The sequence below is a fragment of the Hyperolius riggenbachi genome, chromosome 3, assembly GCF_040937935.1.
Source record: "Hyperolius riggenbachi isolate aHypRig1 chromosome 3, aHypRig1.pri, whole genome shotgun sequence".
Taxonomy (NCBI): Eukaryota; Metazoa; Chordata; class Amphibia; order Anura; family Hyperoliidae; genus Hyperolius; species Hyperolius riggenbachi.
In genome coordinates, this window is record NC_090648.1 from 346,433,777 (window position 1) to 346,577,955 (window position 144,179).

Consider the following 144,179-nt stretch of genomic DNA (forward strand, 5'->3'; position numbering starts at 1 on the left):
GTGATTGATGGGTGATTGACAGGTAATCAGTGGGTTATTACAGGGGAGAACAGATGTAAATATTGCACGGGCGAATTGATAAGGGGGGGGGGGGTCTGAGGGCAATCTGAGCGTGTGGGCAGGTGATTGGGTGCCCGCAAGGGGCAGATTAGGGTCTAATCTGATGGGTAACAGTGACAGGTGGTGATAGGGGGTGATTGATGGGTAATTAGTGGGTGTTTAGAGGAGAGAATAGATGTAAACAATGGATTTGGGAGGTGATCTGATGTCGGATCTGCGGGCGATCTATTGGTGTGGGTGGGTGATCAGATTGCCCGCAAGGGGCAGGTTAGGGGCTGATTGATGGGTGGCAGTGACAGGGGGTGATTGATGGGTGGCAGTGACAGGGGGTGATTGATGGGTGATTGACAGGTAATCAGTGGGTTATTACAGGGGAGAACAGATGTAAATATTGCACGGGCGAATTGATAAGGGGGGGGGGGGTCTGAGGGCAATCTGAGCGTGTGGGCAGGTGATTGGGTGCCCGCAAGGGGCAGATTAGGGTCTAATCTGATGGGTAACAGTGACAGGTGGTGATAGGGGGTGATTGATGGGTAATTAGTGGGTGTTTAGAGGAGAGAATAGATGTAAACAATGGATTTGGGAGGTGATCTGATGTCGGATCTGCGGGCGATCTATTGGTGTGGGGGGGTGATCAGATTGCCCGCAAGGGGCAGATCAGGGGCTGATTGATGGGTGGCAGTGACAGGGGGTGATTGACGGGTGATTGACAGGTGATTGACAGGTGATTGACAGGTGATTGACAGGTGATCAGGGGGGATAGATGCATACAGTACACGGGGGGGGGGGTCTGGGGGGGGGTCTGGGGAGAATCTGAGGGGTGGGGGGGTGATCAGGAGGGAGTAGGGGGCAGATTAGGGACTTAAAAAAAAAATAGCGTTGACAGATAGTGACAGGGAGTGATTGATGGGTGATTAGGGGGGTGACTGGGTGCAAACAGTGGTCTGGGGGGTGGGCAGGGGGGGGTCTGAGGGGTGCTGTGGGCGATCAGGGGGCAGGGGGGGGGGAAATCAGTGTGCTTGGGTGCAGACTAGGGTGGCTGCAGCCTGCCCTGGTGGTCCCTCGGACACTGGGACCACCAGGGCAGGAGGCAGCCAGTATAATAGGCTTTGTATACATTACAAAGCCTATTATACACTGTTGCAGCGGCGATCCGGATGCCAGTAACCCGCCGGCGCTTCCGAACGGCCGGCGGGTTACGGCGAACGGGGGGCGGAGCCAGTCCCCGGCGGCTGATCGCGTCACGAATGACGCGATCGCCGCATAGCCACTCCCGCAGCCGCCCCCGCCGATGGGCGTATTGCGGTCGTTTGGGACCGGTCTTTGCCGCCGCCCATCGGCTGGGGGCGGTCGTTAAGTGGTTAATCTATCTGATTTTGCCTTGAATAAATCCCACATTGAAGTCTTGGAGAGGGGCCTCTCTTTCTCACCGGTATCACGGGGGGACTCGTTTAATATATATAAAGACATATACATGTTTGTGAGGAAAATAATGCTTAAACTCACTTTTGGTGGAAGAAATGTAAATGAAAAAGCGAGTCACCAGGTATACACGAGTTTATCTCTACAGGAAAGAGAGGCATTACTGAACCTTGAATCACTGTGGGATGAGGCAAATGAACATCCCGGTGATCTGCTCCCTCACACACCAACAGCGGGACAGGAACAATTCCCTGCTAGTACCAACTTCCGGAAAAAATCTACATATATCCCACCTATCAAACAAAATAAATACCTTTCAGTATTTCTAGAAGCAGTGGAAAGGGATCTCAGAAGCCAGGATTGGTCGGTCCCTAGATCTGATCTCAATTTGAGACCAGAGGACTTTAAAGCGTTAAATGAATTGAAAAAGACATCGGGGATAATCATAAAGCCCAGTGACAAGGGTGGAAATATCGTCTTGTTAAATGAAAAAGATTATGTGGCTGAAGCAAATCGGCAATTAAATGATGTATCAACATACCAAAAACTGACAGAAGATCCCTTTCCACAAGTGAAACACAAAGTAAACGATGTACTGGATGAGGCACGTTACACGGGGGTACTGGATCAAATGGAGTGGGAATATTTAAGAGTGGAAGAATATACTGAACCCACCTTATATTTTATACCCAAAATCCATAAACAAGTACACCCCCCCCAGGACGCCCGATAGTGTCTGGTAATGGTGGACCAACTGAGCGATTGGGCCAATATGTGGATGTTAGGTTGAAGCCTATTGTCATGTCACTTCCCTCCTTTGTCCTTGATACGGGTGATGTCCTGCGAGTTCTGAAGGACTTTAGGGTTCCGGCTGGGTCCCTCCTGGTAAGTATTGATGTGGAATCATTATATACGTCTATTCCCCACCAGGAGGGACTAAAAGCCTTGGAATTCTATACATACGAGCACTACCCATGTGCATATGCCCATAACGCATTTCTTGTAGAAGCAATGCATCTGATCCTGGGTAATAATTGTTTTTCATTCTCGGGTCAGTACTACAAACAGATACGGGGCACTTCAATGGGGGCGGCATGCGCTCCTATGTATGCGTGCCTCCATCTGGGCCTATGGGAACGACAAGTGGTCTACCAGGACCCTGACTTTGCGGATGGAGTCGCACTATGGGTGCGCTATATAGATGATGTGCTCTTAGTATGGAGAAAGGGAATTGCCGACCTGGATCGTTTTGTGAGAGGCATCAACAGCTCCGAGAAGAATATAAGACTGACGTACAATTTTAGTGACGAAAGTCTATCTTTCTTGGACCTAATGCTCTCAATCCAAGGGGAAAAAATCAGTACATCGTCTTTCCGTAAACCGACGGCAGGAAATAGCATTCTCCATGCTACGAGCCACCATCCTGACCATCTAAAAAGAGGCATCCCATATGGACAGTTTGTCAGGTTGCGCAGAAATTGTTCATCTGATGATGACTTTAGGAAGGAATCCCGGGAAATGTACAGTAGATTCCGCGAGCGAGGATATCCACATAAAATCCTGCGAAGAGCTCTGAAAAGAGCTTGGGGAAGGGAGAGAGAAGAGTTACTTGACAGAGGAAAATCTGGGAAAGCAAGGACAAATCCCTGTGACAATGGAGGCACAAGAGGGCATACTGGTTGGGTTAGACTGATTACCACATATGGGGCCCACTGGGAAAAACTGCATAAAATGTTGGACCGCCATTGGCACATACTAACAGGGTCATCTGAAATTGCAGAACTAATAGACCCCCTTCCTAACATAACGGCTAGAAGATCTACAAATTTAAAGGACATGTTGGTGAACAGTGAATACAAAAAGAGTCCAGCCCCAGCTACGTGGCTAAATAAAACCCCTATCAAGGGAATGTATAGATGCGGTGGATGCAAGGCATGTCCCTATGTACATAAGACCAAGACCTTTTGGGACAGTGGGGGAAGTGTCGAATATAAAATAGAGTCATTTATTAACTGCGACACAGAAAATACTATATACATGGTCACCTGCCCCTGTGGTCTTATGTACATAGGGATGACCGAAAGAGCACTCAAGACTAGAATCCTGGAACATCTGGGAAACATTGTCAATAAAAATATGGACACCATCCTTGGTAGACACTATGCAGATTACCATAACTCAAGTTTGCGGGGCACCTCTTTTAAGGGTATCTATAGATTACACATGTCAAAACGGAGGAGGGGGGATCAAACAAATGAATTGCTCTGTAAAGAAAGCATGTGGATTTTTCGTTTACAATATAAACACTACAACCGTATGGGTTAAATAGTGATTTTGATTTAAAACCTTTTCTGAGAAAGCAGACATATACCTAGAGTTGGTTGATATCTAGCTATCATTAGGTGCATGGATGTAATAGAATGCCTGCGGTCTACTGTCTTTATGTTATCCACATCTGTGAAGATTGGTTGCAGCCCGCCCCCCCTCCCCCCTCGTCCACTGTGGATATCCCGATTACAACTTCCTGTGACATGCCCCCTTTAAGAACAGATGTTTGTAACCATGCCCTAGCTTTAAGTTGAAAAGATATGACAGTCAGTCATCCTATATCACAGCCAGTATCCTCTGAGACTGTATTTCTATACGCAAGTGCTACGCCTGGGACTTTTTTAAAAGTGCGATTAATCATCATCCCTACCTCCAGCTGTCACATTTGCTGTGACCCTCTCCGTTGTGTTGTCACTGCCACCGTAGATTGCATCTGGTGTATACGTGGAGTGATCCGCCTCTTCTCCGAGGATTAGGCAGGAGGGAGTTGGTAACCTGTGATTGAGGAGGCTGACTCTGTTGACACATAAAAGGAAATGGTGGATACGCCTAGTTTACATCCTGACGAATCGCCCACTAGAGGGGCGGGAAACGCATCGATGGGCGGAGCCTTTACACCCTGGTGACGCATCCCATGCCAAGCACTGACGGTGGGAGCGCTTCTACACGGCGTCCCACGTGCTAGCCCGACTGACACCATTGCTGGAAGCATTGCTGGCGGAAGGAGCCAGGCCAGCCACGGACTGCGACCTATCCACCGCATACAGCGAACACCCTGGTGCAGGACCTTTCGGACAAGCCATGCCGTGCACAATGATGTGGGTACCCACGAGAAGATAAAAGCAGCGGAGGTGGTGAGATTGCTACAGATTACTGTTGCGCAACTTCTGGAACTGCTTACTAATCAATATCACTTCTTGTGGCTTGCATTAACCCATACTTTATCGCTGCTGTGCAGGTGGATCCTATGCCCTCTATGGGGAGCTTACAGCATTCTATCCATTAGAACTATGATTTTCATGTCTGTCTGGGCCCGTGTGTCAGTATGCAAGGTACTGGTGTGTGTAATGCCGGCATAGCTTAGTTAGATAGAGGTATGTTGAGCATATACAAGAGGTGTTCTGGCTCCAGCGAGAATTTTAGCTAGTTTTAGATTCTGCTGATTTTTGCATTCAATCAAGCAATTGTGTATATTTAAATTATCTGAATTAATAAATTTGTACTATCTGGTTTAACTTATCAAGAACCCTGCCACTCTCTTCAATTTTTCAGGCCTTTGGCTGATTACCATAAATCAAAAGCCCCATCTAAGCGATACAATTCTATTTACGATCCGATTAAATCCGACATGTCCGATCAGGATTCTATTCAATTCGATTTGCCATTGTTTAGCAATGGCAAATCGAAATGAATCCCAATCGGACATGTTGAATTTAATCGAATCGTAAATAGAATCGTAATTGAATCGCACAAAGAATCGTATCGTGTAGATTGGGCTTAATGCATGGGACGCTATTTTCTTGGGTCAGTCATTTTGGTGCAGAAAGTTGAAAAACAATGGTATTATAAAAACTAAACTGAATTGCTAGGGGGCTGTTTATTAACCACCCTGGCGGTATGGACGACCACCGATGCTATTAGCGGTAATGACGAGCTGAGCTAGTCATGCAGTAGCAGGGACTCACCAGCGTGATCGGCGGCGCTCCCGCTGCATCTGTCGGCTCTCCCAGCCCATCTCCTTCTCCCTCCCGGGCTCCATGAGCACTGATCGCTGCATAGGCAAGATGGCGATCCCCAGCTCCTTCCTGTGATGCAATCCATGTACCCCCCGCTGACCAGCACATGAATTACATCACTAAATGACAGTACGCAATGCCAGTGTAATCCAATCCTGTTACAATAATTCAAAGTTGTTTAGCAAACATACCTATACACAGTATAAAAAGGCAGATCTGTTACTGATTCTTCCTCTTTCAGAGTCCCAGTGTCCAATTGCTAGTCTGCTTGTCAGCTAACTTGTGATTTCCTGCCTTTGCTTCATACATATTGCAGTTCTAGTCCTTCTAAAGGCACTGTAATCTCTGTGTGATTGTATTTGCAGCAGATTTTTTTTTTGTGGCTGACCTCTCGCCTGTGCTTGACCCCGTATCCAGCTTGCGGTCATGGCCTTGGGCTCCTGGAGGCGTCTGTGTGACGAGGCGCTACTGGATGCTTAGGAGGGAAGTGACGAAGAGGAATCTGTTCTTGGCGATTTGTCGGACAGCGATGCACCCGGTGACCTGTCCTCAGAGTCGGAGAGCAGTGATGATGACCAGGGATGCTCATCCGGATTCCGGATATCCGGGTAACCGGGCAAATGCACCAAGTTTGCTCCACAATACAGCAAGTATGGGTATGCTACTGCATCTGTACTGACACTCATTGAGCCATTGCTGGATCAGGGGTATTGTCTGACCACAGACAACTTCTACACATCCCCTGAGCTGTACGACCACCTGATCCAGCACAAGACGGATGCCTACGGCACGGTAAGGGCCAACTGTCAACAAATGCCACCGACCTTTTCTGCCAGGAAGCTAAAGAAGGGTGAGGTTGTTGCCTGGCAGAAAGGGGAAAATGATGGCTCTCCGGTGGAAGGACAAGCGGAATGTTTGTGTCCTCAATACGGTGCACAATGCTTCTACTGTGCACAACACTACCAGAGGTAGCAGGGAGGTGGACAAGCCCCAAGCTATACTGGATTACAACCAGACCATGGGAGGTGTGGACAGGGCTGATGCGATCATGACATTCTACCCAGCTGTCTGCAAACAGCAGAAAAAGTACTATATCAATACTTTCAGGCACCTCCTAGAACAGGGCTACCCAATAGGTCAATCGTGATCTACCAGTAGATCGTGACCGCCTGATTGGTAGATTGCGGCCTCATGGCCGCGTCCCATTGAATTTTGCGGCCAGCAGCTCTAGAACGCAGCCGATTAGCCGCGTCATCAGATTCTGCTGCTGGTCGCTGATCTCGCAGGGAGGCGCAGCTGAGAGGCCAGGGGCGGCTCTGCCATGACGCATTGTCATGGCTGGGGGCATGGCGCTAGAAGAAAAACTTCCTCCTCAACGCACGCAGCCCACCGGAGCCTCCCTCAGCCGCCGAAAAGGGGGTAAAGAGCAGGAGGCCACCGCTGGAGCGAGGTAAGTTGCGTGTACCGGGGCTCCTATACCCAGCTAACCTATACTAAGGGCTCCTATACCCGGCTAACCTATACTAAGGGCACATATACCTGGCTAACCTATACTAAGGGCTCCTATACCCAGCTAACCTATACTAAGGGCTCCTATACCCAGCTAACCTATACTAAGGGCACATACACCCAGCTAACCTATACTAAGGGCACATACACCCAGCTAACCTATACTAAGGGCACACACACACAGCTAACCTGTACTAAGGGCACACACACCCAGCTAACCTATACTAAGGGCACACATACCCAGCTGACCTATACTAAGGGCACATACACCTAGCTAACCTTTACTAAGGGCACATACACCCAGCTAACCTATACTAAGGGCACACATACCCAGCTAACCTATACTAAGGGCACATACACCCAGCTAACCTATACTCAGGGCACATACACCCAGCTAACCTATACTAAGGGCACATACACCCAGCTAACCCAGGGGTGGGCAAACTACGGCCCGCGGACATCCTCAATCCGGCCCGCCAAAGCCTGCAGCTCGTTTATTCTTTTTTTTTCCTTTTGAAGTAAATCCGCCCCCGCAGCGTGCTTCACGCAATCAGACAGGGGGACTGAGGCGGTGGCCGTGGCGTGCCCTGGTGCGTGGCTCCGTCATGATGCTTGACTCCGCCCCCGCCCGGAGCCATTGCCGCAAGTTCGCTGCGCACTGCCCGCCTGTCGGATCGAGGCGGAGAGAGAGCGAGCGAGCGTTCTGTGCTGGGGCCTAATGGACTTGCCTGAGGGACCTGTCTGGGGCAGCGGCTGCCTAGGCTGCATCTGGAGGGCTGGCTGACACACGGAGGGGACACGCCATGTGCCTGGCTGCTGCTGCATCTGGCTGGCTGACACGCCACGTGCCTGGCTGCTGCTGCTGGAGGAGGTCGGAGAGAAGAAGGTAATCCTACTTTGCCTTCCATTTTGCAACATGTGCTGGCAATCTCATAGCATTTGTGGGGGCTATGTGCTGGCAATCTCATAGCATTTGTGGGGGAAAATGTGCTGGCAATCTCATAGCATTTGTGGGGGAAAATGTGCTGGCAATCTCATAGCATTTGTGGGGGAAAATGTGCTGGCAATCTCATAGCATTTGTGGGGGAAAATGTGCTGGCAATCTCATAGCATTTGTGGGGGAAAATGTGCTGGCAATCTCATAGCATTTGTGGGGGAAAATGTGCTGGCAATCTCATAGCATTTGTGGGGGAAAATGTGCTGGCAATCTCATAGCATTTGTGGGGGAAAATGTGCTGGCAATCTCATAGCATTTGTGGGGGAAAATGTGCTGGCAATCTCATAGCATTTGTGGGGGAAAATGTGCTGGCAATCTCATAGCATTTGTGGGGGAAAATGTGCTGGCAATCTCATAGCATTTGTGGGCGATATGTGCTGGCAATCTCATAGCATTTGTGGGCGATATGTGCTGGCAATCTCATAGCATTTGTGGGCGATATGTGCTGGCAATCTCATAGCATTTGTGGGCGATATGTGCTGGCAATCTCATAGCATTTGTGGGGGGATATGTGCTTCCAATATCATAGCATTTGTGGGGGAAAATGTGCTGGCAATCTCATAGCATTTGTGGGGGAAAATGTGCTGGCAATCTCATAGCATTTGTGGGGGATATGTGCTGGCAATCTCATAGCATTTGTGGGGGATATGTGCTGGCAATCTCATAGCATTTGTGGGGGAAAATGTGCTGGCAATCTCATAGCATTTGTGGGGATAAATGTGCTGGCAATCTCATAGCATTTGTGGGGGAAAATGTGCTGGCAATCTCATAGCATTTGTGGGGGAAAATGTGCTGGCAATCTCATAGCATTTGTGGGGGAAAATGTGCTGGCAATCTCATAGCATTTGGGTAGGAAAATGTGCTGGCAATCTCATAGCATTTGTGGGGGAAAATGTGCTGGCAATCTCATAGCATTTGTGGGCGATATGTGCTGGCAATCTCATAGCATTTGTGGGCGATATGTGCTGGCAATCTCATAGCATTTGTGGGCGATATGTGCTGGCAATCTCATAGCATTTGTGGGCGATATGTGCTGGCAATCTCATAGCATTTGTGGGCGATATGTGCTGGCAATCTCATAGCATTTGTGGGGGATATGTGCTTCCAATCTCATAGCATTTGTGGGGGAAAATGTGCTGGCAATCTCATAGCATTTGTGGGGGAAAATGTGCTGGCAATCTCATAGCATTTGTGGGGGATATGTGCTGGCAATCTCATAGCATTTGTGGGGGATATGTGCTGGCAATCTCATAGCATTTGTGAGGGATATGTGCTGGCAATCTCATAGCATTTGTGGGGGAAAATGTGCTGGCAATCTCATAGCATTTGTGGGAATATGTGCTGGCAATCAAATAGCATTTGTGGGGGGCATATGTGCTGCCAATCTCATAGCATTTGTGGCTAGATATGCTGCCAATCTCATAGCATTTGTGGCTAGATATGCTGCCAATCTGGGGTGTGATGAATAACTTTGTGATCCAGTAGAATAGGAGACAAAGATCGAGGCACCGCTTCTTTGAAATCCCTTTATTTCCGGTGGGGAGACTAGCAGGTACCTAGCAGTGGGGGTAATGGGTGAAATCCATTACCCCCACTGCTATGTACCTGCTAGTCTCCCCACCGGAATAAAGGGACTCTGGCCCCCCGGCCCATTTTCAAAACTCAATGTGGCCCTTGACTTAAAGTTTGCCCACCCCTGAGCTAACCTATACTAAGGCCACACATACCCAGCTAACCTATAACAAGGGCACACATACCCAGCTAACCTATACTAAGGGCACACATACCCAGCTAACCTGTACTAAGGGCACACACACCCGGGGGGGAGTTGGGGTGCATTTTAAAACGTCGGTAGATCTTCTGGCCTCTGGCGAACTTTAAAGTAGCTCGCGGGGCGAAAAAAAGTGTGGGCAACCCTGTCCAAGAAAACAATGCCTCTGGAACGCTTTTGTGCTGTTCAAAAAACAGTGACAGCCTTGTGGTTCACCATGACTTTGTATGGCAGTTATGTGAAGTCATTTATTTGAAGCACCCCCCAGCGGAGTCCAGTAGAGTGGGGCACAGAGCGTCCTATATTGTCAATTCAGAGAGACTGACTGGACGCCACTTTGTTGAATACCTGCCAGCGACCACACACAAGCAACAACCGACCAGAAGGTGTGCGGTCTGCTGCGCCAAAAAAAGGCCCGACGGCAAAAAAACTCCGGAAGGAGTCCCGGACCAATTGCCCAGACTGCGATGTGGCACTTTGTGCAATACCTGGTTTCAAGGTATACCACACGAAGGAGGTATTTTGAGGTATATATTTGTTTTTCTGCCTCCATTTTCTGCATATCACTGCATTTATTTGTATTACTTGTTACTGCATTGATTAAAAATGAAAGCTATTTCTGTTTGTCATTAATAAATGTTATTTTATTTTTGACAATAATTTGTGTTTGACACTTATTATACTCATAATCTATACTAAACTCGTTTGACTCATTTTGGTAAGTTACAGGAAAAAGGTTATGAAAATTAATTGTACCACTTTTTGCACGAAAATCCTGGGGAAATGTAACGCCAGGGTGGTTAAGCAATTCAGATTAGTTTTTCTTAGTCGGGGCTTCTTCCAGCCCACTATTGTCTTTGAAGCCCCTCCAAGTACATTTCGCTGTCATCCCAACCAAAGACTGTGACCCGTGCACTGTCCCGGACCACACGCCGCCTCAATCTCGCACCTGTGGCAGGGAGCAGTCTGCGCATGCACAGTTCGTAAAGACTTGCAGCCGCACATATGCAGAACACTCCAGACAGCTAATTACAGACTTTAGTTGGGGTGACAGCCAAACAATAGAGGGGACCTGGAGGACACTCAAAGACTATGAGGGGGGCTGGAAGAATAAATTGTGCAATAAATTGTGGAGGAGGTGCTCACAGAACATTTATTCCGTTTTACTGCTGAAACTCAGCTGGTTTCTATGAACAAGTCAAACCACTTCACTTCCTTCTCTTGCTTGGTTGGCAGCAGGCATGAGAGACCAGGGCTGTGGAGTCGGAGTCGTGGAGTCGGAGTCGTGGAGTCGGGCAATTTTGGGTGCCTGGAGTCGGAGTCGGAAAAAAATGCACCGACTCCGACTCCTAATGAATTTGTAACTGTAATTAAAATAGAAAATATGATAAAATGGTCTATTTCTCAGATAATAGTCATTAAATATAATGTATATATACAGTAATAGCTGTGCTTAGTCCACAAAAATGAAATAAACCAATCAAAATTAGTTACTTGTGCTGCTTCAATAAAGCAGTCCCCGTATTTTTAAGGTCAGATATACATATCTGATTGTGACTGTATATATGATGTGTACACAGGAATCTCTTATATATACTAAATAACATCTATGCTGTAAGAATAAAGCCTGATGTGTAGCCGTGTCACTAATAGAGATGGTCAACGAGATGGAAATAATTCTGCATTGATGCTGATTTATGCAAATGTATTTTGCTCATGAAATCAAATAATTTGATATGTTATTAAAATTTGGTTTGGTGACTACAAATTAAAGGGTAACGGAGACGGATGAAAAGTAAAGTTTTTTTTACATACCTGGGGCTTCCTCCAGCCCCCTTCAGGCTAATCAGTCCCTCACTGTCCTGCACCACCCAGATCTTCTGCTATGAGTCCTGGTAATTCAGCCAGTCAGCGCTGTCCGGCCGCATGCCGCTCCCACAGCCAGGAACATTGTGCACCTGCGTAATAGTGCTGCGCAGGTGTAGTACGCTCCTGGTGGCGGAGAGTGTGCATGCGCACTACGCCTGACTGGCTCAAGTACCTGGACCCATAGCAGAAGATCCAGGTGGTGGAGGAGGACATAGAGGGACTGATTATCCTGAAGGCGGCTGGAGGAAGCCCCAGGTATGTATAAAACTTTAATTTCATCTGTCTCAGGTTTACTTTGTTACACAGTAGTACTATACTCTACATATGCACTCCCCACAAAGCTGCAGGGAATCCACTGAGAATGCTGTGCACATTAAACACAGAGGTGTTGTCTGTCACCCATAAACCTTGTTCAGATTGTGCATGAAGAATGTGTAATAGAGGAAGAATCTCCTCATTCCCCTGCAGAGTACCTGCACATCATTCTTACATGTACCCACACTTACATTGCCTAGGGCCTGATAGATGTTCTTTGTTCCGGTTTGTACCTTTTACAAGTACTCTTACCAAGGACTAGTTTTAGTCTAAAGGGAATAAATATAGTAGTCTACATATCCTTCTCACTTCAGTTGTCTTGTAAAATTCCTAAGCGTTGGCAGTTAAGAGACGAATTTCATGTTACATACTTTTAATCAACAAAATTGTAATATGCAAATTAGAGGAGTCGGAGTCGTGGAGTCGGTGGAATCCTAAACTGAGGAGTCGGTGGATTTTTGGACCGACTCCACAGCCCTGTGAGAGACTCAAAAGTTAGTGGTCCCCAGCCCTCAGTGTGGGGTGAAGTGACCCAAGTAAGGGGTTATGTCCTCAAGTAACCTCTAGCCCTAGGCAACAATAGCAGATTGAGCTCGCTGTCTTGATGACCGCATTCCCCCCCTTCTTCGCAGTTTTCATGAAATACAATTGACATTATAAAAAGAAAGACGAGAGATGTCAATATTGTCCTTGTACATTTATTAGTGAACCCTCTCAATTCAGCCACAACATTAAAAAAAATAAATGATTGCACTACCAGGTCAAGCAAAACTAGCAACTTTCATTTTAAAAAAAGTACAAATCTGTTAAAAATTTTCAATCAGTATACACATATATATATAATACAATATTACTAGTTAAATGTTAAATGCTACAAACCAATATTATTCCAATGGAATGGAGGAAAAAGAAAAACACACTCTGATAGCTTCAAGAACCATTTCTATATATTAGCATTTTTTTTTCCAAATACATACATGGGAAATGAGGTAACCAGTAAATGTGCAAGTACCAAAAGCAAAAATAAAAAGTTTATATATAGAGTTATATCTATATGCTTACACACACATATAGATATACAGTTCTAACACAGAAGACACCTCCGGGACCCTGAGTAAGGGAAGCCACAACTCTGGGGGGCAGGAATGTTAGTGGGAGGGAAATGAGAACAATCAGCCCAGTGTGAGTAAGGGTCCAGGAGGTTAGGATGATACAGTAAACAATCCACTATATCCCACCATAGGGGTGTTTAAAGGAATATATATATATATATATATATATATATATATATATATATATATATATATATATATATATATATATAAAATTTAGTGGCATCTATGCAGCACTCACAGACATCCTAAATCAATGGGTTGTACTTATAGCAGACTGATAATGGGGTGCTAAGTGCTTTACTGTACTAGAGCTCAACAGCACTCAAACTATGGTTGTGGGTTTCCTACTTAGATTAGTGGAAGAACGATGCATTTTATACAGTGGAGCAGAGGGCAGATGAAGAAATAACCCCATCTCCAGCTGGGAAAGGCCTTGAGGACTTCTCCAGAGGTCATGGGACTTCTAACGGATAGGCAGCAGATACTGCTGTTGTCTGGTTGTAAGTCTGCTGATAGAATTTTGAAGTGTTGAAGTATATATACAGTAAGACCTTTGGTAACGTGTGTGCTGTAAAACAAGTGCTTGATCTGTGTTACTGCTGCAGTCGCTGTTGCCTTCTTCCACAAGCCTCACTAATGGCAGTTTACAAACTTGACTTGGTTGTGAGGGGAAAGAAAGCAGTAAAAATACAATCATGCTCCAGCATATGGAACGATTTACATCTTCCACTGTTCTCACTGTTAGCATATGGCTTAGAACTCCATAGGCTGCCAATATGCAAAAAGAAGACTGAAAAAACAAAAACAAAAAAAATTGGAAAGCCATCACCTGTATGAACGGACAAGTAATTAGCTAGGCTGGAGGTGAAGCATGGACCATTTTTAGGTGAGTATGATAGATGTGTTCAGTGCTTTGCAGTTTGTGTTCTGTAGATGTCCATTTCCCATCGTGCAGAGTATGTAACTACAGCTAATTATCAGTGCATCAGTGTTTATCAAACAGTATGATTATCTTCAATGCTTTCCTGAAACCTTCCAACAGTGAGAACAGTGAAGGGCTAGTGGAGGGGAAGACGTCTACAGCTGAATGGTGTCAGGACCTACAAAAATCTAGTTTTCAACTGGGAGATCAAAGTTTTGTTTTTAGAGTTGTATGTATGGGTCTAGGAACATTTAAAACAAAAGGGCCTCTGAGAAGCAATAAAACAAATGTTATAAATCCATAATCACTCAGTTTTGCCCATGGCAGCCAAATTCCCAATTTCATGCCAACAACTTTCACTATATAAAAGGGACAAGCTGGAAATCCTACTTAGGTAAATGAAGTCTTCCCCCACATCCAGTCATCTAGTTTCCTTATTTTGCCCTTCTAAGAACCAAAAGCTACAATGAAAGATTTTACCTGCTGTGCCATCTCCTGGTCATACCTAACATTGCTGTAAAAAAGGTTCAGTATAAACATGGGTGTAGACTGTGGGTAAAAGTGCATACACAAATCTGAATAACTTATGAACATGGTTGCACTTCCAACCACAATCTAATCCTTGATACCAGTAGGTTGAGTTTGTCCACACATGAGATCATAACCCAAACCTGGCAGCTCATCCTGAAACTGGCCAATTTGAAACCACTGTATTTCATTAATGCAGCGCCACAATGCCTTTGCCATATTAACCAACAGTGAGAAAGAGGTCCCACTATTATTTCGAATGCTGGATGCAAGAATTGTTCCTTACTCAACCTAGGGATTGAAAACAAACCAAAAAAAAATTCCCTTTAAATAGCTATGAGCAAAACAATTAGTTTCTCTTTCAGGTCCCATTTCTGAGGAGGCCTGTAACTGAAGATTATTCTTGTTGTCCGTGGAAACATTCTTTACTGTAGTCCGTGGGTAAACACCCACTAAGTACACCCCAGTGTGAAAGCATCACTCACAAAGATCGACCCACTACAGTACATCCTTGTATGAAAGCTTTACTCAGAGATCCAACCACTGCAGTACATCTCTGTGTGAAAACTTTACTCACAGAGATCCACCCACTACAGTACATCCCTGTGTGAAAGCTTCACTCAGAGACCCACCCACTACAGTAGTTTGTGAGTGAAGCTTTCACACAGATGAGATGTGAGGTGTAGTCACATCTGCTCATTACTCTGCATGTCATGTCCAGGAAGCAAGACTGGCATGGACAACAGGAGGAAGTAATATATCAGACCAGCAGAATGCAGGGATGGTAGAGATTGTGTACATGGGATTCACAGATTTTGAAACGTAAACAAAACCAGTAATTCATTACAATTCATCAAGGGGCAAATTTGGTCTAATTTCATGTACAAACAAGGTCACACATCAATGTGGAAATTCCTTCCGCATTTTGTTTTAGATACGCTTTACTGCCTATTGTAAAAATATTTGTGCATTCAGATATTCTGAATTTTGAAGTCAAGTGCCCTTACATATTTTACATATTGTCCCTATGCTTTATAATAACGGCCCATAGCACTCCCTACAGGGAATGTGCTTCTCAGAGAATGATTAGAGCAACCTCCCATTCCATCCTCCAGCAGTGTCAACAATAAGTAGTGACCACTCTGTTGTGCAGGCAGCTAGTCTATGACACACCTAAGGTGGCCACACACCATACAATGAAAAGAGAAATTAATTTGGCAACTAGATAAAAACTACTCATTCACAAAAAAAAAAAAAATTAAAGACAGAGTGAGAGATTGGATCAAAATTTTCATTTTGTTTATTAATAAAACTATGGGAAGTTGCAGAAATTTCTGTACAATTTTTCAGAAGATTAAATGGTGTAGAATAGATTGTCAATGTATTGATTTATAGACGCAAGCAAATTTTTCAATCTTTTCTTCACAATTGGGGAAAACTGAACACGTAACATTTGAAAAATTTGACCAATCAGAAAAAATGATTATACTGCTCAAATCAAAAAGAAATCTATAAAAAAAATAAAAAATAAAAATAAAAAAATGTACCGTGTGTGGCTACCTAGTGAAGAATGAGGAGTGCATCCACTGTAGCATAGCCACTCCTCTTTGTTTACACTGTAGATACTATACTGATGAATGGTTGCTGCTGAAATCATTTCTGACTGGCAATTGCTAAACTATGTGCACACATTACATTTTGTCACCAGTGGTTGAGACAACACTGGTGTCCCACAACATTCTTGGTAACATCATTAGTGATGCACGGTGCTGGATTACGCTCGACCAACTGCTGCTGTTGGTCTATCGAAAATTCTGCTGGCTGAAGCCTCCCATTTGCTCTCTCCCTCCCTACTCTTTAGAATAAATCAGGCTGCAGAGACGGTCACAAAAGATTGGTTTGGGTGACAGTTACTAAATGTCTGCTCATAGCTTTAAGGGCTGGGGAGGGGCTGTTACAAATTATTTGAAAAGAGAACATTGAAGAGTCAACTGATTTACAATAAGGATAGTGCATTTTTGCTGCTAAAAAAACATTTTTAGAGGGCCTGTCTAGATAGGGCTTTTCCATTTAAACCAAAATAAAAAACATAAAATACACACACATATTCAGGCTAGCACCAAGAAGTGTAATCCTGCTGTACATGCTTCAGCTCCTGCAGCATGTTGAATCCTGCTGTACATGCTTCAGCTCCTGCAGCACTGGTTGAACTCGATGGACGTATGTCTTTTTTCAACCAAAATAACTATGTAACTATGTTCGGTTTACAAATTAGCAGCACTAGTGGTTTTCTCACATTTTGTTCCCAGCAGTTCTTCTGGTGGTCCTGGATGCAAAGACTAGCATTAGATATCCATTAAGCCAGAACTACAGTAAAACACTGGAAATAAAGATGTGCCGTGGTCCTGGCCTGAGGCTAGGAAGTAACTAGTGTGGTGAGAAGGTCTCACTCAGTCAATAAACAGACCGGGCGTGGTGGGGTGGGTGTGGCTTATATGATACACCTGATGTAATCAGCACTAGCATCTTTTTAAAAAAAAAAAAACGCTGCCATCAGTGGGGCTCCCATTATTCACAGCATCCCTGTAACACACAGATGCATAGGTTTGCGGAGCCCTGGTGATTATTGGTCAGTGGCCAGACAGCTGAATACTGGATGCAAAGACCAGCATTTCCGGGACACAAGAAACAGTACAAGCTTATCCAGACTGGTTCATTCAAAATGTAACAAATCATTTACTATTTGCTGCAAGTCAGTTGACTCTTCTAATGCCGGGGTTTAATAAAAGCGCAGATATTCTTTAAGCCGCTTTATGCACAGCACTCAATTGCTATAGGTTATTGCAATGTCTTTATATGATTTCTTATCAGCTCCCATATGTAAGTCTAATTAAAAACAAACAGAAACAATAGCAATGAAACCAGGTTTCCCAAAGCATGGAACACTTGGCACCAGAGGGACTTCCTCCCCACTGGAGGTGGCAAACTACAGGGCGTAGATTTCCACTACAGAACTGCATTACTGGAGAATCTGCTCACTCTAGCGTCAGTTATAGTGGCATATAACAAATACAACATGCAGAACGTAGGTATAAAGGGCTTTTGTGGGTTCCAGTGCAAATATATTGGAGAAGGCTGTATACTGAATGTATGTTGGCAGTGTAACCGAGCGGTATATGTGGTCATTCCTAAAGATGAAGGTGATACTCAGACACTGCAAAGGTTGAGATGGTGGGACACAACTGAGAAAAGATTAGGAAACACTATTTTAAAACACTCTGGAGAGTATAAGGGTACAGCAAATAAGCTTAAAACACCATCCAGTCCCATCTGTGGGGCTGAAAAGTTGCCCCATCAAAGATGAACAAGACCAACCAGGGTTATAGGTGTGGTAAAGGCCCGCTATGGACTAAATTCTTATTCTCTCTACCCAAAACTGAGACAATAATTGGCTGGAGTAATACTTTAACATACTGATGTAAAATAACTTTAAATTTTGGGTGTGACTTGTCATCTTATCAGTGGATGCAAGTCTTATTCTTCAGTAATATAGAACCAATATATGTAGAACTAGTCGGCAACATTGTCAGTGTGAAAGGTCCAGCAGTTACCCACTGTAATGTGCTATGGGCCGCTCTTTCCACCACGTTAAAATTGGCTTTTGGCCTTAGAACACCCCATCGCACGCATTCCCTGCCCAAGTGTGACTGTTACAGGCAACAAAAACATTCAAATCCCAACAAACAGTTCAGGTGCCTTCTGCTTGCGAACAAGTGCACAGCAGGAATCAGCTCAGCATGATACATACCCCTATATAATGCTTATCCCAGTCCCACCCACCCCCCTCACGTCACTTCACAGACGGCCAAGGGTTAGCAGATACCATATTCCAAAGCTGCTCAGACATGCATATTGTGAAACGTTAAGACAGACTCTGTCTGACCGTTGAAACGCGCACACAGATCAGAAATGATTGGTTGGCTCTTGTGTTTTCATTGCTGTTCTATCATGCAAACTTGAACTAAAACAGATACAAATCATTAAATAAGGCAGCCGCTTGCCCACAGGTGTCCCCTATGTTTATTGAAGGGGAAGCTTGGGTGGGGAAACCGCGGGTGCCACGCTCACTAGAACACAGCTTGGCGTGCAACAGAGTTTACCCTGTGGTGTCACACCAGTCTGCAATTGTGTGACCTGCTGCCAAACAACATACTCTGGAGGCATTACCAGGGCTTCTGCTAGCAGAAGACAGGAGAGAAATATGGGCAAACAGCTCCTACGCCAGCAGACTGGTCAATACAAAAACTGCTAGACCGCTTGTCCAATAAAACATTTAAAATGATCGCACTGCTCAAAATCAGGCTCCTGCAACAAAACCGCAACACTAAAAATCTGTCACATGAAAAATGGCACATATCTGTTAGTAACAGCTCAGTAGATTAAGACTGGGTTAGCTGGTGATTAAAAACCGAGAAGAGACCCCTGTCTCGCTTTCTAAAATACAGAGGACAAACTGATGTCTTCCTAGTTTCAACCTCTCCTCCATACACAATGAATTGATTACCTGAACCAGAGCAAAGGCTAAGAGTCCTCCCACCAATTCAGAAAAATATACAGCATTGCTGTAAATCAATTCACACAATTTAATTGCTCTCAAGTAGATTGGAATGGATTGCTAAACCACACAAGTCTGAACAAAGCTGCAGACCAGATTAACAATAGATTGAAGAAAAAAAAAAAAACAATAATATTCAATTTAAAAAGGCCAAACTAATATTACAACCCGCTCTAAAAAGAATTAGTTCTCACGGCATTAAGTAAAATACAACGTAAAATGCTGGTCCATAGAATTAAAAGAAAATAACAAACTGCCCACTCGGGCTTCAGTGCAAACATACTTAAATAAGCAGCTGTGACATCCCCCTTAACTAAGGGACTGGCAGAAGAATTTTGCAAACAGGGAGCCCCTGGTAATGCCTCAAATTCCTGTTCGGGGGCTAGCGCTGGCCTTGAAGACCCAGTCTTTTTATGTTTCTTTTTAACCTGCTAGCCTCAGCTACCCACAGAGGAGGAAAGGGACAAAGTAACTCTTCAATTGGCCACCCAATTCATCTACAACACACCTCAAATCCCTCCCAAGGCCTACAACTATAATACATAACGTAGGCACTCCGCTGGGAGGTACTGGGGTGTAGAGGTACTAGGATGGAGACAGTGGAATGTGTGACTCTTGACACCACCTCCAGATTCAAAGCTGCTGAATCCTAGCCACTAGGACAAGAGCAGATGGAGGGGGAAGCTGAAGCATCCAAGACAGGCGAGGAGGCTGGTTTACTTTATATTGATCCCTCTGGGTTTGTGCACTGGTAGGAAGTGAGATGGCAGATTCCTTTCCTCACTCCCCATCTCTGTGAGCTTCAGAGGCATCGGCCCGGCAGATGGGACATGTGCGGTTGGACTAAATGGAGAGAGGAAAACAGAAAAAAAAAAAAAACAAGATTTTGTTACGCCATAAAGTTTACCACATGTAAAACACACCTACTATGAACAAGATATTAAACGGTAAGCTAGAATTGTCACAAAGTAAATTTTTTAATTTGATAGATAGAAGTTGAAGGTATTCAACTTCTCAATGAGCATTGGTAATTGTAATTGGTAGTTCAATACTATGGGGGTTTAAGATACCTGCTGTGGTGCTCACGTTATGCCAAGCTTAATGCCTTCCTTCTTTAGTGGCCAAACCAGCCATGCTTGAGTGTTGCCCATCTGCCCTACCAGTAAGGACGTTTCTGTGCAAAGACCGGCTCATCAGCTTGCATTGGGTTAAGCTGCGAATTTGTACGTCTAGATTTTTTGTTACCCTGTGCCTGAGGAAGTTGGCCTCTAACCACTAAATGTGTCAGGACATTTCTGTAGTACTTATCTTTTACAGTTGGTTAATATCAATCATATCAAGCAATTCTGAAATCCCTCTCTTTTTGTAGACTTGACTGTGGGAGTGGATTTAATATAAATTATTTTACAGCATCAAACATACACTGATTATGAGCATCTATATACTGTGAAATACGGGATGGTATCATCATTTACCGTGTGTGTGGACATTTCTTTCTTGTGACTTCATAGTCTATACCTGTGTTCTATATTCATTGTATGTTACGGTAGTTAAACATTATATAATAGTTAAGTTCTTAACTACCATTGGCCTGTTGCCAGCTATACATACGTAACAGCTCTACTCCTCTGGGTGATTAAACAAATGAGGAGGGGAGGGGGAGGGAGAGAGAGAGAGAGAGAGAGAGAGAGAGATCTAATTTTCTCCGCTGGTTTTCGCCCTCTAAACCCAGTATATACACGTGCTGCGGTACCAGATTTCTTCAAATTGAATGCTAATAAGATATTTAGTTACATTTTAAAACTAAGTTTCCTTTAACCGAACCTTCCCAGTAACACAGCTCAAAAAAAGAACCCCCACTTCATCTTTATCATCATTAGAGGTATTCAATAACCAAATCAAAGGCTTCTTCTCTGCAGGGATCTTATACCAATCCTATAGGGACACAAGCAGATACTCGCTGGACTTTTAGCCTGTTTACTTTCTAAGCCTCTTCCTCAGCGCAGCAGTGAGAAGTCTGTCCATCCCCTTACTCTGATGTCCCTGGCACTTCAAGGCACATTAAAGGACAACTGTAACGACAGGGATATGGAGGCTGCCATATTTCCTTATAAGCTATCCTGCTGATCCTCCCTTTCAGCAGAACAGGGGTTTTTGACATCGTCAGATCTGACAAGATTAGCCACATGTTAAGTTTCTGGTGTTATTCAGGCACTACTGCAGCCAAATAGATCAGCAGGGCTGGCAGGCAACTGACATTTTTTAAAAGGAAATAAATATTCTTAAAAAGGAAATATACATGTTTAAAAGGAAATATACATATTCTTCTCCCTACAGTGGTCCTTTAAGGCTGTAAGCATAAATGTATTGCAGAAAACCATGCATTTTTAACTGCGTTATGGATTCACGTTTCTTTAGTATGCGTTTGTGGTTGTGTTTTCCAAGTAGAGAAACAAGACTGGAGGCCACTGTGGTAACAGGGGCAAGATCTACTCAGGAAAGCAAAGTTTAACTGGTGTTCCGCCTGTGGGTTACTATTCCCAACAGGTCAGTTTCTTTTTTTTTTTTTTGAACAGAGGTGCTCTGCTTTGATAACAAACATTACAAATTGTAAATAAAGTAGCATAAAGCAATGTACCTTAAGCCATTTATCAACACACTTTGCGTGGAACTCATGGTTACAGGGTAACACTCTGAGAAGCTGACGACTTTCAAAGTCACTAAAGCAGACCACACACCTGTAAGAAAGCAACAGATTGAAAGCTTATGTGCACAAGAATATCAAGACCGCAGTTACAATGCATTTTTTTTAAATCACTGAGCAAAATGCACAGTCTGAAAAACAACAATGAGTGTAAAATGAACCCAAGGTGAAAAACTGATGAGAAACAATTGTATTTATTCTACTCCTAAAAATGACTTTTTTAAAAAAGATCTTCCATGGTTTTATTTTATATTTAACCATTTAAAAGGTAGATTGAATGTTTTATTGTCTCTGATGAATGACAGTCTATAAAGATTTTAAATACATGAACTATTGGCTACTCTCTCCCCTGCCCTCAGAAGTTGGAATTTGCCAGTAAAACTTTGATGGCTGTAATCTGCTTATCAGTGAGGTTCACTATATTCCCCGACATGGTACAGGCAAGAGAGAAGCTGCCATGTGCATGTCTGAAAATTAACTCTTTCAGGCAGCAAAATAAAAAAAAGAAAGACAGTCTGGTTAATACGTTTTGCACTTTACATCCACGTTCATCTCATGTCACTTGTCTCCTCGGGTACTTTAAGACACAGGTGTCAATCTCTAGGCCCACTGGCCTAATGCAGCCCTCCAAGTTATTTTAACTGGCCTTTGAGAGCTTGAAATGTGCATTCTTATAAGCAGTTAAAGAATGACAGCGCACTGCCTTCTCATTTATAAGAGCATGCTGGTGACAATGTGTCTGGTTGACACATTATCAGTTTGAGCTGGAGGGCAGCAACGACTAACAGGACATTTAGGAAATCAGGAAATGTAGCACAAGGCTTGCAGCCCTGACCCCATTCATCTATATCAAATGGGACAGCCATGTGTTGCACACAGAAATTTATGCTGCAGTGCATTGTCAGAACATACTAAGCAACGCACAAGACTGCTGCATGATGTCCTCGTGTATCATATACTAAGACACGCTGCTGAAATCTGCCCAGCAATGCAACAGTGTCCCCAGGCCCTAAAATGTTATGATGCTAACACACCCATCCAAGCCAAGCACATTGTAAAAATGTCATAAAAGTGTTCGTAGGACTTTTTTTTCCCCGTGCTTGAATGCTTCAGTAGAATGTGCTTATTATTAACAAAATGCCCATCCAGTAGTATGTGGTCATAAAATCACAATAACCATCAGGACAGCCAAAAAGCAGACTGTATCTCTAAAGGGAATGTATTGTGTCTAACATATTTCTTTTCATTATTTGTAATTTTTGTAAGATCTACACTGTCTGTGGCCATTGTTGGTGTAGATGTACTCAAATACTGTATGGTATTAACCACTTCAGGACTCAGCCTTTACCCCCCCTTAAGGACCAGCGCTGATTTAGAAGATCTGTGCTGGGTGGGCTCTACAGCCCCCAGCACAGATCAAACAACAGGCAGAGCGACCAGATCGCCCCCCTTTTTTCCCCACTAGGGGGATGATGTGCACGGGGGGGGGGGGGGGGGGGGGGGGGGGCGGGGGTGTCTGATCGCTCCTGCCTGCGTGTGGGTGGCGGGGGGGCACCTCAAAGCCCCCTCCACCGCAGGATTCCCCCTCTCCCTTCCTGCCCCGGAGATCGGAGGCTGCACAGGAACGGATCTGTCCTGTGCAGCCTCTAACAGGCTCCTGCCTGTCATGTGACAGCGATCCCCGGCCGCTGATTGGCCGGGGATCGCTGATCTAGTACAACACTGCTACTGTTAGCAGCGTTGTAAAAATGTAAACAAAGCGGATTATTTCCGCTTGTGTTTACATTTAGCCTGCGAGCCGCGATCGGCGGCCCGCAGGCTATTCACGGAGCCCCCCGCCGTGAATTGACAGGAAGCAGCAGTTCGCACGAGCGGCTGTTTCCTGATTAATTAGCCTGCAGCCGGCGACGCAGATGTGCGTCGCTGGTCCTGCAGCTACTCCTTTGCCGACCCGCGCTATGAGTGCGCGGTCGGCAAGTGGTTAATTGATGGGATTGAATCAGGAAAAGGTGTATATCTATTAGAACACATTTCTCAGTCCATCCCAAACACTGCCATGGATGTGGACCTTGAGGACAGGAGGTTGATACCTGTACTCCAGGGTGGTGGGTTTGTTCCCAGGCATCTCCTTCCAGGGTTTATATGCTGGGTGTCCTGGTTTCCCTCCAACTCAAAAACACGCTACTGCCTGACTTCCCCACCCTCCTCCCTTTTAAAATCTTACCCCAACGGTAAAGGCAATAGACAGACTTCGCAGTAGTAGTGAAATGTAATTAATGGTAAAATAAATATGGACATCACTACTGGACTTTCTTTAGCCCTGTATGTTTCATCAGCAATCATCAGGCCTCTCCTCAAAAAACCCTCCCTGGACCCAGATGCAATGACCAGCTACAGACCTGTCTCTAACCTCCCCTTTCTGGGCAAGCTAATTGAAAAAGCTGTATACCTCCAGCTAGAAGCCAGAATCCTACAAAATAACAGTTATGACCCACTCCAGTCTGGCTTCAGGAAACACCACAGCACTGAAACTGCCCTCATCCAAATATGCAACCACCTGCTCATGGCAAGAGACAGAGGAGAGTGCTCGATCCTCATACTGCTAGACCTTTCTGCAGCCTTTGACACAGTTGACCATGACATCTTGATAAACAGGCTACAGGAATACTGCGGCATTGATGGCATAGTACTTCAGTGGTTCCAATCCTTCTTGAGTGGCAGAACCCACAAAGTGTCTATGGGGCCCTTCCTGTCCACCCCTGTAACACTTAAGTATGGGGTGCCCCAGGGCTCAATCCTCTCTCCCCTGCTTTTTACGATTTACATGCTACCGTTGGGAAAACTAATCCAAAAACATGGCCTGACATACCACTGCTATGCAGACGACACCCAACTATATCTTTCCTTCAAGCCTGGTGTGACAGACCCAACTCTAACTATAAACACCTGCTTACGTGAACTACAGCAATGGATGAATGACAACTGGCTGAAACTAAATGCAGACAAAACTGAAGTCCTTCTGATTGGAGGGCAGAGCATGATAACAAAACAACTTAACTTGCAGTCTTCACCACTGGGAATAGGAGGCACGGATCTACGCAGCTCTGATCATGTGCGTAGCCTGGGAGTTCTAATTGATGGGGATTTAAACTTCAGAACTCAAATCTCTGCTGTGGTGAAATCATCCTATTTTCACCTGAAGAACATTGCAAAAATCAAGCACCTCATACCCCCAGAAGATCTGCCAACCTTAGTCCACGCCTTCATCACATCCCGACTGGACTACTGCAATGCTCTCTACACTGGCCTTCCAAAAAAGGTCTTGTACCGCCTACAGCTGATACAGAATACTGCTGCCAGACTGCTAACCAACCAACCCCGTCACTGCCACATAACGCCAGTCCTGCATTCCCTTCACTGGCTACCTATAGAATGGAGGGTCCTATTCAAGATCGGCCTACTGACATTTAAATCCCTGAATAATCTAGGCCCTGGATACATGAAAGATATGTTACAGCTGCGTAGCAATCCCCGCATTCTCAGATCCACAGGTTCTAATAATCTAGTCATACCCAGAGTCCACTTGGAAACTTTTGGTCCCAGAGCCTTCTGTCATGCTACCCCTACGTTTTGGAACTCCTTACCTCAACAGATCAGGACAGCCCCATCCCTGGACGTGTTTAAATCCAGACTGAAAACCCACCTGTTCAGTTTGGCATTTGCAGAAATATAACTTTTGTTGTGTGAATACTTCATCCTACTAATTACTGAATCTGAGAGAGCCTAAGCGCTTTGAGTCCTATGGGAGAAAAGCGCTATAGAAATGTTATTGTATTGTATTATTGTATATGTTTAACATAAAATTGGGGCCAGAGCATATCACTCAAAGGTACTCACAATGTCTGCTCCGATTGGTGGCTTTCAAAGTTGAAGCGGTAAGATGGAAGCTGCTCAATGTTGGCTTTGGTGAGTCCACGGGGTTTTGCTTCTCCTAAGCGCTCAGCTAAGTTAAGCAACGCCTAGAAAGGAGAAAGACAGGCACAATAAAACAATGCACATGGTTTTCGGGATGTATGAGATAACCCAACAGAAAAAGTCATTATCTATGTCAAATGGAGAAGGACATTTACACTGAATGCTGTGTCCCCAGATTAACAATACAGGATAAGAAAAACAGAAAACCATGGACTGCAGAGCCATACCAACCTCATAGTTCTCCATTTCCACATCATCCACATCTAAATCCAAGCTGATAGCTGGGCCAACAGAAGTGGGAGAGACAGGAAGCATGGAACTGGAATACAAAAAGGTGGAACTAGGTCAAGGACTCAAATATAGCAAACCGTTTACCAAAGTCAAAAAACAGTAAATAATGTGATAGGGCTGTAAGCCACATAGCAAGAAGTACTCACAGGAAATAGGGCAGAAAGCTTGGATAATACGAAGGAGGCAGTGCAGGAGGTGGCAGTGGTTGCTGCAGGCGATATCGTTGGGCATTTAGTCGCCGTGGCATCAAATGGGCGTATGGCTGCAATTACAGATGTACAGAAAAGGTTAATATGGCAGAGAGTCACCTTGCTATGTAAAATGCATTTGCACAGCACAACCAAATAAGCTTCATACAGGTCTTTCCTTTAAAATTGTATTAGTCAAGTTTTTAAAGGCAACCTGTAAGTTTTACAGAAAATCAATAAAATGGAAGCTGCCACTTGTTGACAAGTTCTGAGACAGTTATGTTATCTTTTTTTCTTGATTCACCACTCTGCTTAGTTGCTAGTCCATGTCAAGTATGCGGTTAGTGAGGTTTTGGCCCAACGAGCCCACATGCTTGTCATAATTCAAAAACTAAGCAGTGAAGGAAAGATTAAAACAGCAGCTTCCGAGCCCAGACCTTTAAAAACAGCTCCCACTTTTCTATCAAGTTCCTTTTACCTTGAAAAGTATTTGCTGGCCACTTACCACAGGAAAGGATAGCTCCTGGTGCAATGCATCATGGGAGAGGTAATGCATGGGCACAGAATGGGGCAATGCAGGCACAGGGTGAGAGTGGTGGAATGGGAAACTGCCCATGTGATGTTGGTCCCCACGAAGATCTAACTCATTGTCTATCCTCTGCAGTGGCTAAATGGGGAAATACAGAATAGAACAGAAAATCAGCCATGCAAAAAAATAAAACATGAAGATGTGGCACTTTAAATACAAAGCAGGCACCTGCTGGGGTCCCTCCCTGTAGCTATACCGCTCCTTGTTTTACTACTGGAGGGAACTAAATGTCTGAGAAGCAGGGACATCACACATTGTGATGACCTTCATTTAGCACTGTAATCATTAGTAAAAATCTTTTTTTATGTTAAACAGACAAGTATGATGCCTTGTGTGCAGTTAAGTTTAAATGCAAGCTTACAGTAAGGAATGTTTTGCCAAGATGTGCATTAACTTCATTTCCAGCACATAAGCATAAAGGTGAACCCGAGGTGAAAATAAACTGATGAGATAAACCATTGTATTTATCCTCCTACTTCTAAAAATGACATTTTTTGGATATCCCATGGTTTTATATTTAAACATTTACAAGGTAGATAGAATGTTTTGTTGTGTCTGCTCAGTGGAAGCCTATTCAGTGTCCCTTAATGAAAATACATGAACGATTGACTTTTTTTCTTTTCTATCTCCTCCTGCTCTCAGAAGTTGTATTCAGCCAGGAAAACTTTTATGGCTTCACTTTGCTCATCAGTGAGGTTTACTATATTCCCGAGAAGGTATCGGTAAGACAGAAGCAGTCACTTACACGCCTAAAAATTAACTCTTTCAGGCAGCAAACCATGTAAAACAGCCTAATTAATAATATGTTTTGCACTGTACATACATGTTTATCTCATGTCGCCTTGTATACACTTTAAGATGTAAATGCTGGCTTAAAGATTAAAAAAAATTGCAAATGAACCATAGCAACACAAATCATGCAAGAGATTCCCTCAAAGGCTTCATAATACTGTGTAACTGCTCCTATAAGTCATACAAGATCTTATGGCCTACACTTTGGCCACACTATACCATAACTCAGCCTGTCGCATGACATCAGTGACAGGACTCAATACTGGACCTCTATGGCAACACAGTAAAGAAGCTGGGCTAGGATTCGTTTAGGTGTGGCCAAATTGCAAAATATGGTAAAAGAGACCAGACTATCCGGAGCAAGTTTACCCAAAGAGGATGTGATGCTCAATCCTACAAGACAGTACTTGCTACAGGGCAGCAAGATGGGACATGAATAATGTTTTCCTTAAATATTTTTTATTGCAGAACTGTAGTACCACTTTAAGAACAATTGATAAAAGGTAATGCTCTTGTTATTTAAACTACAGAATTCCAACAGCAGTTCGTTTTTTTTAGCAATTGTCTACACTTAACAGTCATTCCTAGATACCAGCACATTTAGCTTGCCCAAGCATGCATGTTTATTCATAGGGAAGCAGGAGATTTCCTGAGGTCATCTTATCTGGGAGAAAACCACTAGCTGGGAAACAAGAACCAGGAGGTGAAAGCCAAACTAGCAAATTAAACAGAATGATAGTCAAGTGAGCAGCAGTAAGTGTATTTTATTTTCTAGCATGGCTTCTACTTCCAAGGTGAGTGGAGACTGCCTGTTGGGCAAATTCTTTGCTTATAGCTGGTAATGATAATCTGATGTCTTTATACAACTGAAGTAGATGGTTTAATACCAACTCAAGGGACTGTAACAAGAAGGATATAGTGACTGCCATACTTATTTCCTTTTAAGCAATACCAGTTCCCTGGCTATCCTGCTGATCCTCTGCCTCTAATACTTTTATCCATAGACCCTGAAGAAGCATGCTGCAGATCAGGCATTTCTGACATTCTCAGATTTAACATGAAAAGCTGCATGCTTGTTTTCGGCTTGAAGGAGGAAGTGGGCGTAGTGAGGCTTGCAATGCGTCCAATAAGACGCGTGCAAGCTATTTGGAGCGCAGGCAGGACGGAATTGTGGGTAAATAACCCCTTATCCTCCAGCCACACAGCTGCGGCAATTAAGGCTCATTTTAATTACGAATTAGAGTCCTTGCGGACTCGTGAGTACCCGTGAGCCCATCCCTGCAACTGACCACTGAACAGGGCCTCAGGGTTTGTATCGCTAGGATTTTGGGTTCAATTAAACATACTATATGCATAGGGAATGTATGTACCCATTGTATCTGCATGGATTTCCTGAGAGTGAGTAATGTGAAATGTTCTCTATGAAAATGTGTTGGTTCTATATAAAAAAAAAATGCTAAATTGCATTTACCCATTTGCTACCAGCAGGTGGAGCTACTGAGCCGAGAGACAGGCAAGGTCAACACTTGTTTTTGACCGGAGAGATGAGACAAGCTAAAGCGCTTTTTAAGAATCGCTCTGATTCACTTTCATTAAAATTGCGGTAAAAATTGTGTAAAAACTGCCGCGATTTTTCGCATACGCAATTGCGGTGATTTTTTACCGTGATTTTAATGAACGTGAATGGGAACGATTTTTAAAAAGCGCTAATCACAAGGCATTCAGAAAAGTGCTTTTAGTGTGGCTGAGCCCGAATTGTCAGAGGTCTATGCCCTAATAATAATCCTAATTTTGACTGATTTTCGCTTATAATCAGAAAAAAAAACAAAAAAAAAACAACCAAAACGGCCACCTCAGCCGATATTAAGATGTGTGTACAGCGGGCCCCCGACTGCTGCTTCGCAAGTGATCCCCCCACACCACTGTCTAGGTTTTTGGACACTATTTTTTTAAAGAAATTGTTGCTGCAGAGAAGCCCTGAAGGTTTGAGAAATTCGCCTGCCACTTAAAGCAGAACTGAAATTAAAAAAAAAAAAAAGTTTCACTCACTTAGTGCTTCTGCCAGGCCACTGCAGCTAACCTGTGCCACTCACCAATGCTCCTGTCCCCTGCAGAGACTCACTTTCACTTTACGCAGTTCTAGTGCACCGCGCCTGCGCGGCCCTGTCCGCAGTCGTCCTCGTTCAGACTCCCATAGCCGGACGCGTACTGTGCAGGCGCAGTAGAGATTTTCTCATACTGCACCTGCGCAGTAGAGATTTTCTCATACTGCACCTGCGCAGTACTCCTGGCTACAGGAACACGTACTAGGATACGCGTGGCGAGGGCGCAGTGGAGGTTGACTTAGAAGTCGGCTTCCACTATAAGAAAAAAAGTGAGCCGTGGCGGGGGAATGGAGGATAGGTATGTCATGGCGTGGGAACAGGTCTGCTGCAGGGGCTGGCAGAAGCCCCAGGCAAGTGAAACTTTCAGTTCTGCTGAATGTCAATGGGGTTCGCAGCAAACTTTAGCAGAAAAGTCTGTGAATGCTCATTCGTGATGTTCATCAATCACTAGTAGAGAGTGCAATCTGATATACATCGGTTGTTGTGAGAGGATGTAGAATGACGTCATCCGTCAACTGCTGCCAAAACACTTGCACAACATGACAATGCATGCTTTCTGGCAGTCAGAGTGGTGCTCCCAGCTGATTAGCAGCCCTCAGCTTCAACACCCTTATATGCTGGGTACACACAGTGCGCGTTGACACACACTCTCTGCCCCACTCTATTCCCGGCCGTTCGATTATTTCCGATCACGTCTCGATGATTGTTAGGTCGATTCTCATGTAAAGTATGCCAAATCGACCTAACGATCCATTGGAACGAGAATCTGACATGTCGGAAATAATCGAGCGGCCGGGAATAGAGCGGGGCATCAAGTGTGGGAACGCAGAGTGTGTACCCAGCATAATACCTAGTATGACTGACATAAATGTATGAGTATTTGCACTTACTACAGAGGGTGGGGACAGAACCAGGAAGGGACACATAGCCACCAGGAAGGAGCCAAAACCAGGCCGTGGGCACATTTATTAGAAAAGCCCTGGCTGACAAGAGCTTCTGGCTCACAGGCTGGACAAGTCAGATAATGAACAATTAGCAATTTTACCAAAGAGAATGTGCAGAATCCAGCCATCTAAAACTGTTGGGAGGCTTTTCTAAAGGAACCAAAGCTGTACTTGTAGCCAGAGGCGGTTCTACTAAATATTAAAACAGAAAGGTATATATGAAACCAGCAAGTTGCTTTTTAAACTAGGATTTTGGCCATAAACAACAACATTTTGCTTCTTCAATGTCTTAAAGGATACCCGACCCGAGGCTCGGGTACAAAATCAGAGACTTGCTTAAAGAGAGGGAAGCTTCAGGATCCTATTGAGGCTTCTCTCCCTGCTCTGATATACCCGTCACTGAGTACGCCCCCCCCCGGAGATCAGCAAGGCATTGTTGCTAAGCATACTGGGGCCGCGCAGCTCTTCTTCCTTCAGCGTGGATGCCCAATAGCCGACTCAGTCCACCTGTGCATGCACAGTAAGCCGAAGCCTCGGGTTTCGAGATACTGCACAGGCGTGGGCGGGCTCACGCAGCTGTTCTGCTGCCACTCTTCTGGAGGAAGAGCTGCGCGTCCCTGATGTGGAGGGGGCCACATTCAAGAACAGGGAATTTAATATCAGAGAGGAAAGCCTCAATAGGATCCTTGGGCTTCCCTCTCTTAAGGTAACTATCTGATTTTGATCCCGAGCTCAGGATCACTTTAAATAGTTTGTGAAAATCCAATCATACAAGTTTCCCTTAAACTGTAGTGCCCTTTGCTAGGAGCTGGAAAACCAAAGAGCTGTAGGCTCTCAGATATTAAAACGAACAGCTGAGCCCCACAGACAGGTTTTAATTAACGCTGGAATATTAAAAAATTCAAAGCACTTTGACACTTACCACTCTCTGTGGCTGCACTGTAACAAACGGGGTCAGAGAGGCCAGATGAGGTGGCTGGTGTGGTGGCAGCGGTGGGTGAGGGTGCAGGATGTAATGTTCGCTGGATAACAGAGGAGGAAATGGCTGGTACGAGACAGGAAGCTGTTGCATGGTGCACCCTGGGATGAGCTTTAAGGGGAAAAATAAAAAAAGGACTAGTCAGGGTTATGAAAAGCAAAAAGAAAATTTTATGACATTAAAGGTGTCCATACATCAGGTGATGTATGGGTAGATCGAGCATGAGACAAATCTCTTTCCTCCATTTATTTTACATTTTGACTGGAGGTCCTTTTTAAACAGGACATAAGGCTTCGTTTATACTAAACACATAGTCATGCACATTTCGGCAATGCGTATGGGCGACACGCGAGAACATCAGAATTGCATAAAAACTGCATTAACCGGGACAGATGGGCAAATAAAATGTGTGGCTTTTAGCCACAGTTTTAACCACTTGAGGACCTAGGGCTTTCTACCCCTTAAGGACCGGCCACTTTTTTTCCATTCAGACCACTGCAGCTTTCACGGTTTATTGCTCGCTCATACAACCTACCACCTAAATGAATTTTGGCTCCTTTTCTTGTCACTAATAAAGCTTTCTTTTGGTGCTATTTGATTGCTCCTGCGATTTTTACTTTTTATTATATTCATCAAAAAAGACATGAATTTTGGCAAAAAAATGATTTTTTTAACTTTCTGTGCTGACATTTTTCAAATAAAGTAAAATTTCTGTATACATGCAGCGCAAAAAATGTGGACAAACATGTTTTTGATAAAAAAAAACCCATTCAGTGTATATTTATTGGTTTGGGTAAAAGTTATAGCGTTTACAAACTATGGTGCAAAAAGTGAATTTTCCCATTTTCAAGCATCTCTGACTTTTCTGACCCCCTGTCATGTTTCATGAGGGGCTAGAATTCCAGGATAGTATAAATACCCCCCAAATGACCCCATTTTGGAAAGAAGACATCCCAAAGTATTCACTGAGAGGCATAGTGAGTTCATAGAAGATAATATTTTTTGTCACAAGTAAGCGGAAAATGACACTTTGTGAGAAAAAAAAAAAAAAGAAAAAAAAAAAGTTTCCATTTCTTCTAACTTGCGACAAAAAAAAATGAAATCTGCCACGGACTCACCATGCCCCTCTCTGAATACCTTGAAGGGTCTACTTTCCAAAATGGGGTCATTTGTGGGGTGTGTTTACTGTCCTGACATTTTGGTGGGTGCTAAATTGTAAGCACCCCTGTAAAGCCTAAAGGTGCTCATTGGACTTTGGACCCCTTAGCGCAGTTAGGCTGCAAAAAAGTGCCACACGTGGTTTTGCCGTACTCAGGAGAAGTAGTATAATGTGTTTTGGGGTGTATTTTTACACATACTCATGCTGGGTGGGAGAAATATCTCTGTAAATGACAATTTGTTAATTTTTATAACACACAATTGTCCATTTACAGAGATCTTTCTCCCACTCAGCATGGGTATGTGTAAAAATACACCACAAAACACATTATACTACTTCTCCTGAGTACGGCGATACCACATGTGTGGCACTTTTTTGCACCCTAACTGCGCTAAAGGGCCCAAAGTCCAATGAGTACCTTTAGGATTTCACAGGTCATTTTGAGAAATTTCGTTTCAAGACTACTCCTCACGGTTTAGGGCCCCTAAAATGCCAGGGCAGTATAGGAACCCCACAAATGACCCCATTTTAGAAAGAAGACACCCCAAGGTATTCCGTTAGGAGTATGGTGAGTTTATAGAAGATTTTATTTTTTGTCACAAGTTAGCGGAAAATGACACTTTGTGAAAAAACACAATTAAAATCAATTTCCGCTAACTTGTGACAAAAAATAAAATCTATTATGAACTCGCCATACTACTAACGGAATACCTTGGGGTGTCTTTTTTCTAAAATGGGGTCATTTGTGGGGTTCCTATACTGCCCTGGCATTTTAGGGGCCCTAAACCGTGAGGAGTGGTCTTGAAACGAAATTTCTCAAAATGACCTGTGAAATCCTAAAGGTACTCATTGGACTTTGGGCCCTTTAGCGCAGTTAGGGTGCAAAAAAGTGCCACACATGTGGTATCGCCATACTCGGGAGAAGTAGTACAATGTGTTTTGGGGTGTATTTTTACACATACCCATGCTGGGTGGGAGAAATACCTCTGTAAATGGACAATTGTGTGAAAAAAAATCAAAAGATTGTCATTTACAGAGGTATTTCTCCCACCCAGCATGGGTATGTGTAAAAATACACCCCAAAACACATTATACTACTTCTCCCGAGTACGGCGATACCACATGTGTGGCACTTTTTTGCACCCTAACTGCACTAAGGGGCCCAAAGTCCAATGAGTAACTTTAGAATTTCACAGGTCATTTTTGTTTCAAGACTACTCCTCGCGGTTTAGGGCCCCTAAAATGCCAGGGCAGTATAGGAACCCCACTAATGACCCCATTTTAGAAAGAAGACACCCCAAGGTATTCCGTTAGGAGTATGGTGAGTTCATAGAAGTTTTTATTTTTTTGTCACAAGTTAGCGGACATTGATTTTAATAGTTTTTTTTCACAAAGTGTCATTTTTGCGCTAACTTGTGACAAAAAATAAAATCTTCTATGAACTCACCATACTCCGTACGGAATACCTTTGGGTGTCTTCTTTCTAGAATGGGGTCATTTGTGGGGTTCCTATACTGCCCTGGCATTTTAGGGGCCCTAAACCGTGAGGAGTAGTCTTGAAACCAAATGTCGCAAAATGACCTGTGAAATCCTAAAGGTACTCATTGGACTTTGGGCCCCTTAGCGTACTTAGGGTGTAAAAAAGTGCCACACATGTGGTACCGCCGTACTCAGGAGAAGTAGTATAATGCGTTTTGGGGTGTATTTTTACACATACCCATGCTAAGTGGGAGAAATATCTCTGTAAATGACAATTGTTTGATTTTTTTACACACAATTGTCCATTTACATAGAAATTTCTCCCACCCAGCATGGGTATGTGTAAAAATACACCCCAAAACACATTATACTACTTTTCCTGAGTACGGCGGTACCACATGTGTGACACTTTTTTGCAGCCTAGGTGCGCTAAGGGGCCCAACGTCCTATTCACAGATCATTTTGAAGCATTTGTTTTCTAGACTACTCCTCGTGGTTTAGGGGCCCTAAAATGCCAGGGCAGTATAGGAACCCCACAAGTGACCCCATTTTAGAAAGAAGACACCCCAAGGTATTCTGTTAGGTGTATGGCGAGTTCATAGAAGATTTTATTTTTTGTCACAAGTTAGTGAAAAATGACACTTTGTGAAAAAAAACCAATAAAAATTAATTTCCGCTAACTTTTGACAAAAAATAAAATCTTCTATGAACTCGTCATACACCTAACAAAATACCTTGGGGTGTCTTTTTTTCTAAAATGGGGTCACTTGTGGGGTTCCTATACCGCCCTGGCATTTTACAGGCCCAAAACCGTGAGTAGTCTGGAAACCAAATGTCTCAAAATGACTGTTCAGGGGTATAAGCATCTGCAAATTTTGATGACAGGTGGTCTATGAGGGGGCGAATTTTGTGGAACCGGTCATAAGCAGGGTGGCCTTTTAGATGACAGGTTGTATTGGGCCTGATCTGATGGATAGGAGTGCTAGGGGGGTGACAGGAGGTGATTGATGGGTGTCTCAGGGGGTGGTTAGAGGGGAAAATAGATGCAATCAATGCACTGGGGAGGTGATCGGAAGGGGGTCTGAGGGGGATCTGAGGGTTTGGCCGAGTGATCAGGAGCCCACACGGGGCAAATTGGGGCCTGATCTGATGGGTAGGTGTGCTAGGGGGTGACAGGAGGTGATTGATGGGTGTCTCAAGGTGTGATTAGAGGGGGGAATAGATGCAAGCAATGCACTGGCGAGGTGATCAGGGCTGGGGTCTGAGGGCATTCTGAGGGTGTGGGCGGGTGATTGAGTGCCCTAGGGGCAGATAGGGGTCTAATCTGATAGGTAGCAGTGACAGGGGGTGATTGATGGGTAATTAGTGGGTGTTTAGGGTAGAGAATAGATGGAAACACTGCGCTTGGGTGGTGATCTGATGTCGGGTCTGCAGGCGATCTATTTGTGTGGGTGGGTGATCAGATTGCCCGCAAGGGGCAGGTTAGGGGCTGATTGTTGGGTGGCAGTGACAGGGGGTGATTGATGGGTGATAGGTGATTGGCAGGTGATTGACAGGTGATCAGTGGGTTATTACAGGGAAGAACAGATGTAATTAATGCACTGGCGAATTGATAAGGGGGGGGGGGGGGGGGTCTGAGGGCAATCTGAGCGTGTGGGCGGGTGATTGGGTGCCTGCAAGGGGCAGATTAGGGTCTGATCTGATAGGTAAAAGTGACAGGTGGTGATAGGGGGTGATTGATGGGTGATTGATGGGTAATTAGTGGGTGTTTAGAGGAGAGAATAGATGTAAACAATGGATTTGGGAGGTGATCTGATGTCGGATCTGCGGGCGATCTATTGGTGTGGGGGGGTGATCAGATTGCCCGCAAGGGGCAGGTTAGGGGCTGATTGATGGGTGGCAGTGACAGGGGGTGATTGACAGGCGATTGACAGGTGATCAGGGGGGATAGATGCATACAGTACATGGGGGAGGTCTAGGGGGGGGGGGGGTCTGGGGAGAATCTGAGGGGTGGGGGGGTGATCAGGAGGGAGCAGTGGGCGGGGGGGGGGATAAAAAAAAAATAGCGTTGACAGATAGTGACAGGGAGTGATTGATGGGTGATTAGGGGGGTGATTGGGTGCAAACAGGGGTCTGGGGGGTGGGCGGGGGGGGGGGGTCTGATGGGTGCTGTGGGCGATCTGGGGCAGGGGGGGGGTAAAAAAAATCAGTGTGCTTGGTGCAGACTAGGGTGGCTGCAGCCTGCCCCGGTGGTCCCTCGGACACTGGGACCACCAGGGCAGGAGGCAGCCTGTATAATACACTTTGTAAACATTACAAAGTGTATTATACACTTTGTATGCGGCGATCGTCGGGTTAACATCCCGCCGGCGCTTCCGTATGGCCGGCGGGATGTTGCGGCGGGTGAGCGGCGCCAGGCGGAGGCGGAGGATCGCGTCACGGATGACGCGATCGCTCCGCCCATGCCCCTACAAGGACCGCCGCCATTTGTCAATACGGCGGTCCTTGCGGGGTGCACTTCCCGGCCGCCAATTGTACATACGGCGGTCGGGAAGTGGTTAAGTTTTATTTTAAAACTATAATGGCTGAAAATGAGAAATAATGATTTTTTTCCATTTTTTTCTTATTTCCATTAAAATGCATTTAGAATAAAAAGGGCAGATATGCATTCTACATATTGGGTTTTTCTCAAAAAACAATTACAATCCAAAATATTCCATTCTGTATCCTAACTAGATTGGGTAGTTATCTTCAGGGAGTCTTAAAATGGCCATTATCAGTGCGCATTTTGGCGAACAATTGCATTTTTATAAGATCATAACGGTTTAAAAGAGATCATATTAAACACTTTAGCCCGCGGGTTGTTTTCACCTTATGGATAAGAGACATTTTCACATTTCGGCGCTCCTCCCTTTCATTCCCCAATAACTTTATCACAACAAAATGATCTATACCTTGTTGGTTTTTTTTTTTTGCCACCAATTAGGCTTTCTTTGGGTGTTACATTATACTAAGTATTATTTCATGGACATGTATATCCTGACAGCACAAGCATGAATGTTCATAAACTTAAAGGGACTCCGAGCAGTGCAGAAACTATGGAAAGATGCATATCATTTTAAAGCTCTCTTTCTCCTCTTTCCAATGATATATAAACCGCTGCCCTACGCCTTTTAGTTTGCTATTTTTGCGATTGAAATTGCTGCGGCCGCGATTTCAATCGCGAAAATAGAGAAAACTAAAAAGCGTAGGGCGACGATTTAGGGGTCGTCAGAAAGAGAGCTTTAAAATGATATCCATCTTTCCATAGTTACATTGTATTACACAGGGCGACTTTTTCTCAAAGTCAGCAGCTCCATTCAGCAGAAAAAGTCGCCCTGTGTAATAAACTAACTATGGAAAGATGGATATTTTAAAGCTCTCTTTCTCCTCTTTCTGACGACCCCTAAACTGTCGCCCTACACCTTTTAGTTTTCTCTATTTTCGGCCGTGGCAATTTCAATCGCGAAAATAGCGAAAACTAAAAGGCGTAGGGCGGCGGTTTATATATCATTGGAAAGAGGAGAGAGGGAGAGCTTTAAAATGATATGCATCTTCCCATAGTTTCTGCACTGCTCGGAGTCCCTTTAAAACACCTGGCAGACAGAGTATATTAGTACATGTTCCCATCATCCTATAGCTGAAAAAACTGAAACAGCTTTATCCCTCCCAATTGGACACTGCAAATGTAAAATACAAAGCTATGAACTGACAACATTCCTGTTTGTTTATGTCACTTACCGGAGGAGGCAGGCAGCAAAGTGGGTAGTGCTGGCTGCTGAACATGACAGAACATGCTGGCAGCTGCTGGGTGCTGCACCCTGGGATGTGCTGCCCAGTGTGCAAAGGGAAGCCTTGGGTTACAGTTGTAACAGTGTATGAAAGAGGGACAGGTCCCTGGTGCACCTGGGAAATGATGCAATACAGAAAAGATGTTGTATTAGAACAGACAAACACAGATCACAGTACAAGGCTGGTAAAGATAACATGTACTCTGCACAATTAACACCTTTATATCTCTATGCAAAATGGATTATTCTGTAGTGTCTAATGTGGAGCTGGTTCCAGTCCCCTCAGGGAGATTTCCAGCAGTGTTTTCCAAGCTCAGCTTTTCAGCTGAACTTCCAGTGTCACCTACTGAAGTCACATGGAACCATGTAGCTCTTCAGAGAATGCACCAGAAGGTGCGCAAGTATTTTCCGAACAGCTAACATGTGCACCGGTGGCACTTCAGAAAATGGGCACTGCATAGCGTAGGCTATAGTGGTGCCAAAATTTCCCTGCACGCAATAAATATTGTTTTAATTAAGACAGCGCAGATATGGGTAGAGGGAGCTTTTTAGCAGTAAATGCAATGCTGAGATAGGCGAACATTTGATTGGGGTCAGCTAGGGACTGGCACCAATAGAGTGAGAGTACAAGTGAGAATTGGCCCCCATTGTCTTGGATGAAACTCTAGTGTGTCCAGGCTAACCATAGAGCCACTGGTCTCCCCTTCACCAATCAGCCATCTAGGATAAAACTCAGTTGACTGCCTGTTGTCCCTCTTCCCATCTGCACAGGCGAGGCAGTACAGCACACAGCAAAGAAATGTGTCTACCGTATATACTCGCATATAAGCCGACCCGCATATAAGCCGACCCCCCAACTTTTCCCTGAAAAACTAGGGGAAAATGATTGACCCCCATATAAGCCGGGGGTAGGAAATGCTGGATTGGTGCAGCCCCCCAGTGTGTCCCAGTATAGCTAGTATAGTGCCCAGTATAGGTAGGTAGTGTCCAGTATAGCTAGTATAGTGCCCAGTATAGCTAGTAAAGTGCCCAGTATAGCTAGTAAAGTGCCCAGTATAGCCAGTATAGTGCCCAGTATAGACAGTATAGTGCCCAGTATTGGTAGGTAGTGCCTCAGTTTAGCTAGTATAGTGCCCAGTTTAGCTAGTATAGTGCCCAGTTTAGCTAGTATAGTGCCCCAGTATGGCTAGTATAGTGCCCCAGTATGGCTAGTAAAGTGCCCCGTATAGCGCCCAGTATGGGTAGGTAGTGACTCAGTATAGCTAGTATAGTGCCCAGTTTAGCTAGTATAGTGCCCCAGTATAGCTAGTATAGTGCCCCAGTATAGCTAGTAAAGTACCCAGTTTAGCCAGTATAGTGCCCAGTTTAGCCAGTATAGTGCCCAGTTTAGCCAGTATAGTGCCCCAGTATGGCTAGTAAAGTGCCCAGTTTAGCCAGTATAGTGCCCAGTTTAGCCAGTATAGTGCCCAGTTTAGCCAGTATAGTGCCCCAGTATAGCTAGTAAAGTGCCCAGTTTAGCCAGTATAGTGCCCAGCATAGGTAGGTAGTGCTCCCCCCGCGGCCGCCGCTGCTATTACCTGCTTAGGCAGCGGCCGCTTCCTAATCCGCGTTCCCCTTCTGAATTGTCAGAGTGTATCACAGCAGCGCGCCCGGCGCTGCTGCTGCGACGATGCAGAGTGCAGGAAAGAGCGCGGCTCCCTATAGCGGCGATCTGTATCGCCGTTACCAGGGGAACCGCTCTTTCCTGCCCCCTGCATCGTCACAGCAGCAGCGCCGGGCGCGCATGCTGTGATACACTCTGAAAGTTCAGAAGGGGAACGCGGATTAGGAAGCGGCCGCTGCCTAAGCAGGTAATAGCAGCGGCGGCCGCGGGGGGAGCGGGGAGGGGGGGGAGCGGGCGCGGACCCCTTTTTGGGGGTCAAAAATTCGGCTTGTATGCGGGTATATATGGTATACATATATGGCCTTTAGATGACTCGAGGGGGAACTGTGAGACAGGAACAGATTGCAGCGAAGGGATGCAAACTGCCTGCTGTTTAAGAGACATCCCCAGAACAAAATTACAGCCAATTGTCTTGGTCCATCTTGTTTAGTGACCATACGCTGCAGTGCATTGTGTAATTATTATATACATAAGCAAAGCAACAGATTGAGGAAATATATGCAAAGACTTGTTACCACCCACATAGATGCATTTTAATTTCCTTTCGTCTTATGGCTTTAGCTCAGTTTTAGAACAAAATCTGTCACAGGCCTGAGGTACAGAAAGTGATCATATGATGGAAAAAGTGCATAGCAAAAAGGTTGTCTACTTTACAAACTACACGTCAAAACCATTCCAGAGATTTAGGCATAAAGTAAAGTAGAAAATATCTAGAGTCTTCATATGGACCAGTGCAGACATCCATCACACTAAGGACTGATAAAGAATTTGGAGGGGTACAATTAATGGGACTATAGGCAACTTTCACTAGAAATGTTGAAGGGGGTTTTCTTTTTGTTTTTTTAATTTTTGCAGAAATGTTGAAGTTTTTATAAAATGTTAACAGTGAATGATCTTAAATTACAAATCATTTTGGCTTGTAGTTTGCACTGCAGGTAACTTATTTATTAATGAAACGTTATTAACATATCCTTTGTCAAGCAAGTCTAATTTGTATTTATTAAAAATTGCCTTCAGTATAAAAGACAGAGCCTGTCATGCCAGACTCTCTCAATGATGCAGGATTGGGGGGAAACTCAGCATTAATAACTTAGCTGATCGGCCGTTCATTCATTCAATAAAATGAGCACTTCACTTCCCTCAGAAATGCGGCAGTTGCAGGTTTTTTCAAGCTTCTGCCATGGCTCTGGCCACTCCTATCTGCCTTGCTGCAGCCCGCCTCCAGCTCAATAGCTGCGGCCTAATTGGTGGCTACCAAGCTGCGGTAGCGCAGGCAAAAGTCTCTGCAGAGCTCCAGCAGACTTCAGAAACGTGGCCGTGATTGCATTGCAGAGGAGGGGGTGGAGCACCACCTGTGTGCAGAGAAACTACCAAGAAACATCTCCTATCCAGCAATACAACTTACAACATTTTGGAGACAATGGTGTATTTTGTCTAATCTATAGAATTTGTAATTCAAACATTTCTGAAGTAGAGGTTACATTTATCTAAAAGTAATACCACAAGATGTATCCCATCATACACCTTATCTGCATAGTTTTTTTTTAGAACGATAGGTTGAATTTACAGTACAGTATATGTAGTAGAGGTGAAGGAGAAAATTAAAATAAAAAGGTAATTGGCCTAATCCAGTAAAAATAAAAATATATGGAATAGATTCACAATTCTAAAATACAAAACGTTTTTAGATTCCGTTTGCAGGTACATAACTATCCAAATTCTGGGTGGCAATCCCTATATAAGATCCACCAAATGCAACTAACTCTAGCTCTGATGAAGAAAAGCGTTTGTTTTCTGATACGCATCAGCATCGGCTACTTGGATTTATGTCACCACCAATAGGACATGAGGGGTAGAACTTCCTGTCGGGCTGCAAGCTACTGCATCTCTACCAACATTTACCATCCATTGAAACTGGGTTTCTGCTAACCCAGCGTGCAATCGCCTGACTGCCTGAACCCGACCACCAGCCACACTATAAGTCACTCCTGTCTTTGCTACTGGCCAGAGCATGCGGTTCCTTTAGGTATCAACCTGTCAGGCACCCGGCATCAGTAAGAGCACCTCTTATGATCACTTCTGCCTCTACAGCATTGAACTGTTTCCCGTGCGCAGGCACTTTTGATAAACATTACGCTAAGAGGAACAAAATGTCCTCTTCAACCATTTTTCACTGCAGTGTGTATGCCAGTTAGTGTGAATGGTGAGTGTGCAGTGTATATGCTAGTTAGAATAGACTGTGGCCACTATTGTGGTTTACTGAATACTTATACTGTACATTGTATTGCCGGTATTAGCCAGACCTACTTTGTTTCATATTTTATATAATTTATTGAATAAAAACATGACTTTGTAAGTGCAATGCAGTCCCTCTACCTAGCCCCCCCTCCCCCCTTATTTAGAAGCAGTATGAGCATAGTTTGTATGGGGGTATTAACCAGTTCACCCCCAAGGGTTTTTATCCTAACGGACCAGAGCAATTTTCAGTTGTCAGCGCTCCTCCCTTTTATTCCCTAATAACTTTATTACTACTTATCACAAGAAAATGATCTATACCTCGTTTTTTTCGCCACCAATTAGGCTTTCTGTGGATAGTACATTTTGCTAAGAATTTTTTTATTCTAAATGCATTTTAATGAGAAAAACAGAAAAAAAAAAGAAAAAAAATCATTATTTCTCAGTGTTCAGCCTTTATAGTTTTAAAATTAAACATTCTCCTGTGGATAAAACAAACACGTTTTATTTGCCCAGTGGTCCCGATAATTAAACCGTTTAGATTATGTCCCTACCACAATGTATGGCGACAGTATATTATTTTGAAATATAAGTGGTTATTTTTCTGTTTGTTCTGGCCATAATTACAAGCCCCTATGTAATAAATTAAAATTAATTTTCCCCCATAAAATATAGAATAAAAAAAGCTGAGTCCCTAAGGCAACTATTTATTTATTTTTTTAAGCTGATTTTTTTTTTTTTACAAGTGTTTTTTTTGGGGGGGAGGGTTGGAAGTGTAATTTTATTAATGATGTGTATATACTTGAAAATGTGTGTGTTTTGTAGGTGTAATATACTTTTTGGCCACAAGATGGCGCTGGTGAACACTCATAGGACGTGTTCACTTTTTTTTTTTTTTTTTTACACACTTTATTAAACTGTTACATTTCCTGTTTATGTGAATGGACGTAGCCGCTGTTCGCGGTCACGTCCATTCACTCCAGGCACTGCGATTGGGTAGAGGACTGTTCAGTCCTCTTCCCCAATCGCCCAGCACGGGATCCCGACGGTAATGGCGGCGGTAGCGGCGGACACACGGCGGTAGCAGCGGCGGGAATGCGCGACGTATTAAAACGTCATGTTGCTGTTAATAGCGGTAAGCATGACGTTTTAATACGTTAGGATGGCGGTAAATGGTTAAACAAGGCATATATGGTGAGAAGCGAGTGTTGATTTGAGTCTTGTATAGGGGTGGTCAACCAGATTTTGTACCTGCAAATGGAATCTAATAAAAATTTGTATTCTAGGATGATCCTATTCCTTTTTCTGATTGGATTGTGCTTTTTTTGAGACAACAGAGCTCCTGTGGGTTACTTTACAGCATCCATTTATCCTTATAGGTGGTTTCACCTCATTGTCGTATGTAATGTGGCCAAATAAGCCAGCTGGGACATTTTGCCGGTTTAATAACATTACAGTGGGGTGAATATTGTCCACCCAGCAATCCCACATAAGGCATATATATCAGATTTTTTCATGTCTTTTAGCTGTTCTTGCAAGTTATGTAGCAGCTGATACGTCTGACATCAATTACCTGATCATGAAGGTCAACCATGAATGGCGTTTGCTGAGTGGAGTGTGAAGCAGGGTGGAGCATTCGTGGTGGAGTGCTGGTGAGGGCGAAAACTCTTTGTTCCTCTACAGGAAAAAAGGCAGCCCGAAAGGAAATGTCATCCTGATTGACTGTACTCTGTTGGGGTCTGTCCCTCCTTCCCCACTGACGTCTTGCTGGCGGGCTAGAAAAAAAAAAAAAAAAAAAAGCAATGAGTAGTACCAGACATAGCTTTAAAAAGGAAAGCCATGAGAATAAAATTATTAATGGAATCACCCAATAGAAAATAAATGAAGGAATAAGGACTAGGGCCACCACTTGCCTTCAGAAAGCTTCAAATCCTCTCTGGAATGTTATATCATACAAGTCCTGAACTGTATGTAGTGGAATATTGCACCATCCTATAAGGAGAAAAGCCTCCAATTCTTGGAGAGATGAAGGTGAAAAATGATCAGATCTAATATTGCCATGAAATAGCTGTCCAATCTATCACAGATCCATATTTAACAAGTAGCAACAGATATTGTAGGCTGAAGCTTTCTCCTAACGTAATCCTATTTGGAGTCAGGAAAAAATGCTCCATAGTCCTGATGTCTGAGTTTTCCCGCACTGGGCTTAAAGTTTTCTGTCTGTCCCTGCCAGGGAGCTTCAGCTTGCAACCATGTCTGACTTACTTTGCCATTACCTTTCAGAAAATACTTGTAAAGCAGTCCCACAGGTTGACTGAAGCACGGGAAATCAAGGCACCAATGGATTCAGCCTTCTTAAAACTTGGTTAACTGCATGACAGTATGATTTAATTACATTGTGCCTGTCAACTTAAAATGATTAGATGCCAGTGTCTCACGTAGGTGATTAGCTAATCTACAAATTACTAGCTGCACCAGCTTCAGCAATTAGGTAAACGGGGTAGATTCAAAGATCTAATGCACTGCCAAACAAGAAAAAAAAAAAAGAAACCGTAAACTTGAGAGGGCAGCTGGGCATGCAGACAGGATGCAATCACTCAAATTCTAAAGGCACTTGAACCAAGCATTTATTGTTGGGCTTATGTCTGGAAACAGAATAAGAGCATGCAGAAGATGCAGGCAGCAACACTTCTCTCTGAAGAAGGAGCAAGGGACAGGAGGAGGAAGAAAAGGAAGAGTGCAGAAGAAGCTGGCAACACTTCTGAGGGGAGAAGAGCAAGCAGCGTGCAGAAGATGCTGGCAGCAACAGCTCTCTATCGGGGGAGGAAGCAAGAGTGAGAAGCACAAGAAGATGCTAGCAGCACCACCTCTCTGAAGGAGAGAAGAGAAAGGAGGAGGAGCAAGGGAAGCGTGCATAAAATGCTTGCAGTAACCCATATGACAGAAGAAGAATAAGTGTGCAGAAGACTTTGGCAGAAACTCCTCTCCCGGAAAGGAGCAGAGGGTTAAATGACAGGAAAGAACTGTTTGAGTGGAAGACGACGAAGGAAGGGTGCAAAAGATGTAGAAGCACATTTGAGAAGGGAAGAGCAGGGGGAGGAAATGTAGGAAGGATGAGGAAGATGTCAGTCAGTAGCAACTCTGCCTGAGGTAAGAAATACAAGGAGCATTTAGAAAATCCTGGAAGCAGCAAATCTCCAATTAAAAAACAGCAGGTAGGATGGGAAGACCAAGAAGTGTTTAGCAGAAGTTGGCAGCAACACTCATCTCTGAGGTGGGAAGAGCAGGAAGTGTTTAGAAGAAGTTGGTAGAAGCACTCATTTCTAAGGTGGGAAAAGCAGGACGCAAGCAAAATATGCTGGGAGCAAACCTGCAGCATTGAGAGGATTATCAGTGATCATGGCAGACTTCATAACCTGCCAGGTGAATTTTCTCGTAACAGTGCTTTGTCAGTGGTGTTCTGCTGCATTAAAAATTTAGGTACACAGCATGCAATATTTACTTTATTTCCTTTAAATCAACAATCTTATTGAAATGCCCAGATTGTCTATCGACAGGAAGTGCATTCTTCCAAGGATTAGTAACAACCAATAAACAATTTCCATGATCTTGCGCCTTGTGGATGTAAGCAAATGACTGATCCATTGACTCAAGCAGAGTAAAGTCCCATTCCACACGGGAGGCTAAAATGTGCATTTCTCGTGCAGTTCAGCCTCCCGTCTGCCGGCCACAAGCACCTTTCAGCTGCAATTTTATGACAGAATGAAGGAGCAAGGTCTTTTATTTCCATCATAAGTTTTACTTAATCTGCCCAACTATGCCCAGGTAATAAAGCCATGACTGTAAAAAGCTGGTGTCCAGAGGTCTTTGCGATTCCTTAGGATTATGTCTCATATAGCATCGAATCTTGCATATTTATTTAAAATAAATACTTTCATTACTCACACTGACCACTATAGAGTGTACTTAGTCTTCGGTAAGTGGCAGCATTTGACAAAAGCGCATGCCATACATTAAGCCGTTTAAAAATGCTCCTCATTACATCATCACTTCATTCCTATCTGACTATGATACTTGGCCAAACTTGCATATTTATTAATATTTAAGATCAGTTCATATCAGATGAAAAGGAGAAGCTTTATTATAACCAATAGGTCATTCAATCTGTAGGCCCCCAAATGGATTTGTAAAATGTATTTTTTCCTCACAAGATTAGTCTGCATATTTGTAAGTAAAGTAAGAAAGCTCTTTGATGAAAAAAAACAGCACTCTTGTAAAAAGAAAGTGCATGGATCTTTTCAAAAATAGAACATAAAACACTCTCCCATTAAGTATGCGGAGGTGAGAGCCACGTGTGGAATCTGACCACAATAGTGTAATAGGAAGGTAGCCTAGGATGCACAGTATATGTTGATTGGTGGTACCTTTTCTAGAGCCCCGCAGCTCCTACCTTCGCCTGAGGTGTGCTGGGGCGCTGCAGGGTCCCAAGAACCTCCGCTGGTTAATGGGCGCTGAAGGAGGCCACCTATTCACCGCCAGCTCCCATGGTCGCATTTGTGATGTTGGGAAGGCGAAGTTCAAGATGGGTTTTTGCAATGCACAGACTTCTCCACTCTTACTGTCTGCCCTCAACTAAAAGAGAAAGAGGAAAAGAAACAACATTCACCAAGTGAACAACATAGAGAAAGCAAATGTAAAGATTCAAACATACATTCAGTTTTATTCAGTGTAATCTTAGCCAATACAGCCTAGTAACAAATTACTGGGCAGCATCTAAAAGGTGCCCTTAGGTATCATGCTTTGCTCATCTGACTCAAACAATGCCACAAAGCACTGGGATAGCTTAAACATGTCTGCAGTGTTTAGCTGGCTCCAGAGCAATCAGAATTCAGTTTTTACACACAAACACTGCAGTTTGTATGTAAACACAGTATAAAAGCTTATACTAAACATCAGTTTCCAAAAAGTTGGAACTGTAATACTTAAAAACAGAATACATGGAGCCATTTATGTAACCAAAAAGATAACCTGAAAAACTGAATCTTAGAACTTTTATTGTGTTATGAAAAATATATTCTTATTTTAAATTAGCTACGCTAAATGCTAATACCCACCCCTTCAAAAAAAAATAAACACACCACTGTGCTGTATCACCTCTTCCTTTTAAAACACTCTAAACACATATGGGAACTAGTGATGGTCATGTCTAGGAGAACTCATGGACAAGCATGTGATCATTTTGGTCAGGTGATATGCTGGGTACACACTTTGCGATTTCCCGCTCGATCAGGTTTCCATAATGTATCGATCAAAACATGTCGAAAGTAATCGATCCTGCGGATAGAGCAGGAAATCACAATGTGTGTACCCAGCAATAGATGCGCTAGCAATGATCATGTGCTAAAGCAGTATGTGATCACAGCTAATTAGAGCTTTTCAAATCTGATCAAACAAATCACATGCTTCTCCCTGAGTTTTTATCAGACATGGCCATCACTAATAGGAACTATAAGGAGCCCAATGGCTGTAGTTTGGAAGCATAGATGTTGTATCATTCCTGCTCTATTTATTATTTCATCAGCTTTATAGACGGTGGACTCCTTTCTTTCTAATGCGCTAAAAATTCATCCAGTGGATGATGGGACTGGGCTGCAGGCAAGATATGGCAGAATGTGGTTTTGCATGGTTTAGCAGAAATAAGGAAACCCTTCACTGAAAAAGATATCTGGATGGCAGCAATTTTATTCCAAAGCCTGTATGTGCGTCACTCAGCATTATTATATGGCCTTTCCAAATCTGCAAATTACCCGTGCCAGCTGATTAATAAGCCAGAAGTACACAGTGTCCATGATTTCCATAATAATTTTGGTTCATCAAGCCTCAGGACAGTGCTACAACTTCAGCCCAGTCCATATTAAATGAGATCTAGCCCAAAGACAGGTGTTTCTGCCGCACGTTTATACAAGGTAGATTATTTATCTGCATGGTAGAGATCCATCTTGCATTTGTGGATGCATCAATGCACTATGTTCACAGACAATGGTTTCTGTAATTATTCCTGGGCCAACGCAGTGATTTCCATTAGAGAACCATGTTGTTGGTTTTTTTTTTGATCAACCAAAACATTGGTTATTGAATAATGATTTAAAAAAAAAAAAACAAAAAAAAACACAGGTACAGTGAAACTTTACAGCAGTTCAACAGCATCTCATAACCATGTTGGTTTTTAACGCAGTGCTACCTGAAAATCCAAAGAACACACACATCCAGTACAGTATGGGGTTTTGGCTTTGCCCCTTGCATACAGTTTCGCCAGATTCTTTAAATCTTTTAATACTATATACTGCAGAAATGATGAGATCATGAAAGTCTTTGTCATTATGCACTGAGTAACATTATGATTAAATTGCTTACTTACAGAGTAGTATTACCGCTATACCTATCCCCATCTTCACATAAGAGACTAATGCCTGGTACACACCATGCAATTTCCCGTCAGACGGGTCAAACTGATTATTTCTGACAGTTCCGATCTGATCGATTTTGTATAGAAGTGAATCGGAAAAACAATTGGATATCAGTTCGGACCTAGCGATTTCAGCAGATTGTTCAACGGCTGGCTTTCGCTAGCGTTTTGAAAAGCGCTACTGCAATGTTTATTCTTCATATTAAGAGAATAATGAGTTTGGAGTACTAGGTTTCTTACACGGATCACACAATTCTTCAGCCCCCTGGGTGCTGTTACAGGGAGATAGAACGCAAGAACAAGAAGAAGTAAGTAGTACACGCGTGATGGATTGAGGTGAAATGAGTATTCGTTTACCCCCTCCACCTGGCTATCTATACTGGCTGCACCTATTCCTGGCAACCTATACTGCAGCCACTTATTGCTGGCTACACCCATTCCTGGCTACCTATACTGCGGTCACCTATTACCGGCTACCTAAACTGCAGCCACCTATTACTAGCTACCTGAAACCACCTAAAATGCAGCCACCTTTTGCTGGCTACCTATACTGCGGCCACCTGTTGCTGGCTACCTAAACTGCAGCCACCTATTACTAGCTACCTATACTGCGACCACCTAAAATGCAGCCACCTTTTGCTGCCTACCTATACTGCGGCCACCTGTTGCTGGCTACCTAAACTGCAGTCACCTATTACTAGCTACCTATACTGCAACCACCTAAAATGCAGCCACCTTTTGCTGGCTACCTATACTGTGGCCACCTGTTGCTGGCTATCTACACTGCGGCCACCTATTACTGGCTACCTAATTACTGACTGCATATATTCCTGGCTACTTATACTGGAGGCACCTATACCTAACTAACTATATTGGAGGCACCTATACCTGGCTACCATGCAGGGGAGTGAGGGAGCAAAGCTCCGTAAAAAGAGCACAGGAGATATGGGTGCAGCAATAGGTTGTAATAGGAATTACAGCTATAGCAGTACAGCAATTTTGGCACCGTCAAAAGATAGAGCAAAAATTACAATAAAAACACTAATTCGGACGCCAGCAATAGCTGGAAGCCGAATTACTAAATCTTTCACCACTATCCACAGCGACCTGTAGGGGGAATAGTATTTAATGCCGCCAGGACTTTTGCAGGAGCAGGGTGAGCAGTTTTTTCAGCTTTACCCTGCACCCAAATCTCCTGGCGGCTTAATCATATGTATGCTGAGTGGGACACATCTGGCTACCATAGGTGCGTGTGTCCAAATAATTGTGTAATACCGTGGTACTTTTTTTTTTTTTTTGACGTTATTCCATGGATGTTCATATGGTTGCAACCCTAATCAGTGTGTTGAGTGGACATGGAAGGCCCATATAATACTACTATACTCTTTGCAGATCCATTATAAATCCATTGAGAGTGCTCATTGACGCAGCAGCATCGTAAAGGAGATCGGCGATCCCCGGCCTCTGATTGGCCGGAAATCCCCGGCCTCTGATTGGCTGGGGATCTCCGGCATCCGGTTCAGTTCTTCGGCACGACTCTCACCAATAACCTCAAATGGGGGCATAACACCACTAAAATTCAAAAGAAATCCCAGCAGAGGTTGTTCTTCCTGCGCCAACTGAAGAGATTCGGCATGCCACGGGAGCTGCTGGTCAGCTTCTATACTGCCACCATAGAATCCATCCTCTGCTCCTCAGTCATTGTTTGGTACGCGAGCGCAACGGCCAGTGATAAACAAACTGCAGAGGGTCATAGCTGATGCAGAGAGAATCATCGGGTCCCCTCTTCCACCTCTTGATCGCCTCCACTCCGCTAGATTGAGGAAGAGGGCCACCATGATCTCCCGTGACCCCTCTCAACCTGGTAGCCACTACTTCAAGCTCCTCCGGTTGGGCCGCCGTTTCAGGACTACAGCATCCAAAACCACCAGGCGGAAGAACACCTTCTTCCCCCAAGCCATTCGGTCACTGAACTCTGACCTTCCCCGGTCCGGCCTGCACTCGTAATTGACGGGTTGGTCAGCTGGTCCCCGACGCTGCCTCCCTCAGTTCTTATCCGGAAACGAGGGCCTTCTACTAGCGTTTACCGGCATCCTTGTCTGTATATCTGTTTACTGCATTTCAAACTGTATGTGTTGTATGTCTTTGCTATGTCTTTACTCTGTCTATGCCATGTGTACCACAAATAATTCCGATTATGGCTCTTGCTGTACTTGGCGAAATAAAACTGATTCTGATAGACTGAAGCCTATCAGAGGCTGTACAGGACGGATCGCTGTCCTGTACTGCCCATGGGAAGGAGAGGGAGGGCGGAATAGCGCTGCGGAGGAGCCCCCCTGCAAGGCACAAGGCAGCGGCGGCGATCAGACCCCCCCCCCAGCAGGAAATCCCCCTAGTGGGAAAAAAAGGCGGGGGAAATCTGATCGCCCTGCCTATTACACGATCTGTGCTGTGGGCTGAAGAGCCCACGCAGCACAGATCTGACAAATGTCAGCCGGTCCTCAAGTGGTTAAGGTGCTACACACGCACTACTAAATGCAACGTCGGGTCCACCGGACCCTCCCGCTGAGCGGTCTTTAGCCGACAGTATGTGTGTGTGTGTACGCGCTGTCGGCAGACTGACAAGGCTGTTTCTGAACAATCCGCTGAGCGGATCGTTCAGGAACAGCCTTATCAGTCCGCCGTCAGTACGGACTAGATTGTGAGCCCCTCTGAGGGACAGTTAGCGACAAGCCAATACATACTCTGTACAGCGCTGCATAATATGTCGGCGCTATATAAATACTTAAACTTTATCCCAATCAGTAGCAGATATCCCCTTTCCCATGAGAAATCTTTTCCTTTTCACAAACGGATCATCAGGGGGCTCTGTATGGCTGTTACTGTGGTGAGACCACTCCCACAGAGTGATGTCAGGACCGTGGTTCTGACATCACATTGTGGGAGCCTTGTTGCACTGTGGGAAATAACAGCCGTTTACAGCTGTTTCCAACTGCCAAAACAGCAAGCAGCATCTCCTTCCACTGACATCACTTGCAAGCAGTAAAAATGTCACCATGTGATAAATGTCAGAATGTAAATCAGGGAGAGGGAAGATTTTACAACGGGCAAACACCGACCAAATCATTTACGCATAATTATTGTAAAAATTAAGCACTTTTTATTACATTATTTTCATTGGACTCAGACCAGTTGCTGTTGAAATGTGATTTTTATGGGGACAATCCCGCTTTAAAAACTTAACTTGCCATTTTTATGCAAAATCATTCAAAAATTCAGCTGACATTTTGGGAAATTGATTCCAAACAGATGAATTAAATCTGCAAGGAACTGAATGAGAAAATCGATGAGTGTGTGGCCACTTTTAGAGAAACATGTTGTCCAAATAATGTGGACCTGCACACAATTCAGAAAAGCCAGAAGACTAAAGGCACTACGGTGTGTGTGTGTAGAGACACAAAACAAAGAATTAAAATCTACCATGTGCTCAGTGAGACTTTGCAGTACAGCTAATATTTACACTGAACAGTGCAAAACAAACAATCTGTTATCTGTGTTTTTAAATAATATTGTTCTAGCAGCTTTTAATTCTTTGGTAATGTAAACAGGAATGAAATGTAAACCCAAGCAGTGTACATTCACACTCTCCCTCTAAACAAGCTTTATGTAGCCAGACTTCTGCCTCCAATTACTCTGCAATGCACTAGTCTTGAAGATAAAAGCTTCATTTGCACAGTGAATGCATCCCCACGGTAAAGTCTACAGATCAATAAAACATGTATTTGGCACTTATAGTTGCTACATTAACACTAAAGAACACTACCACAGAGTTACAAGAGAATTCTTCATGAGTCCGTTTGTCAAATGCACAGGCCCTGCTTGCAGCAGCAGTTTCTGTAGCTTTTCAAACACAGTATGCCCTGGCTTCAGGTCTCCCAGCATCCTCTACTCACTAGGTCTGGTTTCAAGCAGACTACAGCAGTCTGTTTCCTTCCTCTTCCTCAACTTAGCAAACAAATCAGTCTGCTATTCATCAGTCTTCCTGCCAGTAGCAATAGCCATTTAGTAAACATGATGCCCTTTATTGGCTAATTTGATGTGTTAAAAAGCAAGCTTTTTTTTTAGTTTCACTGTAAATGTGGCCATAAATTGCCGCCAGATTCGACCATCAGATAGATTCCAGTCAGATCAAATCTGATAGGAATCAGATGTGACACACACTAGCAACAGATTTTCAATAGATTTTAGATTGAAATTATTGAAAATGTATCGAACTGCAGCGATGCACTGTTCAAGTACAACGATATCAGCTGACGATCTGCCACCACTCTCGACCTGCCGCCGATCAACCTAGATTTCCCATCTGGACTGATCAAGCCATTTGATCACCATTCGATCAGGCCACCTGCTGCAATTGAATCAGCCGTATAATGACAGGAGAAATCAATTAGTGTATGGCCACTTTAAAGCTTGATATAAAAATGGCTCTTAAATGCACGAGCCTGGCAAAGAAAAAGGTATTTTGACGACTTATCACGTTAACCACTTAATTAAACCTGGGAGTTGCAGTGGGAGAAAAATTAAAATACTTTGTTGTGGATCATCAAAAGCTTCCTCCGTCTTCCTCCACCAAGCCATTGTGAGCAGCAGCCCCCAAAGGCATGGCCACACTGGGCTTCTGCAGTACTGTAGTCCGAACCTACTCTGGCTTTTGGTGGAAACACGAGCTTTGGTGTTTTAACATACTTGACTCCATATTAAAGAAAAGGGCCAACACAGGTAATGAATATCTAGCAAGAATTGAATCCACACATACATGGTACAAGTAAAAGTATACAACTTTATTAGACAATCCAATTAAAAACAGATAAAAATTGTAAAATCTCCCGATTAAAACCAAAGGTAATTGGTATTCCAGCTCAATAAGAGTAATCATATATAATGAAAATCCAATATACAATAGAAAAGCATGTGTGGAGGGACACTATTCATAAGTGCATATAAGTGCTGAGTGCAAAAAAAGTGCCTAATATAAGAGGATACACGGAAATCAGATATCCAACAATTCATAGTCCATATCTTTAAACTACAAAAAAGATTAATTGATAAATACATATATCTCATAAAGTGCCTAGTGCTAATAAATACATAAACCAAAAACATATACATATAATGTGCAGTGAAGGTCCTCCGTGTGCGGCAGCGTGCATACCCAGCCCCAGATAAGAGAACTGGGGGTGCGCATGCACACCGCCCCACACACAGAACCCGTGAACCACAAAACCGCCTGAAAAAAAGACCCTGAAGGAGAAAAAAGATGATGTGTATCCTGTGTAGGAGAGTGCCCTTACCGGAGCTGTGTAGACTGGAAGCCAGGAGAGGGAACACGCCTGACGCGGTCGCATCTAATCTGCTGCTTCAGAAGAGGCTTATATGCACTTATGAATAGTGTCCCTCCACACATGCTTTTCTATTGTATATTGGATTTTCATTATATATGATTACTCTTATTGAGCTGGAATACCAATTACCTTTGGTTTTAATCGGGAGATTTTACAATTTTTATCTGTTTTTAATTGGATTGTCTAATAAAGTTGTATACTTTTACTTGTACCATGTATGTGTGGATTCAATTCTTGCTAGATATTCATTACCTGTGTTGGCCCTTTTCTTTAATATGGTGTTAGTTGTTTACCAATCAGGTGACCTATATTATATATTTTTTACATGCATAGGGGTATATAGCCCCCGTCGCTCCCTTCTTTTTTGTTTCAAGTTAACATACTTGACTGACACTGTACAATACTGCACTCAGATTCCCATCTACAGTAAACCTACCTTTTCTTTTTGGGTAAATTGCCACCTTCCTAATTTTATATTTCAAAAATCAACAAACCCCACATAACATTTTTTAGATCTGACAAGATTAGCTGCATGCTTGTTCCTGGGATTATTCAGACACTACCACAGCCAAGTAGATCAGCATGGCTGCCAGGCAACTAGTATTTAAAAGAGAAGAAATATGGCAGCCTCCATATTCTTTTCACTTCAGTTACCCTTTAACTTGTTTGGACTTCCTTGTTCCATTGTGCACACAGCGTGGAAGCTACAAGACCTCTTGCAGGTGGCATCCCTCTTTAAAGACACCTAAAGTCATTGAAAAAAAAGCCTGTTTAACTTACCTGGGGCTTTTACTGACCTACTGCAGCCGCGCCGTGTCTGCACAGTGAAAAAAAAAGGATCCTTCAGTCCCCTGCAGAGACCCACTTTTGTTTCCGACGATTCAGCGAGTCTGCACAGCCCTGGCCGCTTGTGTCCTCGATCGCACTCCTGTCACCGGGAGCATCCTGCGCAGTAAGAGATTGCTCTATGGACTAGATGACTTTAGGTTTCCTTTAAGGGCTCCTTCAGATGAGCAGATGACAGGAAGAGAAGTCACCACCTATCAGCTGCTCTCCTGCACCGGCTAGGCACTTATTAGTGCTCGATACTGGCACTCAACAGGCAGCCACCCAGAGTCACATCTGAGCATGGACATAGCAGTGTTCACGCACCACATTCCTTGATTCCCCGCCGCTGTGTCAGCGATTGACATGCATGGCGTTAAACCACTGCCATTGGGCTGCATTTACAATGCACCCAAAATGGCACTCATGGGCGTAACCCAGGAGACTGAACTGCCCTACAAATGCGCAGTTCAGCCTCCATCTGAAAGAGTCCTTACGGTCTATATGTTCTCATCAGCAGTTTTGAATGCTATGTTAAAACTATGTTCTACATTATTATAGTTCTAAACAATTGATATCTCCCCACTACGTTTTTATGCTTACTACTTTGCTGAACTCAATATTAGATACAATTACAGGGAGCCCGAGATCTAAAATATTGATTGCACTACCACCAGCTTTGTACTGCTTGATTTGGAAGGGTAATCATTTTTAGTTCCTAGCATTCAATATTTTTAAATCATATCTAACGAAATAAAAACCTTTAGGTGCCAACTGGTTTTTTTTTTGTTTTAAAAAAAAGCACTGACCACCTAGCTCTTGTATTTTGTCCACCCCTGCCTGTGGCTGACATTGCCTAAGTTTAAGAATACTGGATCTATGGGCAACGTCAAGAGGCTTCTGTACACGTTAGATTCTAGGCCAAAGTGATTTTATACCTCACCCAGGGCTTCCTCCAGCCCCCTTGAGTTGGGCATGTGCAGCCTGACCGGGAGCATGACAGGGGAGCATGCAGAGCCGAGCATGCACAACTTGGTTAGAGTACTGAGCCGTCCAGTGGGGAACAGGAGACGCCGGGGGTCTGAGCAGCTTCATGGGGGCTAGAGGAAGCCACAGGTGAGTATAAACCATACACTGGTCGATTTGCCATCAGATCGACCAACAGATAGATCCCTCTCTGATCGAATCTGATCAGAGAGGGATCGTATGGCTGCCTTTACTGCAAACAGATTGTGAATCGATTTCAGCATGAAACCGATCACAATCTGTGGAGCTAACCCCCCCCCTTCCCCCGCATATGTTACCTGCTCCGGCCGGCGCGACTCCCCCCCTTCTCCGCTTTCTTCTCTGCGCTGGGCTCCAGCTGGCTTCATAGGGCGCTCTACTGTTTAAACTTCCTGCCGGGACAGGAAGTTCAGTGAAGCTGCAGCCCTGGAGCGGAGAAGAAGACAGCGGAGACCGGGGGAGTCGCGCCGGCCGGAGCAGGTAATGTATTGCTGCTGTATTGCGTCGGGCATTCGAACGCCGCTATCGGCGCGCTCCCGACCCGCCGGTGATCGAGAAAAATCTTCCGCACGGACGCATCGATGGGAACGATGGATTTCGGACGGAAATCGATCATTCTGTCAGCATTTGAACGACGATTTCACAGCAGATTCGATCACAGCGATCGAATCTGCTGTATATCGGCGGGAAAATCGTTAGGTGCATGGGCCCCTTTAGACTTTCGTCTCAGGTTCACTTTAAAGCAAACCTGTGACTTTACAAGGAGTGAAAGAGGGAGTATAGGGAAGCCTCCGGATCTCCCAAAGGATACCCACACGCTCTCCTCAATGCCACTGATCAAGTGCTGGAAACCTCTGGAAGTTCACAATTATGCTCCAGTCTGTAAATGAGCACAGCTACACTGCACAGCTTCCTGTGCAGTAGCATGGAGTCACTCCGGCTCTGAAGAAAAAGCCAAGCTGGAGTGGTCCCAAGCTACTGTGCAGGCAGGAAGCATCTGCACCGTGCGGCAATGCTCTTCCACGGCTGCACACGCTCCTCAAAAAGAGTTTTGGGGGATCCCAGCACTGGACTGGTAGAGGTGAGGGATGCCTTTGGATCATGCAGAGGCAGCCCTCTAATGCTGGGATTACATGATACGTTTTTGCGTTCGATTCAGCGCGGGATTAACCATTCAAATTTCTGCTCGATTCTCTTATCTTCCACTCGTTTTTCTTATCTTTTTTTCCATTGACTTCTATAAGAAATCGAGCGGAACATCAGACATGTCGGAATTTTATCATCGAAGGCATCTATCGAAACGATTCTTACAAAAAGGGGAAGGGAAGCATCCATTTAGGACACTTACGACCAGCTCAGCAGACATAAGTCCAGCATGCATATGTAGCGTTACAAAACTATATACTGTGTAAAGCACTGTGAATGATGGCAGTGCTATATATTAAATAAACTAAAGGGACTAAAGAGCTGCAAGTAATCTCAGCACCATATAAAAATACATAAACATTAATGCAAGTACCTGTACTGTCAGAACTGGTGAGGTTGGGACACAAAACCAAGCAACTGAGGAGTACACAGCCCATGTGGTGGCTCTGAGTGCTGATGTAAGAAAATGTGCTGACTACATGCATACAAGACCTTTACATTGATAATCTCACAAAAGATGAATTACCACAACAATATGATGCACGGTAGGAGAGTTATATTAATTAATGCAAATGTAGAGAAAGAACTTATCTATAAAGACTGTAGGCAGGCAAAACCTACCTAAACCACCGCAATTAGACAATGCTCAATTCCAGTTTGCCAAGAAGATGTATTATGTACAAAGAGAAGGTACAGTGAGCTGTCAGTCAGATGAAATGGGGGCATACATGCTCCTGAGGTCTGGTGTAATGGAAGCAGGCTGCTGGAGTGATACCATGATGCCAGCATGTGTGCCCAGCCTAGCCAGTTCCTGCAGCACAAGCAGCTGTGGCTTTAAGAGGCTCTTGTCTCAGACCATGTGCTCAGCAGGAAACACACAAAAGCAACAACAAAGGGAAGGAGCCCGCACTATGCCAGAGGCCAGGCAGCGCCATACCAGGCTCACCGCCGGGCCCACCGAGACACAAAAGGAGAGACAGAGCAGAAGAGAAGGGGCGGAGGGCGGCGCTGTCGGGAGGAAGCGGGCGGCAGACAGACGAATAACAATACAAGAGTGATAGCAGCACGTGCAGGCGGGCAGCCTTACCGCTAGCTGCCAGGGCACTGCCAGTCTGCGGGCCACACGGCTCCCACTGGGGTCACATCTACACAATAACGGGCGCACCGGAGAGCGACAAGGTGAGCTCTATTAACATGACAAGAGGGGAGGAGCTGCCCGTCACAGGATGCAGCAGCCGGGCATACCTGGAGCCTCAGGATCACAGGAGGTCACAGGCGGCCAGTCCCGGGGGAGGGGAAGTGGCTAGCCCTCATCCACTATCAGCAGCGCGCTCCCGTCTGGCTAGCCTGTCGCTTTAAGACTCCGAGCGCGACCCCGAGACATAACGATCAACTTCCAATTCACAACACGAACGAACGAGCACGTAGCGCGAAACATTGGCGACGCGCCCTGACAAACGTCACCTTTTCTTCCAGCCACTAACAAATGACTTGTAGAGCTCCTCCCCTAATACGCCCCCAACAGCGAAAACGTCACGCCTACTAATAACTGACTGCTGCTGCTCAAGGCGGCACATGCTGACCTCAAGGGAAATACCTCCAACTTGAACCTGACAGCCCTACATCTATAGAGCTTTCTTGCCTGGTATGAACTTTACAATACAGGCTGTACAATGCCTGTACGTCATGCTCCAAACCTGGACATTTTCAAACGCACTCTTTAAAACACACCTTTTCTTTCAGACAAGTTTATAACATTTTTTTAGCTCCTGTTTACAATGTAATCAAAGGCTCACTGCCTCAACCATTTACCCCCCCTCCTTACCTAGTGTGTCTCCCACTGCCCGTTAGATTGTAAGCTCGCAGGGTCATAACTAGGAATCGCTGGGCCTCCCTGCAGAAATTCTGAGCAGGCCCCCCCCCAGGACAGTTTTGGGGGGGCTGGAGGGGGTCACAGCATGAGGGGAGAGCTTGGTGGCACGTCGGTTGGGGGGGGGGCGGTGGGGCGGTCCCCCCCCTCACCTCGAGCTCTCCCCTCTAGCATTGAATAAAGTGTATGCAGGCGGCGGGGCAACGGCAGATACATACCTTCTGTGCTTTCCACGGATGTTCCTCTCTCTAGCTTCTGACGCGACTTCCTGTATAAACAGGAAGTCGCGTCAGACACTAGAGGGAGAAACATCCACGCTGGAGCGCACGGAAAGTATGCATCTGCCCCGCCGCCTGCATACACTTTATTCAATGCTGGAGGGGAGAGCCCGAGGTGAAGGGGGGACCGTCTCCCCACCAACGTGCCACCAAGCAAAGGTGCTCAAATACCCCTTTTCAAAATTCGAGTTAGGTCGAATTCGAATAGTAAATTATTCGAGGTCAGTCGAATATTCGAGTCGAATAATTTTTACTATTCGATTCGACCTCGGAATTCGAGCTCACTATTCGAGTCGGTATTTGAGCTCATTATTCGAGCTGACTATTCGAAATGGCCTTAAATAGCTTCCAACACTTGTTTTGAGGGTGAATGATGCAAGAAACCTCTTTTTTTCCAAGTAACAACAGCAAGTGATTATGTGGGGATGTTCCTTTAAAAAAAAAAAAAAAAGTTGTGTCCAGAAATTTGTTCAGTACTGTATCATCTCCTCCTCCTCCTCCTCCCTTTTCCTCCCTCCTCCTCCCTCCTCCTCTTTAAAGAAATGCAGCTATTTTTGAGCGTAACAAATAGCTGGTGGCGCACGCATGTTGGAAAGCGCCATTGTATGTGCTCCCTGGCAGTGGAAACACACAGACAGCAGGAGGTAAATTCAGCAGCAGGAGGAGGAGGATGAGTGTGTGGCAGCAGGCAGTCAATGAGGCAGGCAGCGTGACATAATAGCCCTGGTACCTAGCGGTGATACCAGGGCTGTAAATAAACACAGCAGGCAGGAGGTCCAGACAGCGGTCGTGCAGCCCACATTGTGTCCAATACACAACTGGGACAACACAGTTTTCAACCCGGGCACCTCAGAAAAATTAAACCTTTTTTTTTTTTGTTTTTTTTTTTTTTGTTTTTACAACAAATTACACAGATATAGCTATTTTTTGACGTAATAGCTGGTGGCAGAGTGGCAGCAGAAGGTAAATCTGTGTACCCTGACAGTGGGAAACACAGACAGACAGCAGCAGCAGCAGCAGGAGGAATGGAGGAGTAATTATGTGTGCAGCTATTGTTTGACGTAATAGCTGGTGGCAGAGTGGCAGCAGAAGCTAATTCTGTGTACCCTGGCAGTGGGAAACACAGACAGACAGCAGCATCAGCAGGAGGAATGGAGGAGTAGTGTGAGTGTGGCAGCAGGTAGGCAGCGTGACATAATAGCCCTGGTACCTAGCGGTGATACCAGGCCGTAAATGAACACAACAGGAGGTCCCAGACAGCGGTCGTGCAGCCCACATCGTGTCCAATACACAACTGGGACAACACAGTTTTCAACCCGGGCACCTCAGAAAAATTAAACCTTTTTTTTTTTTGGTTTTTTTTGTTTTGTTTTTACAACCAATTACACAGATATAGCTATTTTTTGACGTAATAGCTGGTGGCAGAGTGGCAGCAGAAGGTAAATCTGTGTACCCTGGCAGTGGGAAACACAGACAGACAGCAGCAGCAGCAGGAGGAATGGAGGAGTAATGTGAGCAGCTATTGTTTGACGTAATAGCTGGTGGCAGACTGGCAGCAGAAGGTAATTCTGTGTACCCTGGCAGTGGGAAACACAGACAGACAGCAGCAGCAGGAGGAATGGAGGAGTAGTGTGAGTGTGGCAGCAGGCAGGCAGCGTGACATAATAGCCCTGGTACCTAGCGGTGATACCAGGCCGTAAATGAACACAACAGGAGGTCCCAGACAGCGGTCGTGCAGCCCACATCGTGTCCAATACACAACTGGGACAACACAGTTTTCAACCCGGGCACCTCAGAAAAATTAAACCTTTTTTTTTTTTAATGGTTTTTTGGTTTTGTTTGTAAAACAAATTACACAGATATATAGCTATTGTTTGACGTAATAGCTGGTGGCAGAGTGGCAGCAGAAGGTAAATCTGTGTACCCTGGCAGTGGGAAACACAGACAGACAGCAGAAGGGCAGTACACAGCAGCCCACTGTAGGTGTAAAATGTGTGGCTGCAGGCGACGTAATAGTCAAAGTGAACCAGGCTGGCTTAGTGAGCAGGAGCCAGGAGGTGGTAAAGGGTGGTAAGGCACATTAACGATGGTTCTTAGCCAGTTCATGTCCCCCTCTCGCCGACAACAGGGGCCAGGAACTCGCCTTCCACCCACGCCTGGTTCATCTTGAGAAACGTCAGTCTGTCCACAGACTTGTGAGACAGACGTGAGCGTTTCTCGGTGACCACACCACCAGCTGCACTGAAGCAGCGCTCGGACAGCACGCTGGAAGGGGGGCAGGACAGCACTTCCAGGGCGTACTGCGCCAGCTCGCTCCAGATCTCCAGGCGCTTGACCCAATACTCCATGGGATCAACAGGGGCATCGCTGTCAAGCCCGCTGTAGGACCCCATGTAGTCAGCCACCATGCGGGTCAGGCGCTGGCTGTGACCGGTGGAGGATGCTGCTGCATGCACCTCCTCTCTAGTCACTGCTGCCGGAGCCTCTACAGTCCTGTAGAGCTCATGGCTGAGAGACAGCAGGTCTGTGGGGCGCTTGCTGCTGGATGCAGGCACCTGCTGCTGCCTCTGTGCTGGCTGCTGGACAGTGGGGGTGGAAGGCTGGGGGAAGGCTTCCTCCAAGCGCTCAACAAGGGCCTGCTGCAAGCTCCTTATTTGTTGCGCTGGGTCTCCTCCTGCAGGCGGCAGGAACTGGCTCAACTTCCCCTTGAGGCGTGGGTCCAACATCATGCTGATCCAGATGTCCTCCCTCTGCTTCATCTGGATCACCCTGGGGTCTCTGCGCAGGCACGTCAGCATGTGCGCTGCCATTGGGAAGAGGCGGGCCACGTCTGCTGGCACATCGACGGCAGTGCTGCTGTCCTCATCCTCCTCCTCTGCCTCGTCAGCCTCATCCTCTCTCCACCCCCGTACCAACTCAGCTGCACTGTGCTGCTCCCCCTCATCACCAGCAAGGTCAGGGACCTCCACCAAGTCCTCCTCCTCCTCCCCCTCAGAGGTGGACTGTGCAGCTGCTTGCCGCTCCTGCTGGTCCAAGGCTGCCGCTCCCTGTTCCAGCAAAGCATCGAGGGCCCTGTTCAGCAGACAAACCAGGGGCACCCACTCGCAGACCATAGCATGGTCCCTGCTCACCATGTTAGTGGCCTGCAGAAAGGGAGCCAGCACTAAGCACACCTGCTGCATGTGCCTCCAGTCATCATCGGGGACGATGGACGGGATGTTGCTGGTCTTGTCCCTTCTCTGAGCGGCGGAAACAGTGGCCAGGGCAAGGTACTGGTTGACAGCGTGCTTCTGTTCAACCAGACGCTCCAACATCGCCAGGGTGGAGTTCCAGCGAGTCGGAACGTCAAGGATCAGCCGATGGCGTGGCAGATCCAGCTCCTTTTGCACGTCTTCCAGGCTCGCACAGGCTGCAGCCGAGCGCCGGAAGTGACGCACAACGTTCCTTGCCGTTTCCAGCAGTTCGCCCATCCCCTGGTAGGTGCGCAAGAACTTCTGCACCACCAGGTTCAGCACGTGGGCAAGACAGGGGATGTGGGTCAGGTTTCCCCTGTCTATTGCGGCAACCAGATTGGCCCCATTGTCGGCCACCACCTCTCCGACTCTGAGGCCTCTGGGGGTCAGCCAAATCCTCTCCTGCTCCTGGAGTTTGGCCAACACATGGGTTGCCGTCAGCTTGGTCTTCCCAAGGCTGACCAAGTGCAGCAGCGCTTGGCAGTGGCGGGCCTTCACGCTGCTGCTGAGGCGGGGGGTTTGGCCAGGTGTGCCGGAGGATGGCAGAGGATCGGAGGAACCTGCTGCAGTTCCCCTGACCCTGCGGGGTGGCACCACCCACTGTGTTGCTGCTGCTGCTGTGCCCGCTGCTGCTCTCCCATCCTCACCCCCTTCCACCAAGCTGACCCAGTGGACAGTGAAGGACAGGTAGCGGCCTGTCCCGAAGCGGCTGCTCCAGGAGTCCATGGTGACGTGGACCCTTTCACCAACCGCGTGCTCCAGCCCTCGCTCCACATTGGCCATCACAAAGCGGTGCAGTGCAGGAATGGCCTTGCGGGAGAAAAAGTGTCTGCTGGGGAGCTGCCAGTCTGGGGCTGCGCAAGCAAGCAGCGCACGAATGTCGCTCCCCTCCTGCACGAGCGTGTACGGCAGGAGTTGGGAGCACATGGCCCGTGCCAGCAAGCCGTTCAGCTGCCGCACGCGACGGCTGCTGGGAGGCAGAGCCCTAACCACCCCCTGGAAGGACTCGCTCAAAAGGCTCTGGCGTGGCCTTTTGCTGGCACGGGAATCAGCAGACACAGCGGAGGAGGCCACTGAGGACTGGCTGCCAGAACAGGCCTCAGTGTCGGCGGCAGGAGTTGCAGAGGGGGGAGGAGCAGTGCGTTTCCGCACTCCTGCTGGTGCTGCTGGAGGAGCAGGAGGGCGGGTGGCTGCTGTTGCTGCTGCTGCTGCTGAAGGCTGTGCAGTGATGGGTGTGGTGCCACTGCCAGCACCAGATGCCTTCAGCCTCTGGAACTCCTCATGCTGGTGGAAATGTTTCGCAGCAAGGTGGTTGATGAGCGAGCTGGTGCTGAACTTTAAGGGGTCTGCACCTCTGCTCAACTTCCGCTGACAGTGGTTGCAAGTGGCGTACTTGCTGTACACAGTGGGCATGGTGAAATATCGCCAGATTGGTGACAGAAACATCCCCCTACGGCATGGAAGCGCTGCTGCCTGTCTCCCTGTGGTGGTTGGGGGGGGGGGGGGGCTTGGGTGCGGCTGGTGGTGGTACTGGCAGATGCTGCTGCTGCTGCTGCTGAGCCTGAGACACCAGCAGGCTGTGGGACCTGCCTACTGCTCCCAATGCTTGCAATGATGCGCCTCCTTGCAAGGCCCACAAGAGCATTCTCCTCCTCAGAGCTGCTGAGGACGACATCCCCTGGAGGTGGTGGCACCCAGTCTCTGTCTGTCACCGGGTCATCATCATCCTCCCCCTCCTGAAACATGTCCTGCTGGGATGATGACCCCCCAAACTCCTCTCCTGATGCATGGATGGGCTGCTTGACTGTCGCCACAGTCTTGCTGTCCAATCCCTCATCCCCCAAAGTGCCCATCAGCATCTCCTCCTCAAAATCGCCAACAACAGCAGACAATACCCTGATGGTGCCTGGGGTAAAAATACTGCTGAGTGACAGGTCGCCAACTTGTGACGGTGAACTGGCCTCCTCCCCAGACCCTGCTGGGCGGCTGCTGCGAACAGGGGTGGTGGTGGTGGTGAGGGTGGAGGCCTCGGATGCAGAGCTGATGGCGGGCTACTCATCCTCCGTCATGAGTTGCACCACAGTGTCTGCATGCTTTTCCTCAATGGGACGTTTCCGACCCGGCTGGAGGAAAATCGGAGCAGGTGCTACACGCTGCTGCTGCTGTGTCTCTGCAGCGTGAGTTGCAGATGCTCCTGCTGGGCGGCGCCCAAGGCGTCCACGGCCAGTGGCTATGGGAGGAATGTTAGCCACTGACGCTGCTGCTGCTGCTGCGGAACTGTGCATGGTGGCGCGGCCGCGGCCTGCCACAAAGCTGCTCCCTCTCCTCCTGATTCCCTTGCTGCCCTTCCCCTTGCCCAAACCGCGCTGGCTGCCACTTCCAGACATCTTCGATGTTTTGGGCGTATAGACAAAAGTTTTTTAAAAGGGCGGGTGAAAAGTGGGGTACTTTAATGGAGTGGGTTGGTGGGTGAGGTGACTGAGTGAGTGTCCCTAGTACAGTAAGTAGTAACAGTCAGGAAGTACAACTAGCAGTTACAATAATCAGTAGTAATCACAAGTAAATTTAGTGTGTGTACACTACAGACAGTGAGTGCACGCACGCGCAAACACGCGCAGGAGCTAGCCTATGAACAGTGACTGAGTGAGTGTCCCTAGTACAGTAAGTAAGTAAGTAAGTAGTAACAGTCAGTAAGTACAACTAACTAATTACAATAATGAATCAGTTATCAGAAGGAAATAGAGTGTGTGTAGTGTGTGTACACAGACAGTGAGTGCACACACGCAGGAGCTAGTAGCCTATGAACAGTGACTGAGTGTCCTAGACTCCTAGTACAGTAAGTAGTAACAGTAAGTACAACTAACTAATTACAATAATCAATTACAATAATCAATCAGTTATCAGAAGGAAATAGAGTGTGTGTAGTGTGTACACAGAAAGTGAGTGCACACACGCAGGAGCTAGTAGCCTATGAACAGTGACTGAGTGTCCTAGACTCCTAGTACAGTAAGAGTAAGTAGAAACAGTAAGTACAACTAACTAATTACAATAAGCAATCAGTTATCAGAAGGAAATAGAGTGTGTGTAGTGTGTGTACACAGACAGTGAGTGCACACACGCAGGAGCTAGTAGCCTATGAACAGTGACTGAGTGTCCTAGACTCCTAGTACAGTAAGTAGTAACAGTAAGTACAACTAACTAATTACAATAATCAATCAGTTATCAGAAGGAAATAGAGTGTGTGTAGTGTGTACACAGACAGTGAGTGCACACACGCAGGAGCTAGTAGCCTATGAACAGTGACTGAGTGTCCTAGACTCCTAGTACAGTAAGTAGTAACAGTAAGTACAACTAACTAATTACAATAATCAATCAGTTATCAGAAGGAAATAGAGTGTGTGTAGTGTGTACACAGAAAGTGAGTGCACACACGCAGGAGCAGCTAGTAGCCTATGAACAGTGACAGTGAGTGTCCTAGTACAGTTACAGTATATAACTACAATACTAATACAATCAGTAGTAAAGGACAGCAGAAATACTGGTATAGAATAGAGAGAAATAAACAGAGGACAGGAGGACAGCTGCCCACACAGGCAAGGCCCTGAGGCCTAAAGCTGTAAGCCTGCAGCAGCTGGCCTGTCTCTATGTAACACAAAGGCTACTAACTAAAATACAATGTCTAACTAACTAACAACAATATAGGTGTGTATAGGAGGTGTATGTGAGCAAAAACGCTAGGTAAATGACCACAATAGAGCTCTTGCTAAGCCAAAGCACAAAGGAGCAACTCTCTCTCTGTACAAGTCTCAGGCAAGCACGGAGAAACGGAACATGGCGGCCACTATTTATAGGGTAGGGGCTGGCCAGGGTCCCCCTCTGTGATTGGCTGCCGTCAGAGGGCCTGGGAGCCCTCTGATTGGCTCTAAGGGCATCAATCTGGGCTATGACGCTATTCGAGCTCGGTACCGAGCTCGAATAGCGCCGTTTGCTCGAATAGTGAATGGGCTATTCGAGTGTACTCGAATAGCCCATTCGAATAGCTACAGCTATTCGGAGCTCGAATACCGAGCTCGAATAGCTGGAAAAGAGCTCTGCTGAGCACCACTGCCACCAAGCTCTCCCCTCCAAGCTCTCCCCTCATGTTTGCGACCCCTCCAGCCCCCCAAAACGGGCCCGAGCGGGCCCCCCTGCGAGAGCATGGGCTGCATCCCCTATTGTTACGCCCGTGCTCGCAAGGGCAGGGTCATCCTCCTAATGTTTACTGTTGCAATGTTTGTGCTGCTTGAGACTCTATTGTACATTTTTCGGTTGAACCTATGTTCTCGGTGTCTTACTGTGCTTTGTAAAGCACTGCGGAATATGTTGGCACAATATAAATAAATATTAATAATGCACACATTTGCAAGGTATTCTTTTTTTGTGAACGATATACAATTTTTAAAAAATAATTTTAGTTTTTCTTATATTGATCCGCACAGGAATACTCCTGAATCAGTGGAATGAAGATCATGGTGGACTAGCTAACTTTTTTTTTTACTAAGGCCTCTTTTCCACAGACTGTTGATAGGCAGTGAAATGCCTCTCTAACTCTCACAACTGCTTTTTGCTGCCTGGTAACTGCTCACTGCTGCCTGGTAACTGCTTGCTGAGCACACAATTCAACAGTCCGTGGAAAAGAGGCCCGAGTGACCAGACGCTGCTTTTTGTCTTCAAAGTCCATCCCATTCGCCATATACCATCTTCTTACCTCCCAAGACTTCTGGAACTTCCCCTCAAACAGCACAGAGTGATTTTGAACTGTGCATGTGCATTTTGAAGTGCACATGCGTGATGAAAATGAATAAAAAAAAAAAAAATATTCGCTCGCGGACAAGTTTACTTTCATTGAACATGTGCCCTTCAGTACTTGCGCAGTACAGCTTGCGGGACATTTCGCCAGGGGCGTTTCTAGTCTTTTCGTCACTCCAGGCAAGAAGTCCTGTGTCACTCCCCTACACTCTCTACTGCGCTATACTCTGCCCTTACACACTGGACTGGGGGAGCAGGGGAACGTTTTTCACAGCAGCTAATGTAATTGATACAGAAAACTTACAAAATGTGCAGAATCATTATCTCAGTTTTTTTTAAAAGAGAACCCGAGGTGGGGTTCTTCCATCGCAATCCATATACAGAGGCTGGGTCTGTCTATAGAGCCCAGCCTCTGTTGCTAGTTAGTTTCTTTCAAAGCCCCCCCTGCACGCTGTCAGATCCCATGCGTTTAGCTCACTACTGTCAGTCTCGCCGCTCCCCCGCCTCCTGAAACGCTCCGGTCCCCGCCCACGTCCCTTCCCTCGCCGCTGATTGGAGGGAGGGGACCGGAGCGATTCAGCAGGCGGGGGAGCAGCCCAGACTGACAGTAGTGAGGTAAACACAGCCGCGTAGCGCGGCTGTGTTTTATGGGGTCTGACAGCGAGCAGGGGGGGCTTTGGAGGGAACTAACTAGCAACAGAGGCTGGGCTCTATAGACAGATCCAGCCTCTATATATGGATTGCGATGGAAGAACCCCACCTCGAGTTCTCTTTAAACACATTAAGTGTGAACTAGCCCATTGATTAACATGAGTTCTCAGTTTTTCTGTGCAGAAAACGCGTACGAAAATATTCAAGTGTGTTCCCTGCCTAATTGTTAGCACAATAGCAAATGTATGCCGGTGGGCATTCCACAGGTTGTACGATAAGTGTGAAATTGAGCAGTAGGTTAAGTTCACTGTATGAGAGCAATGCTAGGAACACACAATTTAATAGGACAGTTATTTCCTGTGGTTTGTAAAGAAATGCACATTCAAAAGTGACATGTGGCAGGATACTGTCACACCATAAGTCCCACTGTTACACAAACATTTGATGCATATTTGGTCCTACTCTGCTCAGGAGGGGAGGGTGGTGCAGTGGGTGCTGGGCACCTAATGTGGGCCTGATGGCCATTTCGCACGCAATGCCAAAACCATACCTTCCTTCTTGAACCTCTGGATGATTATTTCCGGCATGTCCGATCTGTTTCTGATTGATATTTTTTGATATGTTATCAGAAAATTGTTCCCTTTATTGATCGGGAGCAGTTTGGACATGTACACACAATACAACTTACTGTCAGATTACTGATCACACAGGAAATTGAAATCACGTGTACCGAGCATCAGTGTCTGGGTTTAAGTGTAAACGTTAACACTTGTTTAGCACTATTCTATTGTCTTTTTTTTCCCCTATCTCCAACTGGACTCAAAGGAGGCCAGTCTCTTACTAAGGGCACGCAGAGTAGGCCAGCTTGGAGCCTCTTACCTATAGGGGTAGTGTAACCTTTCCAGGGGCATGGACCATGGGAAAGATGTGAACCAGTGACATAAGCTCCAAGTCTAGAACCATGGAATTAAATTTAAAAAGCTATCATAGCTAGATATGTGATTGAAATTGAGCAGCATGTTCAGAAGTCTGTGTGCATGTGATAAATAAACTTGGTTTTAAAGAGACTCAGATCTCTTGGCAAGGTTTTTTTTTTTTGTTTGTTTTTTACTTACCCTGGGCTTCCTCCAGCCCCATAAGCACAGATGCGTCCCTTGACGTCCTCCATTTAGCGTTAATTGGCCCTGGTATTTTAGTGATGTCAGCCGGGGCAGACCTCCTGCTCATGCGCAGAAGACCCTGGCCGACGTCACTGAGCCAGAATGGAGCCGACTGAGCTAGATACCAGGGCTGATTGCAAACGGAGTAAAATGGGAGGACAGTGAGGGACGCATCAGTGTTTATGGCGTTGTAGGAAGTCCCGGGTAAGTAAAAAAAACACTTCATGCCACGAGATCTCGTTATCTTTAAGTGTAAATAGTAACATTTGTATAGCACTCTTTCCCTATGGGACTCAAAGTGCTTGAAAGCTGCAGATATTAGATGCACTCAGTAGGCCATCCTAGCACATTGGGGAGTTTTGTCCAAGGACTCCTTAGGGGCTGGCTCCAGTCAGGATTCAAACCCTGGTCTCATGTGTATCCTTAAAGTGAACCAGAGACGAAGCACCCTCATGTATTTTACCATAGAAATCAGTGGGAACATTAGAGAAAACGTCTGCCCTGCTCCCTGTTTCATCCTCACTGCTAAAAGTGTCTGTTATCTAGCTGAGATAAGAATCCCGAGTGTGCATTGAGTCTGGCTTTGCTATAATGACTCAGCTATAATGATTCCTGAGCACAGCCAGCAGGGGGCAGGCTTGGACTTGAAAAGACACCAAAGACCACAGTCTCAGCTATAATCATTCTGTAGCAAAGCTAGACCGACTGCTTAGTCGGGATTCTTATCAGAGGTGATAACAGGCAAATTAAACAGAGAACAATGAAACAAAGAGCAGATTAGGTGTTTACTGTCATGTTCCCACTGATTTATAAGATAAAATACATGAGGGTGCTTCATCTCTGGTTCTCTTTAAAGAACAAGCGACAACCCATGCTAACCTAGAAATTAAAAACACATATATAAGTAGATAAATACTACTTCTACTTACATAACAGATGTATTGTGCTATCCACATAATGATTCCTGTGAATTTTATAAACAAAAACCAGAAAATCCTATTATAGGCAGTGGCCATCTTGCCAAGCTAATGCTGACATCATATCCTCCCCTGACTCTTGTTTCCCCCCCCCCCCCCCTTCTCTTGCTCATTGTGTATTCATTAGCTGCCCTCCTCCCAGAGTCTTCAGACACTCCCACTGAGGTGTATACTAGGGACTACACTGTCTTATGCTCCAATCACTGAGTCACCTCAGCCTTGCTTGTAAACACAAGTAATCGGAGGGTGTTTCTGGTCAGCAGCTAGGCAGGGAAATAAATGGAAGAGGAGGAATACATTATAGATAAAAGGAACTCCCAGCATTCAACTCTTTGGCACTGTTTGGCACTAGGGCCAGTACTCCTAAAGTATGTGATAACTACAAACCATAAACAGCAGAAAAAGTTTTGCAAGTTTTGAATGCAGGATTCTTTATCACTTAATACACTCAGACCTATAAATTGTAGGTAGGGTTGCGCTGCCTCCAACTTCCAATACACAGATAATTACAGAAATGATCCACAAATAATCAATATTCCTATCAGACCTTACTGCAGTCCACATACGTGTATCTCACGACTTATTGTCATTAAAAGTCCTATATATCTCCAAATCACCATATACTGTCCATGGGATCGCTGCTGCAAACTTCCAGAATGTCAATATAAACCACAATATTGAGCTGCGCTCTCCATATACCCTAAAAGACAAAATGTATTCACATAGCGTAATACTGTGATCCTTATTTCACACAGCACCCAGTGATAGTGAGAAAAATGTGAGCCACGCCCCTTTTATACTACCTTGCGAGTCACCTGACTAATTCCTCTATCCATCGTTTGTATTTCCCCATAGGCTTCAATAACATGGCGGCCAGTATACCAGACACGCTGTGCAAGACAGTGTGCTTACTACAGACACCGCTGCTCTTTCAATATCACATTATATTGTCCATTAACAATAGATACACCAAATAATTCATACAGCAACTACCCTCAATAAAATTCATAATTCGCTATGCAATACAAACCATTTACTGCCATCTAGTGGCAAAATTTCATAAAACACCTTTCCTCAATAAGATACATTTATCGCTATATAATACAAACCAATTGCTGCCATCTAGTGGCTAAAATTCATGACACTTTTCCTCAATAAAATGCATGATTCTCTATATGCTTTAAACCACCTATTGCTATCTAGTGGCGAAAATATCTGTAGCAGCAATCTATGACCCCACTTAATACTTTATTCACTTTAATCCTGTTTATAATGAATTTATGGGCAATTTAGCTACTCCCATTCATTGGGCTTATATATTAATATAGTCCACTTAATTATAGTGAATACACCGAAATCCCCCAATGGTACATACCACGTAACTGATTCTCTCCCCCCCCCCCCCCCCCCCCAGTGGTATAGATCAATTTATGACTAAATAATATACTATAATTCAATTCTGTGTCAAATATCAGTGGTGATATAGCAATTCAAATCAAATTCAATATTTAGCCCCCCGGGTGTAAAGACCCCAAATTATAAATCCACCTCCCTTCTGCTTTTGATATTTCCCTCACCATACTTGATCCCCTCCATTTTTTTTTTACATATTTTTCTACCCCCATAAATTTCAAACTACTAGGGTCTGCTCCATGTACAAAATTATAGTGCTTAGCCTTAGACACACTATGTGCCTCTAGACCTTTGGAAATGTTATAGATATGCTGTCCAAATCTTTTTATGTAAAGCTCTTGTAGTCCTCCCCACGTATTCCATCCCACATGGGCACCATAACACATACCACCCCAACAGTATTACAAGTTATGCATTGTTTGATATCCCATCTCCTTCCTGTGTTCTTTGATACAATATGATCTCCCCTCAGTGATTTGGCTTCCCTACATCCCCTACAGGGAAAAAATCCCTCCTGTCCCAATAAATTCCCAACATTGGTTTTGGGTGGATCAATAAAACGGTTAACCAATGATGACGTCAAATTTGGTGCTTTTCTATATATGAAGCTGGGTCTGCTGGGAATAGTCTTTCTGAGAACAGGATCCAGCTGTAATATACTCCAACGTTTTTTTATTATTTGTTCCAAATCCTGATATTGACTATTATAGTCCAGTAATATATCAAATTCCCTGGAAGGTCCTACTTCTTTAATTTTATTTTTAATGAGCGCTTCTCGATTCATTTCTGCTACTTTATTTCTCCTAATCATTAGTTGGCCCTTAGGAATATTTTCTAACTATCTTTTGTGGTGACAACTTTCCCTCGGGATATACCTGTTCCTGTCAGTGGGTTTGAAAAAATGTGACGGTCTTTAGTTCAGTACCTTCTGTTCTTATTACCAAATCCAAGAAGTCCACCCTATTTGCATAAATTGTAAATGTAACTTTTATCTCAGGCCAATGGCAATTCATACCCTCACAAAAAGTATGCAATTGTTCTCTCGAACCTCTCCAAATAAAGAAGAGGTCGTCAATAAATCTATTCCTTGATATGTTATTCCCCTTATTACTCAAAATTTCTTTTTGCCATTGGCCCATGTAAAGATTAGCTACGCTAGGGGCATATTTTGCCCCCATAGCACAGCCTGTTAGCTGCACATAAAATTATTTTTTGTACCAAAAATAATTGTGTTTCAATGAATATGTTAATAAATCCAATACAAACTCAATCTGGGGGTCCTTCAAATTTCCTACTTCACTGCGGCTGTCCCCAACAATTTTTAGACCCCTTTCATGGGAAATTACTGTATAGAGGGATGTGACGTCACCAACAGATCCCCAGGTTGAACTTTCAACTTATCAATTTCCTGTAGAAGTTGCTTTGTGTCTTTCAACAAATATGGTCATTTTTTAACCTCCCTCCCTTTTTAATACTCCCCCACTCTCTGGGTTAGAGATCCCACCCCACTGACTATCGGTCTTCCGGGTGGGTTATTTACATCTTTATGAATTTTGGGGTTAAAGTATATCACTGGTATTCTAGGGTTAGTTGGCAATAGATATTTTAGTTCTTCAGTATTAATGATACCCATCTTTTCTCCCTCCAACAATTTAGTTTTCAAAATGTTTTTATAGTCTATAGTGGGGTTCTTTCTCAAACATTCATAAGTTTCATAAGGTAGTTGCTTTATTAATTATTTGGTGTATCTATTGTTAATGGACAATATAATGTGATATTGTAACAGCAGCGGTGTCTGTAGTAAGCGCACTGTCTTCCACAGCGTGTCTGGTATACTGGCCGCCATGTTATTGAAGCCTATGGGGAAATACAAACGATGGATAGAGGAATTAGTCAGGTGACTCGCAAGGTAGTATAAAAGGGGCGTGGCGCGCTAGTGACGTCAGCTCCTGATGAGTTCGATTGGACGAAACGCGTAGGGCGGAGCTACAGCCAGCGCGTCTGACGTCACTACTTGCGAGCAACGAGCCGGCAACTACGAACTAGTGTAAGGAACGTGGGAGACGATCCGGGCAGAGAGAGACAGGTAGAGGAATACGGGACGCCGCATTTCCCCTTACTGATGCCAGGACAGACCCCGCTGATGAAAGAGCTGTTTGATGTGCACACTTTACAAGAACGCAGACGTGAGTGCGCATTCATTGCGCGGGTTGTTTCTAATATATCAACATAATATGCTATGATGGTTTTATGTATTTTTTATGGAGTTTTATCTGGATTATCTGGAGTATTAAAGAATATTGAAGATACAAAGTGCCAGAGAGTGTTGTATGAGACACGCGTTAGATCCACCTGTTTGAGGTGGCTACAATCTAGTGAGCGCAATCTGGATAGGGGAGAGGATTCACGAGTGGCTCACATTTTTCTCACTATCACTGGGTGCTGTGTGAAATAAGGATCACAGTATTACGCTATGTGAATACATTTTGTCTTTTAGGGTATATGGAGAGCGCAGCTCAATATTGTGGTTTATGATACACTCAGACCATTTGCTGTTGAAATTTGATTTTTATGGTGACAATACCGCTTTAAAGGGAACCTAAACTGAGAAGGATATGGATTTTTCCTTTTAAAATAATACCAGTTGCCTGACTCTCCTGCTGATCCTATGTCTCTAATACTTTCAGCCACAGCCCCTCAACAAGCATGCAGATCAGGTGCTCTGACTGAACTCAGACTGGATTAGCTGCATGCTTCTTTCAGGTGTGTGATTCAGCCACTACTGCAGCAAAAGAGTTCATCAGGAGTGCCAAGCAACTGGTATTGTTTAAAAGGAAACATCCATATCCCTCTCAGTTAAAGGGAAGGTTCAGGGACTGTTAAAAAAAAAAAAAAAAAAATCCGCATCCACTTACCTGGGGCTTCCTCCAGCCCGTGGCAGGCAGGAGGTGCCCTCGGTGCCGCTCTGCAGGCTGCCGGTGGTCTCCGTGGGCCGACCCGACCTGGCCAGGCCGGCGGCCAGGCTCCTTCCGCGTTCCAAAATGCGCCTCACGGCGGCGCGCTGACGTCATCTGACATCCTCCGGGCTTTACTGCGCAGGCTCAGTAGTTCTGAGCCTGCGCAGTAAAGCCCGGAGAACGTCCGATGACGTCAGCGCGCCGCCGTGAGGCGCATTTTGGAACGCGGAAGGAGCCTGGCCGCCGGCCTGGCCAGGTCGGGTCGGCCACCTGAGACCACCGGCAGCCTGCGGCAGAGGCGCCGAGGGCACCTCCTGCCTGCCACGGGCTGGAGGAAGCCCCAGGTAAGTGGATGCGGATTTTTATTTTTTTAAAACAGTCCCTGAACCTTCCCTTTAAGGTTCCCTTTAAGCAGCACACTATCCAGCTACTGCTACTTTGCAGCACAACATTCCATAAAACTATGGTTAAAATGTATGTACTTTTGTTTCAGTGTGAGCATTGTGAAATTAAGTTTGTTGTCTGTCTGGTTTGTGAGACAATGTATTTAGTGTGAATACATACCACTACAGTATGTGTGTGTGTGAGTGTATTAAAATATGTAAGGATTTGAGCATACCTTCTTGTTGCTCAGTAGATTTAAGCAACGTGTATCAGTGTGTAATACACAAGGACATTAGCCAGTTCATAGACAATGCAGTGGCACATGCATTTCTGTGCATAAAGCAGCGCAGTTTAGTTGAATGGGGTCTGCATTGCAATGAGGAGCAATAAAGGTACACCCGGTATATGTTTTTGTAAAGGTGCCCATACACTTACATGATTTCCCTGCCGATAGACAGCAGATTCGATCACTGTGATCGAATCTGCTGTGAAATGATGCGCAAACGCTGACAGATTTCCATCCGAAATCGTTTTATACCGTCGATCTGTCCACGCGGAAGATTTCGCTCCATCGCCAGCGGGTCGGGAGTGCGTCGATATCGGCGTTCGAACTTCCGATAACCGGCGCCAGCGGCAATACATTACCTGTTCCGCCGTCGCGTGTCCCCGCGGTCCCTCCTTCTCCATCCTGGGCTCTGGCTAACTTTACTTACTTCCTGTCGGGGGGGGGGGGGAGAGTTTAAACAGTAGAGCGCTCTCTACTGTTTAAACTTCCCCCGACAGGAAGTAAAGTGAAGCTGAAGCCCAGAGAGGAGAAGAGACAGCGGAGACCGGGAGACTTGCGCCGGCCGGATCAGGTAATGTATGCGGGGGGACCAAACACACTGGATGCCTGGAGAACACTGCTAGAGGGTCCCCTGGACCTCAAAGGAGCCGGTGCCTTGTCTCAGCCGGATTGCTCCTACGGCTTCAGAATATCTCCACACAAAACAAAAGAGACGGCACACTACTGGCTGCAATAAACTTTGCTGTATTGGATATAAGTGTACACTTGTTCCAATACAGCAAAGTTTATTGCAGCCAGTAGTGTGCCGTCTCTTTTGTTTTGAATGTATGCGGGGGGGTCTGGACGGGGCGGCGGCGACAGCTCCACAGATTGTGAATCGGTTTCATAGTGAAATAGATTCCAAATCTGTTTGCAGTGTAGGCAGCCAATAGATCCCTCTTTGATCAGATTCAATCACAGAGGGATCTATCTGCTGGTCGATCTGGTGGCAATTGACCAGTGTATGGTTGCCTTTAGGCCTCTCTTGCTGGGACCACTGAACTGCTTTCTTGTCGTGCAGTTCAGGCTGCTGGCCACAAGCGTCTTTTAGCTGCAATCACATGCAGCTGAATGGTAGCATTTGGTAACATACGGTAATTACACGCAGTGGCATTACCCAGTGACCCAAAACCATCAGATGTAGTAACCGCTGTGCTCAAATGCAACTCCTGGGGGGGGGGGGGGGGGGGGACGGACTGTACACTGCCCATGCTGAGAACTAGCAAGCCCCCGGCCACTGGATGGGTGCACCTGACAGGTGGTGAATTCACTGCCTTCAGCTGCCTATGGATAGAGGCCAAATGCTGGATACACACAATTCAACTTCGCAACAGATTGACAGGAATCAGATGATAATTTCCAACATGTCCAATCTGTTTCTGTTCAATAAAAGGGATTGATTTTGCAAAATTATCACCAGAAAAAAAAAAAAAAATCGATCCCATTATCAACCAGGAGCAGTTTGGACATGTTCACATGATACAACTTCACGTTAGATTACTCATTAATCAAATCGAAAAATGGAATAGTGTATACCCAGCATAAGACACATGGCCAGCTGCCATTAGATTACTATACCCGAAGTTTTACTATATCAGAGTTTACTATAACAAGATTATACTGTAAGGTGGTGGGGTGGTGTTAGTCTGTGGGTGTATGAACAGTGGGAGTGGTGTAACACTCTAGGGGTGTCAGTGACATAATAAGCAGTTATCCTCCAACTCTACAATTGTAGATAGATGTGTGTGAAATTAAAGAGGAACCGTTGCGAAAATCTTAAAATTTAAAACACATACAAATAAGAATTACCTTTCTTCCAGAGTAGAATGAGCCATAAATTACTTCTCTCCTATGTTGCTGTCACTTACAGTAGGTAGTAGAAATCTGACATTACCGACAGGTTTTGGGCAAGTCCATCTCTCCATAGGGGATTCTCTGCATGGCCTTTATTCTTTATAAAGACACTCCCTGAAAAAGATTTACATAAAGATGCTGACCAGCCTCCCTGTTCGCTGCACACTATTTTGGCAGTTGGACAGAGCAACTGTCATTCACTAAGTGCTCTTTAAAATGAAGAAAACTCTGAGAACCCCCCTATGAGAAGATGGGCTAATCCAAGATCTGTCAGTAATGTCAGATTTCTAATACCTACTGTAAGTGACAGCAACATAGGAGAAAAGTAATGTATGGCTCATTTTACTCTGAGAAATGTACTTCTTTTTTGCACGTGTTTTACATTTTAAGATTTTCACAACAGTTCCTCATGTTCAGATGTCGCAATGTGTTTGGGCTGGTGCACACCAAGAGCGGTTCTAAGCGTTTTTTTTAAATGCTTGGGGGTAGAAAACTGCGTGGCTAATGTATTTCAATGGGCTGGAGCACACCATAGCGGTTTGTTTTTTTCCCAACACGCAAACTCGGGTCCTGTAGCATTTTTTCGATTTCAGAGGCCTCAATACTAAGTATAGGAAATTGGAAAACCGCTCTGAAAAACGCTAGATCAGATTGGTTTTCTAAGCGTTTTTGTTACAGTAGCTGTTCAGTTACAGCTTTAGGCTCCTTTTACACTTAATCCGCTGCGTTTGTACGCGTTTTTACCCCAAATGTAATAGAAAACCTATTTGTTACAAATTCCCACACGCTGGCATCCGCAAAAAGAGTACTGGCAGCATGTTGGAATTGTAACAAATATGTTTTCTATTACATTTGGAGGAAAAACTCGCACTAACGCGTACCAACACGTACTAACGCAAACGCATGCCAAACGCAGCGGATTAATTGCAGAAGGAGCCTACTGTAACAATAAATAAATATAAATCTGGGTACTTATCAGTTAGCTGGGCGCGTCCGGCAGGTGGCGACAAAACTCCACCAGAGTTACATCTTTCCCGCTAGCATTTGTGGTGGATCCGCTAGCGGTTTTTGGTGTGCACTGACCTTTTATTAGTGTTATAAATAAAGTTTGTTTTAGATGTAAACATTAACACTTCCATAACATGTTTCTCTTATGGGACTAAAAGCATTTCAGGTCTGCAGCCACTAAAGACATACATACACAGTGAAGGTGCCCATACATCTAGCGATGTATGGGCAGATCGACCAAGAGACAGATCTCTCTCTGATCAGAGAGAGATCAGTTGGCTGCCCATACACCACAGGCCGATTACCAATCAATTTTAGCATGGAATCTCTCTAGAATCGGTGACAATTCATCTGCTGCCTCTGTCAATGCCCCCCCAAAATGTTCATGTACCCTGCATTAAAATCTTTCACCTGTCTGGTTGCCACAAGTCCAGCTGCTCATCTTCTGCATTAGTGTCCCCTGCGACTGTTGTGCATAGCATGTGGTGCGCATGACATCACATGCTGCAGCCATGTGGGATCCGGATAGTGTGGCTGGACAGGTGAGAGCTGGGCACATGAACATTTGGGCGGGTAGAGGTTTGGGGTTCTGTCGCTCGTCCAGATATCGCAAGCCGTTACTGCCGTGCACTTGACTGACCACGTCATGCCACGATTTTACAATCTGATTGATGCATTAGACCGATTTTGGCCCGAACTTGACTCTTTGATCAGTCATGCTTGTTGCAGCACCAATTGTCATCCGATTTGTTAATAGTTATCAAATCAGATGGTCGATCAGCCACAATATCGCTAGATGTATGGCCATACTAAGTCAGCCTGGAGCAGCAGGGAGTCTTGCCCGAGGACTCCTTATTAAATAAGTGCTGGCTCCAGCCAGCATTAAAACCCTGGTCTGTCAAATGTGGTGTCTTGCAAAGTCAACTGAAGTGAGAGGGATATGGAAGCTGCCATATCTCCATTTAAATAATGCAGTTTGCCTGGCTGTGCTGCTGATCCTCTTGCCTTTTAGCCATAGACTGAGTAAGCCTGCAGATCAGGTGTTTGACTCAAGTCTGACTGGATTTGCTGCATGCTTGTTTAAGGTGTGTGATTCAGACACTACTACAGTCAAAGCAATCAGCAGGACTGCCCGGCAACTGGTATTGTTTAAAAGGAAATAAATATGGAAGCCTCCATATCCCGCTCACTACAGGTGCGCTTTAACCAGTACACTATCCAGCTAGTACTCCTTTACAGCACTAACGGGTGGGAGAACAGTGGGGATGGCATAACTTTCTAGGTGTGTGGACCATGAAGAAGGTGTGAGTTTGGGACATCCTAAGCACTGGAATTATTTTTAATACATGTAATATGTATAGGACAAATTGCTGTAGAAATGGCCTCCTAGTTGCAGGGAGATATCACAGAAGAAGCCTTTCTCTAAATGGGATCTGCATTTCTGATAGCTGCACATGCAGCTACAGTGTTCTCCCCAGAATTTTTTTCCAGCCGGGTGGCATGAAATAGTAGCCGGGTGGCATTAAAAAGTAGCCGGGTGGGTTGAGATGAAAATGCAGGGCAACTCTGCTTACAGCATAGGAGGTGAGCCGATGACAGCCGGGTGGTCACCAAATCTAGCCGGGTGGAGCACCCGGCTAAAAGAGCCTGGGGAGAACACTGAGCTATGACATCAAGCTATTCTCCGCAGCAGTCTGTGACATCAATGTCACAGCAAATTCACTTCTGCCATGTTAATAGGAATATTCTAAATACTATAAAACATGGGTAAACAAGTCCTTTACCCATTAAAAAGGTTTAGAGAGCACAGTGAAACATGTGCTACTTATACCACTGTCACCAATAGTACACATAGCGTGCATGCACTGGGAAAAGCACTTGCTGTTTCTATCGGTTTGCTGGCTGACCTTTAAATGACTTTCACTATAGAGATTTCTGCAAAGCTTTAAGTCTCAACTGAAATTCAGGATCGACAGTGCACGTTGTGTAGTCAAATCTGACTGTTTCCCTCGGTCCCTTTCTAAACTAAAATGCCTGCGGCTTATACATGTATTAAACATTTGGGTAGATGCATTTATTTTCAGTTTAGAGGCCGTTTTTATAGAAGCATGTTTATTCAAATGTTCTTCAGTTTTATTTACTGATAACATATTCAGTGGTGGATTCTTAAACAGAAAAACATTCTAAATCCAAGTATTTTATATAATAACTTGGACCAGACATCGTGCAATTGGGAAACCTGCTTCTTAACCCATTCAGGTTCCGTCGTTTTCACTTGAGAAATGTTCACCTCCCATTCATTAGCCTATAACTTTATCACTACTTATCACAATGAACTGATCTATATCTTGTTTTTTCACCCACCAATTAGGCTTTCTTTGGGGGTACATTTTGCTAAGAGCCACTTTACTGTAAATGCATTTTAACAGGAAGAATAAGAAAAAAACGGAAAAAATCATTATTTCTCAGTTTTCAGCCATTATAGTTTTAAAATAATACATGCCTCCATAATTAAAACTCACGTATTGTATTTGCCCATATGTCCCGGTTATTACACCGTTAAAATTATGCCCCTATCACAATGTATGGCGACAATATTTTATTTGGAAATAAAGGTGCATTTTTTCCCGTTTTGCATCTATCACTATTTACAAGTTTAAAATAAAAAAAATATAGAAATATTTCATCTTTACATTGATATTTAAAAAGTTTAGACCCTTAGGTAAATATTTACATGTTTTTTTTTTTTATTGTAATGGTTTTTTTTTTTTTTTATATTAAACATTTTATTTGGGTATTTTTGGGAGGGTGGGATGTAAAGTATAGTTTTATAACGTAATTGTGTGTTATGTTTAATTTTTTTTTAATTTTAGTTGTAGTTTTACTTTTTGGCCACAAGATGGCGGCCATGAGTTTGTTTACATGACGTCACGCTAAGCGTAACACACGCTTAGAGTGACTCATCGGGGAGGGAACAGCCAGAAAAGGCGCAGCTTCCGAGAGAAGCTGTCGCTTTTTCAGCGGGGGAGAGGAATCAGTGATCGGGCACCATAGCCCGATACATTGATTCCTTGGCTACCGAATCCGCGGCCGGGAGTGCGCGTGCACTACGTCCAGGAACCAAAATAGGTTAAAGAGGGCCTGAAGTGAAACCAATATGGAGGCCGACATTAATTTCCTTCTTTAACAATGCAAATTGCCTGGCTGTCCTGCTGATCATCTGCCTCTAACCATGCTGATCTGACTAGTCTGACTAGATTAGCCGCATGCTTGTTTCAGGTGTGTGATTCAGACACTACTGATTCCAGAAAGATCAGCAAGACTGCCAGGCAGCAGGTATAGTTTAAAAAAATAAATATGGCAGCCTCCATATGCCTCTGGCATATTAATGGACCTAATATTACCCAACAAATTAGCACTGCATATTGACATTCCATTCGGTGTGAGAGGAAAACCTTTTCTGTCTATATATTTTTTATCAACAAAAAATGTATTGAACAATTAAGCAAAACAGTAATAAACCAATTTGCCAATATACAGTGTAGCCATTGTGATAGGTAATGAGCACAAGTATATCTGTTCATGAGACATAGGAGCAACAATACATTTATGTGGGAGTCAAAAGTCAAAGGTTGTAGAGTCTAACACAAGAAGATCAAGCAAATAAATTACAGCAAACCCCTTAGGAAATACCAGGTTGACCAAGGGCCCCGAACACTCCCAAAATGATCTTCCCAATTTGCTACAGAAAAAGTGATTTCCAACAAGAACATTTCAAGAAGCTTATGAGATAGGATGGGAAGGTAGCTGGTGGGTGACTTCCAGTCCTTTGCAATAATGGCCATAGCTGCATTCAGAATTTGCACTACATGTTTTCATGTTTACTGAGAGCAGAGACCTCCATATGAAACACTGCTACCCAGGCATCTGGCGACATCTTGATATCGAGATCCTCAGAAACCAGTCTGGCACAGGCCACCCAAAATCTCAGAACCACAGGGTACTCCCACCTACAATGTCTGAGGGCACAAGTTCCCTCTTAAACAACAGTGCAGGCGTCCTGTACCAGTCATTAACGATTCTATATCCCCTTTCCCCAATGAGGCAGTTGATAGAGGATTTAGCTAACCCCAGAAATGAGGATTCCCACTCCTCTAGGGACCATGTCAAGTCAAGCCTGTCCTGCCCTTTCACCATGGCATAGGAAACGTCTACCAGTCTTTGGTATCATCACCGCAGTGGAACACTAAGGGACCAAGGGCAAAAAGGAGTGCATTATCTTTTTTGTCCTTACACCACAAGGTACTGCTCACTCGTGCCGTGCACTGTACTTCATCCATCCTCTGCTCTCCCTCCACTAAACAGTACACTCAGACTAGTAAGAGCAACATTAATTAGGCATTAGGCCTGAATGATTTTAGGAAAAAATTGCATTGAGCGATTTCTGTCTGAAATTGTGATTTTGATTCGATACACCATTTCCTTCAAATCAAGCTTTGTTCCTCCTCTTTAACCGTCTCTCTTTGTGCCCCCTTTGCCTCTTTATGCCTCCTCTGGGTTTCTCTTGCCCCCTTTGTGTCTCTGTGCCTGCCCTGTTTCTCTCTGTCTCTCTCTCTGTGCCCACTCTGTCTCTGTGCCCACTCTTGAATTATGAAAAAAAGAGAAAGAAGCGCTCCTATAGTGCATTAAAACTTTTAATATTAATCTTGCATAAAACCATTGCACTTACATTATAGTTGCTTTTAAAACAGCGTTTGTGGCCTGCCCACGATAATTCGCCTTTGCCGCGGTCTGGCCAGGACCCGGGGCTGCTCCGATGTTGCTCCATTGTGCGGTGTAGCGAGGAGGGAAAGAGGGGGCGTGGCCACTCCACGTCATTGCCACTACCAGTTTCGGCGTTTTTAGGCCAGAAACCCACTAGGAGCGATTTCTAATTGCTAGCGATTTGAAAAAGCTCTTGCTAATGCAATGCGGGATTTTTATAAAATGGGATCACACTCATAGCATTACATTAGCAAGAGTTTTCAAATCGCAAATCGCTCCTAGTGGGTTTCTGGCCTTACCCTGTTTTAAAAGCAACTATAAAGTAAGTGCAATGCTTTATTGCGAAGTTTATATTAAAAGTTTTAATGCACTATAGGAGTGCTTCTTTTTCTTTTTTTCATAATTCAAGCAACTGGTTTCACCCAGCGAGAAGTGGCTCCTTAGTGCACCGACTAAAGTTTTTATCATTATTTTGATTTTCATCACACTATATATTTTTTTCTTTCATGTTGACAAGCCTACTTTAGTTAGATAGCGCAGGTCATTGGAATTTTTTTTCTGTGCCCACTCTGGGTCTCTCTGTGCCTCCTCTGTCCCCCAAGCTGCATCAGCTCTGGACATAGCTTCAAGCACGAGTCCAGCGATGCCCGTCTATCCACTTCGCCTCCTGCCGGCTCTAATGCATGGAATACTTCCTGTATGTCATGTGGCATACAGGAACTCTGAGTTTTGCCAAGCACAAGAGTCGGCAGACAGCAATAGAGGACGGACAGTGTTTCGACTTGTGCAGAAGGTATGTCCAATGCTGCGGGCCGCACGCGCCGGGACTTTGGGAAAGTTTGAAGCCACTTCTGCAAACTTCCCCATGTGGAAATGACGTGATCGCGATAATTGCCGCCTTGACGATTTGGAAATTGTGATCTTGGTGATTGCGTTTTTCGGTTTAAATTCGATTTATCTTTCAGGCCTATTAGGCATGTAGTCAAAAATAGGTGAATTTTACAAATTCCCCTTCCTCCACATACATATAAATAGGAGCAGGCCTCCTGATCCATCACTGCACCAGCAGTAATCTTCTCATGTGCACCTGCCCAGGGCTTCAAGGAGAACAGAGATGGTCAATGAGTTGCCATCAGCTTGGAATTGGGACATTCAAATGCACTTCTTGCCAAATTTGAATAGCTAAACAATTTGCATATATTGCAAAATTATTTTCTTATTGCCATATTATTATTAATGGAGACCATGGGTGCCATGGCTTATATCAATCCATCAAACTCTACCACTCTCCACATGCAGCAATGGATGCATGCAATACAGAAAGAAGCTAGTATATAAAAGGTCTGACCCATAATTTCATGATCTCAGAGGTTAGCACACCTATTAATGCTTCAAAATAAAGCTCCAAGACTACCTTGCCAGCGAGGATCAAAAATGTTGGACTGGGACTAGAAGTTAAAGGACAATGGAAGCAAGAGGAATATGGAGGCTTCCATATCTATTTCTTTTTAAACAATACCAGTTGCCTGGCTACCCTGCTGATCCTCTGCCTCTAATACTTTCAGCCATAGACCCATGAACAAGCATGCAGCAGATCAGGTGCTTCTGACAATATTGTCAGATCTAACTGGATTAGCTGCATGCTTGTTTCTGGTGTTATTCAGACCATACTGCAGCCAAATAGACTAGCAGGGCTGCCAGGCAACTGGTATTGTTTAAAAAGGAAATAAATGTGGCAACCTCCATATAACTCTCACTTCAGTTGTCCTTTAAATAGGTTGTGCAAATATAACTTTGTACAAGGTAAACCAGTTAGGAACTACTGCTTAATTGGCTAGCAGCTGATTAATTATATTACTAGGAAATTAGCACTGATCATTAAAAAGGTCCCAATGAAGTGTGTGGCCTCTTTGGATCCACCAATCTCTAATACAGCATTGCTACTATAACCTGGGGAGTCACTTCACGTTATCTCTTTCAATGGTTAACAGATCAATTCAGCTATGAACATATCCACATATTTTTAAAGGGACCCCAAGTGCTGAATAAAAATGAAATTTGGACTTACCTGGGGCTTCCTCCAGCAACCCCCCCCCCCCCCCTCCACCCCGTAGCTCGCGAGGTCCTCCGGCATCCTCTTCTCCATTCTCCTGGTCCCACTGGCGGCTCTGGTAATCGGCAACTCTTGGGAGTAGTCGCGCATGCACGCCCCCACTGCATCATCACGCCAGTCGCTGTAAGCCTCCTGTGCATGCACGGTTCTCTAAAGACTGAACCGTGCATGCGGCTTACGGCAACCTGGAGTCGCCGATCACCGGAGCTGCCAGCGGGACCAGGAGAAGGGAGAAGATGATGCTGGTGGACCTCGCAGGCTACAAAGGGGGGGGGGGGGGGTGTAAGTCCAAATTTTATTTAGTTCTCAGGGACCCTTTAAGTAAACCTTTTAACCTGTTTTTTGTTGGGGGGGGGAGCAATATCAGCTTTTACCAGCACATGATATACAGGAGCACAAGGATATACCAGTAACAGACATCTGTAGAGATACATTTATGCAAGTGGGTTAAACCCTTTAGTTACACTGTGGCAGTTTTGTTGCTAACCTACTATCATCAATTTATTCACATTTAATAAATCATTCTTTGTATTACACAAAAGGCATCTGCACAGAAACTGTTATTTATCCCCATTACAGTCTGTCTCATCTCCCTGCAGAAAATGGATAGCAGACCTGCTATATACCCAAATCTAGGTCAGTTGAGCTATAAGGATTAGCCTGGGCAGCATCGCTATGCAATGTCACCACTCTGTCTTTAAGAGATTTTCCACTTGTCCCTGAAAAAGAGAAAAATATGGCAAGTCTGCAGCAAGGACAGCAGGTCACTGAATTGTCCTTAAGAAATACAGGGTGACTTTGCTAAAAAGAGGTGAAATACTAAAAAGGGAGCATGTCACTGCATTGAGGAAACAAGCATAAATGTCAATGTCTACAAATACAAAACATTTATCATCACTGATTGGTAGATAAAATGTGTTAAATATTACAGATTCATGTTTACTTTAAAAAAAAATTGCTCAAGTGTATAGAATGTATACTGTAACATAGAAAAGGCTGGGCAGATCTTACATTCCCCACTGGAGGGGGTCTGTCTATGGCAGTGAATCTTGGCTCCAGTCTTCAAGTACTCTTATAAAAGATCATGTCTTGAGCGTTTCCATGTAATGAAACTGCTGGTTTAACTTTTACATGTATAACTGAACATACGTTGTTTACAGTGCATGCTCATTTACAGAGTATAAAAAGGGGTTGGACAATATCTACAGTACAAAAAATAAAATGTAGATACCTGATATAAAGGACCCACTCCCACTATGCGAGGTGTCCACGAACACAATTTCATGCACGTTGTTTCCAACACTACATGCATGGTTAGTTTCACTATAGCATAGACATCAGGGGCCGCAAATAAACAAGGTGGTGAGTATTTGAGTGTGCCATGCACAGCTGATAAGCAAATGCCGGGGAAAAAGGCTTCATTAAGCCAGAGAACACTGACAATAGAGTAAGTGGCACAGAGACTGCCCTGGACGGTCTTTCATGGGACACCCTGTAGTGTTCTGAGAATTATATTGAGGTATCCGAATTCTTGGCTACCACTTCGGAGACAACAGAATAGATTTACTGACACAGATTTGGGAGGTAGGGGAAAACAACAACTTAAAAATGGGGGTTGGCTTATTCAAACCTTAGGCCGCCTCCACATCCCTTATATACATACTGAGAGTCCCCTCCAGCTTACCTATGAAGGTGATGCATTGGAAGCGTGTGGGGTTTAGAGTACACTGGCAGTTTAAATGTTCATTCTTCGGGAGCCGAAAAAAGTCCTCATGTCACGATTCAAGGAAGGCCAGTCTAATCAATCACTGTTGTGCAACATGCCCACTTCTTATCCCCAAGTGCATGTGTGTTCGTGCTTCCCCCCCAACTCGATGCCGATTTTAGGGGTCTGGTATCAGACCTTCAGTGTTTATAAACCAGGAAAGGTATTCCCCCAAAGCTCATGCACCCAACAAAATTTGTTGTTACTGTGGTATTGTGTGTGTAAAGAAGGATGTTGGTTTTCTGTGGTTGAGTTGATGGAAGACTCTACAGTTTGGTTTGTCTGTGTTAAAATCGAACTCTGTAGTCAGTGGACTCGGGCTGCAGCAGAGAGGGTTAACTCACCTGTCACTGCCTTTCACTGCTGCATAGCAGGTTTCTTTCCATTTTCCTGACACTTCTGACTTTACAGACGGAAGCCAGGAGGATGGAGAGCAATGTGCAGTGCGGTGGCGAAATAAAAAAGTTAATCCTCTGCTGCAGCATGCAACCACTAACAGGCTAGTTCAAGGCGAGAATGAACTCACTCATCCCTACTGATCATGTACATCATTCGTGGCACCTAGTACCCTTTTTTGTAGCCTCCAAAATGCTGGTCGTGTGGTTTTGTGATGGTTTGCAAAAGTCATTAGGATCAGCTCACTGAAAGTGCCTAGGATTACATTGGCGAAATGCTAATAATTCCAGCTCGCATTGCAAATTGTATGCAGCCTTGAATTGGGCCAATCTAAAGTAGGCTGAAATTGCATGTGATTGGCCTAATTCCAGGCTATAGACAATATGTATTACATTAGCATGCAAGCTGGTATTGTTAGCATCTCACTGTGCTTTGCGTTGCTCTTACTATACCTGATAGCATATTCCAGAGAGGTAATGCCAGCTCAGACTTGTCAGACTGCTAAAGGGATGTATATTAACAAAATCCCATGTAGATCTCAAAATGGAGGGAAGAGGGTTTTTCTGGCCTGCTCTCCAGCGGCTACAAAAGCTGTAGTTTGGTGTCAGAACACACCACAGGGTCTGTCAGCAGTACTTTTCGGACAATACAGGATCACATGAAACAATTATATGTAATAGCCTATTGGCTTTCAGTTTGTCCATACAAAAAGCTGTACACTCTTATGTCTGTGAGTAAGGATACAAGTCAAGCATTTACAAGTACCAGACAAAGACAACATGCTATACAAGTATAGTAATAGCATAGTCACTCTTGGTAAAAATCAAACATTTTTAGTGAAAATGTAGTGTTTCCAGAGCATCAAAATCAAATATTTCGTAACTGCTATGAAGCTGGGTATATAATGTTAGATCAAGTAAGTGATCAATAGTATTTATAAAGTGCTGAAGTCTTATGCAGCCCTTTACACAGTTTAGTGTTGTCACTAGCTATTCTTCAGAGAGGCCCACAATCTATTCCCTACCATAGTGATATGTCTCTGTCATAGGCCTCAATTCACCAGAGAAAAGTTAGTAAGAGATAAAAGGTCGGTATTTTATCTCATGCGGTATTTTAACACTTTGTTTGCAATTCACCACTGTGAGAGGATAGAGAGAGGAGTGTTCGATAGCAGGCGATAATGATGCGATAATGGAGCGATATGGATGCGAAAACCGTGACCGCAGAGGGTTTCCTTCCCTGTTTTTTGACCCTCTCCTTCCATTACAAATCCCTCCCTTCGTTCTGCATATTAAGCAATATTAAGCATTTACAATATTAAGTGGATGGGTGAAACGGAGGAGGTATTTGGATACATTTTCACACTCACTCCCGATGAAAAATGTATCCAGATTCCTCCTTCCTTTCGCCCATCCACTTAATATTGTAAATACTTAATATTGCTTAATATGCTTAATAGTGTAAATGGGCTGCTCTCTGGTGCCTGAAATATGTACAGTATAGGCTGTTACTGTGTGCTGCTAGTAAACTAGCTGCAGAGTGAGCTGCAGCAGCTGTGAGAAAAACCACATATCTCCAGGTACATTCAGGGGATAAATAGATGAAAAAATAACGAATGGCCACACACCCTTTTTTTCCTGGTGAATTGTGATTTTGAGAAAAAATAACGACTAACTATCGCCTATTTATCGCACATTTATCACACATTTATCGCATGGATTTCTCTCTGTCGATATTTCACCCTATACTTCTGGAGAATTGCTATTTGGAAATATCACAGGAGGTAAATTACCTCCCATGAGATAAATAGGTCGGTAACCACTGGTGAATGGAGGCCATAATCTACAATTTGAAAGAAACCAATTACCTCATCCGTATGTTTTGGAAAGTGGGAAGAAGCTGGAGTGCCCATAGGAAACACAATATCTAACATTTATCAGTAGTTTCATTGGTTGACACCATGCACCACTCAATAACGATCAGAACTCAGCAGAGATCTAAAACTGATCACACTGCAACTGCCAGCATTGTGTTGTTCAAACTAATGCAGCTGCCGCCTGTTCCCACCTACAAACTCCCACATTCCAGCCTGTTCCATAGGACAAAAACCACTCTTTTCCAATCAATGTTCAATCCCTAAAACAAACATTGCTAGAGAGACAGGTGATAAGAGATTTTAGTTAGATGCAAAACTTTTATCAAATCTAATGTCTAAATAATGTATGTCTAACCATCGAGTGGGGTGTACCATCCAAAAATAAATTACCAAAAAATCTTGACTTAAAAATATATGTAAACCCTTTCCTCTTTCTAAAATATGCCCCTATAGGCCCCCAGGCTGTTGTTTTTTCCTGGTCTGGGTGCCTGTGCATAACTGCAGGAATTGTACACCACCAGTGGGTTTGTGGGGAGATAATTTTTAGCTACAGTAACAAGCTTATCACAGCATGCAAACAAGATAACGTTTCCTATTTTGGATAAGATGAGCACACTATGACCAGAAGACAATTGAATCCCCCTCCCTTTGGAGAGTTTATAGAGAGATGTTAATGTAAACCTGTTGTCTAGGTGATGTTTTGTTGTGGGAGAGACAGTAAGCTCTGGTGGTAGGGAGAGAAAAATAACACTGAGCTGGGTTGGGTGATTCATCACAGAGAAACAGTAGATGAAAACAAGAAGAATTATATACTGTATTTTTTGGACTACAAGTCTCACTTTTTCTCCTCCAAAAGTGGGGGGAAAAAGTTACTGCGTCATATAGTCCAAATGCAGAGAGAATTCCTGCCAATACGAACCTCTAACCCACCGCAATGTCGGGAACTCCCTGTACTGTGCTCATGTAGAGGAGGACATAGGGGGTCAAATGGAGGACACAGATGGACACAAAGGAGAACAGAGACCGTAACATGGAGGACACAAGGGGGACAGAGAAGGACACAGGGAGACAAGAGGTACAAGGGGGCATGAGGTACAAAGGGGGCATAATCCACAAGATGCCCCTTCACCATGGATGCACCAGGTTTAGAGATATATATATTTTTTTTTTTTTTCCCTGGTTTTTGTCCTCTAAACCAAGGTGCATCTTATGGTCAGAAGCGTCCTATAGTCCGAAAAATACGGTATATTTTTTATTTCACATTTTTCCTAAATCTGACAGTGAACACTAAAAACGACAGGATAGGAAAGTTATACAAGTAATTTTTTTATTGGCTGCTTTTTTTGATCAGTTAAGATGGCATTTCAGCCCAATTTAAGCTTGGTAAACATTTCCAATTTTGATCGGCACAAGACCGCCCAATTTTACCACCTCCATGTAGTATTAGGGCCAACGCATTTTGAATACTATCAACAGATTGTATGGTTAAGCTCTCATACTACATGGAAGTGGTAATGATTGGCCAGTCAAATTGGATATGTGCACCAGGCTTTAATCTTAAATTCATAACTACTAACAAACAGCTGATAAGCAATAAAGCACTTCTGTACAGATGATAAATTTAGAGTCAGCTAAGGACAGTGCCAACATCTAACACAATCACTGCCAGACATTTAGGACAAGAAAAACAGATGTCTGAAGAACGCATAACAATGACGGTATGCAAGAGCATTACAATGAATTCCACAAGCTAGCTAATACATTTATATGCAAAGCCAAAAATGTTTGAAAAGTAATCAAACCATCAATACTGGTTTGTAGCCTAAGCAGCAAATATCTCACCCATGTCTACTGACAGCCTATCAATAATAACATAGGATGAGCAGTTGATGCATATCACAAACCAAGAAGCAGCTTGCTGCCAGATTACCACATCAGACATAGCAGAGTAAGGTTACCAAGCAAGAGACATGAGTGACATCAGCGCAAATAGCTACAGCAAGCAACCTCAGGTCTATAGAGAGTTACAGTTCACAACCCACTGCACACCTGCCAGCTGCTCTTAATAAGCTACAGCTATGAGATTTGCTGATACCCCAGCCTGCCCACGGAAAGAAACGAATAGAAATGTTTTGGGTTCTGAACATGGGTTACTAAGTCTAGTAACAGTTGAGCCCTAGAGTGCATAGGGACATGTCCTCAGTACAGCCATACACAGATCAATTGGAAATGAGCAAATAACTAAATGCCATTTTTTTCAGTCCAGGACACTGAATTTGCAGGGGCAGAACTGGAACTCTGAACAGGACTAATCAGATTTAGGAGCTACCAATCCTTTAACTGGAAAGTTTTCCAATTATTAAATTCAAACATTGAGAACTCCTCATGCACTTAAAATCATCTGGCTCAGAAAGAAGTGCACTTGCCCTGGGGTTAACCACCATACTACAGATTGTCTGAGGGTTTATAAAATTACTTAGGTACTACCATAGGTGACCAACAGAGATGGTCACAGAGGTGGAAATAATTCTGACTTTACCAAATATAATGCAGTGTTCTCCCCAGAAGTGTTTTTCCAGCTGGGTGGCTCGCGACTAGGTCCCAGTGTAGAATTTCGGCCCACTTTGTATTTGAGTTTGACACCCCTGCCTTAGACTATGACAGACATTTTTTTGTGGGCCCTGCTGAGTAAACTTAAGGGGTAGATTTACACACATAGCAACCACACCCTTGTGTGTATGACAGGCTGGTGGTGTTATGGCACTTAGGCTTAACCACTTGCCAACCGCCCACAGCCGATGGGAGGCGGCAAAGTGGATGCCGAAAGGACCGCAATACGCCCAAGGGCGTTGCGTCCTTTCGGCATGCCGGGGGAGCGATCGCGTCATTGATGACGCGCGCTTCCCCCGGCAACTGGCTCCACCCACCCGCGACGACAACCCGCCGGCCGTTCGGAAGCGCCGGCGGGTTGTTAACCCCGCAATCGCCGCTACAAAGTGTATAATACACTTTCTAATGTATACAAAGTGTATCATACAGGCTGCCTCCTGCCCTGGTGGTCCCAGTGTCCGAGGGACCACCAGGGCAGGCTGCAGCCACCCTAGTCTGCACCTAAACACACTGATCTGCCCCCCCCCCCCGCCACCTGATCGCCCACAGCACCCCTCAGACCCCCCCTGCCCACCCCCCAGACCACTGTTTGCACCCAATCACCCCCCTAATAACCCATCAATCACTCCCTGTCACTATCTGTCAACGCTATTTTTTTAAAAATTCCCTAAACTGCCCCCTGGGGACTCCTGATCACCCCACCCCTCCGATTCTCCCCAGACCCCTCCCCCCAGACCCCAATCACCTGCCAATCACCTATCACCCATCAATCACCCCCTGTCACTGCCACCCATCAATCAGCCCCTAACCTGCCCTTGCGGGCAATCTGATCACCCACCCACACCATAAGATCACCCGCAAACCCGCCGTCAAATCACCTCCCAAGTGTATTGTTTACATATGTTCTCTTCTTTAAACACCCACTAATTACCCATCAATCACCCCCTATCACCACCTGTCACTGTTTCCTATCAGATCAGACCCTAATCTGCCCCTTGCAGGCACCCAATCACCCGCCCACACGCTCAGATTGCCCTCAGACCCCCCCTTATCAATTCGCCAGTGCATTAATTACATCTGTTCTTCCCTGTAATAACCCACTGATCACCTGTCAATCACCTGCCAATCACCTATCACCCATCAATCACCCCCTGTCACTGCCACCCATCAATCAGCCCCTAACCTGCCCCTTGTGGGCAATCTGATCACCCACCCACACCAATAGATCGCCCGCAGATCCGACGTCAGATAACCTCCCAAGTGCATTGCATCTGTTCTCTCCTCTTAACACCCACTAATTACCCATCAAGCACCCCCTGTCACTGCTACCTATCAGATTAGACCCCTATGTTCCCCTAGGGCACCCAATCACCCGCCCACACCCTCAGACCCCAGCCCTGATCACCTCGCCAGTGCATTGCTTGCATCTATTCCCCCCCCCCCCCCAATCACACCTTGAGACACCCATCAATCACCTCCTGTCACCACCTGTCACCCCCTAGCACACCTTATCATCAGGTCAGGCCCTAATTTGCCCCGTGTGGGCTCCTGATCACTCGGCCAAACCCTCAGATCCCCTTCCGATCACCTCCTCAGTGCATTGATTGCATCTATTTTCCCCTCTAACCTCCCCCTGAGACACCCATCAATCACCTCCTGTCACCCCCCTAGCACTCCTATCCATCAGATCAGGCCCAATACAACCTGTCATCTAAAAGGCCACCCTGCTTTTGACCGGTTCCACAAAATTCGCCCCCTCATAGACCACCTGTCATCAAAATTTGCAGATGCTTATACCCCTGAACAGTCATTTTGAGACATTTGGTTTCCAGACTACTCACGGTTTTAGGCCCGTAAAATGCCAGGGCAGTATAGGAACCCCACAAGTGACCCCTTTTTAGAAAAAAGACACCCCAAGGTATTCTGTTAGATGTATGACGAGTTCATAGAAGATTTTATTTTTTGTCAAAAGTTAGCGGAAATTGATTTTTATAGTTTTTTCACAAAGTGTAATTTTTCACTAACTTGTGACAAAAAATAAAATCTTCTATGAACTCACCATACACCGAACGGAATACCTTGGGGTGTCTTCTTTCTAAAATAGGGTCACTTGTGGGGTTCCTATACTGCCCTGGCATTTTAGGGGCCCTAAACCGTGAGGAGTAGTCTAGAAAACAAATGACTCAAAATGACCCGTGAATAGGATGTTGGGCCCCTTAGCGCACCTAGGCTGCAAAAAAGTGTCACACATGTCATATCGCCGAACTCAGGAGAAGTAGTATAATGTGTTTTGGGGTGTATTTTTTACACATACCCATGCTGGGTGGGAGAAATCTCTCTGTAAATGGACAATTGTGTGTAAAAAAAAAAAAAAAAAAAAAAAAAAATCAAAAAATTGTCATTTACAGAGATATTTCTCCCACCCAGCATGGGTATGTGTAAAAATACACCCCAAAACACATACTACTTCTCCTGAGTACGGCGGTACCACATGTGTGGCACTTTTTTACACCCTAAGTACGCTAAGGGGCCCAAAGTCCAATGAGTACCTTTAGGATTTCACAGGTCATTTTGCGACATTTGGTTTCAAGACTACTCCTCACGGTTTAGGGCCCCTAAAATGCCAGGGCAGTATAGGAACCCCACAAATGACCCCATTCTAGAAAGAAGACACCCAAAGGTATTCCGTTAGGAGTATGGCGAGTCCATAGAAGATTTTATTTTTTGTCACAAGTTAGCGGAAAAAATGCCACTTTGTGAAAAAAAAAAACAATTAAAATTAATTTCCGCTTACTTGTGACAAAAAATAAAATCTTCTATGAACTCACCATACTCCTAACGGAATACCTTGGGGTGTCTGCTTTCTAAAATGGGGTCACTTGTGGGGTTCCTATACTGCCCTGACATTTTAGGGGCCCTAAACCGTGAGGAGTAGTCTTGAAACCAAATGTCGCAAAATGACCTGTGAAATCCTAAAGGTACTCATTGGACTTTGGGCCCCTTAGCGCAGTTAGGGTGCAAAAAAGTGCCACACATGTGGTATCGCCGTACTCAGGAGAAGTAGTATAATGTGTTTTGGGGTGTATTTTTACACATACCCATGCTGAGAGGGAGAAATGTCTCTGTAAATGGACAATTGTGTATAAAAAAAAAAAATAATCAAAAAAATTGTCATTTACAGAGATATTTCTCCCACCCAGCATGGGTATGTGTAAAAATACACCCCAAAACACATACTACTTCTCCTGAGTACGGCGGTACCACATGTGTGGCACTTTTTTACACCCTAAGTACGCTAAGGGGCCCAAAGTCCAATGAGCACCTTTTAGGCTTTACAGGGGTGCTTACAATTTAGCACCCCCCAAAATGCCAGGACAGTAAACACACCCCACAAATGACCCCATTTTGGAAAGTAGACCCTTCAAGGTATTCAGAGAGGAGCATAGTGAGTCCGTGGCAGATTTCATTTTTTTTTTGTCGCAAGTTAGAAGAGATGGAAACTTTTTTTCATTTATTTTTTTTTTGTCACAAAGTGTCATTTTCCGCTAACTTGTGACAAAAAATAAAATCTTCTATGAACTCACCATGCCTCTCAGCGAATACTTTGGGATGTCTTCTTTCCAAAATGGGGTCATTTGGGGTTTTTTTATACTATCCTGGAATTTTAGCACCTCATGAAACATGACAGAAGGTCAGAAAAGTCAGCGATGCTCCAAAATGGGAAAATTCACTTTGTGACAGTGGCCGGGCACCAGGGCTGTGCAGTGACAGTGGCCGGGCACCAGGGCTGTGCAGTGACAGTGGCCGGGCACCAGGGCTGTGCAGTGACAGTGGCCGGGCACCAGGGCTGTGCAGTGACAGTGGCCGGGCACCAGGGCTGTGCAGTGACAGTGGCCGGGCACCAGGGCTGTGCAGTGACAGTGGCCGGGCACCAGGGCTGTGCAGTGACAGTGGCCGGGCACCAGGGCTGTGCAGTGACAGTGGCCGGGCACCAGGGCTGTGCAGTGACAGTGGCCGGGCACCAGGGCTGTGCAGTGACAGTGGCCGGGCACCAGGGCTGTGCAGTGACAGTGGCCGGGCACCAGGGCTGTGCAGTGACAGTGGCCGGGCACCCGGGCTGTGCAGTGACAGTGGCCGGGCACCCGGGCTGTGCAGTGACAGTGGCCGGGCACCCGGGCTGTGCAGTGACAGTGGCCGGGCCCCCGGGCTGTGCAGTGACAGTGGCCGGGCACCCGGGCTGTGCAGAGACAGTGGCCGGGCACCCGGGCTGTGCAGAGACAGTGGCCGGGCACCCGGGCTGTGCAGAGACAGTGGCCGGGCACCAGGGCTGTGCAGAGACAGTGGCCGGGCACCAGGGCTGTGCAGTGACAGTGGCCGGGCACCAGGGCTGTGCAGAGACAGTGGCCGGGCACCAGGGCTGTGCAGAGACAGTGGCCGGGCACCAGGGCTGTGCAGAGACAGTGGCCGGGGCACCAGGGCTGTGCAGAGACAGTGGCCGGGGCACCAGGGCTGTGCAGTGACAGTGGCCGGGCACCAGGGCTGTGCAGTGACAGTGGCCGGGCACCAGGGCTGTGCAGTGACAGTGGCCGGGCACCAGGGCTGTGCAGTGACAGTGGCCGGGCACCAGGGCTGTGCAGTGACAGTGGCCGGGCACCAGGGCTGTGCAGTGACAGTGGCCGGGCACCAGGGCTGTGCAGTGACAGTGGCCGGGCACCAGGGCTGTGCAGTGACAGTGGCCGGGCACCAGGGCTGTGCAGTGACAGTGGCCGGGCACCCGGGCTGTGCAGTGACAGTGGCCGGGCACCAGGGCTGTGCAGTGACAGTGGCCGGGCACCAGGGCTGTGCAGAGACAGTGGCCGGGCACCCGGGCTGTGCAGAGACAGTGGCCGGGCACCCGGGCTGTGCAGAGACAGTGGCCGGGCACCCGGGCTGTGCAGAGACAGTGGCCGGGCACCCGGGCTGTGCAGAGACAGTGGCCGGGCACCCGGGCTGTGCAGAGACAGTGGCCGGGCACCCGGGCTGTGCAGAGACAGTGGCCGGGCACCCGGGCTGTGCAGAGACAGTGGCCGGGCACCCGGGCTGTGCAGAGACAGTGGCCGGGCACCCGGGCTGTGCAGAGACAGTGGCCGGGCACCCGGGCTGTGCAGTGACAGTGGCCGGGCACCCGGGCTGTGCAGTGACAGTGGCCGGGCACCCGGGCTGTGCAGTGACAGTGGCCGGGCACCCGGGCTGTGCAGTGACAGTGGCCGGGCACCCGGGCTGTGCAGTGACAGTGGCCGGGCACCCGGGCTGTGCAGAGACATAGGTCAGGCACCAGGGCTGTGCAGAGACATAGGTCGGGCACCAGGGCTGTGCAGAGGCAGTGGCCGGGCACCCGGGCTGTGCAGTGACAGTGGCCGGGCACCCGGGCTGTGCAGTGACAGTGGCCGGGCACCCGGGCTGTGCAGTGACAGTGGCCGGGCACCCGGGCTGTGCAGTGACAGTGGCCGGGCACCCGGGCTGTGCAGTGACAGTGGCCGGGCACCAGGGCTGTGCAGAGACATAGGTCGGGCACCAGGGCTGTGCAGAGACATAGGTCGGGCACCAGGGCTGTGCAGAGGCAGTGGCCGGGCACCAGGGCTGTGCAGAGACAGTGGCCGGGCACCAGGGCTGTGCAGAGACAGTGGCCGGGCACCAGGGCTGTGCAGTGACAGTGGCCGGGCACCAGGGCTGTGCAGAGGCAGTGGCCGGGCACCAGGGCTGTGCAGAGGCAGTGGCCGGGCACCAGGGCTGTGCAGAGGCAGTGGCCGGGCACCCGGGCTGTGCAGTGACAGTGGCCGGGCACCCGGGCTGTGCAGTGACAGTGGCCGGGCACCCGGGCTGTGCAGTGACAGTGGCCGGGCACCCGGGCTGTGCAGTGACAGTGGCCGGGCACCAGGGCTGTGCAGAGACATAGGTCGGGCACCAGGGCTGTGCAGAGGCAGTGGCCGGGCACCCGGGCTGTGCAGTGACAGTGGCCGGGCACCCGGGCTGTGCAGTGACAGTGGCCGGGCACCCGGGCTGTGCAGTGACAGTGGCCGGGCACCAGGGCTGTGCAGTGACAGTGGCCGGGCACCAGGGCTGTGCAGAGACATAGGTCGGGCACCAGGGCTGTGCAGAGACATAGGTCGGGCACCAGGGCTGTGCAGAGACATAGGTCGGGCACCAGGGCTGTGCAGAGGCAGTGGCCGGGCACCAGGGCTGTGCAGAGGCAGTGGCCGGGCACCAGGGCTGTGCAGAGGCAGTGGCCGGGCACCAGGGCTGTGCAGAGGCAGTGGCCGGGCACCAGGGCTGTGCAGAGGCAGTGGCCGGGCACCAGGGCTGTGCAGAGGCAGTGGCCGGGCACCAGGGCTGTGCAGAGACATAGGTCGGGCACCAGGGCTGTGCAGAGGCAGTGGCCGGGCACCAGGGCTGTGCAGAGGCAGTGGCCGGGCACCAGGGCTGTGCAGAGACATAGGTCGGGCACCAGGGCTGTGCAGAGACATAGGTCGGGCACCAGGGCTGTGCAGTGACAGTGGCCGGGCACCAGAACTACGCGGGCTGATGACAAAAACGAGCTGAAAATGAAACAGGCCTCACAGTACCGAGTGACCAGCCGCTTGCTGCTGTGCTCAGCCAGTGCGCATATCCCCCTCCCCCCGCGGGCACACTGTGACACCCGGGGGAGGGAGCTACTCTCATACACCTTCTTACCTGGCTGCACCACCTGGAGCCGCCGCTGCCGCCTCTTCTCTCCGCGCTAGCCGCTCGTCATCCGCCTCCCCCTTCGCTCCGTTACAATGGAGCAGTCCGCAGGCCCCACCATCCGCACCTGGCAGAAGCGCTCACCGAGGCCTGTGCATGGAAATGGAATCTCCTATACGGGGAGGCAGCGCACCGAGAGCCGGGGGATGTGTACACCGGGACCCCCCCTCCCCGGTACTGAGAACAGATGGGGCGGGGGAGACTACCGTATGGCACCTAGCATGTGTGCAGGAGGCAGGAACACCGCAATCACGCTACCAAACGCGCAGCCAGCTGGCGAGCTGACTACCGTAATAATGCGAGCACATGGAACCCCGAACAAAGGCTACCGTAATTCCCCTTCAAGGTTATCTGTGAAAGGAGCACTAACGTACAGAACTGGCCCAATACGGCCTTATTATTAATGTACGCAGAAGCAATACATGAAGTACTCTCCAATGGACACAGCTCTGAATGATGTCACTTTAGTTTATTAAATGCATCTGGTAGTTGTATTTTACAAAATGCGTTTTTTCCCCTGAGGAGGCTATTGAATAAATAATCCAACTGCATAGCTCCCAACTGTCCCTCTTTTGGAGGCATGGTCCCTCTTTAGGAGCCCTGTCCCTCTGTCCTCCTCATTTGTCTCTCTTTCAGAACCTTGTCCCTTTTTCTATGTAAATATATATATATATGTATATATATATATATATATATATATATATATATATATATATATATATATATATATATATATATATTTCTCTATTAAAAATGTGTTTGATTGACACTAAACTTTATCCCCATCCTTTAAATTGATATATAACTATTTTTTAAATGTTAATATATTAATATGACTGAAAATGAACCAGGATAGAAAAGGACCAGTCTGGTTTGAAATATAAAACAACATATTTTATTTATGAAATCTTTATGGTATACGTGACTAGGGGTGTGATGGGGACGTGTTCAGGGGTGTGATAGGGGTGTGGCTTAAAGGGACTCCGAGCAGTGCAGAAACTATGGAAAGATGCATATCATTTTAAAGCTCTGTTTCTCCTCTTTCCAACGATATATAAACCACCACCCTACACCTTTTAGTTTTCGCTATTTTCGTGATTGAAATTGCCGCGGCCGCGATTTCAATCGCAAAATAAAGAATTTAGATGATTTAGATGTCGCCAGAAAGAGGAGAAAGAGAGCTTTAAAATGATATCCATCTTTCCATGGTTACATTGTATTACACAGGCTGACTTTTTCTGCTGAATGGAGCTGCTGACACTGGGAAAAGTGTTGTCCTGTGTAATACAAGTAACTATGGAAAGATGGATATAATTTTAAAGCTCTCTTTCTCCTCTTTCTGGCGACACCTAAATCGTCGCTCTACGCCTTTTAGTTTTCTTTATTTTTGTGATTGAAATCGCGGCCGCGGCAATTTCAATCGCGAAAATAGCGAAAACTAAAAGACGTAGGGCGGCGGTTTATATATCATTGGAAAGAGGAGAAAGAGAGCTTTAAAATGATATGCATCTTTCCATAGTTTCTGCACTGCTCGGAGTCCCTTTAAGTGTCCCTCTTTTTCATCTCAGGTATGCAACTCTAGGCAGAAACAGTTTAAGTCAGCCTCCAAAGATTTTTTTTTCCAGTGTCTGGATAGTTTAAAAAAGGGCTGTATCCTTTCCAGAATTATCCCTGGGACTACAGGGACATTGGTGGTGCCAGGGATGGCAAAGAAGGACAGCAGTAGGAGGCCTGGGACCCTCTCAGGGGTCCCCAACCTGTGGTCCGCGGCCCACTAGTGGTCCGCAGGACATTTTACAGTGGGCCGCGGCTTCAGACTGATTTTTAACTTTCTCAGTGTTATTTTTAGTTTTTATGCACAGCCTCGGCCGTGGACGTCATAGTTCGCCAGTCCCGCCCCCTCAATCTGTGGCCAATCAACCCCCCTGAAGCGCCGGCGAAGAACTGCATCTCGGAAGCGCCAGTCCTGCCTCCTTCATCAATGGGGCAATCATCGCAGCGCTCGGAGGCCTTCAGACACGCCCGCTCCATACTTGTGGCCAATCACGCTTTTCCTCAAGTGGCATCACTGCAGGCGGCGACTTTGTCCGCAGATACAGACGTGTTTGGGCGCCATTTGTGGTGTGAGCTGATGCTGGGAGCCTGACCCTGGGACACTGGGAGCCGGTCACTGGGAGCCTGACACTGGGGTAACTACTTGCTACACTGGGCTAACTGTACTTGCTATACTGTGGTAACTGTACTTGCTATACTGGGCTAACTGTACTAGCTATACTGGGCTAACTGTACTAGCTATACTGGGCTAACTGTACTAGCTATACTGGGCTAACTGTAGTAGCTATACTGTGGTAACTGTACTTGCTATACTGGGCTAACTATACTTGCTGTACTGTGGTAACTGTACTAGCTATACTGGGGTAACTGTACTTGCTATACTGGGCTAACTGTACTTGCTATACTGGGGTAACTGTACTAGCTATACTGGGCTAACTGTAGTAGATATACTGTGGTAACTACTTGCTATACTGGGTTAACTGTACTAGCTATACTGGGCTAACTGTACTAGCTATACTGGGCTAACTGTACTTGCTATACTGGGCTAACTGTACTTGCTATACTGGGCTAACTGTACTTGCTATACTGGGCTAACTGTACTAGCTATACTGGGCTAACTGTAGTAGCTATACTGTGGTAACTGTACTTGCTATACTGGGCTAACTATACTTGCTGTACTGTGGTAACTGTACTTACTGTACTGTGGTAACTGTACTAGCTATACTGGGCTAACTGTACTTGCTATACTGGGCTAACTGTACTTGCTATACTGGGCTAACCGTACTTGCTATACTGGGCTAATTGTACTAGCTATACTGGGCTAACTGTAGTAGCTATACTGTGGTAACTGTACTTGCTATACTGGGCTAACTATACTTGCTGTACTATGGTAACTGTACTTACTGTACTGTGGTAACTGTACTAGCTATACTGGAGTAACTATACTAACTATATTGGGGTAACTATACTACCTAACTAACTATACTGGGGCAACTATAGTCCTTATACAGGGGCAACTGTGTTAGCTACCTATACTGGGGGCAACTATACCTAGATACCTACTTACCTATATACTACACTCAAAATCAGGGAAAAAAGGGGGGGGGGGGTGACTGCTGCCGCCATTAACCACGCCCCCCCCCCCGGGCCCCAGAGAAAAGTTTGGTCGGGATAGTGGGCCCCGGGCTCAAAAAGGTTGGGGACCCCTGCTCTAGAGCACTTTCAGCAGCGATTTATGCTTTCTAGGAATTTCTGGCAATTCCAAAAGCGCTTCGTTCCTGAAAGTGAATGGCTGAGATACCACAGGAATAGTCCTGTGGTATCTCAGCCATTCACTTTCAGGAACGAAGCAATGATCTGCAATCCCAATACGCTGTGGTGTGCTAGCCCCAGGATCAGAAAGAGAGATACAATTAATTGTAGAAGAAACAGAAATCCTGCCAAGCATGAGCTGCACCACCAATTTCAATAAATGCTAAAAGTTTATTGAATACTTAGACACAATTTAAAAACATTTACAACGTGTATTAAACACCAACACACTCCACAACACGTGTGTGGGGAGAACAAAAGATTATAAATACCTCACCTCCTGAATAAATTAAATAATCCTGTAAGATGTATAATTCACCATCTGGGTTCAAGATTTGAGCCAGTATGGAGTCTGAGGACCCGGATCCATATGAATCTATAAATAAATAATCTATAGTAGAAACACTAAGGGCTTGATTCACAAAGCGGTGATAACTGTTAGTACGCCTGTGAAAACCCCCTTAGCACGTCTAAACAAGCTTTTCGCGCGCAAAACTTTACGCGTGCAATGCACAGAGCGCAGGGTGCTCCGCACTAAGTACCCATTAAAGCCTATGGGACTTAGTGCGCGCAAAACTTTGCGCGCGGTACTTAGCGCGCGATCTGATTCAGAAATCCGGTGCTAACCTACTTAGCACCCTGGTTAGCACGTCTAAAGACTTTAGACGTGCTAAGCAGGTTATCACCGCTTTGTGAATCAAGCCCCAAGTCTCAAAAGTGAATTATGTGCAAAAGAGTGGTGCAAATTAGAGTTGGGCCGAACCTCCGATTTTAGGTTCGCGAACCTGGTTCGCGAACTTCCGCGGAAGGTTCGGTTCGCGTTAAAGTTCGCGCACAGCAATAGACTTCAATGGGGATGCGAACTTTGAAAAAAAAAAATAATTATGCTGCCCACAAAAGTGATGGAAAAGATGTTTCAAGGGGTCTAACACCTGGAGGGGGGCATGGCGGAGTGGGATACATGCCAAAAGTCCCGGGGAAAAATCTGGATTTGACGCAAAGCAGCGTTTTAAGGGCAGAAATCACATTGAATGCTAAATGACAGGCCTAAAGTGCTTTCAAACATCTTGCATGTGTATACATCAATCAGGTAGTGTAATTAAGGTACTGCTTCACACTGACACACCAAACTCACCGTGTAACGCACCGCAAACAGCTGTTTGTGTAGTGACGGCCGTGCTGGACTGGTGCGCACCATGGCGAGAGTGCAGGTTTTGGTGGCTTTACAGCCCATATGGTCGCCTGGCTGATGTAGCTGAATGACAGAACAGTGACTGTCCAGCTGATCAAATTTGGTCTGACCACAATGAGGCAACGACCTTATTATCGTGGGTGTGCCCCCCGAGACACTCATCTAGGCGCCGGTTATTGCTTCATTGTGATACGCAAGCCCCTTCACCACGGCAAGGTAATGATCACGAAGGGGAATGGGCGCATGTACATGCCTTTTCTTTTGTTGTTGCAGCTGCCCGCAGTGCAGCCAGAAAAATTAGGCAGTCATGTTCACGCACCAGAAAAATTATTACAGCGGCCGCTGCTAGCAGCGGCCTAAAAAATTCAGCAATCCGCCTGGAGTCCCGGACCCTGTTGGTGGTGGCGGAGAAGGTAGTCAAGCGGCCTGCAGGCAGACATGCTGTGTGGAGGGACTGGGAGCAACTTAGTCTTCTTGGGGCAGGCCAGGCAGCCAGTCACACGGCGTGCAGGCAGAGATGCTGTGAGTGCGGGGACTGACTTAGTCTTGGGGCGGGCAGCAGCTGAACAGAACAGGTATGCAGTGGCGGGTTCACTGAACAGGTATGCAGTGGTGGGTTCACAGAACAGGTATGCAGTGGTGGGTTCACAGCACAGGTATGCAGTGGTGGGTTCAATGAACAGGTATACAGTGGCGGGTCCACTGAACAGAACAGGTATGCAGTGGCAGGTTCACTGAACAGGTATGCAGTGGTGGGTTCACAGCACAGGTATGCAGTGGTGGGTTCACAGAACAGGTATGCAGTGGTGGGTTCACAGCACAGGTATGCAGTGGTGGGTTCAATGAACAGGTATACAGTGGCGGGTCCACTGAACAGAACAGGTATGCAGTGGCAGCTTCACTGAACAGGTATGCAGTGGTGGGTTCACAGCACAGGTATGCAGTGGTGGGTTCACAGAACAGGTATGCAGTGGTGGGTTCACAGCACAGGTATGCAGTGGTGGGTTCAATGAACAGGTATACAGTGGCGGGTCCACTGAACAGAACAGGTATGCAGTGGCAGGTTCACTGAACAGGTATGCAGTGGTGGGTTCACAGCACAGGTATGCAGTGGTGGGTTCACTGAACAGGTATGCAGTGGTGGGTTCACAGCACAGGTATGCAGTGGTGGGTTCACAGCACAGGTATGCAGTGGTGGGTTCACAGCACAGGTATGCAGTGGTGGGTTCACAGCACAGGTATGCAGTGGTGGGTTCACAGAACAGGTATGCAGCCAGACAGGAACAAGTTAAGCCTAACTAATCTTTCCCTGAGAGACAGTCTGCAGCAGCTCGCCCTACTCTCACTAACGCAGGCAGCACACGAGTGACCGTAATGGCCGCCGCTGCCTGCCTTATATAAGGGGGGGGGGGGGGCTCCAGGGGCTAGTGTAGCCTAATTGGCTACACTGGGCCTGCTGACTGTGATGTAGAGGGTCAAAGTTGACTCTCCATGTGCATTATGGGGCGAACCGAACTTCCGCAAAGGTTCGCCTGCGGGACGCGAACGCGAACCACTGAAGTTCGCATGGAACCGTTCGCAGGCGAACCGTTCGGCCCAACTCTAGTGCAAATATGCTCAGAGACATAATACAAGTCTATTCATAAATGATAAAGTGATTCTAAAGTTTGCAGTGAAAAAGCCATGGTGGAAAATTTTAATAACACTCTAAACCCTGTTTAGGTGCAGGATCAGGAAAAGGAGAGAGAAAAGGACAGACAGACCTCTCACCAAAAGAAAGTGACTATATACATGAAATAATCCGCACTCCCAATACACTGCAGTGTGCTAGCCCCAGGATCAGAAAGAGATGAAGTGCATATGATGAACATTATATATGCACATGGCAATGTCAATAAAGTGTGTAGCATACATACATGTTCCTGGGCAGGGTCCGCAGATATAAGTCAAAAACAGCCAGGTAGTAAGAGTGGAGAGAGGCACAGAGAGAGGCACACACAGCTCTCCACGCATGACGTGGTCCTTATGACCACTTTGTTAGGAGCGCTGCATTTTGGGAAAGGGTTTTTTTAAATACCTAATGTAGTTGATATCTGGCTTCCTGATAGGGTATAATAAGCGTAATCGCAAATAACACCTGCGGCTGGAGTGCGCGAGAGTCTGTGCTGACAAGCCGCTATAGTATGGGAAGCCAGAAACTCAACATGCAGAAGTACATCACCACAGAGCAAGGATATAGTTTTGCTGAAGCGCAAATGCGCTCCAGCGCATGCAACGTATATAGGAATATAGTTTTTGCTGAAGCGCAAATGCGCTCCAGCGCGTGCAACGTATGCAGGAATATAGTTTTTGCTGAAGCGCAAATGCGCTCCAACGCGTGCAACGTATGCAGGAATTAGTCTATGGTGGCCGCAATGGTAAAAAAAAGGGTCAAAAAGCATTCTAAATACAAATCTAGTACAATAGATTTAAGCAGGAAACGGTACCTCAATTTAGTACATTTCTATGAGGAAAGGCAATAGGAGTATACACTGGAAGCTAATTCCTGGCCTCCAGGATAAGACAACTAAAAATTGAAATCTAAAGCAAAGGCAATTGAATTATAAGGGGGGCACCATAAGTGTCCTTCATATAAAAAAGAGGGCAGTGGCATAGCTAAAAACCTCTGGGCCCTCATGCAGAATTTGGACGCGGGCCCCCCCCACCCTACATTAAATAGCCAAGAGTAGGTGCCTCCAGTATAGATAGCCAGGAATAGGCGCCTCAGTATAGATAGCCAGGGATAGGTGCCTCAGTACAGATAGCCAGGGATAGGTGCCTCAGCACAGATAGCCAGGGATAGGTGCCTCAGTACAGATAGCCAGGGATAGGTGCCTCAGTACAGATAGCCAGGGATAGGTGCCTCAGTACAGATAGCCAGGGATAGGTGCCTCAGTATAGATAGCCAGGGATAGGTGCCTCGGTATAGATAGCCATGGATAGGTGCCTCAGTATAGATAGCCAAGAATAGGTGCCTCGGTATAGATAGCCAGGGATAGGTGCCTTGGTATAGATAGCCAGGGATGGGTGCTTCGGTATAGATAGCCAGGGATAGGTGCCTTGGTACAGATAGCCAGGGAAAGGTGCCTCAGTATAGATAGCCAGGGATAGGTGCCTCGGTATAGATAGCCAAGGATAGGTACCTCGGTATAGATAGCCAGGGATAGGTGCCTTGGTATAGATAGCCAGGATAGGGTGCCTCGGTATAGATAGCCAGGGATAGGTGCCTTGGTATAGATAGCTAGGAATGGGTACCTTGGTATAGATAGCTAGGAGTAGGTGCCTCAGTATAGATAGTCAGGAATAAGTACTTCAGTATAGATAGTCAGGATTAGATGCCTCAGTATAGATAGGCAGGAATAGGTACCTCGGTATAGATAGCCAGGAGTAGGTGCCTCAGTATACAATACAATATACAATACAATAACATTTCTATAGCGCTTTTCTCCAATAGGACTCAAAGCGCTTAGGCTCTCTCAGATTCAGTAATTCATAGTAGGATGAAGTATTCACACAACAAACGTTATATTTCTGCAAATGCCAAACTAAACAGGTGGGGTTTCAGTCTAGATTTAAACACCTCTAGAGTTGGAGCTGTCCTGATCTGTTGAGGTAAGGAGTTCCAAAACGTAGGGGCAGCAGGACAGAAGGCTCTGGGACCAACAGTTTCCAAGTGGACTCTGGGTATGACTAGATTATTAGAACGTGTGGATCTGAGAATGCGGGGATTGCTACGCAGCTGCAACATTTCTTTCATGTATCCAAGGCCCAGATTATTCAGTTATTTTTTTTTTTTAACCCAAAACGAAGTTTATTGAGAACAATAAAATAATTTTACAACACTGCCTGGTGCAAGGCAGGACACACATACATTAGTGCATGTGCATTTATAGTATACATGGATAAACAGTAGAGGATTGCGTGTATATATAAATGTCTCTAGAGCAAGAGCTGTAGTTTAATGTCTCAGAAGTCCTGAAAATAAAACATGCATGTTATAAAAAGGAGAGAGAAGATTGTCTAATAAGGTTAAGGCTAACATTACTAATATAACTCAGATGTTATCCCACAATTTAGTATTAAGGGCCAGATAGGAGTGAAAGAGGTGGAAAAGCAGTATGGGGTGGAGAAAAGAGGCAGTTTTAGGGGGACCATCTCTCTATCCAGCCATCCCATATTAGATGAAATGTATTTATGGCCTTTCTGTGAAGATAGACAAGCTTCTTATTTGGAAGAGTGCGGTCCACTCTGGATATCCAAGCTTGGAGCGTAGGAGACTCGAGAGAAAGCCATTTTTGAGCTATTTCTTGTCTAGCTTGGAATAAAGTTTGATATATGAGTAGTTTAGTATTGTTAGGCATAGAGTCATCTGTAATTAGACCTAAGATGCACAAAGCAGGGTCCATCTTCACAGGGCAGCCCATTTTATAATGTAGGAATTGTATTAATTGCTTCCAAAATGTTGCAATAGGGGGACATTCCCATATTAAGTGAAAAAATGTAGGTGGAGGATGAGCATTTAGGACAAGCGGGAGACACGCTGGGATCAAACTTGGCTAGTTTTAGGGGAGTGAGGTAAGCTTGATGTATAATATATACCTGTGTAAGGCGTTCTCGAATTGAGGGGGAGATGAGTCTCGTCACCTGAAGAATGTCATCCCATTATTAAGTGATTTAAATGTCAGTAGGCCGATCTTGAATAGGACCCTCCATTCTATAGGTAGCCAGTGAAGGGAGTGCAGGACTGGCGTTATGTGGCAGTGACGGGGTTGGTTGGTTAGCAGTCTGGCAGCAGTGTTCTGTATCAGCTGTAGGCGGTACAAGTCCTTTTTTGGAAGGCCAGTGTAGAGAGCATTACAGTAGTCCAGTCAGGAGGTAATGAAGGCCTGAACTAAAGTTGGTAGATCTTCTGGGGGGATGAGGTGCTTGATTTTTGCGATGTTCTTAAGGTGAAAATAGGATGATTTCACCACAGCAGAGATGTAAGTTCTGAAGTTTAAATCCCCATCAATTAGAACTCCCAGGCTACGCACATGATTAGAGCTGCGTAGATCCGTGCCTCCTATTCCCAGTGGTGAAGACTGCAAATTAAGTTGTTTTGTTGTCATGCGCTGCCCTCCGATCAGAAGGACTTCAGTTTTGTCTGCATTTAGTTTTAGCCAGTTGTCATTCATTCATTGCTGTAGGTCACGTAAGCAGGCGTTTATAGTTGGAGATGGTTACCAAACACACAGGAGATACTCACTTCCCAAACAGTTCTCTGCTGCTTATATAAAGCCTGCAGGCTGCTTGTAAGCCAATCAAGAAGTGCACATACACATTACACCTAGTCTGCAGTGATTAATTCAAACAGAAGCTGAGCTACTCAGCTAGTCATAGGAGAGGGTTTCAGTTGCATATAGACAATGGCTATATGGCCAGCAGGGGGCACCAGCGTGCAGGATATACCCTCTCATCTGCCCCCCTCCTAACTAAACTGCATGGGAATCTACATTAAAATTTAAAAACAATAATGGTGCACAAGCCAGCCTGGGGCCCCAGGAACTCTCACTGCCCGGGGCTCCAGAACCAGCATGCAACACCATATGTGAGCGCAGCCAAGCCCTGGATCTGCCACACCCAGGAGCTTGTCCCCAACTGCTCTGAAACTTACCAAACACACAGGAGATACTCACTTCCCAAACAGTTCTCTGCTGCTTATATAAAGCCTGCAGGCTGCTTGTAAGCCAATCAAGAAGTGCACATACACATTACACCTAGTCTGCAGTGATTAATTCAAACAGAAGCTGAGCTACTCAGCTAGTCATAGGAGAGGGTTTCAGTTGCATATAGACAATGGCTATATGGCCAGCAGGGGGCACCAGCGTGCAGGATATACCCTCTCATCTGCCAGCCTCCTAACTAAACTGCATGGGAATCTACATTAAAATTTAAAAACAATAATGGTGCACAAGCCAGCCTGGGGCCCCAGGAACTCTCACTGCCCGGGGCCCCAGAACCAGCATGCAACACCATATGTGAGCGCAGCCAAGCCCTGGATCTGCCACACCCAGGAGCTTGTCCCCAACTGCTCTGAAACTTACCAAACACACAGGAGATACTCACTTCCCAAACAGTTCTCTGCTGCTTATATAAAGCCTGCAGGCTGCTTGTAAGCCAATCAAGAAGTGCACATACACATTACACCTAGTCTGCAGTGATTAATTCAAACAGAAGCTGAGCTACTCAGCTAGTCATAGGAGAGGGTTTCAGTTGCATATAGACAATGGCTATATGGCCAGCAGGGGGCACCAGCGTGCAGGATATACCCTCTCATCTGCCCCCCTCCTAACTAAACTGCATGGGAATCTACATTAAAATTTAAAAACAATAATGGTGCACAAGCCAGCCTGGGGCCCCAGAAACTCTCACTGCCCGGGGCCCCAGAACCAGCATGCAACACCATATGTGAGCGCAGCCAAGCCCTGGATCTGCCACACCCAGGAGCTTGTCCCCAACTGCTCTGAAACTTACCAAACACACAGGAGATACTCACTTCCCAAACAGTTCTCTGCTGCTTATATAAAGCCTGCAGGCTGCTTGTAAGCCAATCAAGAAGTGCACATACACATTACACCTAGTCTGCAGTGATTAATTCAAACAGAAGCTGAGCTACTCAGCTAGTCATAGGAGAGGGTTTCAGTTGCATATAGACAATGGCTATATGGCCAGCAGGGGGCACCAGCGTGCAGGATATACCCTCTCATCTGCCCCCCTCCTAACTAAACTGCATGGGAATCTACATTAAAATTTAAAAACAATAATGGTGCACAAGCCAGCCTGGGGCCCCAGGAACTCTCACTGCCCGGGGCCCCAGAACCAGCATGCAACACCATATGTGAGCGCAGCCAAGCCCTGGATCTGCCACACCCAGGAGCTTGTCCCCAACTGCTCTGAAACTTACCAAACACACAGGAGATACTCACTTCCCAAACAGTTCTCTGCTGCTTATATAAAGCCTGCAGGCTGCTTGTAAGCCAATCAAGAAGTGCACATACACATTACACCTAGTCTGCAGTGATTAATTCAAACAGAAGCTGAGCTACTCAGCTAGTCATAGGAGAGGGTTTCAGTTGCATATAGACAATGGCTATATGGCCAGCAGGGGGCACCAGCGTGCAGGATATACCCTCTCATCTGCCCCCCTCCTAACTAAACTGCATGGGAATCTACATTAAAATTTAAAAACAATAATGGTGCACAAGCCAGCCTGGGGCCCCAGGAACTCTCACTGCCCGGGGCCCCAGAACCAGCATGCAACACCATATGTGAGCGCAGCCAAGCCCTGGATCTGCCACACCCAGGAGCTTGTCCCCAACTGCTCTGAAACTTACCAAACACACAGGAGATACTCACTTCCCAAACAGTTCTCTGCTGCTTATATAAAGCCTGCAGGCTGCTTGTAAGCCAATCAAGAAGTGCACATACACATTACACCTAGTCTGCAGTGATTAATTCAAACAGAAGCTGAGCTACTCAGCTAGTCATAGGAGAGGGTTTCAGTTGCATATAGACAATGGCTATATGGCCAGCAGGGGGCACCAGCGTGCAGGATATACCCTCTCATCTGCCCCCCTCCTAACTAAACTGCATGGGAATCTACATTAAAATTTAAAAACAATAATGGTGCACAAGCCAGCCTGGGGCCCCAGGAACTCTCACTGCCCGGGGCCCCAGAACCAGCATGCAACACCATATGTGAGCGCAGCCAAGCCCTAGATCTGCCACACCCAGGAGCTTGTCCCCAACTGCTCTGAAACTTACCAAACACACAGGAGATACTCACTTCCCAAACAGTTCTCTGCTGCTTATATAAAGCCTGCAGGCTGCTTGTAAGCCAATCAAGAAGTGCACATACACATTACACCTAGTCTGCAGTGATTAATTCAAACAGAAGCTGAGCTACTCAGCTAGTCATAGGAGAGGGTTTCAGTTGCATATAGACAATGGCTATATGGCCAGCAGGGGGCACCAGCGTGCAGGATATACCCTCTCATCTGCCCCCCTCCTAACTAAACTGCATGGGAATCTACATTAAAATTTAAAAACAATAATGGTGCACAAGCCAGCCTGGGGCCCCAGGAACTCTCACTGCCCGGGGCCCCAGAACCAGCATGCAACACCATATGTGAGCGCAGCCAAGCCCTGGATCTGCCACACCCAGGAGCTTGTCCCCAACTGCTCTGAAACTTACCAAACACACACACTTGTGCACCATTATTGTTTTTAAATTTTAATGTAGATTCCCATGCAGTTTAGTTAGGAGGGGGGCAGATGAGAGGGTATATCCTGCACGCTGGTGCCCCCTGCTGGCCATATAGCCATTGTCTATATGCAACTGAAACCCTCTCCTATGACTAGCTGAGTAGCTCAGCTTCTGTTTGAATTAATCACTGCAGACTAGGTGTAATGTGTATGTGCACTTCTTGATTGGCTTACAAGCAGCCTGCAGGCTTTATATAAGCAGCAGAGAACTGTTTGGGAAGTGAGTATCTCCTGTGTGTTTGGTAAGTTTCAGAGCAGTTGGGGACAAGCTCCTGGGTGTGGCAGATCCAGGGCTTGGCTGCGCTCACATATGGTATAGTTGGAGATGGGTCTGTCACACCAGGCTTGAAGGAAAAATATAGTTGGGTGTCGTCCGCATAGCAGTGGTATGTCAGGCCATGTTTTTGGATTAGTTTTCCAAGCGGTAACATGTAAATCGTGAAAAGCAGGGGAGAGAGGATTGAGCCCTGGGGCACCCCATACTTAAAGAGACACTGAAGCGAAAAAAAAATGATGATATTATGATTTGTATGTGTAGCACAGCTAAGAAATAAAACATTAAGATCAGATACATCAGTGTAATTGTTTCCAGTACAGGAAGAGTTGAGAAACTCCAGTTGTTATCTCTATGCAAACAAGCCATTAAGCTCTCCGACTAAGTTAGTCGTGGAGAGGGCTGTTATCTGACTTTTATTATCTCAACTGTTCCTGGACTATTTACGTTTCCTCTGCTAGAGGAGAGGTCATTACTTCACAGACTGCTCTGAAAGACTCATTTTGAATGCTGAGTGTTGTGTAATCTGCACATATTATAGAATGATGCAATGTTAGAAAAAAACACTATATACCCGAAAATAAAAGTATGAGAATATTTTCTTTGCTGCTAATCTTCTAGTAATTATTCATAGTACACAACCAATTCACTATATCATATTTTTTTTTTTCGCTTCAGTGTCTCTTTAAAGCGGAATATAACCCTGCATTTCAACTTTGCTCTAAAACATTATTTACAGCATATTATATGCAAAAAGCATTTTTTTTTACTAGACCAGCATTGGAAGGGTTAAACACAGAGGTTTAAAGTTCAGTGGAGAGATATGCAGAAGTTCAGATTGTTACATTCTATTTAGTTATATGTATCTATTGAGAAATGTTACACACTCTTTGGCTGTCCTCCAACTCCTTCTCAGTTGTCATAAGACGGCGGCCTGACCGCATTCAGCAAGCGGAACGCGGAGGTTTGTCCACGTCCGCATCAGCGGCACCATCCACCACATGTTCGCATGCGGAACGCAGAGAAACATCCGCATCGGCGTTGCGATCCACCGTTCGGTCACAGGCCTCTCGGCGTACTTTACGTCGAGGCTGTGGTCCGGTTCTTCCCTCACAGGCCTCAGGGCCTGCCACACACCAACGCTATCCTCAATCCCGTCTGGACCCCGTAGGGGCTGCGCGCGTGTGCAATAAAGTCTTTTATACTCTTAGAAGGAGAGTCAGCTGACCAGCTGGTCAGCTGACCTCAGTAAGGTCCTTGAGCTGTGCTGCAAGGTCCTTGAACTGTGTTGTGATTGGCTGGGCGGGCTGGTTGAGCCCAGCACAGTATAAAAGCAGGCATTCTGTCAGTTGCAAGTTGTCTGCAGTAAGCGTTACTTTGTGATGGCCCTCAGACCTTAGCTAGATACGAGAGAGACAGTCCTAGCTGGAGCAAGGCTCCTGTCTCTCATCAGTCAGTCTTTGTTGTTTTCCTGATTATTGTATATTTGTATGTAACCTGATCTCTGTTATAGTCAGCCAGTCAGTTGATCTAATAGTCAGCCAGATAGTGATCTGACAGTCAGTACCATCGTGGGCCAAGTGCGGCTTGCCGTAACTAGCCCACAACAGTCAGATTTGTTATTTTCCTGATCTGCGACATATATTGGTTTTGCCAATATATTCGCAAGCACTATTGCTATCTGTGCCATTTTCTGATCTCCCGTTGCCGAACCTCTGCTTGTCTATTTCACTATGAGTTCGGCTTTCTGACTTTGTACCTCCGCCTATCTGATTTCCGTTACTGACCTTGGCTGGATTTCTGACTCTGCTCTCTGTTTCACGATTCAGTACCTCGCAGCCAGTTTGTTACCGAACCGTTTCCGTCTGACTTTGCCCCCTTTAGTGGTTCTCCCACTAAAGGGTTTTTTCTGCTGAATCCCTCCTTGCGGAGGTCTCAGTGGTTCCCCAGTATATCATTGCTGCTGGGGAATGCGATTCTAGCGTTACGTCATCTAGTCGCAGAATCGCACACACTGCGTTTCTCTTTTAGAGGTAGCCAGTCCTCTTAAAGATATCAGTGTGGTGGGTTTTCCACTGGCGTTATACCCGGTATCCAGAGTTACAAATAAATATCCGCATTATTGCCGATTCCGCAGATCGCCACATAATCGGATATATCAGCATTATTGGTGATACTGCGGATCACCAACAATCTGAATACTCTGAGTGTGCACCAAACACCACACATTGTTACAGTACTGCAGACCACATTTATGAATATGGAAGGTCTGGTGGAACGATTGAATATGCTGTCAGCCACTATTGGAGAATTGTCCAAAACTGTGACCTTACAGCAAGCTCAGATCTCCCAGCTTACAGAGAGAATTAATGCCCTGTCTCCACCAGTGGTTCAACCTTCCCCTCACACAGTCGAGCCCAAGATGCCCCTTCCGGAAAAATTTTCTGGCTCACGGGCCGACTTTAGTAACTTTAGAAATCGCTGTTTAGCATATTTCCAGATGAAACCTGTGTCGTCCGGTTCAGAGGCACAGAGGGTTACTCTGATTAGGACCCTCTTACAGGGAGATTCCCAGATCTGGGCATTTAGCCTTCCCGAAGGTCATACTGCCTTGTCATCGGTGTCTGAATTCTTTAAAGCGATGGCCATTATCTACGATGATCCCGACATCGCCGGCACAGCCGAGCGCAAGCTCAGGGAACTTAAACAAGGTAGTCGCATGGTTGAGGAGTATGCGGCAGAGTTCAGGAAGTGGGCAGTCTCAGTGAGGTGGGAACAATTCACACTATTAGACACGTATATGAATGGGTTATCTGATTCCATCTCTGATGTCATCATAAGCCACCCTGAACCGAAAAGTTTAGATGAGGCCATAACACTGTCCATTAAAATTGATAGACGTATTCGTTATCATAAGAAGGGCAGATCTTTAGCACTCGCCAGGGTGTCCCATGCGGTTAGTCCTCCTGAGGTCTCGGAGGAGGAACCGATGCAATTGGGGCATGGCCATCTGACAGGGTCTGAGAGAGCTAGGAGAATGAAGGAGGGACTATGCCTATACTGTGGGGAGAAGGGTCACCGAGTGCAGAAGTGCAGCAAGAGGGCGGGAAACTTGTCCGCTTAGGGCTGGTTGGAGGTACCGCCCTAAGCGAGCAAACCCTACCTCCATATCACAGTAAGATCTTGCTGCCTTGTTCCCTTCAATGGGAGAATCAAGTTTGTCACACGTCTGCATTCATCGACTCGGGCTCCGCCGCCAATTTCATAGATCGTAATCTAGCTTTGAGGTTCAATATCCCCATTCTCCCCATTCAGAAGCATATCTATGTCACCGCAATCGATGACTCCCCACTGCAAGACAAGTCACCTCTTTGTCAAACTCCATTTCTCACCCTCCAGATTGGGGTTCTTCACACAGAAAACATTCAGTTCTTTGTTTTAAAGATGGCCACCTCGTCAGTCATCCTGGGTCTCCCTTGGCTGAGGAAGCATTCTCCCCAGATAGATTGGAGGGAGGGACAACTGTCTGCATGGTCACACTATTGTCAGGAGAATTGTTTAGGGTCTGTATCAGTCTGTTCCTCTGAGGTTCACGTTGAAGGGGTTCCACCTCAGTATTCTGAATTCAGTGACGTGTTTTGTGCCCGGTCTGCGGACAGGTTGCCTCCCCATAGACCCTATGACTGTCCTGTTGAGCTGAGACCAGGTACTATGCCCCCTCGGGGACGGTTGTACAATCTTTCTGGTCCCGAGAAGATCGCGATGAAGGATTATATCAGGGAGAACTTGGAGAAGGGCTTTATCCGTCCTTCCAAGTCCCCTGCGGGAGCGGGGTTCTTCTTTGTTAAGAAGAAAGACGGTGGTCTTCGCCCGTGTATAGATTATAGACAACTTAACAAGATCACCATCAAAAACCGTTACCCTCTCCCACTCATCGACGATCTATTCTCACAGATTACTGATGCCTGTGTTTTTTCCAAGTTGGATCTGAGGGGGGCATATAACCTTATTCGTATCCGAGAAGGCGACGAGTGGAAGACCGCGTTTAATACACCTGACGGTCACTATGAGTACCTCGTCATGCCCTTCGGGTTATGCAATGCCCCGGCGGTCTTTCAGGAGTTCGTCAATGATCTCTTTAGAGATGTATCAGGCAGATTCTTAGTGGTTTATCTTGACGACATTTTAATTTTTTCGAAACACTTGCAGCAGCATAGGCAGCATGTTAGGTATGTCCTCCAAAAACTACGTGAGAACCAATTATACGCCAAGTTGGAGAAATGTATTTTCAAAGTCAGGGAGGTAGCCTTTCTGGGATACATTATCTCCACATCTGGGTTGGCAATGGATCCTAGTAAGGTCGCAGCAGTCCTGGAATGGCCACAGCCTTCAGGCCTCAAGGCACTGCAGAGGTTTTTGGGATTCGCCAACTATTACAGGAGGTTCATTAAGGGGTACTCTTCGGTGGTGGCCCCTATGACTCAGTTGACAAGAAAGGGGGCTGATGCTAGTAACTGGCCATCTAAAGCAGTTAAGGCCTTTGAGTTGTTGAAAGCAGCCTTCTGTTCCGCTCCCATCTTGCGTCATCCTGACGTCACCCGCCCCTTCATTGTGGAGGTGGATGCGTCCGATGTAGGAGTCGGCGCAGTTTTATCGCAGGCTTTTGGCCCGGATGGTAAGGTCCATCCGTGTGCATACTTCTCAAGGAGGTTTGCGCCCGCGGAGAAAAATTATGATGTGGGGAATCGAGAGCTGTTGGCCATCAAACTGGCACTGGAGGAGTGGCGCCATTGGTTGGAAGGGGCAGAGTTCCCTTTTACAGTGTATACAGATCACAAAAACCTCGAATACATCGAGAAAGCTAAGAGGTTAACGCCCAGACAGGCCAGGTGGGCGCTTTTCTTTTCTCGTTTTGATTTTGTGATCACGTATAGGCCAGGTGACAAGAACGTTAAGGCTGATGCCTTGTCTAGGTGCTTTGAGCCTGAGTCTGCCCCATCTGCTACTCCCACTAATATCCTCCCTGAAAAGTACTTTCTGGCAGCTACTGAGATCTCGGAGGATCTTTCCAAGGTGCTTTCGGCATGTCAGGCTACTGTTCCTAAGGGGAAACCCGACGGTCTCCTGTATGTTCCCATCCGCTTCCGAGGGCAAGTGCTACGTATGTTTCATGAACACAAGAATGTGGGACACCCGGGCATTGCCCGTACTCAGGAACTGTTGAGTAGGGCTGTCTGGTGGCCTTCTTTCATGTCCGACTGTGAAGAGTTTGTCAAGTCCTGTTCTGTCTGTGCCAGGTGCAAATCCTCCAGGAAGGCTCCAGCCGGGTCTCTCCAACCCCTGCCTTCTCCACAGGTTCCATGGTCCCACATCTCCATGGACTTTGTGGGTGAACTGCCTGAATCTGACGGTAAGTCCGTCATCTGGGTCGTAACTGACAGGTTCAGTAAGATGGCACATTTTGTTGCTCTGCCCGGGTTGCCGTCTGCTCAGGATTTGGCAGAACTATTTGTGCATAACATCTTTAAGCTTCATGGAATTCCTGTGGATGTGGTTTCAGACCGAGGGGTACAGTTTGTATCTAAATTCTGGAGGTCCTTTTGCAAAGATCTGGGCATCTCTCTGTCTTTTTCGTCTGGCTACCATCCCCAGACCAATGGGCAGACAGAGAGAATCAACCAATCCCTTGAACAATTCTTGAGATGTTACGTGGCGGAGGCGCAACATCTGTGGGTGAAATTCTTGCCATTTGCTGAATTCGCTCACAATAATCTCAGGAACACATCTTCCGGGTATTCTCCATTTCAGGTCGTTTACGGTAGATCACCGAAATTTTCGTCGCTTCCAGTCAGGGAGTCACCTCTTCCGGCTCTCCAGGAGTGGCAAGGAGCCTTCAAGAAAATTTGGGAGAATGTCAGGTACAATCTGAATAAGGCCTTTAAGATCCAGAAAAAGTATGCGGACAAGAGACGTTCCATTGAATGGAACTTTGTTCCGGGGGATTTTGTTTGGGTATCCACCAAACATATCTCTCTCAGATAGCCATCGGCAAAACTGGGTCCCCGGTTTATTGGGCCTTTCCCTGTGGAAAGAAAGATTAATGATGTGACATACAGGGTGAAACTACCTGCCAGTCTGAGATGTGGCAGGACATACCATGTCTCCCTATTGAAATCTGCTGTTAGGGTAGACTCGGCTCCCCCTTCTCCTGTGGTGGTCGATGGGGAACTGGAGTATGAGGTTCAGGATATCCTGGATTCTCGCATTGTACGCAATAAAGTTCAGTATCTGGTACACTGGAAGTATGGACCAGAGGAAAGATTATGGGTTCCCCTTCGAGATCTGCATGCCAAAGAGATAAGAAAGAAGTTTCATGAGTCACATCCCGGGAAACCTGGTGAGGCATGTCCGGAGGCCACGCCTGAAAGGGGGGGTACTGTCATAAGACGGCGGCCTGACCGCATTCAGCAAGCGGAACGCGGAGGTTTGTCCGCGTCCGCATCAGCGGCACCATCCACCACATGGTCGCATGCGGAACGCGGAGAAACATCCGCATCGGCGTTGCGATCCACCGTTCGGTCACAGGCCTCTCGGCGTACTTTACGTCGAGGCTGTGGTCCGGTTCTTCCCTCACAGGCCTCAGGGCCTGCCACACACCAACGCTATCCTCAATCCAGTCTGGACCCCGTAGGGGCTGCGCGCGTGTGCAATAAAGTCTTTTATACTCTTAGAAGGAGAGTCAGCTGACCAGCTGGTCAGCTGACCTCAGTAAGGTCCTTGAGCTGTGCTGCAAGGTCCTTGAACTGTGTTGTGATTGGCTGATTGGCTGGGCGGGCTGGTTGAGCCCAGCACAGTATAAAAGCAGGCATTCTGTCAGTTGCAAGTTGTCTGCAGTAAGCGTTACTTTGTGATGGCCCTCAGACCTTAGCTAGATCCGAGAGAGACAGTCCTAGCTGGAGCAAGGCTCCTGTCTCTCATCAGTCAGTCTTTGTTGTTTTCCTGATTATTGTATATTTGTATGTAACCTGATCTCTGTTATAGTCAGCCAGTCAGTTGATCTAATAGTCAGCCAGATAGTGATCTGACAGTCAGTACCATCGTGGGCCAAGTGCGGCTTGCCGTAACTAGCCCACAACAGTCAGATTTGTTATTTTCCTGATCTGCGACATATATTGGTTTTGCCAATATATTCGCAAGCACTATTGCTATCTGTGCCATTTTCTGATCTCCCGTTGCCGAACCTCTGCTTGTCTATTTCACTACGAGTTCGGCTTTCTGACTTTGTACCTCCGCCTATCTGATTTCCGTTACTGACCTTGGCTGGATTTCTGACTCTGCTCTCTGTTTCACGATTCGGTACCTCGCAGCCAGTTTGTTACCAAACCGTTTCCGTCTGACTTTGCCCCCTTTAGTGGTTCTCCCACTAAAGGGTTTTTTCTGCTAAATCCCTCCTTGCGGAGGTCTCAGTGGTTCCCCAGTATATCATTGCTGCTGGGGAACGCGATTCTAGCGTTACGTCATCTAGTCGCAGAATCGCACACACTGCGTTTCTCTTTTAGAGGTAGCCAGTCCTCTTAAAGATATCAGTGTGGTGGGTTTTCCACTGTCGTTATACCCGGTATCCAGAGTTACAAATAAATATCCGCATTATTGCCGATTCCGCAGATCGCCACATAATCGGATATATCAGCATTATTGGTGATACTGCGGATCACCAACAATCTGAATACTCTGAGTGTGCACCAAACACCACACATTGTTACATCAGTCAGAGAGATGAGTCACATTCAACACTTAGATACATTTATGTACACAAAATGTATCTATGTCAGCTTTGGATGCGTCTGCAGAAATCTCCAGGAACTTTAAAGCACTGTGTAACCCTTCCAATGCTGGTCTAGTAAAAAAAAAAATGCTGGTTGCATATAATATACTGTAAATAATGTTTTAGAGCAAAGTTGAAATGCAGGGTTATATTCAGCTTTAAGTGTTATAGGGGTGGACAGGAAGGGCCCCATATACACTTTTTGGGTTCTGCCACTCAAGAAGGATTTGAACCACTGAAGAACTATGCCATCAATGCCGCAGTATTCCTGTAGCCTGTTTATCAAGATGTCATGGTCAACTGTGTCAAAGGCTGCAGAACGGTCTAGCCGTGTGAGGATGGAACACTCTCCTCTGTCTCTTGCCATGAGCAGGTGGTTGCATATTTGTATGAGGGCAGTTTCAGTGCTGTGGTGTTTCCTGAATCCAGACTGGAATGGGTCATAGCTGTTGTTTTGTAGGATTTTGGATTCTAGCTGGAGATATACAGCTTTTTCTATTAGCTTACCCAGAAAGGGAAGGTTAGAGACAGGTATAGATATTCAGGAATAAGTACTTCAGTATAGATAGCCAGGATTAGATGCCTCAGTATAGTCAGGAATAGGTACCTCAGTAGAGATAGCCACCAGGGTTAGATGCCTCAGTATAGATAGTCAGGAATAGGTACCTCAGTATAGATAGCCAGGATCAGATACCTCAGTATATATAGTCAGGAATAGATGCTTCAGTATAGATAGCCAGGGATAGGTGCCTCAGTATAGATAGTTAGAAATATGTACCTCAGTATAGATAGCCAGGATTAGATGCCTCAGTATAGATAGTCAAGAATAGGTACCTCAGTATAGATAGTCAGGATTAGATGCCTCAGTATAGATAGGACTAGATGCCTCAGTGTAGATACTCAGGAATAGGTGTCTCAGTATATAGGTAGCCAGAGTAGCCAGGCAGAGGGCGGACGGAGCGGCACGAACCAGCAGTGGCTGAGCAGTCATCAAATACTTCCTTTGCGGCGATCCACACACTGCATCTACTTACTTCTTCCTGTTCTTGCATTCTATCTCTGGAATGCAGGGCAGGAAGAAGTTTGTAGATGCATAGCGTGGATCGTGGCTAAGTGAGTATTTGATGACCCCTCTCAGCGGCAGCACATGGGGAGGATGAGCGGCCCTGTGCCCGGTCACATAGGCAACTGTTATGACCGCGGCCCCTACGCCCCTGCTAGTGTTGGGCGAACAGTGTTCGCCACTGTTCGGGTTCTGCAGAACATCACCCTGTTCGGGTGATGTTCGCGTTCGGCCGAACACCTGATGGTGTTCGGCCTTTTAAGTTCGGGTTCGCCCCGAACTACTAAATGGCCGCCGAACAGGGCCGAACAGGGCCCTGTTCGGCCGAATACTGCCCCCCTATGGGGTCGCAGGCATAAGGGGGGAGCATGCCCCGATCGCGGGGGGGGTCGGAAATTCCCCCCACCCCCTCCGCTAGCGCTCCCCCCTCTGCCCGCTTCCCCATACAAAAGTTTCAGGAAGTACCGGTCCGGTGGTAGTGGGTGGCTGGCAGTGGGCGGCACTGTGAAGTGAGTGACTGAGGAGGAGGAGTCCGGAGAGTGATGCGTTGAGGGAGGCCGGGCAGCGGGCGGTTCAGCAGTAGTACCGTACTCGGGGCATGCTCCCCCCTTATGCCTGCGACCCCATAGGGCCCCCAAAAGCGGGATGTTCGGGGAGTTCGGGGTTCGGCCCGAACATGCCGAACATTGCGGCCATGTTCGGCGAACTTTCCTGAACCCGAACATCCAGGTGTTCGCCCAACACTAGCCCCTGCAAGGGGCGCCAACAAAAAACGTCCATACAATACTTGTAATATAGAGACCCCTCCAGGTGTAATTAGTTTGGTATAACACCAACATCTAATAAGCAAATTCAATCAATGAGGGGATGGAATTTCCAAGGCAGCCAGCAGAGGGTCTTAATAATACAAAGCAAAGCAGGAAAAGCCACAGAGGAGCCATGAGTAGGAGACAGAGGTTGCTAAGGATCTTTTTCCACAAATCATCATGAGGACTTCTTGAGGAAATAAGTAGGCAGGATTCTGGTCAGTTTGATGGAAAGATAAATAGATTCAGAAGAATTGGGCGCTTCAAAGTAAAAATATATAAATATAATTAGTAAAATAATATTGCATATGCATAATGACTTAAAATGAACCATAGAAGATAAGGGGCCATATGCAATTTATTTTTTTCACCTGAGTTTTCGCCTAGGAGATAATTTTCATCTTCTCTGTAAACTAATTTTCAGCACTTTACAAATAAAGTACCCAAAAGTTTATGAACAAGTGCTATGAAATGTTGAATATTTTCTTGCTTGCTAATGGCTTAAAAGGCATTTTATGAGAAGTTGTAAAAATAGCAACTAGGAGAAAACTCAGGAGAAAACCTGAATTGCATATGGCCCAAGGTGTACTAGTCCCAGTGAAAGAATTATTGAGGGGACCATGGTCTACCTATCTAAACCATGTATCTTCAAAGAAAGTGGACCAATCCAATAAACCACAAAAAAGTGATACATTGGTATTCTAACAAATTAAATAGTGTTGTATGTTAGAACAGGGGTTGGTTATGCGCTTACCATCACAATACCACCCATGTGAATTATGTGAGCCCCCACTTTGATGCGCTCAACTTTGCAGCATCACACCAACATAAACCGTGAAGTGTGACAATAAAAACAAGTGTGCCAAACTACACACCCAGCCAGTGATTGTGTGCCAACATTTCATAGGTTATATAAAAAAAGTGTCTTATCAAATACTTACAAAGTTATCCCAAGAATGATTTAAAGGAGAACGCCTCATTCAAACCAATGGGAGTTCGACTGCCCATTTGGTATATCCATCTCAATTCTCTTTGTAATAAACGTTTGGTCAGATCACCACCTTTAAGGCCAGTTGTAACCCATTCCAGAGCCACCACTTTAAGTCCATCTGCTTTACCCTGGTGATATAATAAAAAGTGGGAGGCAACACGTGTAAGTTGTTTAGAGGCTTGGTGGTCTCTTTTTGCTAATTAGAGATTAGATAAGTGTTGATGTATTCTTTTCCTAAGTTAAAAGATATATCACACCACTGCTCTTACAATTAATATATTGATGAAACTGAAAAGTATTTGTGCCTGAGGCATTAATAACTGAATAAGTGGGATGCATATATTGGCATACAGAACAGTCACCACACTGGCTGCCCCTTATGTTTGATCCACGTCCCAAAGATCTGAACGATCATCGCTGTAGCAAACAGCGTGATCATTCATCTCTCCCCCTCCGTGGTCGGATCGTAAAAAAAAAATGCCCCTGCAAGATGAATATCTCACCTTACCTGGTTCCTGCGATCATACTGCAGCTCCAGCCTCCATTCACCGCTCTTCACTCAGCCCCGTGACGCTGAATATCCGGGTCCCAGCTTGATGACGTCATCAAGCCGGGACCCGGATGTTCGGCATCACAGGGCTGAGTGCACCGGGGTGAATGGAGGCTGGAGCTGCAGGATGATAGAAGGAGCCAGGTAAGGTGAGATATTTATCTTGCAGGGGCATGTTTTTAACGATCTGGCCACCGGGGGGGGGGGCATAGTGGTAAGGGGGGCACATCTGGCTGCCCATAACAGAGGGTGGGGGTTCTAAATCTGAAGGGGGGGGGGGGGTTGAAATTATTATTGGGGCCCTTCAGGGTATTGGGGTGGGGGTTTTCATAATGGGGGGCACATCTGATGGTCCTGAGGGACATAACTGAATGTTGGGGGCACATATGGCAATAATGGGGCGGGGGTGCTAATCCTGGGGGCACATCTGGCTATAATGGGAAACACTGATCCTGGGGCCACATCTGGCTATAATGAGGGGTTCTTTATTGGGGTATGCAGCTGTATATATATATATATATATATATATATATATATATATATATATATATATATATATATATACATATATATGTGGGGGGTAGCAAATGCGGGGACATATCTGGATATAATTGAGGCTGATATTGGGGGGCACATCTGGCTATACTGGGGGGGTCTGATACTGGGCACACATCTGGCTATCTATCCTTGGGGGACTTAATACTGATGGCATGTCTTTTACCTACTGTAGCACTTTTTATTTTTTACTAGAACTGAAGAAAACCTGAGAAATAATGCAATTTTAACGTTTTTTCCTCTTTTTTCCCGCTAAAATGCGCAGAAAAAAAAATTCTCTGGACAAAATATCCCCCAATGAAAGTCTAGTTTATCCTGAAAAAAACGATATCTAGATCATTTAGGTGTCGTGAGTAGGGATAAAGTTATTGCTGATTGAATAGGGACATAGCTAAAACGTCAAAACTGCTCTGGTCAATAAGGGGAAAACAAGGTCTGGATGCGAAGTGGTTAAAGTATCAATAAATTCTTGACATAATTCAATTAGTCCATTCCAGAAAAAGATGATATCAATAAAACGGTACAAGCCCAAAATATGGGACTGGTACCGTTCCAAGTCATGTCCAAAAACCACCTCTCTCTCCCACCACCCTAAAAAAAGGCCAGCATAAGAGGGGGCACACCGGGACCCTATCGCTGTCCCGGCAACCTGTCCATAAAACGGGTGGTCAATCACAAAATAATTGAACTTCAAAATGAACTCTAGCAACTGCAACACAAAGGAATTCCTAGCATCAAATTCACAACTCTCAGTGTCTAAGAAATATTTACTTTAATGCAAGCTAATGAGAAATATTACTGCAATGTGATTCTACATCACAAGTAATCATGAGTGTATTTGAGGGGAAGGTCATACCGTCCAGTTGGTTAATTAAATGTGTGGAGTCCCTAATATACGAATTTAGACTCACCAGATGACATTGTAGATAGGTATCTACAAATGTGCAGCACTTCTCTGTTAAACATCCAACTCCTGACACAATTCGTCTTCCTGGGGGACAAGACAGGTTTTTGTGAATCTTAGGAAGCAGATATAGTGTTGCAATCACAGGCTTCTCCACTTTTAAAAAGAGACGCTCCTTTGGGGTTATGATTTTATTCCTCAAACTATTTAACAAGATAGTATCCAGTTTGCCCTTATATATTTCTGTTGGATCTGATGGTAAACAACTGCCTCCTTTATAACCAAGGTTTAGTTTTGGGACAGTTCTTTCAAGGCTTTGTGTTCTGATTTAGTTACTGTATATTGCCATTTCTAAAGGGTGTAACGTTTAAGGAGCTAAGTTCTTCACATATTAGAGCAAAAAATATCATTACTGCTGTACAATTTTCAAATGGAGGAATAAAAGTGGATGCCCTCTTAAACTGTGAAGGCTCATTCTCCTGTAGTAAATCCATAAGTATGTCCAGTATTTCCCTATCATTGATGTCTAAGCCAAGATCTATATAGTCTGTAAGGGAATGTGCAAACATTTTGTGCAATACCAATTTTCTGCAAAAAAGGAATACATCTTTTAAAACTGTAAATTTGTCTAGAGGTGCTATGGGTGCAAAAGTAAGTCCACATTCCACTACAGACCGTTCAGCATCCGAGAGGAAGTAGTCTGATAAATTAACGATTTTCAATTTTGCAGGTGTGCTATCTTTATTGATTCAATTGCACCTGATATTTGCGGTTCACTGACCCCCCTTGGGCTAACTGTATCAAGGGGTCGGTTTCTGTGTCTCCTCCTACCGCTCCTTCTAGTTCTCTTTCTACCTCTCTTGTTTCTGATAAGAAAACACTCCGAGTATCTATACTTGAGCGACTATCCTCAAAACGCTTGCCCTCACCCCTGGGTTGGGCAGGTTTGGGGTTATTAGGATTATCCTGTCCCGGTCTACGTCTGCTGCCAACCCTTGGATTGCCCGATCCACCTCATGGTTTTCTTAGACGACCACGTCCATTACCACAGTGCTTCCACCTATATGCTTGTCCTTCATCAAAATCTTTACGATCTCTACTAAATGTGTTTTTCTTACTATTGCTTATGCATTTTTCAAAATTCTCCGATTCCTTCTTGAATTTATCCAAAAAGGGTTGGACCAATTTTGATTCATCAAATGTCTTAAGATTCGTCTGAACTGTAGTAATTTCAAATTTTTTTTCCAGCCGTTCTTCATCATGTTCTATGAGCATATTCAAAAATATGACCGAACATTTCCCCAAGCAAACTTCCCGTTTGTCTTTAAATGTTGTATCCAACTTCCAAGAGGGGAAAATGTTGGACCCGTAAGCCCCAGGAGTATATACACTTCTTAATATGCAGTGGCTGGATAAGGGCTCTGCCTCTGACACAGGAGACCAGGGTTCAAATCTCGGCTCCTCCTGTGCAGTAAGCCAACACCTATTCAGTAGGAGACCTTGGGCAAGACTCCCTAACACTGCTACTGCCTATAGAGAACCTCACAATGCAGCCCCCCTCCTATTGTGACACCACCACCTCTCTTTAGAATGTAATCCTCTGGCAGGGCCCTTCCTCCTTGTGCATCCTACCTGATCATTCATCCTGCTCACAGAATAATGTGAACTTGAATGACATCAATATGGTGAGAGGAGATCCTCACCCACCCTTTGCAATGCACCACACTTACTGCTGGATGGCATGGAGCTCTTGGGGCACCCACTAATCAACATATTGTCCGGCAATGAAGGTGCTACGGTGTATGGTGTTATTACTGTCAAACTTTATTTCTAAAGTGCTTACATTTTACACAGCACTGCAATGGGATAGGGAAAGTTTGTGGTATGTGCCTCTGCTCAGCGTTGTGTGCAGTAAAGTAGTGGTATCCGGCCGCACTCCCCTAGTCGTATGTAAGGTGCCACGATCCTGCCACCAGAGCACCAGGTGGCAATTAACAGCTGTTTCCAACTGCCAAAAAAGCATGCAGCAGCTACATCACCTGCCAACAGTAAAAATGTCACCATGTAATAAATGTCAGAATGTAAATCAGGGATTTAAACGATTTTACAATGGGCAAACACTGACTAAATCATTTATACATAATTATTGTAAAAATGAAGCACTTTGTTTATTACATTATTGTCACTGGAGTTCCTCTTTAAAGTTTTGCAACTGATTACTGAGTGTGCTGATCCTACTGCTATACAGAGTTGTGTGCATTTGCATGCACAATTTGGAACCAATAGGCCTATTTAAGCCAGTCATGGGAGACTGACCAATGCTGTATTCTTTAGCTCAGTTTTGATTATTTGAATCCAAGTTTGACTCATGTTATGACCTGGTTCGCTGACCTTTGTTCCTGTTGCTAAGCATTTTATTTTGCTAACTACCTGCCTTGTTGCAGACTTCTGCTCATCTTACAGCTAGTTTTGTTGCTAACTACAGCTTGTTCCCGACCCTGTAGCTTCTGAATTTGTGGACCCCTGTGTATACTATTAGGATAATGATATAAAGAGATATTCATTGAGTTGGAAATGCCAATCAACAGTGTTCAAACTCTCAGAAAGAAAAGGAAATTGACAGGTCCTGTTGACACCAAGCCACGGCCTGGTAGACCAACACACATTTCAGCCAGAACTACCTGGAGAATTGTTTGAGATGCAAAGAAAAAGCCACAGATACCTTCAGGTGACATCCAGGCTTCTCTACAGAAAATTGTTGTGCATGTACAAAGTAGATATGGCCCGAACCTCCGATTTTAGGTTCGCGAACCGGGCTCGCGAACCTCCGCAAACGTTCACGAACTTGCGAACTTTCACGAACCGCAATAGACTTCAATGGGGAGGTGAACTTTCAAAACTAGAAACATTTATGCTGGCCACAAAAGTGATGGAAAAGATGTTTCAAGGGGTCTAACATCTGAGTTTTTGCATGGATGAGTGGGATAGACGCCAAAAGTCCCAGGGAAAAATCTGGATTTGACGCAAAGCAGCGTTTTAAAGGGAACCAGAGGCCCCAGGAAAAAGATTCTATACATACCTGGGGCTTCCTCCAGCCCCATCCACACGGATCACTCCCACGTCGCCGTCCTTTGCTTCCTGGATCCGCCGGTACCGGGTCCCGTCATGGCCGCCAGTCGGCCGGCAGACGCGGCCAATTGTCCGCATCACACGGGGCTCCCTCCATATACATACGCGTGAGGCTGCTTACTGCGCAGCCGCTTGCGTACGGGTATGGAGGGAGCCCCTGTTATGCGGACAATTGGCCGCGTCCGCCGGAAGTGACGGGACCCGGTACCGCCGATCCAGGAAGCGGAGGATGGCGGCGTGGGAGCGATCCAGGCTTATGGGGCTGGAAGAAGCCCCAGGTATGTATAAAAGCTTTTTCCTTTTTTTTATGTTCCTCTCTGGTTCCCTTTAAGGGCAGAAATCACATTGCATGCTAAATTGGAGGCCTAAAGTGCTTTAAAACATCTTACATGTGTATACATCAATCAGGTAGTGTAATTAGAGTACTGCTTCACACTGACACACCAAACTCACTGTGTACTGCACCGCAAACAGCTGTTTGTGTTGTGACAGCCGTGCTGGACTGGTGCGCACCATGGCGAGAGTGCAGGCGATAGCGGTTTTCAAGCCCATATGGTCGCCAGGCTGAGGTAGCTCAATGACAGAACAACAGTGATTGTCCTGCTGATCGAATTTGGTCTGTCCACAATGAAGCAACGACCTTATTATCTTTGGTGTGCCACCCTCCGAGACACTCATATAGCCGGCGGTCATTGCTTCATTGTGATACGCAAGCCCCTTCACCGCGGCAAGGTAATGATCACGAAGGGGAATTGACACATGTACATGCCTTTTGTTTTGTTGTTGCAGCCGCAGTGCAGCCAGAAAAATTAGGCAGGCATGTACACGCACCAGAAAAATTATTATAGCGCCCGCTGCTAGCAGCGGCCTTAAAAATTCAGGAATCCACCTGGAGTCCCGTACCCCATTGGTGGTGCCGGAGAAGGCAGTCAAGCGGCCTGCAGGCAGAGATGCTGTGTGGGGACCGACTTAGTATTGGGGCAGGCAGTCACACGGCGTGCAGGCAGAGATGCTGTGTGTGGGGACTGACTTAATCTTCGGGCAGGCCTGAGCGTGCTTTGCAGACCAGGCATCCGTGGTGAGATGGACCCTTGACCCAAGGCTGTGTGCCAGAGATGTAACCACTTGCCTTTCAACATCACGGTACAGTTTAGGTATCGCCTTTTTTGAAAAAAAATTGCGGCCTGGTATCTTCCACTGCGGTGTGTGGCTTTGCTTTTGTGTGCTGCTTTTCCTCAGATGGTCATCCCATTGCAGTTTGTGCTTTGTAATCATGTGCCTTCATAAGGTAGTTGTCCCTACGCGGGTCTTGGTGTTTCCACGGCTCAATTTTCGGTGGCAGAGAGTACAGATGGCATTGCTCTCATCTGAGGCAGACACACAAAAAAATGTCCACACCGCTGAACCCTGGGGTGATGGCACTTTGGTGGTGGTGGCGGCCGACTGAGTGTTAAGTGGGGTGCCAGAATCAGAGCTAGAGGAGGAAGATATGTCACGCTTCCGTGCGGAAGCTGAGAAAGTTGAGGTGTTCTGTGTTAAATAGTCAACTACGTCCTGACAATATTGGGGGTTGATGTCACGTGCCTTCTTCTGAACACTGTACTTTGGTCGAGGGCCACACAAAATCACGACAGCTGGACCTCAAAAAGACCTGCCAGGTGGCCTGCCTCTGGCTCTGCCTTTTGTTTTGTTCATATTGGGGGGGATGAAGTGAAAGGTATGCACTGACTTGACTAATACAATGTACGGTTACACAGGTGCAGTGAACCGGTATTCAGTGACTGCTGGTACAACAATGTGCAGTTACACAGGTGCAGTGAACAGGTTGCAGTGACTGGTATGTGCAGCTGCCTGTCTCACACATACACACAGGTACCCTGAACAGGTGCTATGACTGGTGGTATTAACAATGCGTGCTCTCACGTAGGTATAGGTAGGTAGGTAGGTGCACTGAACAGTGAACAGTGAACAGGTGCAGTGATTGGGATTACAAATGGGCAGCTGCCTGTCACACACACAGGCCACTGAATGTGCTGGGCCTAGCAGTGGCACAGTAGGAATTCAGGTGCCAAAGGCCAGCTGCGACTGACTGACAGGGCTGTATATAATGCAAAAAAAAAAAAAAATAGATCACAAGAACAACATTAGCTCTCAAAAGAGCTGTTGAGGGGTGCTTTTTTAGCTATAAGAACCAGCAAGGAGCAAGCTAACAAGCCTACAAGAGCCTAACTAAGCTTTCCCTATAGCTCTCTCTGCAGCAGCTCTCCCTTCTCTAATTACTGCAGCCACACGAGTGAGTGAAAAGGCTGACGATGCCTGACTTTTATAAGGGGGGGGGGCTCCAGGAGGGAGTGTAGCCTGATTGGCTACAATGTGCCTGCTGACTGTGATGTAGAGGGTCAAAATGGACCCTAATAATGCACTATGGGGACGAATCGAACTTCCGCAAAAGTTCACGGTTCTCCACGAACGCGAACCACGGAAGTTTGCCAGGAACCGTTCGCCGGCGAACAGTTCGGGCCATCTCTAGTTCAAAGGTGCACAATGAAGAGGCACTTGAAGAGAAAAAGGCTGCTTGGTTGAGTTGCGAAAAGACACCCATTACTGCGCTAATGTCACAAAATATTGTGCTTAAAATATGCAAAACAGTACTTAGACAAGCATTAAAACCTTTGAAAAAATTAATTTGGATTGATGGTACCAAAATTACACAGATTAAAACTATAGACACTATGTATGGAGAGGAGTCAACAAGGCCTGAGATGAAACGTGTACAATCCCTACTGTGAAGCATGGAGGTGGATTTCTGATGTTTTGGGTGTGTTCGAGCTACATCAGCACACGGAAGTGGTCACAGTTGATGGCTAGATTAATGCAGTATGTTATCAGAGAATATTGGAAGATAATTTGCAGCTGCGTATGGGACACATTTGGATTTTCACAATTCAATGATCCCAAACACAAGGCCAAATTGACTGATCATTGGTTACAGAAGAACTATATTTGTGGTGTTATGGTTATGCCACATTCTCAGTCAGTCATACCAGCTTTACACTGTGATATGAGTACAATTTTCAAGATTGTATCTGGTTTTGCTAGCCTATGATTATGATTCCAATAAAACCTTTTGAAATCAAAAAGAAAATAAAGGTTTTGGAGTGATCATCACAGCCTCCTGACCTTGATATCCCCCCTTCCCACCCTGTAGGTGGGAAGGGGGGATATCAAACCTGCAATTCATGCAAGACAGACCAAGAATTTACAGGATCTGGAGGCTTTGTGCCAAGAAGAATGGACAGCTTTACCATCTGAGTAAATTGAGATTCTCATCCACAACTATCACAAAAGACCACATGCCATCATTGATGCCAAATATACAGTGCTGCCCATAATTATTCATACCCCTGGCAAATTTTGACTTAAAGTTACGTTTATTCAACCAGCAAGTAATTTTTTTGACGGGAAATGACATAAGTGTCTCCAAAAACATAATAAGACAATGTACAAGAGGCATTATTGTGGAAAAATAACTTTTCTTAGCTTTTATTTACATTTGAGCAAAGTGTCCAGTATAAAATTATTCATACCCTTCACAAACTGTCACAGTCTGTGGGAAAATACAAAGTTCTATACCATTGCAAATAATCCAAGCTGTTCTAAAGCATACTAATTACCCTGATTAATTGGGAACAGCTGTTTTAATCAACTCAACAGGTAAAAAACAGCAGCTCTCTTCAGTTGGTTTGTGGACTGTCATGGCTAAGACAAAGGAACTCAGTGAGGACCTGCGGCTGCGCATTGTGGCTGCTCACAAGTCAGGAAAGTGCTATAAGGCCATATCTAAATGTTTTCAAGTTCCAGTGGCAACAGTGAAAAGTATTACAAAATTCAAGATGTTCCGCACTGTGGAAAATCTCACAGGACGTGGTCAGAATCCAAAAGTGACACCTGTGCTGGCCAGGAGGATAGTGAGAGAGGTGAAGAAGAATCCAAGGATCACCACCAAGGCCATCCTGGTGAATTTGGGCTCTGTTGGTGGCAATGTCTCAAGGCAGACAATCCAACGGACACTGCACACTGCTGGGTTCCAAGGATGCAGACCAAGGAGGATGCCAGTCCAGGGTTGCTCGGATACCCCTGATCCCGAATACGAGTGATCACGAGCATGACTCCGCCCACTTCCAAGTTGACTCGTGATCACTATCATTAATAGAAAGGGATGTCCGACTCGAGTGCGGTTTCGAGTCAAATAGCCGCATGTAAACATATCACGAGTCAGTATTCGTGATTAAAAACCCGCCGACTTTAGCGGTTGATAGCAAAGCCCCCTCACATGCTAGAAACACCAAATTTGCAGGAACAAGGGGGGACATTTTTTTTCAAAAAGACCTTATACAGTAGTTTTTGAGAAAATCGATTTTAAAGTTTCAAAGGAAAAAAGAATAAATTTAAATGCGGTAAATGACAGTTAATGTAGCAAATCTAGCGGTAGTGTAAATTTACATCTATCAAAAGAAAGAGCAATTAATTTTATGATGGGGTTTCAACTCAAAACCCCTCCGGAGCCGCAGCCAGGGATCGCTATACAGCCGCAATATGGCTGTATAAAGATCCCTGGCATCTTTTCCTATTTTTTAAAACGTTTTTTTTATGTTCAGAGGGTGGGAAATAAAAAAAAAAATGACGTGGGGTCCCCCCTCCCGAGCATCTTTAACCCCTTCTCTCCCATGCAGGCTGGGATAGCCAGAATGCAGAGCCCCAGCCAAGTGGGGCTTTGCACCCTGAGCTATACCAGCAGGTATGGACCATGGTATGGGGGGGGGGGGGGCTTCCCCTCTCCCCAGGGGCTCTTCCCCACCTCTGGTGCCCCAGGAGTAGGTGGGGGCGACGACTCCTGGGGGGGGGGGGGGGTTCATAGTGGCATCTGGGAGTCCCCTTTAAGAAGGGGACCCCAGATGCCTTGCCCCCTCCCAAGAGAAACGAGTATAGGGGTACCAAGGGTGGGGGGTGTATAGGGGTACCCCTTACCCATATCCACAAAGGGTTAAAAGGAATAAAAACACAACAACGAAAAAAGGTCCTTTATTGATCTTATTTAACCGGAAATACTTACCTGTACTTTAAAAAAATGTTCCCACACCAATATCCTCGGGAAGGTCCCACGCCAATATCCTCTATCTTGCAATCTTCTTGATACATTGATTGAAGATCTCCGCGCATCGTCGCGCTCAGCTCGTCCAGAAAGCTAGGGAGCTCAATGACGTAATCGCATTTCAGCACAGGAGGCGCTGTAACCAACGGATGAACGCCGGGGGAGGTAATAGAAAGAAGCTGGAGGCTGCATACGGGTATCTCGGAGGAAGGTGAGTTTGTAACTACCTGTGCCCACTCCCCCCGCCACTGGAGACACTTACCTAGCTAACCTATACTGGGGAAACCTACCTATCTAACCTATACTGGAGAAACCTACCTATCTAACCTATACTGGGGAAACCTACCTATCTAACCTATACTGGAGAAACCTACCTATCTAACCTATACTGGGGAAACCTACATATCTAACCTATACCGGGGGCACCTACCTATCTAACCTATACTGGAGGCACCTACCTACCTCACAGCCTCGCCCTGGGTGCAATTTAGCCTAGAAACTGCCCTGCCCTCCCCCTGCATTGTGCCGGCTCACGGTGCCTCTGCACTCAGACCTCAGATTCGCGCTTACTACTCTGGTGTAGAACACTCCCAGGGATGGGAGCATGACGGGGGAGTGTGCCGGGCCACATATGTGCGATGAAGTGCGACTCGGCCCTGCTTTCACCACTATTGTGGGTGATAGGATTCACAGGGGAGATGATGAGGGACGAGCAGCCTTAAGGAGGCTTAAGGAAGCCCAAGGTAAGAACCTGAGACGCTTCTCTTCTCAGGTTCTCTTTAAGTGTCCCAGCATGCATACAGACTTGGCTGGTTCTATCCGTTTGGTGAACCCCAAACTAAGGTTAAGCTATAATCTTCCGTCAATGTTTATGTAAAAGAAGTGTGGGGAACTACACCCCATTGCATTTTGAAACTTTGTTTTGATTTAAAGCGGTGAAGTGCCACCTTCTAAGGTTTTGTTTATTACCTTTTTATGAAGGAGGTGATCCAATTGAAAGATGCATACATTTCTGTGGTTTTTGCATAATTCAATTTAAGGAACCTGTGCAGCACAGCCTTCTAACCATTGGTTGATGCAAAGGGCATAACTAGGAATCCCTGGGCCCCTCTGAAAATATTTGGAAGGGGCACCTCCCTCCTCTAATGGGAAAAAATAGCAATCATGGATGTCCTCCAGGGTGGGGAAGAAAAGTAAGGCAGAAGGAGAGGTTATTGGAATTGAGGGGGTAGTCAGGGTGGGGGATGCTGCAGGGAACCCTACTTCTTCCCACAGTCTGCCAGCCAGTCCCCAAAAATGATGAGCACTTGCGCAGCAATGCTACAACCTACATCTCTGGGCATGTCCACAGATATATACCCGCCTGCCCCTTCCGGTCCTCCAATTACCCCCCACCTGACTGCCCAGTGCATTTCTCCCTCCCTTGCACACTTGCAGGACGTCTTCAGAGCTGCCCCTACCCAATAGAACTCCCTCCCACCGTCCCTCAGGCTAGCCCCTTCCTAAACCTAGTGCTACATTGTATAACCTTGTGCTAGGCCTCTGTCTGGCACCCCTTGTTAACGCTATATACAGGGTGGGCCATTTATATGGATACACCCTAATAAACTGGGAATGGTTGGTGATATTAACTTCCTGTTTGTGGCACATTAGTATATGTGAGGGGGGAAACTTTTCAAGATGGGTGGTGAGTGACCATGGCGGCCATTTTGAAGTTGGCCATTTTGAATCCAACTTTTGTTTTTTCAATAGGAAGAGGGTCATGTGATACATCAAACTTATTGGGAATTTCACAAGAAAAACAATGGTGTGCTTGGTTTTAATGTAACTTTATTTTTTCATGCGTTATTTACAAGTTTCTAACCACTTATAAAAGGTTTTCAATGTGATGCCCATTGTGTTTGATTGTCAATGCAACCTTCTTCTCCCACTGTTCACACACCGATAGCAACACCGCAGGAGAAATGCTAGCACGGGCTTCCAGTATCCGTAGTTTCAGGTGCTGCACATCTCGTATCTTCACAGCATAGACAATTGCCTTCAGATGATCCCAAAGATAAATGTCTAAGTGGGTCAGATTGGGAGACCTTGGGGGCCATTCAACTGGCCCACAATGACCAATTTCCAGGAAACTGTTCATCTAGGAATGCTCGGACCTGACACCCATATTGTGGTGGTGCACCATCTTGCTGGAAAAACTCAGGGAACGTGCCAGCTTCAGTGCATAAAGAGGGAAACACATCATCATGGCCTTGAGGTTTCCATTGAGGAAGAATGGCCCCACTATCTTTGTACCCCATATACCACACCATACCATCAATGTTTTTGTTCCAATAGTCTTGGAGGGATCTATCCAATGTGGGTTAGTGTCAGACCAATAGCGGTGGTTTTGTTTGTTAACTTCACCATTCACATAAAAGTTTGCCTCATCACTGAACAAAATCTTCTGCATAAACGGAGGGTCCTGTTCCAATTTTTGTTTTGCCCTTTCTGCAAATTCAGTGCACTGATCAGGGTCATGCTGCAGTAGCTGGAGTTTGTAAGGGTGCCATTTGTGAGTAGCTTATATCCGCCGAAGGGATGTTTGACTAATGCCACTCACCAGTGACATGCGGCGAGTGCTATGCTGTGGACTCTTGCTGAATGAAGCTAGGACAGCCACTGATGTTTCTTCATTAGTGACAGATTTCATGCCTGCACATTTTGGCAAATCCAACACTTAACCAGTTTCACAAAACTTAGCAAGCAGTTTGCTAACTGTAGCATGGGAGATGGGTGGTCTCGTAGGGTGTCTTGCATTGAAATCTGCTGTAATGACCCGGTTACTGTGTCCACCAGACATCAACACAATTTCTATCCAGGGGCGTAGCAATAGGGGTTGCAGAGGTTGCGACCGCATCGGGGCCCTTGAGCCAGAGGGGCCCCGAAGGGCTCTCCCTCAACTACAGTATTAGCTCTCTATTGGTCCTGTGCTCATAATCAGAGCCGGGACAAGGTCATCCAGCACCCAAGGCTGAGACACCAAAGTGCGCCCCTCCATCCCTCCCCCCAGCCGTCACACACTGATTGCTATTACACTAAGAGGGCCACAGGGCCCACAACCTCCCCAACACCTTAATATCTAGTTATCTGGCTTGCAGTCACTGCTATGTATCTCCTTTTCTTATTTCTTTCTGCTTCAAACACAATTAGGAATGACAGCTGAATGAATTGTGCGCCCCCTCCTACAATGCGCCCTGAGGCTGGAGCCTCTCCAGCCTATGCCTCGGCCCGGCCCTGCTCATAATAGTCACTTCTATAGATACTTTGAATAGTGGTAATCCTTAACAAACTGCTCCCCATCCCCTTCTTGCACCTTTGACACTGCAGTTGCCATTGGCAGGTTTTGGTGTGCCGTATAAATTGTTATGTATAGAGTGCTTGGGGGGCCCCATGTAAAACTAGCATCGGGCCCACAGCTTCTTAGCTATGCCACTGTTTCTATACTCTCCTCACGTGTTATTCTCAGCGACATGTCAATGGCTGTAAACAAAGAGAAACTTTTAAATAACTCATGCAGGAATAAAGTTAGGTTAAAACCAAGCACACCATTGTTTTTCGTGTGAAATTCCCAATAAGTTTGATGTGTCACATGACCCTCTTCTTATTGAAAAAACAAAAGTTGGATTCAAAATGGCCGACTTCAAAATGGCCGCCATGTTCACCACCCATCTTGAAACCCCCCCCCCCCCCCCCACATATATATAATGTGCCACAAACAGGAAGTTAATATCACCAACCATTCCCATTTTATTAAGGTGTATCCATATAAATGGCCCACCCTGTATATTCCTATTTATTGTCCAGGGTGGTGTAATATGTTGGCACTATATAAATACAATAAATAATAGTATTAATTAGCAAACAGTGGAATTTGGGCAGCATAAGACAGTAGAAACCGGGGAAGTAAAAAGACTGGCGAGCAGCAAGAGACCAGATCAGTAAAAGCCTGGTAGGGCTGGGCCAGAGCAGCAGGAATCTGATAAGACTATGGAACATGGCAGAGTCTGACTACTCAGGTGATGAGAGATTGACAGAATCCTCCATCACAACAGGCAGAAGAGTTTGGAGACCTCAGCCGACTTTAATCTAGTGAGTATACAAAGCTTTAGAATGGATGGATACTTCAATGAGGTAATTAAAAGGTCAGATGAGGACATGTAATAGGAAAACCATAATAATGGGGAGGTAGTGGAGACTATTACAATAAAATATAGCAACATAACCGCCAAAAGGTAGAATAGTGTGAAATGGCCGATGAACAATCATTCCATGATCTATCATTGAAGATGTCTACTTGATGTGATGTGAACAACATTAAAGAGACCACAAATGATAAACTCAATGATCGGAGTGTTATATGCTGCTGGATCTAAGCAAAGTGCCGTAGACTTCATGGACACATTGTTTAATAATCATTCAAAGTTTTGTATACACTGCTGGCTATGAACAATTATCTGCTGGTGAACCATTATGACAGTAATTTGAAATGCCCAAGCATTGTTGTGGATAGTTAGTTTAGTCTGTCATTTGATAACGATATCTAAACGAGAAGTCATTCAGCGATCACTCTGGACGATTTTTGCTCCCCATGTGTATGAGCTTTAAGGGGATTTTATAGCTGAAGTGGTTAAGCAAGCTAAACAATCCATGGTCTGCTAGGTACACAATCTGATATGCCTTGCTTTCAGAATCACATCATTGCAAACACTTTCTGTTTTAAGAAAGCAAACTTTTGTTTTCCTTGCTTTCAGAGGTACAGACTAACCAGCAAGCTCATGGTGAACCAAAACTCGTTGGGGTGTGTGAGGGGCTACAATGGTCCTAAAATGCTATGGAAAGCTAAGAGAAATCTGAACAAGAACAACACACAGCAGTATAATAGAAGTCAAGCCAGTTTACAATGACTACACTGCCACCTTCTGGCAAAAGGAAATATTGTAAGTTGCAATAAAAATTGCATTTCATTAAGCTCATCATGGATAATATAAACATAGTAAATAAGTACATTTGATAGGAGGTGCCAGTAGAACATTATTCACATGTATATTGTGTGTATTCTGGTTTTTTTACATTTAATAAGCAAACAAATCCCAGAGAGTTGGACAACACAAACATTCTCTGAATATAAGCTGGCCTCAATGTAGCAATGACCATAGTAATATGATGGATCAGTATGATGCAATTCTGGTGCAAAACTCAGGGGTGTAACTAGAGTGGAGCAGCCTCTGTGATTGCGGGGAGGGGGGGGAGTGCTATGGGGGGCCCCAACTACTAATCATCCTTTCCTCCGATACAGGGGATTATACTTCAGATCAGGTGGTTTTGTGGCTACACTTGTATTGCTGAGAATATCATGATGGCCACACTTGTTTTATGGCCCTTGTGAGATGGGCCCCAAGGCCGTGAAGGGCACCAAGGGGAGGCAAGGGAAGGGTGTGAACATGGGGGGGGGGGGCATCAAAGTTTTGCAGGGGGCCCTAATGAATTGTAGCTACGACAGTGGCCAAAATCATTTTAAGAAATGAATGAATGAATATACAATGTCACCACTAATCCTACAAGTGAAATCAACCCTCTTAACCTTCCAGCCATCCACATACTTCCCAACCTTTTGAGATAAGAAAGAGGGACACTTTAAAAAACACCCCTGCCGCACCTCCAGTCACGCCCCCACCACACCCCTAGTCATTGACACCAGAAAGAATTCAGAAGCAAATGACAAAATGTTAAAATTCAGAACACACTGGTCCTTACTATCATTAGTTTTCCTTCATTTTAAAATTAAAAAATAAGAAATATATCAATTTTGAGTACAGTAAACACATTTTGTTAGTACAAAAATTCATATATTTACATAGATCTGTACATGAGTCCTGAAAGAGGGACAAATGTGGAAGAATATAATGGCAGTATTTGTATAGCGCCTTTCTCCTGACGGACTCAAAGCGCTTGCGAGGCAGCCACTAGAGCGCACTCAGTAGGCAGTAGCAGTGTTAGGGAGTCTTGCCCAATGAACTCCTTACTGAATTACTGGCTTACTGAACAGGCAGAGCCAAGATTCGAACCCTGGTCTCCCGTGTCAGAGGCAGAGCCCTTAACCAGTAGAAAGAGGGGCAGAAGGATTTCAATCCCAAAGAGGGACTGTCATATACAACACACTTTGGAGGACATGAAATGGGCATACTGTAAAGGAGGAAAATGGAATGGGAGTTAAACAGGCAGACAGTTACACTTACAAGTTTTTAGGGTTTTTTTAAGTGCAAAACCATTTGCGCTTTTAGCCTCTTACAGGGTAAAAGGGTTAAAAAAGGTTGATAAGGTTGGATATAGGGTGAAAAAGAGAAGAAAACGTAGATAGAAGAGTGAAGAATCAAGTCTGGGGAAATTACCTTCTGAACTTCGGAAGGATGGAAAGAACATACCTGGCGAATATGTGTATTTTTATAAAATGAGCTGGAGTGTGTGTAGGCAGAGGGCAGGAGTGGTATGACAAAAGGCTCTATAATGTTGTACTGTAGTGAGCAGTACAAAACTTGCAGCTGGGAGAGGGACATTAGTTTAGGTCTCCACTGAGATCTGATCTAATATTGAGTAGGGCAATGTGGTAAATGATCGACCTCAGATAGATAATAATTGTTTCCAAAGTATACCAAATGTACGGCTAGCCTTATGCTCATCAAGACTCATTCTTTCTCTTTCTAGGTGGTAAATCTCACAAACCATTTTCCAGCACAGATGTGTTCTGTTGCACATATCAGACCCTGCAGAGAATCCCCGAATGAAGAGTGGCTAAAATTGTTATAGGGTTGTAAGTTGCAATGTCACATCAGCAGGGTTCTTCAGCACCAGTTCTTCAGATAGGGAAAACTACCTGTTCTAAGAGGATACATTAGCAGGATATCTCAGCCAGGGTGAAATACCAGTCCCATCCTGGACCTCACCTGATATCTTCTCAAACCTGTCACAATAAGTAAATAGTCTGTAAGCTGAAATGTAATAAAGGCCCACTCTACAGTTACTATCAGATGACCTCTGCTGTGTTATTATTACATATCTGGATTGGAATGTTAAAGATAATTGAGCCTGCTGTGTATTATTGTTTTCATATTTTTTAACATGCAGAAATGATTTGTAGAATTTGTACTATGAACACTCAGTTTTGTTTCCTTATGTAAAAATCTCTGCCTGCATGTTGCATGATTTGTGCCTGTTTTTGCTCAGGTGGAAGATATACAAAATAAGATGTAGGTTCATGGGGGTCATTATGGAAAACAAGAGAGAACCCAGTCCTTACTAGTAAGCTTTGTACAGCAGGAGACATTGTCAGCGCTTCCAAACAGAGGCTGCACCCAGATTAACTACCTGCAATAGATGTGCAGAGCTCCACAATATGGACAAAATTACACAACTTGAAAAACAGGTACAGCAAAGGAGGGCTTTAGCTTGAGTGTAAACAATATGTGCACAAATTCTTCCCTACTAGACTTCCCCACGGTGATGACTGGCCCTCTCGGGGAACATCTACCGCTAGTCTAACAATAAAAAACACTTATTTCCTAGTGCTGCTAATCATAAAATGGTATACACATTTCTTCAAACAGACAAACAAGTGACAGCGCTCATAGGCTGCAACTGAAATGAAGACCAACAGAGGCATGCAGAGCCCCACAGGAGCTAAATACATGCCTTGAATGCAAATCAGATGCAAATTATATACTAGTCCCTAATCTCAAATTTGAATGCAAATTGAAGCACATGTATGCAGCTAGCCATAAGTATACTTACATGAGTTTTGTACAGCAGTAGACATTGTCAGCGCTTCCTTGTCTGTTTAAAGAAATGTGTATACCATTTTATGATTAGCAGCACTAGGAAAAAAATTGTGTTTTTATCGTTAAACTAGTGGTAAGTCTTCCCTGAGAGGGCCCGTCATCGCCATGGGGAGGTCTAGTAGGGAATCATTTGTGCACATATTATTTATACTGAAGCGAACGCCCTCCTTTGCTGTACTTGTTTTGAACGCAAGTTGCGTAATTTTGTCCAAAATATGCAGCTCTGCACATCTATTGCAGGTAGTTAATTCGGATGCAGCCTCTGTTTGGAAGCGCTGCCAATGTCTTCTGCTGTACAAAATTCATGTAAGTATACTTATGACTAGCTGCATCCATGTTCTTCAATTTGCATTCAAATTTTAGATTAGAAACTAGTATATAATTTGCATCTGATTTGCATTCAAGGCATGTATTTAGCCCGTGTGGGGCTCTTCGTGCCTCTGTTGGTCTTAATTTCAGTTGAAGCCTATGAGCGCTATCGTTTGTTAGTCTGTTTGAAGAATTGTGAATACAATTTTATGATTAGCAGCACTAGTAAAAAATTATGTTTTTATTGTTAGACTAGTGGTAGGTCTTCCCGAGAGTAGAGATGGCCCGAACGGTTCGCCCGCGAACTTCGGTGGTTTGCGTTCGTGGTGAACCGCGAACTATATGCGAGTTCGACATGCCCTCTATACTACATCATTAGGGTCAACGTTGACCTTTTACATCACAGTCAGCAGACACAGGATAGCCAATCAGGCTACACTCCCTCCTGGAGCCCCCCCATTATAAAATGCAGGCAGCGTCAGCCATTTCACTCACTCGTGTGGCTGCAGTAATTAGAGAAGGGAGAGAACCTGGCTGCTAACAGGGAAAGCTTAGTTAGGCTCTTGTGTTAGGCTTGTTAGGTTGCTCCTTCTTGCTGATCTTATTGCTAAAAAGCATTCCTCATCCTCAACAGCTCTTTTGAGAGCTAATGTTGTTCTTGTGATCTATTTTTTTTTATTGTGTGTGTTCCACAGACACTTGTGTTGCATATACAACCCTGTCAGTCAGTCGCAGCTGCTGGTTGGACCTTGGCCCCTTGGTAATTCCTATTGTGCCACTGCCAGGCCCAGCACACTCAGTGACTACCTGTGTGTGTGACAGCTGCACATTTGTAATACCAATCACTGCATACCAACCTGTTCAGTGCACCTACCTACCTACGTGAGCGCACACAGTGTCACTGCACCTGTTGACGGTACCTGTGTGTGTGACAGCTGCACATTTGTAATACCAATCACTGCATACCCACCTGTTCAGTGCACCTACCTACCTACGTGAGCACACACAGTGTCACTGCACCTGTTGACGGTACCTGTGTGTGACAGCTGCACATTTGTAATACCAATCACTGCATACCCACCTGTTCAGTGCACCTACCTACCTACGTGAGCGCACGCAGTGTCACTGCACCTGTTGACGGTACCTGTGTGTGTAACAGCTGCACATTTGTAATACCAATCACTGCATACCCACCTGTTCAGTGCACATACCTACCTACGTGAGCGCACGCAGTGTCACTGCACTTGTTAACAGTACCTGTGTGTGTGACAGCTGCACATTTGTAATACCAATCACTGCATACCCACCTGTTCAGTGCACCTACCTAGCTACGTGAGCGCACGCATTGTTATATACCACCAGCCACTGCACCTGTTCACGGTACCTGTGTGTGTGACAGCTGCATATTGTATTGATACCAGTCACTGCATACCTGTTCACTGCACCTGTGTGACTGCACACTGTATTAGTCAAGTCAGTGTATACCTTTCACTTCATCCCCCCAATATGGGCAAAAGAGGCAGAGGCAGGCCAACCGGCAGGTCTGTTAGAGGTCGTGCTGTCGTGATTTCGTATGGCCCTGGACCAGAGTACAGTGTTCAACCCCCAAGATTGTCAGGACGTAGTTGACTATTTAACACAGAACACCTCATCTTCTTGAGCTTCCGCACGGAAGCGTGACATATCTTCCTCCTCCTGCTCTGATTCTGGCACTCCACGTAACACTCAGTCGGCCTCCACCACCAAAGTGCCATTACCCCAGGGCTCAGCGGTGCAGAAATTTTTGTGTGTGTCTGCCTCAGATGAGAGCAATGCCATCTGTGCTCTCTGCCACCAAAAATTGAGCCGTGGAAAGACCAAGAGACAACTTCCTTACGAAGGCACATGATGACAAAGCACAAACTGCAATGGGATGACCACCTGAGGAAAAGCACCACAGAAAAGCAAAGCTACACACCACAGTGGAAGATACCAGGCCGCAATTATTTCTCAAAGAAGGTGATACCCAAACTGACCAGGTTGGTCAGCTGATCCCAGAACTAGTGGGCATTAGTTGATCAGCGGTGGGTGGCGCCGGAGAGCGCCACTCTATATTATTATTATTATTATTATTTATTTATTTATAAAGCGCCAACATATTCCGTGGCGCTGTACAATGTAAGAAAACAAACAAGGGATACATAATGATACAGACAATGATATACATGAAATATGAACACTGATACAAGATACAGCACTGCTGATTACAACTTGATTTAACATGATGACTAAAATGTATAAATTTCTAACAGTGTGCAAGCAATTGAATTAATAACATTCCATGACACAAAAGGGTGAGAGCCCTGCCCTTGCGAGCTATATATACCTATTGCTGGTCAGTCTCAAGTTGTCTGCCGTTGCGAACACTTACGTGGAAGCACTCAGACCTTAGTCAGATCCTACAGTGTGTTTGAACCAGGAGGACCTGGGAATTCACACTGAGCCAGATTACTTCTGTGCTATCATTGTGTTATACTTCAGACTAGTTCCAGGGTGTTGAGACCACAGACCTCACACCCAAGACTAGAGATTCTGTGTTATCATCGTGTTATACTTCAGACTAGTTCCAGGATGTTGAGACCACGGACCTCACACCCAAGACTAGGCATTGTTTGATATCTGTTATGACCTACGGCATTCTTGACTATCCCTCTGCTTTCTGATTCGGTACCTACGCATATCTGATATCCTGTTGCCAATCCTGCCTGCCCCTGGTTTCCGAATCAGCCTTCTGTCTCTGTACCTTATCTGCCCGTGTGTTGCCGACCTGGCCTGCCCGACCTTGAGAGCTATCCCTCTCCATTGAGAGATTAGTCTCCAGACCTGCTTGTGACGCCCACCTTTTAGGTGTCACTTAGCCTCAGGGCCTTTCTGCTATTCAGCCTGGGGCTTCACCCCTTTGGACGTCTCAGGCTGCTGAAAGGTCTCTGCACTTATCGGAGGGAGGTAACTTCCATACGGCTAAAGACCACCTGCTCCTAGGGTGGTCCCACTCAAAGTCATTACTGTTGCACCAAACACTCACATTACATAGGTGTCCAGAGGTTAGCTATATCTGTATTATTGGTGATTCTGCAGATAATTAATAATCAGGTATATATCTGTATTCTTGGTGATACTGCAGATCACCAATAATCAGATTCTCTCTGTGTGCTGACACCGATCGTTACAGCGGATTCCTGAATTTTTGAGGCCACTAGCTAACATTTGTTAGTCTGTTTGAAGAATTGTGTATACCATTTTATGATTAGCAGCACTAGTAAAAAATTATGTTTTTATTGTTAGACTAGTGGTCGGTCTTCCCGAGAGGGCCCATCATCTCCGTGGGGAAGTTTAGTAGGGAATAATTTGTTCACATATTATTTATACTGAAGCTAATGCCCTCCTTTGCTGTACCTGTTTTGAACGCAAGTTGTGTAATTTTGTTCATATTGTGGAGCTCTGCACATCTATTGCAGGTAGTTAATTCGGGTGCAGCCTCTGCTTGGAAGTGCTGCCAATGTTGCCTGCTGTACAAAACTCATGTAAGAATACTTATAGCTAGCTGCATCCATGTTCTTCAATTTGCATTAAAATTTTAGATTAGGGACTAGTATATAATTTGCATCTGATTTGCATTCAAGGCATGTATTTAGCCCCTGTGGGGCTCTGCATGCCTC

The 144,179-nt window shown here is 45.6% G+C and overlaps 1 protein-coding gene across 2 annotated transcripts; it reads right to left on the reverse strand.

Moving 5' to 3' along the window:
- Positions 1 to 12,689: 12,689 nt before the first annotated feature.
- On the reverse strand, positions 12,690 to 98,468 carry RNF44 (ring finger protein 44). 2 transcript variants are annotated; one of them, XM_068277042.1, is made up of 11 exons: positions 98,098 to 98,468; positions 46,571 to 46,752; positions 43,694 to 43,895; positions 38,173 to 38,337; positions 31,698 to 31,865; positions 26,851 to 27,012; positions 26,304 to 26,419; positions 26,098 to 26,185; positions 25,789 to 25,910; positions 21,826 to 21,925; positions 12,690 to 20,030 (listed from the first exon to the last, which is right to left on the reverse strand). In XM_068277042.1, exons 2-11 carry the CDS (start codon positions 46,672 to 46,674, stop codon positions 19,968 to 19,970), a joined length of 1,290 nt encoding a protein of 429 aa, XP_068133143.1. In that variant the 5' UTR covers positions 46,675 to 46,752; positions 98,098 to 98,468; the 3' UTR covers positions 12,690 to 19,967. The 2 variants fall into 2 exon arrangements, with proteins under 2 accessions (XP_068133143.1, XP_068133145.1); XM_068277044.1 differs by lacking the exon at positions 98,098 to 98,468 and adding an exon at positions 58,210 to 58,365.
- Positions 98,469 to 144,179: the final 45,711 nt, after the last annotated feature.

Coding starts and splice junctions, on each gene's coding strand:
- RNF44 (XM_068277042.1), bottom strand. CDS start 46,674: ATGCGACCATGGGAGCTGGCGGTGAATAGGTGGCCTCCTTCAGCGCCC. Junction 31,866..38,172: donor TTTGCTGCCTGCCTCCTCCG/GTAAGTGACATA, acceptor TTCCCCTTAAAG/CTCATCCCAGGGTGCACCAT. Junction 25,911..26,097: donor TGGAAATGGAGAACTATGAG/GTTGGTATGGCT, acceptor TCTCCTTTCTAG/GCGTTGCTTAACTTAGCTGA.